General features: G+C 46.5%; 3 protein-coding genes across 8 annotated transcripts; all 3 read left to right on the forward strand.

Moving 5' to 3' along the window:
* Nucleotides 1–1,501: 1,501 nt before the first annotated feature.
* Nucleotides 1,502–22,452, forward strand: LOC132393522 (HEPACAM family member 2-like). Of its 3 annotated transcripts, none has more exons than XM_059968908.1 (6): nt 1,502–1,652; nt 4,897–5,037; nt 10,920–11,264; nt 12,802–13,071; nt 14,148–14,270; nt 18,820–22,452. In XM_059968908.1, the coding sequence occupies exons 2-6, from the start codon at nt 4,983–4,985 to the stop codon at nt 18,858–18,860; spliced, it is 834 nt and encodes a 277-aa protein (XP_059824891.1). In that variant the 5' UTR covers nt 1,502–1,652; nt 4,897–4,982; the 3' UTR covers nt 18,861–22,452. The 3 variants fall into 3 exon arrangements, with proteins under 3 accessions (XP_059824891.1, XP_059824886.1, XP_059824897.1); XM_059968903.1 differs by lacking the exon at nt 1,502–1,652 and adding an exon at nt 1,681–2,323; XM_059968914.1 differs by lacking the exon at nt 1,502–1,652 and adding an exon at nt 1,693–1,742.
* A 6,725-nt stretch (nt 22,453–29,177) lies between these two features.
* Nucleotides 29,178–94,948, forward strand: LOC132394382 (hepatic and glial cell adhesion molecule-like). 4 transcript variants are annotated; one of them, XM_059970488.1, is made up of 6 exons: nt 29,178–29,259; nt 29,455–30,201; nt 66,044–66,385; nt 88,299–88,556; nt 90,074–90,189; nt 94,199–94,948. In XM_059970488.1, exons 2-6 carry the CDS (start codon nt 30,150–30,152, stop codon nt 94,229–94,231), a joined length of 801 nt encoding a protein of 266 aa, XP_059826471.1. In that variant the 5' UTR covers nt 29,178–29,259; nt 29,455–30,149; the 3' UTR covers nt 94,232–94,948. The 4 variants fall into 4 exon arrangements, with proteins under 4 accessions (XP_059826471.1, XP_059826644.1, XP_059826726.1 ...); XM_059970661.1 differs by having other exon boundaries at nt 88,302–88,556; XM_059970743.1 differs by lacking the exon at nt 88,299–88,556.
* A 15,327-nt stretch (nt 94,949–110,275) lies between these two features.
* LOC132394533 (vascular endothelial growth factor receptor 2-like) lies at nt 110,276–139,538 on the forward strand. The gene is made up of 5 exons (XM_059970846.1): nt 110,276–110,454; nt 119,179–119,529; nt 131,439–131,708; nt 138,071–138,186; nt 139,048–139,538. The coding sequence occupies exons 1-5, from the start codon at nt 110,364–110,366 to the stop codon at nt 139,078–139,080; spliced, it is 861 nt and encodes a 286-aa protein (XP_059826829.1). The 5' UTR covers nt 110,276–110,363; the 3' UTR covers nt 139,081–139,538.
* Nucleotides 139,539–144,179: the final 4,641 nt, after the last annotated feature.

Genomic DNA, 144,179 nt, shown 5'->3' on the forward strand with positions numbered 1-144,179 from the left:
TTCCCTATAGTGGGGGAATCTAGGACAAGAGGACACAGCCTCAGAATAAAGAGATGTCCCTTTAGAATAGAGGTAAAGAGGAATTTTTTTCAGCCAGATGGTGGTGAATCTGTAGGAGTTGTCACATATAGCTGTCGACACCAGGTCACAGGGTGTATTTAAGGCAGAGATTGATAGATTCTTGATTGGTAAGGGAGAGAAGTCGGGAGAATGGGGTTGAGAAAAATCTGCTATGATTGAAATTGTAGTAGACCTGACAGGCTGAATGGCCTCACCTTTCTCCTGTATCTTATGGTTGTAGACACCTCTACTACAGGGGAATGTTCCCTTCTGCCCACCCCATCTCTCTGCCTCAATCAGTCTTGAACACCCCTATCAGATGCCCCCCCCCCCTCCACTCCAGGAAGAACAGACCAGGCCTCAAAACGGAGATCCCCGTCCCAGGGGAATCTCCTTAGCACACTCTACAGTGGAGTCACCACCTCGCCATAGTGTGGTGACCAGAACTGTATGAGCACTGCTCTGATCTGACTAACATTGCACAAATCTGTGGTGTAACCTCCATAGACCTGTACTGACCACCCCTCCCCCCGCAGCTTATGAAGTGATATCCCACTCACCTTCCTCAACTTACCCATCTGCACTGCCACCTCCAGGGAGCCAGGTCTGAGTTACCCCTGCTTCTCAGCAACGCAACCCCACCCCCCCCACCACCATTTTCCCAGGTCCCCGTTGTTGACTGTGTACGTTGTGATCTGAACTGATGTCCTTAGGTTCATTATCTCACCATCATCGGGGTTACATTGCTCCTTCCTGGGTGACTAGTCCAGCATGACCACATGGCTCATTGTCAACACCACCACCAGCTCACAGTGGGATCGGCCAACGTGTATTAGATAATACGTACACGACGCTGGAAGAACCCAGCAGGTCAGGGCAGCATCCGTGAGAAAAGAGTAGCCAATGTTTCGGGCGAGATGTGTTTTGAGTTGTATTGTTGTGTATTATATAAGTTGCTCAGTGGGTCAGGAGATATCGGTAGAGTCTTTGGGATGGCCGAGAACCTCCATATTCCTCCAGCAGCTACATGTTCTTTGTGTCTCCTCCAATCTCTCGGATCGTTTAACTTGCGGTGCTCAAGGGTTTGCCTTGGATGGGAGGGGTATGGAGAGAGAGGCAAAGAGAGACAGACCAGGTGAAATGGAGGAAGATGACGAGGGGAAAGATCAGTGAAGAGGTAGACAGGAAAGGAAAGATGGTTAGCCTTTCTGGGCAGAATGGTACACCACCCTATGGGCGGTGTACTTCAACCATGCCCAGTTCCAGAGCGGGGAAACGGGGCGTAGTGAACTGCTTTGGGGTCGGCCGTAGGGTGAGAGGAGTTGGGGGGTGGTGGGGTTGGTGTGACGGGAGAACGAATGTGAAAGGGACAGACAACCAGCCTCAGTTCTGTCCCGTCGTCCAATAAAAAAGTTGCAACATCCTGTTCCTGAAGCATGAGTCTAATTCCCGGTAATGTGGATTCCCCACTTTCGGTTTTATCTAGATTACGCACTCGAAACGCAGAAAAGCAGCGCCCCGGCTGCACACTGTAAACAGCTTCAGCTGGAGCGCAGTCCGGGGTCCCGGCAGGAAGCTGCCCCGAGCGTGAGGTGAGCGTGGGGGCAGGAGTGTCCGGGAGTTGGGAGGACTCTTTGTAACACATTATGCGGCGCGGAGGATGGTTTCCAGTGCTTGCGAAGGCGAGTAGATAGAGATAACGTCTCTCTCTCTATCTCTTTAAATATATGTGTGTGTATACATCTATATATATATATAGATGGATCGAGAGAGAAAGAGAGGGAGATATAGAGAGAGCGATAAACAGAGATGGAGAGAGACGGACAGATAGAGAGTCACAGAGAGAGGGAGACAGAAATAGATGCGGAGATAGGAGAGGGAGATAGGGTGGCGCGATGTGGTGGGGATCTGAGAAACCGAGCTGTTGATGTGTGTTGGGATCTTTGGTTAAGGGACTGTGCGATTGTGGCCCCAGTCCCGGGACGGGGAACAGGGCTGTGTACCGGTTGTCTCCGATCTGGACTGTTGACATTATCCCGTGAGGTGGTCCAGAACTGACAACGACATGCCCGAGGTCGGTTGGTGATGTAGGGGGAGTCTCCTCGGCTAGGAACGGCCGAGGACAGGGAAGGTGCGGGTTCACCACCTGAGACCTGGGTCCTGCGGAAGCTGCGCCGGGTCGGGAACCTGTGGTCTGGGTCCGATTCTCCCAGGTGGTCCCGAGAAGAACGTGTCAAGGTCCGAGGAAGCATGGACCTGCGACGTGAGTAGTAGGGTGAGGGAGGGAGGGAGGGGCGTATGTGGTGGTATCACTCTCCGCTGGTGTCTGTCCACCCCAGCCTATAACTGGGACACTTCAGCACCACTCTCCATTCCCCAGACCCTTTCCTCCGCCTCAGTCCCTCCCAATACAACCTCATCACTCATCCTCAATTCCATTCCGTCCCCTTCCCCTTAACACTACTCAAACCTACCCATCCTTGCATTTTAACTACCCCTCCCTTCCCCTCCTCTTTTCTCCCCTCATCCACCCCCTCCACTCCACCTCATCCCCTTCCCTCCCCTTCCCCCTTCCTACCCTTCACCATCTTCTCTTCCCTCCCCTCTTTCTACTCTTCCATGCCCTCCCTCCCATTCCCTCCCCTTTCTTCCCCTTCCCCTCTCCCCTCCTTCTCCCACACCCTCCTCCATCCTCCCTCCTTCCTCTCCTACACCCCTCCTGCACCAACCACTCCCCCTCCATATCCTCGCTCCCCTTAATTCCTCCTCTCCCCCACCCTCCCTTCCCCAACTCCCCTCTTCCTCCCCATTCCCCTTCCCCTACCACTCCCTCCCTCTCCCTCCACTCCTACCCCTCCACCTCCATCACCCCTCTCCCACTCCCTCCTCCCTTCCCTCCTCCAACCTCACTCCCAAACTCCCCTCATCCCAACCCATCCCATACCCTTGCTCACCTCTACACACACCGACTCCTCCCTCCTTTACTGCATCCTCCTTCCCCCTCCTCCACCCACCTGCTGCCCCTCCTCCACCCTCCCTCCACTTCCTCCCCACCTCCCCTCCCATCCCTCCTCCCCTTCCCTCCCCTCGTCCCCTACGTCGCCCTCCCCTCCTCCCTCCTCCTCCACGCCCTCCTCCCCTCGACCACTCCTCTCCCTCCCCTTCCCCCCTCCTCCCACCCTCCACACCCATCGCCCCCTCCCTCCACTCCCTCCTCCCGCCCCTCCCCCTTCCTACCCTTCTGCTCCTCCTACTCCTCTCCATCCCCACCCTCCCCTCTTCCCCTTTCTTTCCCTCCCTCCTGCTCCCTCCCATCCTCTCCCTCCCCTCCCCGCCACCTTCCTCCCACACTCTTCTCCTCCTACCCCTCCATCCTCCCCCCTCTGCTCTCCCCTCCACTCTTCCCACACATCTCCTTTCCCCTCTGCCCTTCTTCCCATCCTTTCCTCCTTCCTCATCTCCTGACCTCCCTCCCATTCCTACACTCTCTCCTCTTCCCCTCCTCTCACCCCTGCCCTCCGTCCCAGCCTTCCTTACCAACCCCTCCACCTCTACCTCTCCCTACCACCCCTCCCCTCGTCCCCTACCTCCCCCCTCCTCTCCACCCCACCTTCCCCATCCTCCCCTATCCCTCCCTCTCCCACTCTGCCATTTTTCCTCCCCTCCTCCTCCCCTTTTCCCTCTGTCCTCCCCCTTTTCCCTCCCCCTCCCTCTTCATTCTCTCACTCCCCCTCCGTCCACTCCTCCCCTACCCTTCACTCTCCCCTCCGCCATTTTTCCTCCCCTCCTCCTCCCCTTTTCCCTCCCCCTCCCTCTTCATTCTCTCACTCCCCCTCCGTCCACTCCTCCCCTACCCTTCACTCTCCCCTCCACTCCGCTATTTTTCCTCCCCTCCTCCTCCCCTTTTCCTTCCCCCTCCCTCTTCATTCTCTCACTCCCCCTCCGTCCACTCCTCCCCTTCCCCTTCCCTCCACTCCCTCCTCCCTCCCCTCCTACACCTCCCTTCCTCCCCTCCTACAACTCCCTCCATTCCCACCCTCCCCTTCCTCTCCACTTTCCCCTCCCCTCCTTCCCTTCCTCTCCACTTTCCCCTCCCCTACCTCCTCACACTTCCTCTCCTCCTACCCCTGCCTCCTCCCCTCCACCCTCCCACATTTTTCTATTCCCCTCTGCCCCTCCCCCATCCTTTCCTCCTTCCTCATCTCCTTACCACCCTAACATCCTCCCTCCCTTTCCTACACCCTCTCCTTCCTCTTCTCCATCCCTTCCTCCTCTTCCCTTCCCTCCCCTCACCCCTCCTCCCCTCTTCCTCACTCCATCTCCCCTCTTCTTCCCTTCACACCCTTCTTGTTCCCATCACTTCTCTCTCCTCCTTTCCCCCTTTCCTACCCTCCACCATCTTCTTCCCTTCCCTCCCCTCCCCTCCTCTTTCTTCTCTTCCATGCCCTCCCTCCCATTCCCTCCCCACTCTTCTTCCCTCCCCTCCTCTTCCCGCTGCTCTCTCTTCCCCTCTCTCTCCTCCCCTTCCCTTTCCTTGTTTTGGGCTGTTCCACCCCTTCTTCCTGAACCCTTTCCTCTTTCATCTCCCTCCCTTCCATCTCCCTCCCTTCCTTCCGATTCCCCACCCTCTTCTTTTCCCTTGCCTCCTCTTGCACTACCACCTTCCTCTTTCAACACTCTTCCTCGCTTTTCTGCTCCCCCTCTCCTTCTACCCCCTCCAGCCTCCACCTTCCTCCCTCCCCTCCATTCTCCCCTCCATTCCTCTGCTCTCCCACTCCCTGCTTCGCTCCCACCATGGTGGACCCATTCACACAGGCTGACCTTGACATTTCACAGAAAGCGGAGAGACCAGCATGAGTGACCAGGCAGATGGGGATTCAAGACAACTTGCGAGCCGGACAGTTGGATCCGCACATTGACTTATGGATTTGAGAACAACAGCCATCTTCATTGTTTGCTTCACCCTGTTGTATCTGGGTAAGAACAGAGGAACATCAGCACAACAATCCTTGGAGCCCTCCCTGTTTTTTAACCCCTTCAGAACTCTACACACCTCCAGAGTTCTGGAAGCTCTTCTAGGCTCATATATCTTTGAACCCCAGTGACCTCTAAACCCTTCCCTCAGATACCTACACAAACTGTCTCTTTGAGGCCTCCATCATCTACATCTCTCCCAGCGTTTATAAAACCCTCTGACCCCTCCACCCCTCTGTGTCTCTGTAATCTGCTCCAGCTGATTCAGCCCTCCCTCTCTCTAAGAGATCCACTAGATTCTTCATCCCCTGTTGTCTCTGTCATCCTCTCCAGCCCCTACACGTCCCTGTCTCTAGAAAACCCTCCAGCCCTCACACTTCTCCCTTTCTCTGTAATCCAGTTGATATAAACCCCCTCTCTCTATGACATCCTCTAGACCCTAAATCCCCCCCCCATCTCTGTCACCCCCTGAGCCAAATACACCCTTGCCCATCCCTGTGACTGCATGTGTGGGAAATGTTGGAAGATCACAGGCAGCTGTGGGAAGACTACTGACACCACTCAATTATGCCAGTGCTGGAGAAATCAGGCTTGTAAACGTTCTGGGAGTGAGGTATTGGATCATTACTCCCACTGATTCAATAGAGCAAACAATTAGTTCACATCAGTGGTGAGGTTTTGGGTTATCTGGAGGCATGTGATAAAACAGGCCAAAGTCAGCATGGTTTTCTTCAGGGGAAAGCTTGCTTGACAACACTGTTTGAATTCTTTGAGGAAATAATGTCTAGTGAGGCTTTATGGGTGGAATTGAGGAAAGGTACAGCCATGTTAACCGCAGTATATTATTGACCACCCAACAGTCCGTGGGATTTAAAGGAGCAAATTTGCCAGCGATTGTAGAGTATTACAAGATGCATAAGATTGTTATAGCAGGTGATTTTAACTTTTCAGATATTGACTGCAACTTCCATACTGTAAAAGGTCTGGATGGGATTGTCAGTGCCTCCAGTTGAAATTTGTGTGTTTTCCCCTCCGCCAGTCTGTGGTGTTGTATTGCCGTGTGCTGCTGTCCCTGTTCCTGCTCTACTCCTGCCCCTGTATCACTGAGTACTCTTCTTCTTCTTCTTCTTCTTCTTCTTCTTCTTCTTCTTCTTCTTCTTCTTCTTCTTCTTCTTCTTCTTCTTCTTCTTCTTCTTCTTCTTCTTCTTCTTCATCTTCATCTTCTTCATCTTCTTCTTCTTCTTCTTCTTCATCTTCTTCTTCTTCTTCTTCATCTTCTTCTTCTTCTTCTTCATCTTCTTCATCTTCTTCTTCTTCTTCTTCTTCTTCTTCTTCTTCATCTTCTTCATCTTCATCTTCTTCTTCTTCTTCATCTTCTTCATCTTCTTCTTCTTCTTCTTCTTCTTCTTCTTCATCTTCTTCTTCTTCTTCTTCTTCTTCTTCTGACGCATCTGGGCGTATTGCTGCCCTCTGCAGAATGTATAATTAGTCTCATTAGCTAGCAGTGCCACACACTGCTTTTCTTCCCAAATTTTGTCACATCGTTTCCAAGTAATTGCATTCTCAATTACATTGATTAAATCTGCATCATTTGTAAGACTGAAATTTTGTTTAAGAATACTAATTACTGCATGCTTTACTTTTAGTAATTGCAGTTTTTCTAGTGTGCCATTTCCAAGTTTTCCTTCACTTGAATCATAGCCTGTAGTTGTTTACTGAGTTCTCGGTTCAATTGTTTCCACGTTTTCATTTTATAATCTGAGTGTAGATAATTCACTTTGCAACAATTCCTTTTCCTTTTGTAACTTTGTAATAAGTTCCTCCATTTTCCAATCTCTTTCCCAATTCACAGCTGTTCTTATTGAGTACTTCCATTTATTGTTGGAGTTGTGCACAGTTGCCCTGGGTTTCAACCACGTTTCTTGTATACATAAAATCTGAGGTTTTCTGTAAGTTCTGATACATATTTCTTAAATTCTTGACCATTTGCGATAATACCTTGCATTCCATTGTATAATACATACTGCCATTGATATCCCGCCTCCCCTGCCTGTGAACTGTGTTCCTCCATTCAGCATTTCTTCAACTACTTCCCACCTAAGCCCTGTAATGCCAAGATACTTTTCTGCAGACTTGACTATAATTTTAATTTTTTTCAGTTCTTTTGTCTGTTTGTGCTGAACAGTTAATTGCACCAAACATAAACAGTACAAAATCCTTTCTACTCATTATAAGTGTATCCCTATTTATCATCTTGTAGCCCTCACGGTTCACCGTCTTTTTATTCCCTGTATTTGTTTGCTTGATCGCCTGCTCCTTTTCCGCAAATCCTCTCACTGCCTCCATGTAACTGATCCCTTGAGTTACTTTTCCATATTGTATCTCAGCTGCCTTCTTGCTATTAACGCCCCCTCAATGTGCTCCTCTCCACAGTTGCAGTGCTTCAGCCTAGCACCCGCCTCACATTTCCCGTATTAATCTACTACATCTTTGTTTCCCTCTGCAGACCACCACAATATGCTTGAATTTCTGACATTTGAAGCATCTTAAAGGCAGTGGAATACATATTCTGACCTCATAACACATATACCCTAAATAAACTTTAATAGGCAATTTCTCTTCAGCAAAGTTAATCATAACCGATAAAATATCCCATTTCTTGTAACTTTCAAACGTTTGACCTCAATAATTTTGGCTCCTTATATGTTCTGTTTAATCTCATCCATAGTACCTTTCGTTGGTATCCCAGAAATAATTCCTTTAGTCCACTTTCTATTGTTGGGAATTGAACATTGTACTTTTTTGCCATCTATTTTATTCAATCTTATCACTTTGCCTTGCTGAGCACTATCCCGACAAATCACTAATTTCGATCCATTTTGTAATACCTTTGCTCTTTTGACCTCACCAGTAAGTTTGTTCATCATCTTCATCAAATGAATCAGGTTCCAATCACCAAAAGGCTCAGTTTTATAATTGCTTTAATCTCATCTTCTTTCCATTGTTTTGCTGTCCTATTCTGATCATCCCCTTATTCCTCAGAGTTCGACACCTGATACCTCTGTTTTCTTTTCTTACTTCTTCCACTCCATTCCTCTTTCCTGCTGGCCTCCATCTCTAACTCACTTCCGCCATCCAGTTCATCTCCGACCCACGACCGACTCAGCAGTTCTTCCAACCAGCACTCCATTGAAGCGACATCTTGCTCAACCCACTCAGCAGTTTCGTCCCGTTCCACAACAGCCCAGCCCTCATGACCAACTGAGTACAGTACTCTGTCTCTCATCTGCTTCTCATTATTACCTGTGTCTCATTGTGCTCCACCTATCATCTGCCTCTCTGTTTATGGCTCAGTGCATTTCAGTCCTGTGTTTTCACCTGTTTGTTGCCAGATTGTGCCAGTGAATTTTCCTGAGCTTTTCCAGCATTCATATCTGTACTCTGTCTGTCTGAATATTGACTCTGCCTGTTTCCTGATTCTGTTTTTTGAATTTCTCTAGATGTTTTGATCTCTGCCTGAACTTTGATGCTGACTTTGTTTGCACCTCAGGATTTGTTTCTCAATTAATATCACTGTGTGCACAGTGCTGGGTCTGTGATTGGATCCCTGCTCCAGTGTCCTGACAGGGATAGACTTTGTCAAATGTGATCAGGAAAGTTTCCTACAGCAGTACACACTCTACTTGAGAGAGTGTGATACTAGAGTTCCTATTAGGGCAGGTGATAAAAGTCTGTGTAGGGGAACACTTTGCATCTGCTGATCACAATGTCATTAGTTTCATGGTAATTATGGACAAATGTAGGTATCATCTTCTGGTTGAGATTCTAAGTTAGAGAAAGGGCAATTTTGTTGGTATCAGAAAGGATCTGGCAAGTGCGGTTTGGGACAGATTGTTCTCTGACAAAGCTGTTCTTGGTATGTGTGAGGTCTTCAAAAGTGAAACTCTGAGACTTTTGTTCCTGTCAGAATAAAAGACAAGGATAACATGTTTATGGAAACTTGGTTTTCGAGAGAGATTGAGACCCTGGATAAGAAAAAGAAGGAGGTGCATAGTAGGTACAGGCAACTCTATGCGTGGAACGGTACAGATGAAGGAGATATTGAATACAGTCATAGAAAAGTGCAGCACAGAAACAGGCCCATAAGCCCATCTAGTCCCTGCTGAACTATTTAAACTGCATATTCAGTCAATCTGCACCTTTCCAAAAGGGATTCACCTGGCACCTTAGTGCAAAGCTATCTGCTTTCCACCCCCCCTTCAATGACCCTCCAGAACATGACTCTAGGCCAGTACAGGGGTGGGGGGGGGGTGGTGACACTGCAGTGCCCTTGGCATTGGCCATTGGTGCAGGGTATTTAAGGAAGTGCAACCATATGCTGGACCAGACATCCCTGCCAAAATCCCCAAACAGAATTGGACCATAAGACCATAAGAAATCAGATCAGAATTAGACCATTCAGTTCATTGAGTCCACGCTGACATTCGATCATGGTTGATTTATTATTTCTCTCAATATTCTCTGGCCTTCTCTCTGTAACTTTTGACCCACCGATTAATCAAGAACCTGTCAACCTCAGCTTTAAGTATACCCAATGACTTGGCCTCCACAGTTAACTGTGGCAATGAATCCTAGATTCACCTCTTTTGGGTGAAGAAAAATCTTCCTCATCTCTGTCCAGGGGAATATCCTTGTATTCTGATGCTGTGCCCTCTGGACCTAGGCTCCCCTATTATAGAAGACATCCACACTATCTAGGCCTTTCAGTATTTGATAGTTTTCAATGGAAACCCCTTTCATTCTTCTAAATACCACACGTACAGTCATCCCATGGCAGGGAACCCTGTGTTCTACATGAGCCCTTCAAATCTGGGCTCCTCCTGATGGGGCACAAGGGTGTTTTGGATGGTTCAGTTGTAGATAGCTGGCATTTGTTGCTTAATGAAAGGATCAGAGGGTTTCTCTCAGTGGGGACCAACCCAAAATTAGTCTTCAGATTCCCATTACATTTTCCCCTTTCACCTTCTATCTAGTTGTAGACTCCTCACCCTCTAGGGGGAAAGCTGACACCAATCCTACACCTAATCTGTTCCAGCACATCCACGTCCGTACCAACACCCCACCCACTCCACTTTCTACCTCTCACCTATACACCATAGGGGGCAATTTACAGTGGCTGTTTAACCCACTGACACAGCACATCATTTAGATGTGGGACGGAACCGAAGGCCCTGAGGGAGGCCCACAGGGTCTCAGTAAGAAGGCACCAACTCCACGCACAGATGTGTGCATACACTCATAGACACACACTCATAGACACACACACACACACACTCATTCACGTAGAGACTCACATACAGACACAAACACAGAGATGCATATTCATGTGCGCGCACACACACACAGATGCATAAAGTCACATATTAATGCATACACGCAAACATGCAAAAATACACATGATTCACACATATGTACACATTGAACCTTGCAGACACAGACTTACAGAGAGAGAGAGACACACACACACTCACATCACGTACATATGTGTGCTGAAGTGGGTCGAACCGAGGTCTCTGGGGCTGGGAGACAGCAGTTCTACCCGCTGCCCCTGCCCCAGTGGGATTGACCTGAATCCTGGTCATGCCTGTGTACAGTGATGTTCTGTTGCAGGGAGTCAAGTGAAGGTTCCTTAGTGGGACCCACAGAACCACTCCATTTGGTCCACCTATGCCTCACCACTCCCACTTCCCAACTCTCGGCTCCCACACTTCTCTCCACTTGGTCCATTCCTGTGGGGGTCCAGGAAGTCCAGCTGTGTTGTGGGAAGGGTCTGGGGTGGAAAGTGCTGGGACCAGCTGACTGTTCCTGCTATCTTTCTGTTGCAGCCCCGACCTACTGCCTGGAGGTGAGGCTGAGTGAGCAACTGGTGTGGGGACAGCTGGGGGAGCCGGTGGAGCTGAAGGCCGAGTACCAGCTCGGGGTCTCCGAGCGCTTGCACAGCATCACGTGGCGGGTGGATAAGGACTTCCCCACCCGCATCCTGCAGTACATCGCCAGCAGGAACGCCACCCTCCCCTCTGCACCATACCAGCACCGCGTCCAGTTCAACAGCACGACCGGCTCCCTCTGCATAACCCGGTTCACCGAGAGTGACCATGGCCTCTACCACATCACGGTCACCGCCGTGGATGGCACTGAGGTCAAGGCAGAGGCACGTGTGGCTGTCTACGGTGGGTCAACTCAAGGGGAGGGGAAGGGGAAGAGGATGGGAGAGCAGGCTAGGGGAGAGAGAGGAAAAGGGAGGATCAGTGGAAAGAGGGGGGTTAGAGGAACAAGGAGAAGGGGGAGTGCAGAGGGAGAAGGAGAGAGAGGCTGGGTGAGAGAGGGGGGACGGTGGGATTGGGAGACGGAGAAGAAGGGGAGGGAAAGTTAGGAGGAGAAAGAGAAGGGCAAGGGGATGAGTGGAGGGGAAGCAAGAGAGTAGAAGATGGGTAGTGGGAACAGGGAGAAGGGAAGGGGAAAGAGGACTAAGAATGAGGAGAAGGGAGGGGGAGGAAGTGGGGAGGGGTAGAAGGAGTTAGGGGGCAGGGAGTCAGGGGGTAGGGAAAGGATAAAAGAGGGGGGTAGGACTGGGAAAGGGATAGTGCCAGTGAGACAGTGAGCAGGAGAAGAGGGAGGGAGAGTCGAGAGTGAGGGGAGAAGAAGGGTGAGAGGCAAGTGAGAATGAAGAGGAAAGGTGGATGGGAAAGGAAGGAGGAGGGAAGGGGTCCTCTTCAACCATGAGGAAGAGAGCTTTCGAGAGGGAGAGAGAGTGATGGGCCATTTGATGGTGAAGGGGAGATTGCATTAGGGTTAATGTTAGGGTCCCATTGAATGGGAGAGAGGGGATGGGTAGAGGAAGTGAAGGGAGGGAGATGAGTGGCCCCATGATGAAGAGGAGGGAAAGGGTCAGGAAGAGGTCTGACCACTAATAATGGATGGAGTACTGGGAGATAGTCTCACTCTGTGTCTGAGCCAGGGAGTGTGTGATAGGACAGTGCAGAGGGAGCCTCCCTCTGTGTCCCAGGGAGTGTGTGATGGGACAGTGCAGAGGGAGCCTCCCTCTGTGTCCCAGGGAGTGTGTGATGGGACGGTGCGGAGGGAGCCTCCCTCTGTCCCAGGGATTGTGTGATGGGACAGTGCGGAGGGAGCCTCCCTCTATGCCTGTCCCAGGGAGTGTGTGATGGGACAGTGCGGAGGGAGCCTCCCTCTGTGTCCCAGGGAGTGTGTGATGGGACAGTGCGGAGGGAGCCTCCCTCTATGCCTGACCCAGGGAGTATGTGATGGGACAGTGCGGAGGGAGCCTCCCTCTATGCCTGACCCAGGGAGTGTGAGATGGGACAGTGCAGAGGGAGCCTCCCTCTATGCCTGACCCAGGGAGTGTGTGATGGGACAGTGCGGAGGGAGCCTCCCTCTATGCCTGACCCAGGGAGTGTGTGATGGGACAGTGCGGAGGGAGCCTCCCTCTGTGTCCCAGGGAGTGTGTGATGGGACAGTGCAGAGGGAGCCTCCCTCTATGTCTGACCCAGGGAGTGTGTGATGGGCTACATGAAGAGAGCTTCTGTCTGTGGAGTCATAGAGTGCGGTTTTTAAGTCATAACTCCGGACTCCGAATGACACTCGGTTCCCACATGGAATGCCCGTGACGATCTGGGATTTCTCATGGATGGGACAATGGTGGGAGCTGTCAGGGTTGAGGAGGTCTGACCCTTGTCTCTTTTTTTTCAGAGCCAGCTTCAGGGATCATCGTTTCCCTATCCCCAAACAGGACATCCCCTCAGCAGAACATGACACTCAAGTGCTCGGTGATGGGAGGGAGCAAGCTGCAATTCACCTGGTCCAAGGATGGCCAGAATGTCACGGCGAGGGGTTGGGTTGTGCAGCGGGACATGGGTCAGGACCTGGTGCTGCCTGAGCTGGGCTGGGAGGACTGTGGTACCTACACATGTACAGTCTCGAACAGAATAAGCAGGCTAAGCTTCAACCTCAGCCTGACAGGTAGGAAAGTCACCTGTCTCTCTCTCACTGTCCATCTCCCCTCTGTCTCCCTGTTTCACACATCTACCCTGTCTTGCTGTAACTCCCTTTCATCTCTACACCCTCATGTCTCTGTAGCCCCTTCTGGCCACTACACCCCTCCCTATCTCTGTGATTCCTCCCGTCTCTATAACTCAACCCACCCCTCCTGATCTGTGAGAACCCTCCTTGTATCTACATCCTTCCCTATCTCTGCGACCCCCTCCAGTCCGTACAACCTTCCTCATCTCCGTGATCCCCTTTGGCCCCTACACCCCATGTTCCCTCTAACAATTTCTTAGAACTGTGCGGATCAGCCATTTCTCTGAGCAAGAAATTCTTTTAAATGGCCTGAAAACTGCATTACATTTTCAATGTTTGTAATATGCATACTACGATTACTTAGAATGAAAATTGAAAAATCACATACTTCTTACAAAAGCATACAGAGTACAGGAGGATATATATCATATATCAATTACAATATATTTGAATCACACTTATAGTCTCATTACCCCATATTCATGTAAATTGAATTGACTCCTAATATTGAAAAGTAATAATTTTGTTATACAAGAAAGAATCTAATCTCACTACCGAGGAAAGCTGATTGTAAAGAAAGAAAAAAGGAAAAAAAATCTTTTTTTAAAAAACATATAATTAGCCAATATCTGTACTTGATAGCAAATCAAGGATTTTGAAAATATTTCAGAAAAGATCCCCACGATGTTAGAGAGTCTCGTCTTGATTTGAAAATTGAACAACAAACCTTCTCTAAATTGAAGCATCGCTTGACCATTGAGCATGAGTAGGGGGCGTAACACCCTTCCACCTTAGCAACAATGCCCTTGTAGCTATAAGAAAAATAAAAGCCAAAATGTGCAAATCAGGTGTCTCCAAGATATCTTTTCCTCCAACAATACTGAATAAGGCAGTCAAAGGGTTTTTTAAAATGATTTAAGTGTGTAAGTGTGTCTCTGCCTTTAAGTGTATGTGAGACTGTGGTAATTTGCTGTCCCCAATGATCCCACTGACTGCTGCACATCTGCTTCCTGCAGCCTCCTCCGACGTGCCGGTGTGCCAGACCCAGGACATGCCAGAACGGCTCCGATTCCTGCTCCTCACTCCGGTCTTCCTGTGCTTTCTGCTGCTGGTTGTCCTGCTGTTGCTTTCCGTTGGAGGTGAGCTCCCACTAACCTGGTGTTCCGGGAAATGTTCGCAGGTGTGGGCAGGAGGCGGACTCCATTCTCGTGCGCAGCACCCCTGATGTGGGACTGTCCTGGGAATGTGACGTCCCGGTCCGGTGTCTCTGTTTCAGGAAGGATGGACCTGTCACAGACGGAGGGAGGGAGAAGGTTCACTGGATCGATTCCCGGGACATTTTCTCATCCCATGAGAAGAGGGCAGGATTTCCTGCAGTTAGAATCACAGTATTGAAACAGGCCCCTTGGCCAAACAGCACTTGCCGACCATGACTTTCATCTAAACCAGTCCCATCTAACTACGTTTGCCCATATCCCTATAAACCTTTCCTATCCATGTACCTCTTCACGTACCTTGTAAATGACCCAAAGTCCCTGCCTCAGCCACTTCCTCTGGAAGCTCATTCCACATTCACCCTCTGCTCCTCATTACATCTCCACCCAGTCTGTTCCACTTGTGCCTTCCAGCTCTTTGTTTCTCAGCCCTGGGAAGGAAGACAGCAATCATTCACCCAGTCTATTACCCTGATGGTTTTATACACCTGTATAAGGTCAGCCCCTCTCAGTCTCCTATGTTCTAGGGAATAAAGTCCCAACCCACTTCACCATTCTCCATATCTCAGTCCCATGAGTCCTGGCACCTCTGCACAGAGAAACACAGCATTAAACTCTCTTCCCAGCTCTATAACCTCTTTCCTGTGAAATGATGATTAAATATTAACACAATAATCCAAGTATCCGCTCACCAATTTGTACAATTCCAATATAATGTCCCAACTCCTGTCCTCAAAGCCCTGACTGAAAAAGGCCAGTATGCCAATCGCCTTCTTCACCTCCCTGTCTACTATGATGCCACATTCAGGGAACCCTTGTACCCATAATCCTGGGTACTTCTGTTCTACAACACCCTTCATAGCATATAGACCGTAGAGCATATTGACCATAGACCATACAGAGCATAGAGCATATTGAACCTAGAGGCGAACCTAGAGCATAGAACATAGACCATATAGAGCATAGACAGCATATAGAAACTAGAGAATACACCATGGAGACCAAAAGCATAGAATATAGAGGCTAGAGCATAGAGGCTAGGGCACAGAACGCAGAGCCTAGAAAATAGAGCTTAGACCTTATATAGTATTGGTTCTAGACCATAGAGCATAGACCATAAGCCCTAGGGCATGGAACCTAGAGCATGAAACAGATATAGCATAGATACCATATTGTGCATAGAGCCTAGAGACTAAAGCATAAACCATAGAGCATAGAGGCTAGAGCCTAGACCATAGAACACAGGGGCATAGGCCACATAGGGCATGTGGACCATTGAGCATAGAACATACAGCCGACAGCCTAGGGCAAAGCATAGAACATAGAGCCTCGAGCTTAGATCATTGGATATAGGACACAGAGCATGGAAAAGATACTGAAACATACAACATGGAACAGTACGACACAGGATCAGCTCCATTGGCCAATACAGTTGTGCCTAAATAATTAAAGCACTGAAGTTCTGCACGTACAACTTCCATATCCCTCTGATCTCTTGCACAGAGCCTCCTAATCACCTCTGTTTTATCTGCCTCAACCAGCACCCCTGGTAACACATTACAGGTACCCACCACTCTGTGGAACAAATGTTGTCCCACACATCTTGTTTCAACATCCCCCCTCTCACCTTAAAGGCATGCCCTCTGGTGTTTGACATTTCGACCCTGTGGCGAAGGTACCAACTACACAAAAGGGAGTGATGAATAGTCCCTAATGGGAATTTTTCCAGAAGCCATGGATTCAACCAGCAGGTGTCACTGGTAATCTCACACACAGAGCCCCACCCCAGGGTGCTGCTTGCTACACAGAGCTCCAGAGGTCACAGTGAACTGCCGCTGTGTGCAGGGTGCCTCAACTAGCACTCTTCTCTGCCTTGAAGCAGCTGGACAACAGCAGGCTGCTGTTTATCGATTACAGTTCAGCATTCAATACCATCACCACCACAGTACTAGTCAACAAGCTTCAAAATCAGGGCCTTTGTACCTCCCTCTGCAACTAGATCCTCATTGGGAGACTTCAGTCAGTACAGATCGTAAATAACATCTCCTCCTTGGATGCACCTGAAGGATGCGTGCTTAGTTCACCATTCTACTCTCTCTACGCTCACTATTGTGTGGCCAGGCATCGCTCAAACTGTACCTCTAAACGTGGCAACGGCCCAACAGTCATTGGTGGAATTTCAAAGAGGCAATGAAGAGGCGTATAGAAGTGAGATAAATCAGCTGGTTGAGTGGTGTCAGAACAAGAAAATTACACTCAACGTCAATGAGACCAAGCAATTGATTGTGGACTTCAGGAAGGGAACGTCAAGAGACCACACTCTGGTCCACATCGAGGGGTCAGCGGTACAAAGTGTGAGCAGCTTCAAATCTCTGGGCATCAACATCTCAGACGATCTATCCTGGGCCCAGCAGATTGATGCAATTATGGAGAATGCACATCAGTGGCTCTGCTTCATGAAGATATCACAGGAGATTTGATATATCACTGTGGATTCCAGCAAAGTTCTGCGGATGTATCTTGAGGAACATTCTGACTGGTTGAATCACCGCCTAGTATGCAAGGCGATCAGAAGGAACTACAGAGGAATGTAGACTCAGTCAGCTCCATTACAGGCTCAACCCAGCCCACCACCAAGGGCATCTCCAAGAGGAGGCACCGATCAGTAAGGGCACTCACTGTCCAGGACATGCCCTTGTCTCGTTACTCCAGGGAGGAGCTATAGGAGCCTGATTCTTGCCCTCTGCCAACAGAATTCAGAATAGTCCATGAACACTACCTCTTTTACAATTTTTATTTATTTTTGTAACATAGTAATATTTATGCATTTGCACAGTACTGCTGCTAAGCACCAGATTTCATGTCAATGCCTGTGATAATAAACACGATTCTGACGAAGAAGCAGACAGAATGGTGAGCGATGTTCTGGAACGGGTAGGATGATGGGGATGGAGCAAGATGTGCGGGGGTGGTGGGAGGAGAGAGCAGAATAGCAGAATTGCATATTGATCACAGAACGATACTGTATAGGAACAGGCTCTTTAGCCAACAATGTCTGTGCCGAACACAATTCCAGATCAAACTAAATCTTCTCACCCTGTACATGGTTCATATCCGTCCATTCCCTGTACCTCAATGTGCTTGTCCAACAACCTCTTAAATGTCTCACTTGTCCCACTACCACCACATATAGCACATTCTGGGCATCCACCACTCTCTGTGTAAAACAAAAACGTGCCCCACACACCTCCATGGAACTTTCTCATCTCATCTTAAATCCATGCCCTTTGGTGTTGGATATTTTGGGGGTGGGGGAGGGGAGATACTGGCTGGCACCATATCTGTGTCTCTTATGATTTTATAACCGCCCCCCCCCCCCCACCAAATCAGGTCTCCCCTCAGCTTCCTCCATTCCAGAGAGAGGGAAAAAAAAAACAGGTTTCCCCAACCTCTCCTAGCTCTTAGCTCATGCCCTCTAAAAGGCAGCATCCTGCACCTTCTCCGCAGTTTCCACATCCATCCTGTAATGGGGTAACAGAACTGAATACAATAGTCCAAGCCTAAGCAGAGTTTCATAAAGCTGCAACATAACTACCCGACTCTTGAACTTGGTAACTCACTGACTCAGCCGGTGGGGTAGTCTTGGCCATAAGGCATAGACTCAGAAAAGGACATCCCTTTGGGACAGATATAATGAGGAATTTCTTCAGCCAGAGGGTGATGAATCTGTGGAAACGATGGCCACAGATGGCTGTGGAGGAAAAGACATTAGGGATATTTTAAGCAGACGTTCATAGGTACTTAATTATTAAAGACATCAAAGGTTACAAGGAGAATGGAGATTGAGAGGGAAAATAAATTAGCCACGTTCAGATTGAGGAACAGACTTGATGGGCCGAATTAATCTTATGGTACTCCTCTGTCTTAAAGTCTTAGGACTAATAAAGGCAAGCATTATCAATTCTATCCACCTCTGAAGCAACTTTCAGGGAGTTATGGACTAGTATTCCTCCGTACATTAACATATTAATGTTCCTGCCTTTAATTGTGTACTGTCCCTTGATATTTGATCTCCCAAAGTGTAACACTACACTCTTAGCCAGGTTAAAACCTCTACCATTTTTCTGCCCGTATTTGTAACTGTTCTATATCCCACTGTATCCTTCTACACTAACCACATCACCACCTGTTCTTATATTGTCTGCAAACTGATAACCCACTCATCTACATGAACGTCAGGGTGACTGATATATCTCGCACCCACAGCACAGGTTCTAGTACACAGACCTAATAGGTCCTAATGGCCTCTGCCCTCTGTCCACCAAGAAAGGCCAGAGGAAGTCAGACCTGGGTGAGTGGGACAGTGGGCTGAATGGGCTGAAGATTGTGCTATGAGGTAGTCGGGCTGGGTGATGGGGTGGTGGTCATGATGGTATGGAGTTTGAAACTTTCCCCTTGTCCCTCTCTCCGGCAGTTGGGAAGAAGATGTTTCAGAAGGCAAGGATGAAGATATAGAGCTTTGAGACAGAAGCTGTGATCCCTTTCCTCCTAAACCTGTCACGGCTGCCCTTCCCCTTGTTCCCACCATGTTCCAGGACCAGCAGTGTTCCATGGGGCTTGGAGAGATGCCAGGGAGAATGGAGTTGTATTGAGTCACGGTGCCTTATGGACATAACTTGACTATTTATTTGAAGGCATGAACGCTTCGACGACCTCAGGGTAACAGGGCATGTGCCATGCATGTTTGGGTTTGGACCTACACAGCATTGCGTGACCCATCTCCAGGAGCAGGAAGCATGGCTCTGTCAGGTCCTACCATCTTGTCACCCAACATCACCGTACTGGGGATCACCACTGACCAGATACTCCACTGGAGCAACCACATAGACATGGAGGTCACAGGCTGTGAATTTTGTGGATTTTGACTCTCTTCCCTCCACCTGAAGTCTTACTCCCAACTCCCTACCAGCCCAGTCAGGAATGAGATGGAACCCGTTTAATTCCCTGGGTGGTTATAGTCAATTCTCCATCTACAAGAATGTGAGGGGGCACTTCCCTAGTCCATACACTCAGCTTCCGCAGCATTTCCCAGATCTACAGAGCAGAAGACAGGAGGATGATGGGACAGAGTTAATCCACACACTTAACACTTGCTTCATTACCTCCATCTAAAGGTCATGAGTGTGAGAGGATACTGGGTGGAAATAATCCATTCCTCCGTCGACGGGGCAGGAGTTCGGGAGTGTGATGGGACATTTCCCACTTCCCTGGAAGAAGATAGTCCATTTCCCCATCCACAGGGCAGGAGTTTGGGAGTGCGGTGGGACACTCCCCACTTCCCTGGAAGAAGATAGTCCATTTCCCCATCCACAGGGCAGGAGTTTGGGAGTGCGGTGGGACACTCCCCACTTCCCTGGAAGAAGAAAGTCCATTTCCCCATCCACAGGGCAGGAGTTTGGGAGTGCGGTGGGACACTGCCCACTTCCCTGGAAGAAGATAGTCCATTTCCCCATCCACAGGGCAGGAGTTTGGGAGTGCGGTGGGACACTGCCCACTTCCCTGGCTCAGACACTTCTATCTGGTTGCCAGAGGCAGCCATGCACGGTGAGGCTTGAAGAGAAAGGATGGAACTGCCCTGTCCCTGCTCGGCCCTTTCTCATCTGCCAGGCTGCTGCCTGGGGCCAGTTTGTGATAATTGCCTGCATGTATTAGTGTTTGTGGTTCAGGCTGATGGTATGCTAGTGAAATACCAATGAGACTGACATGGGGACACCAGAGACAACAGAAAATAGGACTCAGGTGGGGTGGGGCAGAGCCGCATGTGACCTGCCTGAGAGGTTCAGGTGGGTCGGACAGTGTGTGGGAGGGAAGCAAGAGACTACCAGCATCTCACATCAGGACCCTGCATCAGGGCTGAGATCAGAACTGGGTTCCATACCCACCACCCCCAGCTCAGAGCAGTCACGTAGCCATGCAGCATGGGTACAGCCCACTGAGTTCCCTGCTACCTCACTTGAACTCACCCCATTCCGTTCCCTCCAATGTTCACCCCATGCTGTAACATAATGTTGGTGAAACTCAGTGGGTCAGGCAGTATCTGAGGAGGGAGGAGTGGACAGCAGCCTTCCCTGGGATGAAAGTCGGAGCTTCACCTGCCCACCCCCAGCTCCCTGGATGCTGCCCAACCTTATGAGATCCCCCAGCACCGTGAGGGTTGTTCCAGGTTTTCAGATTCAGAATCAGAACTGTCACATCTAGATCAAAACATCCAGAGATCTGTGTTGTTTGTGTATCCACCAACACAACTGAAGGGCGTGCTGGGGAACAGTCCGCAAAAGTCACTGCTCGTCCCGGTGCCAACATAACATGCCCACAGTGTTCGGCAGAACAACACAAGCAGCAACAACTCCACAAAACTAAAAGACAGCAATGTCCCACACGCGCACACAGAGTTTGGGCTAGGGTTAGGGTTAGGGTTAGATTTAGGGCTAGGGTTAGGGTTAGGGTTGCAATCCGAGGACAGGCCGCCTCAAGAAATCCAACCTTCAGTCCTCGATTGGGAATGAAAAACATCGGCCTTCCGACTTCCAGATTCACTGACTTCGACCTTCACCCTTCAGTTATCGCGTACAATGATTGTTGATCACAGGATTTCGATCTGGGGGCCTCAAACTCTGGACTCTCATGGGCCTCCATGTTCTTGCCTTGCTGGTGTGTGGTCCATACGTATCCCAGACTCACAGATTCACAGACGTTGGTTCACTGACTTCTTGACTTGCTGACACAGCGCCTCGATGTCTAGAAGCCCAACTTCTATCCTTGACCTTTGGACTCGCCGCACTCTGGACTTTGACCTTTAGCTTTTGGGCTCACAGACTTGCAGGCATTCATTCTCTAACTTCTGGACACGCCAACATTTGGGCTTTAACCTTTGGTAGTGGTCCCAGCACTCGCAGATTATGGGATTGTGACAGCATGGCCCCACTGGCAAGGAGAGGCCATTCAGCCCACTGGATCAATTCCCATCCCTGCATTTGCTCTTCTCTCTCACTTCTGCTGCCCCTCAGCCACAGACTTTTTTTGGGTGAGGTGATGCGGAATAGGGATGGGATTATCCACCCAGCCCCCATGTGGCAGAGGGGGCAGAAGGGGTTGGGGGAGGTGAGTCAATGTGTGAGGAATAATGAGATAGTCTCAGGCCTGGTAGATGGACGTGGAGGAGCTGACTGCCTGGTCAGTGCTTTCTACTGGCTGAGACTGGTCACTGCCCTATCCAGTCCGAGTAAGGCCAACTCACACACAGTAAGATCCCATTGGCCAGAAGAGGGAGCAGGAGGTTCTCCGTGCCAGGACGTCCCAGATGGAGCTGGCAACAGGAGGAGTGAGTGTAGGGGAGGAGCATAACTCCTTTAGATCTCAGGGCATGGAATATCTGCATGAGTGCTTCCTCCTCATCACTCCTGCCCTTTCACTGTCCCTTCCCCCTCAATGCCCCTCCTTCCTCACTGCCACTCACCCCTCATTGCTTCTCCCTACTCACTAGATCTCCCTCTTCAGACTGCCCCCCTCCTCAAAATCCCTCCCCCCTCATCATGCTGCCTTCCCTAATCACCCCCTCCCCCTTCTAATGGCCCCTCAACCCTCCCCATCCCTCCTAGAGTGCACCCTTCTCAGCCCCCATCTCCTCAGCGAACTCCTCCACCCCACTGCTCCTCAACAGCCCTCCATCCTCAATGGCCCTTCCTTCACAGCCCCTTCTTTCCTCAGTGCCTCTCCATCCTCAACAACTGTCCCTCCTCACTGCCCCCCCCCCCAAACATCTCTGTGGTCAGTCTGGGTGGGGGCTGCGCTTGCGGAGACTGCGGGCCGAGCGGAGGGAGGCCTGGAAAAGGAGTATTCGGATAGCTTGTTTTGTACATGTCATCAGGCATTAACTTTGCATTGTTAAACTGTTGATCCTGCACTTTAACCCCACCTTGTGTATGCCATTGTAAATTATAAGAGCTATATATATTTCAGATTTCTTTATTGTATATTTGATCTGTATAGGTATATTAAATCTGTAATAAATGTGCATTGAGCCAAATGTTTATTCATATTCCCTCTGTGTAGATGTGTGAAAAAGCACGAACAGCAAAAATAAAGAATAAAGTGGACGGTCACAGTTTTCTCCCCAGGGTAGGGGAGTCTAAAACAGGAGGGTATAGTCCTACTCACCCAGATCTAGGAAGGATGTCAATGTCTTTTTTAGACAGAGTGCGTGGAATGCATTTCCAGCGACAGTGGTAGAGGCAGATACAATAGGGTGTTTTAAGAGACTCTTAGATAAGTACACGGAGCTTAGAAAGTTAGAGGGAAATTCTCTGCAGTTTCTAGAGAAGTTCACATGGTCAGCACAACACTGTGGGCTGAAGGGCCTGTACTGTGCTGCAGATTTCTATGTTCTATGTTGAATGTTAATAATCTGGAGGGGGTTTCACCAAGGTCCGGGACTGGAGGGTCTGATTTTTAAGGAGAGACTGGTCAGGCTGGGACAGTTTTCCCTGGAGTGACAGAGGCTGAGGTTTATAAAACCATGAGGGCTGTCAATATGATGGATGGCCACAGTTTTTTCCCCAGGGTAGGGGAAGTCTAAAAATAGAGGGCTTATTTTAAGGTGGGAGAGGAAATATTTAAAGGAGACCTGAGGGGCAGGTGTTTCTCCCAGAGGGTGGTACATAAATGGAATGAGCTGCCAGAGGAAGTGGTTGAGATGGGTACGTTAACAATACTTAGAGGATGTTTGGATAGGGAAGGGTTAGAGGGATATGGGCTCATGCAGGTAGCTGGGACTAGTTCAGGCAAGCACAATGGTTGACATGCATGAGTGGGGTTGACTCTTGTTTTCCAGAATGTTTACAGGACCCAGCAAAGAGTGGGAATAAACAGACTGATGAGCAAGGGGGTATGATCTGGTGAGGCTGCTGCAGCTCTGAGTCTTGTTCTGCTGGTCTCTTATATTTAAACAATCTCTCTCAGAAGATAATTAACATGTCAGCTTTTTGAACTATGCTCCTAACTTGTGCAATTCAATGCCTACAACTAAGGGATGTAGACTCAGTGGACACTTAAACGCCAGCTCGAAACCAATTTATTTAACCTTGATTTTAACTAACGTCTTTTTGTCTTTTACTTTAATGTTTATCTTTATTTTGTTTTTTTCCCCAAATTTTATTTTCATGTTTGCACTTTATTCTGTTGTTGCGTGAATTAAGTTACCAGGGAGAAGTACTGGTAGCTATAAGGAAGTTTCCTTATTCAACAAAATATCTCAACCTTTGGAGTCATAAGCGAGAGATAGGAGAGAAAGACAGAGATCCTTTCCGAGCAAGAAGTCTGCTTGACCCTACACTACACAAATTTATGTGCTGAAGATCAAAGATAAATTCAATCCAATTCAAACTACTCCATATTTATAACCACAGACTAGAGAAAATCTGCAGGTGCTGGAAATCCAAGCAACACAACAAAATGCTGGAGGAACTCAGCAGGCCAGGCAGCATCTATGGAAAAGAGTACAGTTGGCACTTTGGGTCGAGACCCTCCATTAGGGTCCTGCTGAAGGGTGTCGGCCTGAAATGTCACTGTACTCTTCTCCAAAGATGCTGCCTGGCCTGCTGAGTTTCTCCAGCATTTTGTGTGTGTTGCCCATGTTTACAATGCTCCTTTGAACTACATTGAAAAAATTCAAAACACAAGTACACTGCAGATGCTGGGGTCAAATCAACACTTACAAACAAGCTGGAGGAACTCAGCAGGTCGGGCAGCATTCGTGGAAACGAGTTGTCAATGATTCAGGCTGAGACGTTCGGGCGTCCTGATGAAGGGTCTCGGCCCGAAATGTTGACTGCTCTTTTCCACAGACGCTGCCCAACCTGCTGAGTTCGTCCAGCCTGTTTGAACGTCTTGATGTAACAAATTCAAAAGCCTGGATCTTCCCATCATCGCACCTCTCTCTTTGCACCTATAATACAGACACCCAAATACATGCAAGTAACAAGTTTAAATCAGCATTGTCAGCTCTTCCAATTTAATTTGGTCCACGGTTCTTCGGAACCAATTGATCAGAGCTGTGCTTTAGATTTAATCCATAATCCATATTAATCTGGAGGCTAGTGACAGAAGTCAGTTAAAGTTATTTGCTTCATGTGCTAACCCCTAAAATCACTCTAACAATTCTATAGTAAAGCACTTTGAGCTAGATTGTCTGTATAAAAGTACCCTACAGAAAAACTATTACTATTATTAAATCTTGGTTAGTTGGATCCATACCATTTACATACATAAATAACAAATAACAAAGATCCCACACTGACCTCTGTGCTATACTACTATTCACTAAACTCTTTCAACGCCCTCCTTTGGCTTCCTAAATCTGATCTTATTAGTGGTCGACCTAACTAGTGCTCTCTGGATTCCGTGGCACATCACCTTTCCGAGCAGCCTCATGGGACCTTGTCGATGTGGAGACGATATCCTCCAGTATGAGAGTCACATTCAAGCGGACAGAATTACAGCGTTGGGGTGATGTAGTGAGATGGGTTGGCACTTCTGGCAAGGATAGGGAATCTTGGAATTCTCTGACCTAGAGGTGGGGTGGAAGAGGGATCACGGGGGGATGGAGTTAGATAAATGTTCAAAAGGTTGGATCGATAGAGGGTGATGGGGAACTGGGATAGAAAGTCTAGATAGATAGATTGATGGATGTGTACAGGAGAGCATAATGCCTGGCTGTATCATGGCCTGGAATGGAAAATCTTACAAAAAGTAATGTACACAGCCCAGTTCATCGTGGGTAAAGCCGTCCCAACCATTGAGCCCATCTACATGGAGTGTTGCCGCTGGAAAGCAGGATCCATCATCGGGGACTCCACACCACCCAGACCATGCTTTCTTCTCACTGCTGCCATCAGGAAGAAGGTACAAGACCCTCAGGGACACACCACCATGTTCAGGAACAGTTATTACCCCTCAGCCATCAGGTTCTTGAACCAGAGGGGATAAATCCATTTGCCACATCACCGAACTGTTCACACTGAACTGGACTCGCTTTCAAGGACTTTTCATTGCATACTGTTGATATTTATTGCTTATTTATTATTACTATTATTATATATTTTTTCTCATCTCAAGCTGGTAAAACCTGAGGTACTGGCATAGCCAAGTTGCCTTTTTATCCTCAATTGCTATGTCCAGACAGTTATTCTGGATTGTCCTATCTGTAAAAAATGATCGGACATTATATTATTTGTGGTATTCCAACTCTAAACTGGGCCAGGCTTGTATTTATAGAAAACCATGATTTCTTTTATGAGCTTGCAGTTTAAAGCAACATTTTGATGAATGATGTCTGTCACTTGATTGTGCCTGTGTACGTAATCAGATTGTGTTAAACTACTGCAGGATCCTGTAATATGTTGGTTGGTTTATGGTTTTCCTCAGCGTTTTCTACATTCACCATCTTGAACCTGTTGGCCTTTTGTTATGTATTTTTAATAAGTTTTTGTGTTAATCATCTGGTCCTCTATTGCCACAATGAACCCTTCTGCTTCTGGGAAGAGGACTTCAATTCTGAGCCAGGTGTCCGTTGCTTGCTTCAATAGTGGGGATGTCTTCCATGGATGGTCATGCTCTTCCACTGGTTAACTTTTTCTTCAATAGTGATGCCTTCATTTTTCTGGGCTGTGCTTTGATTTAAGTTTAGTAGTGCATACTTATCGGAATTACATAAGCGTGTGTAGAGTGCAGATTCCTGATTTGGTTGATGAAAATATATCTTTAAAAGTTTTACCAGCTTGTTGTGTAGATTTCTAATGTTTGTTATTCCTCTTCCCCCTTCTGTCCCAGGCAGAATTAATCTAAGTGCATTTGAGTACATAGAACCTAAGTAGACAGAGTTTCAGTTCTTATTTTTCTTTGTAAATTTTGCAGATTGATTTCAGAAAAAGATATTATACCACAAAAATATGTTAACTTGGGTATCACAGAAGTGTTTATTGCTTTTGCTATCTTTTTACAAATATAAAACTCTGTTTGGCATATTTTTTCAAGCCTTGAAGTAAATTCTATCAAAAGTCTTTCCTTCATTACCCTACGATCTATTTTCTTTGTTTGTTGGTATCCCAGATACTTATATGTTCCATAGTTATCCATCGGTTGTATTGTATCCTGCAGCTCTGTTTTGTGTTCTATTAGCTCTACTGCACCTTTCTTTATGTTTAATGTTCTGCTTTTATCCAGTCCAAAGTTAATGTTTATCATTTATTTCTCTTTGTATTTGTACAGTTTGTTGTCTTTTGCAAGCTGGTTGAATGTGAGGTTGTTCACTGATTTTATTATGGATTCATTGAGTGTGTCCACAAGAAAATAAATTTTGGGGTATGTACTTTGATAATAAATTTACCTTGAAATTGAAGGTGGATCCTGTTGAATGGTGGGACAGGATAGACAGGCTGAAAGGCGGCTTTTCGCTATTGTTTTCCGGTGAGACATTTCCTCTGGTTGTCTCCCGCTCTAAACTCACTCCCTGCACTCCTCCCCCAAATACAAGTCATGAGCTCCTAGGTTGCCCATCCATTCTGTTTGACCATCAACCTTTCACCTTCTGTTTTGGAACCAACATTCAAAGGGCTGGGTATCACTGTTGAGTCATCAACCGATAATGTGAGACCTGACTGTAACTGTGTACCGTGGCCATAAAGTACAACTAGAGATCAGGACACACCCTCTTGGACACGGTTACTCACTCAGCTTTGGACCGAAGCCTTTCACCCTTATCCAGGAATTGTGGTTCAAATTCCACTGCCTGAAACTATCAGTATGTCATGCTGCATCTAGGGGAGGCAAACAGGGAGGGGAGGAGGCTTTCAGCAGGTTGGGCAGTATCTGTGTGGATAGATAGATCCCAAACGAAATTACAGTGTCACAGTAGCATTACAAGAGCACAGATATACAAATATGCTATTAGAAGAGAAGTAAGAAAGAATTTTTAAAAATGTTACCTCAAACAGTCTAGCAGGAGGGGGTTATCACTTCCCTGGCTACAGGTTGACTCATTACTGAGCCTAATGGCCAAGGGTAAGAATGACCTCATGTAGCATTCCATGGAGTAGTGCAGTGGTCTTAGTCTATTACTGAAAGTGCTCCTCTGTTCAGCCAAGGTGGCACGCTGAGGGTGAGAAGCATTGTCCAGAATTGCTGTGATTTCCATTGGGTCCTTTGTTCTACCTCAGCCTCCAGTGTGTCCAGTTTGACTCCTATGTCAGAGCCGGCCTTTCTAATCAGCTTATTGGGTCACCTTTGTTGATGCCATTGCCCCAGCACGCCACCACATAGAAGATTGTACTGGCGATAACAGACTAGTAGAACCTATGAAGGAGAGGCCTGCAAACTCCAAAGGACCTCAGTGTCCTCAGAAAGCTGAGGTGTCTCTGGGCCTTCTTGTACACCGCCTCTGTGTTGGTGGCACACCAAAGCGGCCTTTGACTCGTTCAAAGAGCCCTTGTAAAACTGGTTTATGGGTATTAAAGGGTTAAATACTCCAGGGGTCAGTCCACACTTTGTGTATTGTGTGCAGCTCTGGTTGTGGAGGCTCTGGAGAGGGTGCAGAAGAGGTTCACCACGATGCTGTCCAGATTAAAGGATAGACCATCTTGGATTGCTTTGACAGGGTGGCTAAGAAGGTACATGGTGTGGTGGCTTTCATTTTTTGGGGCCTGAGTTCAAGAGCCATTACATAATGTTGCAGCTATATAAAGCCCTGTTTAGACCACACCTGTAATATTATGTACAGTTCTGGTCACCTCATTATAGGAAGGGTGTGGGAGCTTTAGAGAGGATGCAGAGGAGATTTGCCAGGATACTGCCTGGATTAGAGAGTGTGCTCTGTGAGGATAGTGAGCGAGTTTGGGTTTTTCCCTTTGAAGTGAAGGAGGATGAGAAATGACTTGATAGAGATGCACAAGATGAGAAGAGGCATAGATAGAATGGGTAGCCAGAGGCATTTTCCCAGGGTAGAAATAGGTAACGTAGAAGGGCATAATTTTGTGTTTGGAGAAAAGTACAGGCGGGGGGGGGGGGGGGGGGGGGGTAGATATCAGAGGTAGATTTTTTTTAACAGAGAGTGGTGGGTGCATGAAATGTGCTGCCAGGGGTGGTGTTGGAGGCAGACACATTCAGGACAGTTAGGAAACTCTTAGATAGTCACATGGATGTTAGAAAAATGTAGGGCTATGTGGAGGGAAGGGTTAGATTTTTCTTGCAGTCATTTAAAGGGTTGTCACTGTGAGCCTGTACTGTTCCAGTTTTACTCTGGAGCGACGAAGGCTGAGGGAAGGCCCAAGAGAGGTTTCTAAGGTTATGAGAAACACAGATAGGGTGATTCAGTAAGGTGCATCATTCTAAAACACTACCAATTTCTTTCCTCCCAGAAATGCTGCTTGACTCGCTGATTTTGTCCAGCAGGTGGAGTGTTGCTGAAGAACAGAGGTTCTTAACCCGGGGTCCACGAATGGATTCCAGGCTGTGCACGAACTTGGATGGGGGAAAAATAATAACACCCTTATTTTCACTGACCTCTAACTGAAATTTTGCATTTCCTTCAATGACGAATGTTGGCAGCAAACCACAGTAGTATTAGCAGTACCTGCGACTTAGTCACCTATAGAAATCACAGATATTTTCATATCACATTACAGTTGTTACAAATATCTCAGAATATCTTTTACGGCACGCTCGTCACTACTGCAACATTCTGGTGGTTACTAGACACCAGATCAACAGTGATCGACGTCCTTCCTGTCTGGGGATGGTTGTGCAACGTAGCTGGCCAAGTATCCGGCAGTCATGAGCCGAGCAGTTGTCCAGCCACGGAACGGTGAAGTCGCCTGTTTGTGACCTAGACATCTACCTTAATCTTAACTTGTCTATAATTTAAATGTATCATCTTATTGCGTTAGTCAAGAAGCAGATAAATTGCTAAATCGCAAATTGGGTTTGTTTAATATTTTGTTAACTGCTTTGAACTGGTTTCTTTTGTAATCCTATGTATTTACGTTTTATATTCGAACAGATTATTCTGTGAAGGGGTCCAGAGGCTTCACCAGACTGTAAAAGGGGTCCATGGCATAAAAAAAGTTAAGAACCACTGCTCCAGAAGGAAGGGATTTTCTATAGAGGGTGGAAGTAAGTGGGAGTGAATCGTCAGGGTGGGGTAGACAAGAAATCAGAAAGCCCAAAGCTCTCACGGAATGTGGTGAAATGCATCAGAGGTTATGTATGCCCACACCCAGATTTAATTTAGTTTATTCTCATTGCTCCGGATGACGAAGAGATATTTACTTTTTAAAGTCCTATTATTGCCAAGGCAGAGTCTGAATTACTCAGCCTTTAGCAATTTAAGATAGGAGCGAGAGCTGAGAGAAAGAGTGGAGAGGCAAGAGAGGTAGAGTGGAAAAGGGGGAGAGTGAAGAAGAGTAAAGAGGGAGAAAAGCAGAGAGGCGAGAGAGGGAGGGGCAGAGAGAGGGTGAGGGGAGGGAGTGAGAAGGAAGAGTGGGTGAGAATGTGAGTGGGAGAAAGGGGAAGGAGAGAGGCGGTGAGGAGGTGAAGAAAAGGCAGAGAAGGACAGGAGGAAGAGGGGAGGAGAGAGGAGGCAAGGGAGTGACAGAGGGGGAGGAGAGAGGAAGAAAAAGAGGGAAGTGAGAGAGAGAAATAGAAGGAGAGGGCAATGGTGAGCCTGTGGATTATCATCAATTAGAGGACCCCGTGATGCTGTGCCGGTTGTATCCTGTAATTTTGGCTGCACTACTGATTTCAACAGGTAAGGTTTGTTTTTGGACTTGCCTTTTGCCAGGTTCAGTCTTATAGGCCCTTCAGCCCACTATCAATACTGACCCACCTAAACCGGTCCCATATCTCAGCACTGAACCCATACTCATCTGTGACGTAGCCGTTCTAACACTGGTTTGGAAAATTCTCTGTCTTGTGTGACTTTGTCATCCCACCCCCTTAGTCAGCACGGTCCAGTCTCTAATCTCCCCTCGCCCACCCTCCACATTAGAGAATCCCCTCTGACATCCTTTCTAGCCCTTCATGCCAAAGTCACCTGTCTGGTTGTGGACAAGCCTACTCTATGGAAACTGTATCCTACAAACTTGCTGGTGGTAGTGGAGACCATTGAATCTGTGCTGGATTACAGAGAGATCCCACTGCAGCAGCAGATTTCCATGTCTCACACCCCAGCATGTGAATCTGTACTTTATGTAGTAAATGGCAGGATCATGAGGTGAATTACCATACTGAGAGATCTTGGGGTGCAGGTCCACAGCTCCCTGAGAGTGGCTGTTAAGGAACGTGTCCTGTATCTTGCCTTTGTCAGTTGGGGATGAGTACAAACACAGGGAAGTCACATTGCAGTTGTATTGAATTTGGTGTGTTGTGTGCAGTTCTGGTCACTCCACTACAGTGGGGTTTGGGGGCTTTGGAGATGCAGAAGAGGTCCACCAGGATGTTGCCCGGATTAGAGGACATGAGCTATAAGGAGAGGTTGAACAAAGTTGGGTTGTTTTCTCCAGAGAGTCAGAGGATGAGACAAGGCCTAGGAGCAGAACTGGGCCATTTGGCCCATTGAATAGCCCCTCCATTTGATCAACGCTGATTTATTTCCCCTCTCATCCCCATTCTCTTGCCTTCTCTCTGTCACCTTTGACTCTCTGGTGATCTACGAACCCATCAAACTCCGTTTTAAGCAGACCCAATGACTTAGCCACCACCATCTGTGAAGATGAATAACTCTGATTCATCACTCTCCGGTTCAAGAAATTCCCCCTAATCTCTGTTCTAAAGGAACGTACTTGAATTCTTAGGCTCTGCTCTCTGGTGCTTGGCTTCCTCATTATAGGAAAAACCTCCCCTTATCTGCTCTATATAGGCCTTTCAGTATTGGATAACTTTCACAGAGGGAGACCTGATAGAGGTTTATAAGATTATGAGAGATAGAGTAAATGGTCACTAACTTTTTCCCCTAGGGGAAGAAGTATCTGATATCAGAGAGCATGTACTTAAGATGAGAGGTGATAGTTTAAAAGAGATATGTGGGGCAAATTTTATTTTTAAGCAGAGTGATTGGTCCCTGGAATGACCTGCCAGAGGTGGTGCAGGAGGCAGAGATGACAGTGATGTTTTTATCTTCTACAGGCATGTAAACAGTGAGGAATGGAGAGAGATTCTATGTGTGGACAGATGGGATTAGATTAAACTGGAGTCATGCTCAGCGGTTTGGCGCCGGTCACGCTTGAGGAGGCTCACACTGCCCTGGTGTTATTGGATGGCCGAACTTGGAGTATTGGGTACAGTTCTGGTCACCGAATTATAGGAAAGATGTCAACAAAATAGAGAGAGTACAGAGAAGATTTACTAGAATGTTACCTGGGTTTCAGCACTTAAGTTACAGGGAAAGATTGAACAAGTTAGGTCTTTATTCTTTGGAGCGTAGAAGGCTGAGGGGGGACTTGATAGAGGTATTTAAAATGATGAGGGGGATAGATAGAGTTGACGTGGATAGGCTTTTTCCATTGAGAGAACAGGAGATTCAAACAATAGGACATGAGTGCCAAACATTTAAGGGTAACACGAGGGTCAATTTCTTTACTCAGAATAGTAGCTGTGTGGAATGAGCTTCCAGTAGAAGTTGTAGAGGCAGGATCGGTATTGTCATTTAATTGGATAGGTATATGGACAGGAAAGGAATGGAGGGTTATGGGCTGAGTGTGGGTTAGTGGGATTAGGAGAGAGTAAGCGTTCAGCACAGACTAGAAGGCCTGTTTCCATGCTGTAATTGTTATATGGTTATATGATGGGAGATGGACAAGGCTCCTAGCTCCATCCCAACCTGACCTCAGTTTGGCCAAAACAGGACGCAGCACCACACATTACTTCCAAAATTAACCCCACATCTACATCTGTAACCCCTCTGGCCACCATATCCCTCCCCATTTCTGCAACCCTACTGGTTCCTACATCAGTCCTTGTCCCTATAATCCCCTCCAGCCCTACACTCCCCCCTGCTTCTGTATAAAACTCCATCCCCTAAACTCTTCCCTGTTATCACCTTTAGCCCCTATACCCCTCCCTGTGTCTGTAATCCCCTCTAGTTCCAACACCCCTTCCTGACTCAGACATTCTGCCAGTCCCTCCACACCTCCCCTTCTCTGTGACTCCTCCAGCATCTATGCCCCACCCTGTTTCTGTTATCCCTACGAGCCCCTACAACCCTTCTTATCTTTGGAACACCATCCATCCTATATTCCTTCCCAGTCTATGTGACCTCACCAGCCACTACACTCTTTACTGTCTCTGTAAATCCCTCCGGCTGCTATACCCTCCCCATATCAGTAAAAGCCTCCGTCCCTTACATCCTTCCCTGTCTCTGTGATTCCCTTTCCCCATCTCTGCAAACCCCTCAGGTCCCTGTGCCCCTCCTTGACAGTGCAACCCCCCCACTCCAAGCACTACACTCCTCTCCATCTCTGTGATCCTCCCCAGCCCTTACACCCCTCCTCTTCTCTGTATGCCCTCCAGTCATATACTATTCCCTGTCTCTATAACTGTCTCAGGCCCTACACACCACCCCTTCTCTATGACTCCCTCTGGCCCCTCCACCCCTCCCCGTCTCTGTGACCCCTCTGGTCCCTACAACGCTCCCCAACCATATAACCCTCTAGCCCCAACTCCCCTCCCCATCTTTGTGAACCTTCTGCCCCCTACACCCCTCCCCATCTCTGTGACGCCTCTGGCCCCTACACCTCTCCCCATCTCTGTGAACCCTTGGGCCCCTAATCCCCTCCCCGTCTCTGTGAACCCTCTGGCCCCTACACCCCTCCCCATCTCTGTGACCCCTCTGGCCCCTACACCCCTCTCCATCCCTGTGACCCCTCTGGCCCCTACACCCCTCCCCGTCTCTGTGAACCCTCTGGCCCCTACACCCCTCCCCATCTCTGTGAACCCTCTGGCCCCTACACCCCTCCCCATCTCTGTGAACCCTCTGGCCCCTACACCCCTCCCCGTCTCTGTGAACCCTTTGGCCCCTACACCTCTCCCCATCTCTGTGAACCCTCTGGCCCCTACACCCCTCCCTGTCTCTGTGAACCCTCTGGCTCCTACACCCCTCCCCGTCTCTGTGAACCCTCTGGCCCCTACACCCCTCCCCATCTCTGTGACCCCTCTGGCCCCAACACCCCTCTCCATCCCTGTGACCCCTCTGGCCCCTAAACCCCTCCACGTCTCTGTGAACCCTCTGGCCCCTACACCCTCCCCATCTCTGTGACCCTATGGCTCCTACACCCCTCCCCGTCTCTGTGACCCTCTGGCCCCTACACCCCTCCCTGTCTCTGTGAACCCTCTGGCCCCTACACCCCTCCCCATCTCTGTGACCCTCTGGCTCCTACACCCCTCCCCATCTCTGTGAACCCTCTGGCCCCTACACCCCTCCCCGTCTCTGTGACCCTCTGGTCCCTACAACCCTCCCCAACCATGTAACCCTCTAGCCCCAACTCCCCTCCCCATCTTTGTGAACCTTCTGCCCCCTACACCCCTCCCCATCTCTGTGACGCCTCTGGCCCCTACACCTCTCCCCATCTCTGTGAACCCTTGGGCCCCTAATCCCCTCCCCGTCTCTGTGAACCCTCTGGCCCCTACACCCCTCCCCATCTCTGTGACCCCTCTGGCCCCTACACCCCTCTCCATCCCTGTGACCCCTCTGGCCCCTACACCCCTCCCCGTCTCTGTGAACCCTCTGGCCCCTACACCCCTCCCCGTCTCTGTGAACCCTTTGGCCCCTACACCTCTCCCCATCTCTGTGAACCCTCTGGCCCCTACATCCCTCCCTGTCTCTGTGAACCCTCTGGCTCCTACACCCCTCCCCGTCTCTGTGAACCCTCTTGCCCCTACACCCCTCCCCATCTCTGTGACCCTCTGGCCCCTACACCCCTCCCCGTCTCTGTGACCCTCTGGCTCCTACGCCCCTCCCCGTCTCTGTGACCCTTTGGCCCCTACACCCCTCCCCGTCTCTGTGACCCTCTGGCCCCTACACCCCTCCCTGTCTCTGTGACCCTCTGGCTCCTACACCCCTCCCAGTCTCTGTGAACCCTCTGGCCCCTACACCCCTCCCCATCTCTGTGACCCTCTGGCTCCTACACCCCTCCCCGTCTCTGTGAACCCTCTGGCCCCTACACCCCTCCCCATCTCTGTGACCCTCTGGCCCCTACACCCCTCCCCATCTCTGTGAACCCTCTGGCTCCTACACCCCTCCCCATCTCTGTGAACCCTCTGGCCCCTACACCCCTCCCCATCTCTGTGACCCTCTGGCCCCTACACCCCTCCCCGTCTCTGTGACCCTCTGGCTCCTACGCCCCTCCCTGTCTCTGTGACCCTCTGGCCCCTACACCCCTCCCCGTCTCTGTGACCCTCTGGCCCCTACACCCCTCCCCGTCTCTGTGAACCCTCTGGCCCCTACACCCCTCCCCGTCTCTGTGACCCTCTGGCCCCTACACCCCTCCCCGTCTCTGTGACCCTCTGGCTCCTACACCCCTCCCAGTCTCTGTGAACCCTCTGGCCCCTACACCCCTCCCCATCTCTGTGAACCTCTGGCTCCTACACCCCTCCCCGTCTCTGTGAACCCTCTGGCCCCTACACCCCTCCCCATCTCTGTGACCCTCTGGCTCCTACACCCCTCCCGGTCTCTGTGACCCTCTGGCCCCTACACCCCTCCCTGTCTCTGTGAACCCTCTGGCCCCTACACCCCTCCCCATCTCTGTGACCCTCTGGCTCCTACACCCCTCCCCATCTCTGTGAACCCTCTGGCCCCTACACCCCTCCCCGTCTCTGTGACCCTCTGGTCCCTACAACCCTCCCCAACCATGTAACCCTCTAGCCCCAACTCCCCTCCCCATCTTTGTGAACCTTCTGCCCCCTACACCCCTCCCCATCTCTGTGACGCCTCTGGCCCCTACACCTCTCCCCATCTCTGTGAACCCTTGGGCCCCTAATCCCCTCCCCATCTCTGTGAACCCTCTGGCCCCTACACCCCTCCCCATCTCTGTGACCCCTCTGGCCCCTACACCCCTCTCCATCCCTGTGACCCCTCTGGCCCCTACACCCCTCCCCGTCTCTGTGATCCCTTTGGCCCCTACACCTCTCCCCATCTCTGTGAACCCTCTGGCCCCTACATCCCTCCCTGTCTCTGTGAACCCTCTGGCTCCTACACCCCTCCCCGTCTCTGTGAACCCTCTGGCCCCTACACCCCTCCCCATCTCTGTGAACCCTCTGGCCCCTACACCTCTCCCCATCTCTGTGAACCCTCTGGCCCCTACACCCCTCCCCGTCTCTGTGAAACCTCTGGCTCCTACACCCCTCCCCGTCTCTGTGAACCCTCTGGCCCCTACACCCCTCCCCATCTCTGTGACCCCACTGGCCCCTACACCCCTCTCCATCCCTGTGACCCCTCTGGCCCCTACACCCCTCCCCGTCTCTGTGAACCCTCTGGCCCCTACACCCCTCCCCATCTCTGTGACCCTCTGGCTCCTACACCCCTCCCCGTCTCTGTGACACTCTGGCCCCTACACCCCTCCCTGTCTCTGTGAACCCTCTGGCCCCTACACCCCTCCCCATCTCTGTGACCCTCTGGCTCCTACACCCCTCCCCATCTCTGTGAGCCCTCTGGCCCCTACACCCCTCCCCGTCTCTGTGACCCTCTGGTCCCTACAACACTCCCCAACCATGTAACCCTCTAGCCCCAACTCCCCTCCCCATCTTTGTGAACCTTCTGCCCCCTACACCCCTCCCCATCTCTGTGACGCCTCTGGCCCCTACACCTCTCCCCATCTCTGTGAACCCTTGGGCCCCTAATCCCCTCCCCGTCTCTGTGAACCCTCTGGCCCCTACACCCATCCCCATCTCTGTGACCCCTCTGGCCCCTACACCCCTCTCCATCCCTGTGACCCCTCTGGCCCCTACACCCCTCCCCGTCTCTGTGACCCCTCTGGCCCCTACACCCCTCCCCATCTCTGTGAACCCTCTGGCCCCTACACCCCTCCCCATCTCTGTGAACCCTCTGGCCCCTACACCCCTCCCCGTCTCTGTGAACCCTTTGGCCCCTACACCTCTCCCCATCTCTGTGAACCCTCTGGCCCCTACACCCCTCCCTGTCTCTGTGAACCCTCTGGCTCCTACACCCCTCCCCGTCTCTGTGAACCCTCTGGCCCCTACACCCCTCCCCATCTCTGTGACCCCTCTGGCCCCTACACCCCTCTCCATCCCTGTGACCCCTCTGGCCCCTACACCCCTCCCCGTCTCTGTGAACCCTCTGGCCCCTACACCCCTCCCCATCTCTGTGACCCTCTGGCTCCTACACCCCTCCCCGTCTCTGTGACCCTCTGGCCCCTACACCCCTCCCTGTCTCTGTGAACCCTCTGGCCCCTACACCCCTCCCCGTCTCTGTGACCCTCTGGCTCCTACACCCCTCCCAGTCTCTGTGAACCCTCTGGCCCCTACACCCCTCCCCATCTCTGTGAACCCTCTGGCCCCTACACCCCTCCCCGTCTCTGTGACCCTCTGGCCCCTACTCCCCTCCCCGTCTCTGTGACCCTCTGGCCCCTACACCCCTCCCCGTCTCTGTGACCCTCTGGCTCCTACACCCCTCCCCGTCTCTGTGAACCCTCTGGCCCCTACACCCCTCCCCGTCTCTGTGACCCTCTGGCCCCTACTCCCCTCCCCGTCTCTGTGACCCTCTGGCCCCTACACCCCTCCCTGTCTCTGTGAACCCTCTGGCCCCTACACCCCTCCCCGTCTCTGTGACCCTCTGGCTCCTACACCCCTCCCAGTCTCTGTGAACCCTCTGGCCCCTACACCCCTCCCCATCTCTGTGACCCCTCTGGCCCCTACACCCCTCTCCATCCCTGTGACCCCTCTGGCCCCTACACCCCTCCCCGTCTCTGTGAACCCTCTGGCCCCTACACCCCTCCCCATCTCTGTGACCCTCTGGCTCCTACACCCCTCCCCGTCTCTGTGACCCTCTGGCCCCTACACCCCTCCCTGTCTCTGTGAACCCTCTGGCCCCTACACCCCTCCCCGTCTCTGTGACCCTCTGGCTCCTACACCCCTCCCAGTCTCTGTGAACCCTCTGGCCCCTACACCCCTCCCCATCTCTGTGAACCCTCTGGCCCCTACACCCCTCCCCGTCTCTGTGACCCTCTGGCCCCTACTCCCCTCCCCATCTCTGTGACCCCTCTGGCCCCTACACCCCTCTCCATCCCTGTGACCCCTCTGGCCCCTACACCCCTCCCCGTCTCTGTGAACCCTCTGGCCCCTACACCCCTCCCCATCTCTGTGACCCTCTGGCTCCTACACCCCTCCCCGTCTCTGTGACCCTCTGGCCCCTACACCCCTCCCTGTCTCTGTGAACCCTCTGGCCCCTACACCCCTCCCCGTCTCTGTGACCCTCTGGCTCCTACACCCCTCCCAGTCTCTGTGAACCCTCTGGCCCCTACACCCCTCCCCATCTCTGTGAACCCTCTGGCCCCTACACCCCTCCCCGTCTCTGTGACCCTCTGGCCCCTACTCCCCTCCCCGTCTCTGTGACCCTCTGGCCCCTACACCCCTCCCCGTCTCTGTGACCCTCTGGCTCCTACACCCCTCCCCGTCTCTGTGAACCCTCTGGCCCCTACACCCCTCCCCGTCTCTGTGACCCTCTGGCCCCTACTCCCCTCCCCGTCTCTGTGACCCTCTGGCCCCTACACCCCTCCCCATCTCTGTGAACCCTCTGGCCCCTACACCCCTCCCCGTCTCTGTGACCCTCTGGCTCCTACACCCCTCCCCGTCTCTGTGACCCTCTGGCCCCTACACCCCTCCCCATCTCTGTGACCCTCTGGCTCCTACACCCCTCCCAGTCTCTGTGAACCCTCTGGCTCCTACACCCCTCCCCGCCTCTGTGACCCTCTGGCTCCTACACCCCTCCCCGTCTCTGTGAACCCTCTGGCCCCTCCACCCCTCCCCATCTCTGTGAACCCTCTGGCCCCTACACCCCTCCCCGTCTCTGTGAACCCTCTGGCCCCTACACCCCTCCCTGTCTTTGTGAACCCTCTGGCCCCTACACCCCTCCCCGTCTCTGTGACCCTCTGGCTCCTACGCCCCTCCCCGTCTCTGTGAACCCTCTGGCCCCTACACGTCTCCCCGTCTCTGTGACCCTCTGGCTCCTACACCCCTCCCCATCTCTGTGACCCTCTGGCCCCTACACCCCTCCCCGTCTCTGTGACCCTCTGGCTCCTACACCCCTCCCCGTCTCTGTGAACCCTCTGGCCCCTACACCCCTCCCCATCTCTGTGAACCTCTGGCTCCTACACCCCTCCCCATCTCTGTGACCCTCTGGCACCTACACCCCTCCCCATCTCTGTGACCCTCTGGCCCCTACACCCCTCCCCATCTCTGTGACCCTCTGGCCCCTACACCCCTCTCCATCCCTGTGACCCCTCTGGCCCCTACACCCCTCCCCGTCTCTGTGAACCCTCTGGCCCCTACACCCCCCCCGTCTCTGTGACCCTCTGGCTCCTACACCCCTCCCCGTCTCTGTGAACCCTCTGGCCCCTACACCCCTCCCCATCTCTGTGACCACTCTGGCTCCTACACCCCTCCCCGTCTCTGTGAACCCTCTGGCCCCTACACCCCTCCCCGTCTCTGTGAACCCTCTGGCTCCTACACCCCTCCCCATCTCTGTGACCCTCTGGCTCCTACACCCCTCCCCGTCTCTGTGAACCCTCTGGCCCCTACGCCCCTCCCCGTCTCTGTGAACCCTCTGGCCCCTACACCCCTCCCCGTCTCTGTGACCCTCTGGCCCCTACTCCCCTCCCCGTCTCTGTGACCCTCTGGCCCCTACACCCCTCCCCGTCTCTGTGACCCTCTGGCTCCTACACCCCTCCCCGTCTCTGTGAACCCTCTGGCCCCTACACCCCTCCCCGTCTCTGTGACCCTCTGGCCCCTACTCCCCTCCCCGTCTCTGTGACCCTCTGGCCCCTACACCCCTCCCCATCTCTGTGAACCCTCTGGCCCCTACACCCCTCCCCGTCTCTGTGACCCTCTGGCTCCTACACCCCTCCCCGTCTCTGTGACCCTCTGGCCCCTACACCCCTCCCCATCTCTGTGACCCTCTGGCTCCTACACCCCTCCCAGTCTCTGTGAACCCTCTGGCTCCTACACCCCTCCCCGCCTCTGTGACCCTCTGGCTCCTACACCCCTCCCCGTCTCTGTGAACCCTCTGGCCCCTCCACCCCTCCCCATCTCTGTGAACCCTCTGGCCCCTACACCCCTCCCCGTCTCTGTGAACCCTCTGGCCCCTACACCCCTCCCTGTCTTTGTGAACCCTCTGGCCCCTACACCCCTCCCCGTCTCTGTGACCCTCTGGCTCCTACGCCCCTCCCCGTCTCTGTGAACCCTCTGGCCCCTACACGTCTCCCCGTCTCTGTGACCCTCTGGCTCCTACACCCCTCCCCATCTCTGTGACCCTCTGGCCCCTACACCCCTCCCCGTCTCTGTGACCCTCTGGCTCCTACACCCCTCCCCGTCTCTGTGAACCCTCTGGCCCCTACACCCCTCCCCATCTCTGTGAACCTCTGGCTCCTACACCCCTCCCCATCTCTGTGACCCTCTGGCACCTACACCCCTCCCCATCTCTGTGACCCTCTGGCCCCTACACCCCTCCCCATCTCTGTGACCCTCTGGCCCCTACATCCCTCTCCATCCCTGTGACCCCTCTGGCCCCTACACCCCTCCCCGTCTCTGTGAACCCTCTGGCCCCTACACCCCTCCCCATCTCTGTGACCCTCTGGCCCCTACACCCCTCCCCATCTCTGTGAACCCTCTGGCTCCTACACCCCTCCCCATCTCTGTGAACCCTCTGGCCCCTACACCCCTCCCCATCTCTGTGACCCTCTGGCCCCTACACCCCTCCCCGTCTCTGTGACCCTCTGGCTCCTACGCCCCTCCCCGTCTCTGTGACCCTCTGGCCCCTACACCCCTCCCCGTCTCTGTGACCCTCTGGCCCCTACACCCCCCCCGTCTCTGTGACCCTCTGGCTCCTACACCCCTCCCCGTCTCTGTGAACCCTCTGGCCCCTACACCCCTCCCCATCTCTGTGACCACTCTGGCTCCTACACCCCTCCCCGTCTCTGTGAACCCTCTGGCCCCTACACCCCTCCCCGTCTCTGTGAACCCTCTGGCTCCTACACCCCTCCCCATCTCTGTGACCCTCTGGCTCCTACACCCCTCCCCGTCTCTGTGAACCCTCTGGCCCCTACGCCCCTCCCCGTCTCTGTGACCCTCTGGCTCCTACACCCCTCCCTGTCTCTGTGAACCCTCTGGCCCCTACACCCCTTCCCATTTCTGTTATGCTGTGATTAACCAATGTTACTTAGTTTTGGTTGAGTTTAAAAATATCAAAGTGTTGAACCATTTTGTAATTCTGTGCAGGACAGGGTCAAAGGTATGCATGGCGTGGAACGTATACAGTATACTCAGTGTGAGTGTTATTTATTGAACACAATGTGGAAGAATGAATCAGGCTCTGACAGGTGGGAACAGAGATTATGGAATGTGGGCACGATGGGTTCAGGCTCAGCAGGCGGGCAGAGTTTGGCAGCTTGCTTCATGAAGTGAACGACTGCCGCCTGACAACCTGGTAGCTCGGGAGATTGTGAAGACAGAGAGCATGAGGAAGACTGACAGAGAATTGCAATCAGGTTCATTATCGCGAGCTTATCAGATGAAATATGCCGTTTACTGCAGCAATACAGTATAAAGATGTAAGTACAGCAATTAAAAACAAAATACTTAATTAGCACAAATGAAGTCATATTCATTAGTCATGGACCATTTAGAAATCTGATGGTGGAAGAAAGGAGCAGTTCCTGGATCACTGATTCACGGTCTTCACTCTCCTGGACCTCCTCATTGATGGCAGTAAATTGAGATGTATTTATCACACGCAGATCAACACATGCATCATTTGTTTCAGCAACAAACACCAAATGTTGTGCTAGGGGCAGAACAAAAGTGTTAACACACATTCTACCTCCAATATCGCATGGCCACAACAAAACAACAAGATTGAGCATGTACATATTCAGAAAGAGGATGTGCAGGGGCTTTTGGAAAGTTGGATAAGTCTCCAGGACGTGACGAGATGTACCCCGAGCTACTGTGGGAGGCGATGGAGGAGATTGCTGAGCCTCTACCGATGATCTTTGCATCGTCAATGGGGACGGGAGAGGTTCTGGAGGATTGGAGGGTGGTGGAAGTTGTTCCATTATTCAAGAAAGGAAGTAGAGATAGCCTGGGAAATTATAGACCAGTGAGTCTTACTTCAGTGGTTGGTAAATTGATGGAGAAGATCCTGAGAGGCAGGATTTATGAACAATTGGAGAGGCATAATATGACAAGGAATAGTCAGCATGGCTTTGTGAAAGGCAGATCATGTCTTACGAGCAAGGTATTTGACAAGGTACCCCATGCAAGGCTTATTGAGAAAGTCAGGAGGCATGGGATCCAAGGGGACATTGCTTTGTGGGCACAGAACTGACTTGCCCACAGAAGGCAAAGTGTGGTTGTAGACAGGTCATATTCTGTGTGGAGGTCGATCTCCAGTGGTGTATCTCAGGGATCTGTTCTGGGACCCCTACTCTGTGATTTTTATAAATGACCTGGTTGAAGAATTGGAGGGATGGGTTAGTAAATTTGCTGATGATACAAAGGTTGGAAGTGTTGTGGATAGTGTGGAGGGCTGTCAGAGTGGGACATTGATAAGATGCAAAACTGGGCTGAGAAGTGGCAGATGGAGTTCATCCTGGATAAGTGTGAGGTGGTTCATTTTGGTAAGTCAAATATGATGACGGAATATAATATTAATGGTAAGACTCTTGGCAGTGTGGAGGATCAGAGGGATCTTGGGATCAGAGTCCATAGGACGCTCAAAGCTGCTGCACAGGTTGACTCTATGGTTAAGAAAGCATATGGTTCATGGGACTTCATCAATCCTGGGATTGAGTTTAGGAGCCAAGAGGTAATGTTGCAGCTATATAGGACCCTGCTCAGACCCCACTTAGAGTACTGTTCTCATTTCTGGTCGCCTCACTATAAGAGGAATATGGAAACCATAGAAAGGGTGCAGAGGAGATTTTCAAGGATGTTGCTTGGATTGGGGAGCATGCCTTATGAGAATAAGTTGAGTGAACTCAGCCTTTTTCCCTTGGAGTGACGGAGGATGACAGGTAACCCGTTAGAGGTGTATAAGATGATGATAAGAATTGATCATGTGGGTAGTCAGAGGGCTTTTTCCAGGGCTGAAATGGCTAACACAAGATGGCACAGTTTTAAGGTGCCAGGCAGAAGGTACAGAGGAGATATCAGGGGTAAGTTTTTTATCCAGAGAGTGCTGAGTGCATGGAATGGCCTGCCGGCTACGGTGGTGGAGGCAGGTACAACAGGGTCTTTTAAGAGACTCCTGGACGAGCATATGGAGCTTAGTAAAGTAGAGTGCTATGGGTAACCCTAGGTAATTTCTCAGGTAAGGACATGATCGGCACAGCCACAGGGCCTTTGTTGTGCTGTAGGTTTTCTGTGGTTCTAACAGCAAAACACACCCATTTCCTCCCTCCCACCCAGCCAGCCCGGCTATCGTCTCTGTTCAGTCTTCAGTGCACTTGACCTCACTAACATTGGGCTTCCTACTTCCCCAATGAACTTAGGCCATTAAACCATAAGTCATAAGAGCAGATCTAGGCCATTTGGCCCATTGAGTCTCCTCTGTTATTTGATAATGCCTGTTCCATTTCCCTCTCAACTCCATTCTCCCACCTTCTATGCCATAACCTTTCACGCCCTGACTAATCATGAATGTATCAACCTTAGCCTTGAAGGCACCCATTTACCTGGCCTCCACAGCCACTTGTGAAAATGAATTCCACATATTCACCACCCTCTGGCCAAAGAAATTACTTCTCAGCTCCGTTCTGAATGGATGACCCTCTGTTCTGAGGCTGTGTCCTCTGGTCTTAGACACTTCCACCATAGGAAACATCTCCCCACATCCACTCTATCTCGGTTTTTCAACATTCGATAGGTTTCAGTGAGGTCACCCATCTCTCGTTCTGCTGAATTCCAGTGAGTACAGGTCCAGAGCCTTCAATCGCTGCTCATTATGATAACCCTTTCATTCCTGGAATCATTCTCGTGAACCACCTCTGAACCCTCTCCAATCTGAGCACATCCTTTCTTAGATAAGGGGCCCAAAACTGCTTACGATACTCCAAGTAAGGCCTCACCAGTGCCTTATACAGCCTCAACATTATATCCTTGTTTTTATATTCTGGTCCTCTGAAAATGAATGCTAACAAAGCATTTGCCTTCCTAAGCACAGATTCAATTTGCAAATTAATCTTTAGGGAATCCTGCACAAGAACTCCAAAAGTCCTATACACCTTGGATTTTTGAATTTTCTCCCTATTTGCTTTTATTCCTTCTACCAAAGTGCATGACCATACAATTGTCTATACTGTATTCCATTTGCCACTTCTTTGCCACCTCTCTAATCTGTCTCATTCCTTCTGTGGCCTCTTTGTTTCCTCAACATTACCTGCTCCTCCACCTGTTATGTATCATCCACCAACAGGGCTACAAAGCCGTCAATTTCATCTTCCAAATTGTTGACATCCAACATAAAAGAAGCGGTCCTAACACCAACCCCTATAGAACACTTAAAGTCACTGGCAGCCAATCTGAATAGGATCCATTTATCCATTTACTCCCACTCTGCCTCCTGACAATCAGCCAATACTATGCTAGTGTTTTTCCTGTAACACCATGGGCTCTTATCTTGTTTAGCAGCTTCATGTGTGGCATCTTGTGAAATGCCTTCAGAAAATTCAAGTATGCAACATCCACCTATTCTCCTTTGTTTATCCTGCTTGTTATCTCTTCAAAGAATTCCACCAGATGTGTTGGGAAAGATTTTGGCCTGTTTTGGCATGTGCCTCCAAGTTCCCAGAAACCACATCCTTAACAATCGACTCCAATATCTTCCCAGCCACTGAAGTCAGGCTAACTGGACTATAATTTGTTCTGCCTCCCTTCTTGAAGAGTGGAGTAACTTTTGCAATTTTCCTGTCCTCCAGAACCATGCCAGAACCTAATGGTTCCACTGGACAACAAAGGATTTGCTTCTTGGATATTTTTGAGTGTACCCTATGGATTTTGGCTACTGAACATGAAGTTAACCATGAACTATCCCAGTCACACACCATTTTTAATTAATTGTCTATATTTTTATTTCAGTTCCTTATTCAAGTCAATTAAATTTTTGCCCCACTATGTTAGCTGAAAAGTTTTCTGTCTTGTCCAGGCATGCCTAGGCATGCTTATGCAGAGCAGATGCTGCATGGCAGAACAGGTTTTAGAAAGGCTACAAAAGCATCACGCACACACCATTCTATGCATTGTGTTCACATATATATCGGTTTTCAATCACAATGATGTGCATGCTCTATTTGCTTTCAAGGGTATTGGTGATAGCAAAATGTCATGCCAATGTTGCAACAGTCGCAATGTTATATTCTTGGCGAGTATACAATTAAATCTCAAAAACGAAGCATGACTCCTCCTATTAAGAAAGTGTATGCACTCTACTTTGGATGTAAAATTGGTGACCAAGCTGAAGCCTGGGTTCCTTACATTTGTTGCGCAACATGCACTGTCGATCTTAGAGCTTGGCTCAGAGCACAGAAGTATCATATGCCAGGATGCTACTTCTGTCTGACCAGTGTGGCTGAGTTCTCTGCTAAAAACAAGACATCCATTGAATACCCCAAACTCCCTCGAGCCTGATGCTCTGTCAATAACTCTAGGAGACTGGAAGTAGAGTAAATAATGATAGGCTTTTATTAACAGCGAAAACGGAGCACAGCCATGTTGGATGACTGTGGGAGGAGCAGTGCCCTGATCACCTTTATACCGGGGTCTGTGGGAGGAGCCACAGGAGCAGTCAGCAGAGGGGCTGTCCAGACAGGTATACATGGTTTACCACAGAGCCATGAGACCTAAGCTGCATGATGATAGTCTTCCAGTAACAAAGCCACTAGAGACATGGAATCTCGAGGAGGCAGACGAAGATGCCATGATGCACAAGCCAGCAAGAGAAAATGATTTTGAACTCTTCATGACATGTGAGTCTCATCTGAGTTAATGACCCGGTCAGAGTCTTGGGTCTGTTGAATTCAAGACTGCAGGGATGGAATCTTTTGTCACCAGCCACAAAAATCTCTGAAAGATTTTGAAATTTGACACAGATGTTTCCCAGAATAACCAATGCTAAGATTAAGGAAGGCACCTTTGTGCTGGGTCACCTGGAGAAGGGTGGATGATGTTGAAAGACCTGAAACAAACGGGCTGGCAACCCAATCTGTGTCCTCTGAGAGGAGGACCCCGCAAGAGTTATTATGATTCTAAGGGAAAGATACCCCCGGGGGGGTGGGGGGGTGGGATGAGCACCCCAGTCGGACGGACACGACGGTAACAGACCCAGGCGATGGACTAAGGGCAAGCTGTGTGCATGTGGCAAAATCTGCAAGAACGATCGCGGCTTGAAGATCCACCAGGCGAGGATGAAGTGTCTGGCGGGAGCAGGAGCAGCACAACGCGCAGGTGTCCAACCTGGTGAGACGAAGGAGATGCCAGGCCCGGAGTCACCCCATTGTGCCCGGAACCTCCAAGTGTTGCAAACTGATCCCTCTAACATTAATTCTAACAGGAGATGGATCAAATGGCCTGCAGCTAACATGACGTCAGTGTGGAAACAGTTTGACGAAGATGTCAACCAAATTCTGGAGGCGCCAGTGAAGGGAGGGGTCACTAGGAAGCTGCAAGCCATGACAACAATCATGGTCAGCAGCAACTGCCCGCAGGCTGGACGGAGAGCGAGGTGTCTCCCAGTGGAAGTTGGTTGTAGGGGATTCGCAGCCCATTCCTTAGCCAGAGCCTACAGCAATCTGGACATCGAGGGAGAAAGGGAGAGGAGAGCCATCCGCAGTACCACCGATGCGGCAGAGGGGGCCTCAAGGTGGCTGTGGCTCAAGAGAGGGGAGCCATGGAGTCATGTGCAGCCAGCCGTCTGGACACAGGCTAGGGTCTGATCAGCCCCGGCTGGGTCACCTGGAGGAGGGTGTATGATGTTGAAAGACCTGAAACACCCGATGATTCCAGGAACATCACTGATGATGTGTCCAGAAGCATCAGTAGATGTATGCACACAGCTGCTTCACAAATCAAACAGGCGATTTGAAGAACTTTTAGTGCAACGGGAGAAAATCACAATAATTTTGTTGAAAATTTTCTAGGCAACTGCAGAGTACCAAACTACGTGAAACTGGTTGACAAGCAGACAAAACCATGAAGTGCAACATGTCACTAAGGACTCATTTTCTGCATTCCCATTTAGACTTTTCCCTTTCAAATCTTTGTGCTGCCAATGACAAGCATGGTGAAAGGTTTCACCAGGACATTGCATCATGGAGAAACAGTATCGAGGCAAATGGAATCCATCATTGGTGGCTGATTATCATTGGATACTTAAATGAGAAGCTTCATACACCGAGTAATAACAAAAAATCATCCACAAAACAATTTCAGCTTAGTTGAACTATTGCAAAGCATCAACACTGCAATTAAATGCTTTATATTCAAAGAACGTTGATTTCTTGTTTCTCCAAACTCATATGTGATGCCAGTAGCCTGAAATTCAATTTGTGTTCAGCTTCAAGCAGGCAATCATAACCTCCAAATAGTTCTGAGGAAGCAACGCTTTCGAAAAGATTTGCTGTCCAGTGTTCTTAGTAGATTGTTACTAACGCCTTTGCAGTCTCTTCAGCTACATCTTTTAGAATCCTGGTGTGTAGTCCATCTGCTTCAGACAGCTTATCTAATTTCACACTTTTCAGTTTCCCAAGCACTCTCTCCCACTGCACTCATGTTGATACTCTTGAACATCTGGCACACTGCTAGTGTCTTCCACAGTGAAGACCAATGCAAAATACTTATTCAGTTTGTTCACCTTGTCCCCTATTATTAAATCTCCAGCATTATATTCCAGCAGTCAAATATTTACCCTCACATCTCTTTTTCTTCCTATATATCTGAAGAATGTTTGGTATCATTTTTGATATTATTGGCTAGCTTACTTTCATATTTCATTATTTTCGCTTTTTGTTATAGTTGCCTTCTGTTGACTTTTAGAAAGTTCCCAATCCTCCAACTTCTCACTAGTTTTTGCTCTATTATATGCCCTCTCTTTTGCTTTTATATTGACTTTGACTTCCCTTATCAGCCGCGGTTGTCATGCCTTGAGAATACTTCCTCTTCTTTGGGTTACATCTACCCCAGAAACTCCAGTAATTTTGGCTTTGCCATGATCTCTGCTAATGTTCTCTTCCACTCAGCTTTGGACAGCTAGCTCCTACCTCATGCCTCTGTAATTCCCTTTACTCCAATGTAATATTGATACATCTGCCTTTAGCTTCCCCTCTCATTTTACTGGGTGAATTCTATCATATTCCAATTACTGTTTCCTACGTGTTCTTTTATCCATAGTTCCCTAATCAAATCTGTTTTATTACACACCTAATCCAACACCCAATGCAACAGGATGTTTTTACCCTTGTGGTTTCTTAACTCTACCCACAAGGGTTCTATATCTTCCAGTCCTATGTCACCTCTTTCTAAAGATTTGATTTGATTTTTTACTGACAGAACCACTCCTCCTCCTCTGCCTACCTGCCTATCCTTTCAATAGATTGTGTGTCCTTAGTTGTTAAGCTTCCAATTGCAATTGTCCTTCCCTCCGTGACTCCATGATACCCACAGCAGCATACCTGCCAGTCCTCTTGGTTACACGGAAAATAGAACACACATCATCATGATCATTATTGGGGTGTAATATTAAAATTGTACAAGGCATTGGTGAGGCCAAACTTGGAGTATTGTGTACAGTTCTGGTCACTGAATTATAGGAAAGATGTCAACAAAATAGAGAGTGTACAGAGAAGATTTACTAGAATGTTACCTGGGTTTCAGCACCTAAGTTACAGAGAAAGGCTGAACAAGTTAGGTCTTTATTCTTTGGAGCATAGAAGGTTGAGGGGGGACTTGATAGAGGTATTTAAAATTATGAGGGGAATAGACAGAGTTGACGTCGATAGGCTTTTTCCATTGAGAGTATGGGAGATTCAAACAAGAGGACATGAGTTGAGAGTTAAGAGGCAGAAGTTCAGGGGTAGCATGAGGGGGAACTTCTTTACTCAGAGAGTGGTAGCTGTGAGGAACGAGCTTCCAGTAGAAGTGGTAGAGGCAGGTTCGATATTGTCATTTAAAAAAAAATTGGATAGGTATATGGACAGGAAAGGAATGGAGGATTATGGGCTGAGTCCAGGTCGGTGGGACTAGGTGAGAGTAAGCATTCGGCATGGACTATAAGGGCCGAGATAGCCTGTTTCCGTGATGTAATTGTTATATGGTTATATTATGTGTCATGTCATATGATGTGTGTGATAATGGTCTGGCCATGACCAAAACTGTTCTTCAGAAATTATTCTACAGAAGTGGTTTGCCACTTCTTCTGAGCATTGTTTTTGCAAGTCAGCTGACCCCAGCCATTGCCAATACTCTTCAGAGATTGCCTGCTTGGTCGCATACCAGGCCATGTGATATGAACCAGCTGCTCATAAACCATCCACCACCTGTTCCCATGGGTTTATGTGACGCTGATCAGGGGTACTTGCAGTGATACACAAAATCAGGGGTCCGACTTCTGGACTTCGGGTTTCAACATCATAAGAACTCATGCCTCAGATTGTGAAGATCCTTTATGATGGCTGCTGCCTACTTGAGGCATTGCCTTTTAAAGATGTCCTCAGAGAAAGGGAGGGTTGTGCCCACGATGGAACTGGCTGAGTCTACAACCTTCTGCAGCTTCCTTCAATCCTGCACACCAGAACTTCCAAACCAGATGGTAGTGCAACCAGTCACTGCAGAATTTTGTCAAGAGTTTTTGTGACATATGAAATCAGTGTGCTCGAAGGTCAGTGCCTTGAGGTGGGACTCTGGCTTGTAGTGTGAACAGGGGAAGTTCATTCTGGTGAGGGGAGGCAAGTGTGGCCGATGGGCTGTGTTCATCAAGATCAAGAGCTGTGTTAATGGAGGGGTGGATTGCCAGTAATAAACAAGTTATAAAGATATATTTACAGCACAAAATACTCAACAGAAAAGTGATTCAAGATTGTTTAATATCATTTCCAGTATACAAGTGTAAAGGAGAACAAAATAATTTTTCCTCCAGATCCGAAACTGTAGAACAAACACATGAAGGTAAAGGACACAAGAATAAAACACAATAAAAATAAATATATAAAATAGTTCATATATGATAGTTGATTTTATATATCCATAAAGTGACACTAGGCACAGGAGTGTCTGTACGTAAGGTGACTCTGACAGGAGATGATAAAGTCGTGGTTGTTGGGGGTGTGGAGGGGTGGGTTAGTGAGTGGAAGTGTTGATCAGCTGTACTGTTTGGGGAAAGTAAGTGTTTTTGCATCTGGTGGTCCTGGGGTGGATGCTACGTAGCCTGCTCCTGATGGGAGTGGGACGACAGTCCATACTCACGGTGGATGGGATGACGCTACTGGCCCTTTTCAGGGACCTCTCTGTATATACATCCTCGATGCTGGTGCCGGTGATGAGATCCAAATAAAACCTAGCTATCTATCTGCACAGTATACAATATATTACAGGCTGTAAACTTTGGTCAAAATGTACTTAGAGTACAGTATACAGTTCTAGTCACCCCATTACAGGAAGGATGAGGGCAACATGCACAGAAAGCGTGAGGGACTTAACAAGTCAGGCAGTATTTATGGAAAGCAATGGACAGACAATTCTTCCAGCCAAGACACTTGATCAGGTCTGGAAAGGAAAGGGATAGAAGCCATAATAAAAGCTTGGGGAAAAAGGAAGGAATACACTCTGGCAAGACCCTTTCCAACTGGATGAAGGATCTTGGCCCAAAATATTGACCGTGTAACCCTTACCCAACAGGCTGGTATATGTCTAGGGGAAAAAGGGGATCCAGCCACTCTCCAACCCACCTCCCGTACACGCAGGTGCTGTGAGAATCGAGTTTACGCCTCGAGCCCGCCAAACTGGGTAATCAGCTGGTGTGGATGCTGTGTGATGTCCCCGCCTCGCCCAAAAACAGACAGTACACCATATGCGATTAAATGAGTACAATTTATAAAGGTTACTATAACTAAGTGATTAATAACGATACAGTATATATGAAGAGAAAATTAAAGAAAAGGCGCCAAACTTATCAAAGTCCAAACCACTTCCTGCACAACCGTTGGAGCTCAATTACTGAAGTCTTCTGGCCACCATTCGATCCCCTCCGAACTCCTCGACTCGCAGCTCAGGACCCTCCGAACTCCTCGACTCTCCAAACAGCTCAGGACCCTCCGAGTGGTCAACCAAGCACATCTAGCTTCATCCCCCCCCCCTCCTCAGAGAATCTCCCGGCCTCGGACCCCCTTTTGGGGTCCGATCCTCGCCCAGCTTAGAGCATTGCGTCCTCTCTCTCGACCCCCTCGCGCCGATCTGCGCGCGACAAAAGCTTACAGACTCAGAAGAAAGAACATTAATCCCCATTTGGTTTACAAAGGAATACCATTCTCGTTATCAGTAAATTAGCATTCCTGCTAGTTAACAAAAAGAAGAAACCCTCTTTACACTCTCCCTCCACCAAATAAAAGTCATGTCCTCATGACTACTAAATAACTCGCCACCTTTCCTGCCAACACACCGTAACCCAAGCACAAACAGTGACATCTTCTGCCCACACAGTAACCCTCACGCCCTGTTTTTCAGGCGCTACTTAGGCCAACTATCTGGGAGTTCCCTAACCCTTCTGAGACCTCCGTACCCCCTCACCTAAACCCTTCAGGCTCGGACACAACTGGGGATACCTTGGGCCCACTACCAACTCCTCTCTCAACTTCTCTCTCATGCCCCACACTGCACACAGCTAACCCTCCCCGCTACACCTGACTCAATGGGAGAAGGGCCAAAGGTCTCTTCCTCAATCGAGGGAAAGTCAGCAAAAGGCAGCATGTACCACACATCCAGCACATCATCCATCGAATCTGTATTCTTCCTCATTCCTGTGATCGGTAGCTGCTGTTTGATCTTCTCCAAACGGAAACACGTGGCCTGCACTGCTCCCGCAGTCTCTTCAGCCTCCTGTTCAGTATTCACTGCACTTCTCTCCAGCTTTTTCTTCCTCATGACTTCTTCCAGATCAACTTTCAGGTTTTGCACTTCATTTGAACTGTCGATGGTCATCTTCAGGTTCCCTTCAAGCTTCCGCTTCTCTCTTCTGAGATTCATCTGTAATTTCTTCACCTCCACAAACTCCCCTCTCCGGGTTCTCAGTTTGCTATTACCCTCAGTCAGACAACTTTCTTCATTCTCTCCAACTTGTAAGTCTTCTGAATGGTTCCAGATCACTTTCTCCAGTCTCTCCATCTTCATTTCAAACTTGATTCCGTAGAGACAGTCTCTCACAAGCTGCGACCTTCGCCAGCCCTGGCACGTGTCCCGAAAACACTTTAACTCGGTAGTTCTCAGCTGCTCCTGCAACGACCTCACTTCATATTCTCCTGAGGCAAATCCAAATACCCATAGATCATCCACATACACCAAAACTCCAAACGCCTCCACATCCCCTATGGTCTTCCACCTGCCCCGCAGGAAGGTTGCAAGGGCTCCAGATATGCCCTGTGGCATCTTTTCGGACCCGAAGACTCCTAGGGAATTTATAACGGCCGTCTTGTCCTTGTTGGCCCCACTCATCGGGATCTGGCAACATCCACTCCTCAGATCCAGCACCTTAAACCACTTCACACCACTCAGACAGGCCATCGCCTCTCTGGCCCTCAGGGCCATATTCTGGTCACTGACAGTGCGCCTCTTCAACGCAATATAATCCATACACACGCTGCCTACATCTTCCACGGCTGTAGGGGCCAGTCGCCGCAACCTCTCTCTCTCTCCGAGGTGTCTTCAGCAGTCAACTCCCCTCCCTTGTGGTATTTCGCAGCGTCCACGAAGAGGGTCTCACCATCAGATACTTCCCCCAGGCCGTACCACCACTGGCTCTTGTTTGAATTCGTTATCAGCCCAATGCTGCTACACACGTCCGCACAAGCAGCTCGAAACCCTGGGTGCATCGACAATGCCTCCAAACAGCGCTCACCCGCCTCCTCCGGGCAGGCTCCCAAGTGCACCAGCAGGATTTTGGTTCTCTCTAGAACAGAAACGCTGCCCGTCTCAACAGGGTCCGGACACATCAGCATTAACGATTCCTGAACCTCAGTCTCCTCCACATTTGCCTCCAAGAACTCCATTTTCACTGACCAACAACCGTTGTCTGGATAATCACCGACACTGGTACCCCGAATCTCCAGTGTCCTCAATGTCGTCAAGGGTAAATGCTTCCAATAACGGTTATGAAACAAACTGTACAGCAACTTCACCGGCGCCCCGGTGCCGAGGATGGCTTTAACTTGACTTCCATCCATCCGTAACAACACCTGTGCGCATGGCCCCTCTAAGCCTTCAGGAATAGGGTCTGCTCCTTTCGGGAGTTCCTTGGTACATTGCTGGGAACGTGCTCCCCCAGAGACCCCAAGCCGTTCCCCCACTGGGCCTCCTCTAAGTTTCCCGACACCTCTCGAATCAACGGAACAACTGATCCCCTTGACAGATCCCCTTGGCACCACAAGCAATCTATCTGCCCCCCTAGGCAAAAAGGGATACCCTAAAAACTTTCCACCAATCTCCTGCCACGGATATGATAAGCCCCCCAGCTGCGGCATTTGACTTCCAGTCGAACCACACGCATTTTCCCACACTTTCCCAGAACTGGCAGCGGTCACTTCGAGGTAATTGCGACAGTTCTAACAAAGTCACCAGCCCGCCTACTCAAACTTTCAACCCGTCCCTGTCGCTTTTCCTCAGCCAAGCACTGCCACTCACCCAACAACTGAGAGGTCCGCTCCGCCCACGCCTCCGCCCCTTTAGGGCTGGACATTATTCCAATAACTGGGCGGAGCTCACCACTGCTGAAACATCCCAACCTGTCACCCCTCAATCTCCAAACAGTACGGACAACCCATGGTCCCACCACCATTTCGTCAGCACACACACCGCGATAACCAGCAATCGCACACCCACAAAGGCACACCAGCTCTTCGCCGCAGACACAATTTAAAGAGGGTGATCACACAGCTTCCACAGAAATCAACCCCGGACGAGCACCCCACAATGTAACCCTTACCCAACAGGCTGGTATATGTCTAGGGGAAAAAGGGGATCCAGCCACTCTCCAACCCACCTCCCGTACACGCAGGTGCTGTGAGAATCGAGTTTACGCCTCGAGCCCGCCAAACTGGGTAATCAGCTGGTGTGGATGCTGTGTGATGTCCCCGCCTCGCCCAAAAACAGACAGTACACCATATGCGATTAAATGAGTACAATTTATAAAGGTTACTATAACTAAGTGATTAATAACGATACAGTATATATGAAGAGAAAATTAAAGAAAAGGCGCCAAACTTATCAAAGTCCAAACCACTTCCTGCACAACCGTTGGAGCTCAATTACTGAAGTCTTCTGGCCACCATTCGATCCCCTCCGAACTCCTCGACTCGCAGCTCAGGACCCTCCGAACTCCTCGACTCTCCAAACAGCTCAGGACCCTCCGAGTGGTCAACCAAGCACATCTAGCTTCATCCCCCCCCCCCTCCTCAGAGAATCTCCCGGCCTCGGACCCCCTTTTGGGGTCCGATCCTCGCCCAGCTTAGAGCATTGCGTCCTCTCTCTCGACCCCCTCGCGCCGATCTGCGCGCGACAAAAGCTTACAGACTCAGAAGAAAGAACATTAATCCCCATTTGGTTTACAAAGGAATACCATTCTCGTTATCAGTAAATTAGCATTCCTGCTAGTTTTAGCCATAATAAAAGCTTGGGGAAAAAGGAAGGAATACACTCTGGCAAGACCCTTTCCAACTGGATGAAGGATCTTGGCCCAAAATATTGACCGTATTCAGCTCTATAGAAGCTGCCTAACCTGCTGAGCTCCTCCAGCACTTTTTGTGTGCTGCGTAAGTTTTCCAGCATCTACAGAAGCTCTTGAGTCACAGAGAGGGTCTGGGGGGTTTTGGAGAGGGTGCAGAAGAGGTACACTTCTTCTGGATTAAAGGGCAGGAGATGTAAGGTGAGGTTGAACCAACGTTGCTGTTTTCTCTGGAGTAGCAAAGGTTGAGGGAAGAGGTTATGAGAGGCACAGATAGAGTGGACAGAAATATCTAATACTAGAGGACATGTGTTTAAGGTGAGACAGGGTAAGTTAAAAGGGGATTGCAGGGTAAGTTTTCTTTTACAAGGACAGTGGTAAGTAATTGGAATGCACTGCCAGGGGTGGTGGTGAAGGCAGAGAAGACAGGGGCTTTAAAGTGGCATTTAGGCAGACGTGAACTGGCAGGGAATGGAGGGATATGTTAAATAATTTGGCAGAGGCAAGGGAAATATGGCTGAGGATGGTATACAAATTGATGTAGTGTCTAGTGAGAATGTGAGAAAGGACTGGCAGTTCTTAGGGCAAAATTGCAGTCAGTGGAATAGGAGAGATTTATAATAGCTTACTGCTGAGCCCACTAGGGGAAATAAATTAAAAAAACCCAAAAAGTTGAGACTAATGTACAATGTCCTGTGTATGTTACTCAAAATGGCCTCTTTGGTTTGTTACAAGTAGGAACGCTTCTTTGTCGGATAAGTGTTTCTCTCGCAGTTGTTTCACTTTAGAATAGCTGATATGGTAACTGTATTCATTTGTTAATCAATGGGGAATGTTATTGTGTCTTGTGATGCTGGGAACTTGGGGGAGGGGTTTTCGCAGGTTTTTGGTGTGAGGGGTAGGCCGAGGAAGACGCCGAGGAAGGTGGATGTGCGCTAGACTCCTCGTAAGACCACCGGGGTGGTCCCAGGTGTGGCAGTTGTATGTCGGATGGGTCGATTGGTTCGTTGATTGAGCTCCAACGAATGCACTAAACAGACTGAACTTTGATAAGTTGGCGCTTTTTGTTTTTTATATATATATATATATATATATATATATATTGTATTGCCTACTACTCTTTTAATTTTAGTAAACTCTTTAAAGTGTATTTCATAACGGTATTTGTTGTGGATTTGATACCGTTGGCGGGCGCGAGGCATAAACTCGATTCTCACAGCACCTGCATGTACGGGAGGTGGGTTGGTGAGTGGCTGGAACTCCGTTTCCCCTAGACATATACTGTTCGGTAAGTGTTACACTGAGTTAAGAATTTAACTTCCAGCAGCATTGTCGCCGAATTGAAAAGGCTGATGAATGCACTGGGTAGACGGATCTTGTAGCGCAGTTAGAGCCTGGCAAGTACGTGGCATCACTGAATCGTGGCTGAAAGAAGATCATAGATGGGAGCTGCACCTACTGGATGAGGATACACATTGTGTTAAAAGGGCAGGCAGGTGGGCAGAGGGAGTGGTGTGCCTATATCGGTGAAAGTGAAATCAAATCCTCAGAAAGAAGTAACATGGCATCTCAAGATCACAAGACAAAGGAGCAGAAGTAGGCCATTTGGCCCATCGAGTCTGTTCCGCCACTCTACCATAAGCGAAACTGTTCTCCCATCTGGTTCCAATTTCCAGCTGTTCCCCCATATCCCTTGATACCCTGACTAGGGGGATGTAGACATAGAATCAGAAGTAGAATATTTGTAGGTAAAGTTATGAAAAGACACTGATGGGAGCTATATAAAGATCTGCTGCCTCACCTGCTGAGGTCCTCCAAACTTCTGTGTGTGTGGCATAATCCCTGTGTAAACAAAGGGTGGGGTTGCTGATTTGTCAAAGAATCGTGTCCTGTGTCTTGTGACGCGACAATGTGTAGTTATCGAATAGCTGTTAAAGGGTGTAACAAAAACATTGCTGGCTACACTCCAGTTTAAGGCGCAGGTCCGCAGGTCCAGTTGCACCTTTAGAGTGTGGGAAAAGGTTCTCTGGATGTGGGGAGTGGGATTGGATGGACGGTTCCCTGGGTTTGAGCTGGAAACGACGGGGGGGGGGGGGCCCAAAGGTGTCTGTTTCTGCCCACTGTCTGGATGGGATATGTACGAGGGATCTTGTCACATTCCACAGTGGGGGAATGCTGCTGAATGGACTGGAAGGGGCAAGTGAGGGGTTGGGTCAGGGTATGGAGGAGTGAGGAAGTGCTCAGGGGAGGCAGAGTAAGAGGGTTTAAGGAGATGCAGAAGTAGGGTCAGAAGAAGGTATTGGACTGAAGCAATGAACTGGAAAATCTTACCGTCAATTTCACTGCCACACTTGTAAATACAAACAGACACACCAAGACCCCTGTAAATACTGACACACTCCCCGGGACCCTGTGCAAGTACTGATGCAGTCCAGGGGACCCCCTATAAATAATCGCACACTAACTGGGATCCTCTGTAAATACTAACACACTAATTGAGCCCCTGTAAATACCAACACACTGCACGAGACTCCCTATAAATACTGACACACTCACTGGGCCCCCTGTAAATGTTGTCACGCTATGCGAAGCATCCTGTAAATATGTCACACTCCGCAGGGTCAGACCCCTGTAAATACTCACTCACTCACTCCCTGGGACCACGTATACATATCGACATGCTCCCTGGGAACCCTGTAAATACCAACTCACTCCCCAGTACTATGTTTATATCGACATGCTCCCCTGAAACGCTTGTAAATTTTGACAGATTCCTCGGAACCCCCTGTAAATCCTAACACACTCCATGAGGATCCAACAGATTCCATGGGACACCTTGTAATTACCGACACATTCACTGGGACCTCCTGTAAATGGCGACACACTGCATGTGACCCCCACTGTAAAAACTGACACACAACCCAGGACCCTCTGAAAATTCTGACACACTCCCCAAGACCCCTGTAAAGACTAACACACTCCCCAAGACCCCTGTAAATATTGACTTACTCCCCAAGATCCCTGTAAATAATGACACACTCACCGGGAACCCCTTTAAGTACCAACACACTACACAGGACACCCTGAAAATACAAGAAGTGCTCCATAGGGTCCCCCTGTAAATACAACATACTCCACAGGATGCTCCTGTACATACCAACTCACTCCCCAGTACTAGATATATATCATCGTGCTCCCTGGAAACCCCTGTAAATATGACAGATTCCTCGGAGCAGTCCGTGAGGATACACTATAATCGCCAACAGATTGCATGGGGCACCTTGCAATTACCTACACATTCACTGGAACCCCCTGTAAATGAAGCCATACTACTCCATGTGACCCCCACTGTAAAAACCGGCACACTCCCTGGGACCTACTGTAAAGACCAATATGTTCCCCGCAGTTTTCCTGTAAATTCTGACACACTCTCTGATATCCTCTGTAAATGTGACACACCACCCCACAACCATCTGTAAATACTGATGCACCCACATGATCCCCTGTAAAATCCAGGTACACTATCTGAGACCCCCTGTTGATACTTTATACACCCCGGCACCCTCTGTAAATACAGACACGCTCACCAAGACCACCTGTAAATACAGACACACACACCGTGACACCCTGAATATACTGATACACTCCTCATGGCCACTTGTAAATACAGACACACCACGTGGCACCCCTGCAAATAGAGACACACGCCACGAGACCCCCTGTTAGACCATAAGATATAGGAGCAGAATTAGGCCATCTGGCCCATCGAGTCTGCTCTGCTGATCCTTTTTTCTGTCTCCTCCTCAATCCCAGTTTCCAGCCTTCTCCCCATAACCTTTGATGCCATGTCCAATCAAGGACCTATCAATCTCTGCCTCAAAGACACCCAATGACCTGACCTTCACAGCTGCACGTGGCACCAAATTCCACAAATTCACCACCCTTTGACTAAAGAAATTTCTCCACATCTGTTTTGAAAGGGTGTTCATCTCTTCTGAGGCTGTGTCCTCTTGTCCTAGACTCCTCCACCATGGGAAACATCCTTTCCACATCTACTCTGTCTAGGCCTTTCAACATTCAAAAGGTTTCAACGAGATCCCCCTCATCCTTCTGAATTCCAGCAAGTACAGAACCACAGCCATCAAACGTTCCTCGTATGATAACCCTTTCATTCCTGGAATCATCATTGTGAACCTCCTCTGGACCTTCTCCAATGCCAGTGCATCCCTGCCCTTGTATTCTTGAAATGAATGCTAACTTGGCATTTGCCTTCCTCACCACTGACTCAACTTGCAACTTAACCTTCATGGCGTTCTGCACAAGGACTCCCAAGTCCCTCTGCATCTCAGAAGCCTGGATTTTCTCCCTGTTTAGAAAATAGTCTGTACATTTATTTTTACTACCGAAGTGCATGACCATACATTTTCCAACATTGTATTTCATCTGCCACTTTCTTGCCCATTCTCCTATTCTAAATCCTTCTGCATCCTACCTGTTTCCTCAACACTACCTTCCCATCCATGAATCTTCATATCATCTGCAAAATTGACAACAGAGCCAGCTATTCCATCATCTAAATCATTTATATACAGCATAAAACCGAACACCGACCCCTGCAGAACACCACTAGTCACTGGCAGACAACCAGAAAAGGATCCTTTTATTCCCACTTGCTGCCTCCTACCAATCAGCCAATGCTCTAACCATGTTAGTAACATTCCTGTAATACCATGGGCTCTTAACTTGGTAAGCAGCCTTATGTGTGGTACCTTTTCAAAGGTCTTTTGAAAATCCAAATATACAACATCCACTGCATCCCTTTATCTATCCTACTTATAATCTCCTTAAAGAATTCCAACAGGTTGGTCAGGCAGGATTTTCCCTGAAGGAAACCATGCTGACTTTGTACTATCTTGTCCTGTGTCACCAAGTACTCCATCACCTCATCCTTAACAATTGACTCCAACATCTTCCCAACCACTGAGGTCAGGCTAACTGGTCTATAATTTCCTTTCTGCTGCCTTCCTCCTTTCTTAAAGAGTGGAGTAACATTTGCAATTTTCCAGTCCTCTGGCACCATGCCAGAGCCAAAGATTTTTGAAATACTATTTCTAATGCTACCACAATCTCTAACACTACCTCTTTTAGAACCCAAGGGTGCAGTTCCTCCAGTCTGGGAGACTTATGTACCTTTAGGTCTTTCAGCTTTTTGAGCACCTTCTCTCTTGTAACAGTAACTGTATCCATTTCTCTTCCTTCACACACCACATCAGGCATATTCCACAGTGAGGACTAATGCAAAATACTCATTTAGTTCAGCAGCCATCTCTTGTCCCCCATTATTATTTCTCTTGCCTCATTTTCTGGCAGTCCTATATCCACTCATTTCTTTCTTATTTTTAACATACTTGAAAAAACTTTTAATATCCACTTTGGTATTATTTGCGAGCTTGCTTTCATATTTCATCTTTCCCTTCTAATGATTTCTTTAGCTGTTCTCTGTAGGTTTTTAAAAACTTTCCAATCCTCTATCTTCCCACTAAGTTTTGCTTTGTTGTATGCCCATTCTTTTGCTTTTACAGTAGCTTTGACTTCCCTTGTCAGCCACGGCTGTACTATTTTACCATTTGAGTATTTATTCATTTTTGGAATACTCGTGTCCTGCACCTTCCTCATTTTGCCCAGAAACGCACGCAATTGCTGCTCTGCTGACGTTCCTGTCAGCAGCTCCTGCCAATCTGCTTTGTCCAACTCTTCTCTCATACCACTGTAATTTTCCATACTCCACTGAAATACTGCTAGATCAGGCTTTACTTTCTCTCTATCAAATTTCAAGTTGAACACTGATGATCACTGATGATGATGGTGATCACTGTTTTTTTTACCTTAAGCTCCCTAATTGCCTCAGGTTCATTACATAACAACCAATGCAGTATAGCTGATCCCTAGTAGGCTCATACTGTTAATACTGACACACTGCCCATGACCATCTGTAAATACTGACATACTCGACGGCTCCTCGGTAGAGATCGTAAACAGCACCAAATTTCTTGGTGTTCACCTGATGGAGAATCTCACCTGGTCCCTCAACACCAGCTCCATAGCAAAGAAAGCCCAGCAGCGTCTCTACTTTTTGCGAAGGCTGAGGAAAGTCCATCTCCCACCCCCCCATCCTCATCACATTCTACAGGGGTTGTATTGAGAGCATCCTGAGCAGCTGCATCACTGCCTCGTTCGGAAATTGCACCATCTCGGATCGCAAGACCCTTCAGCGGACAGTGAGTCAGCTGAGAAGATCATCGGGGTCTCTCTTCCTGCCACCATGGACATTTACACTACACGCTGCATTCACAAAGGAAACAGCATTATGAAGGACCCCGCGCACCCCTCATACAATCTCTTCTCCCTCCTGTCGTCTGGGAAAAGGCTCCGAAGCATTCGGGCTCTCACGACCAGACTATGTAACAGTTTCTTCCCCGAAGCTATCAGACTCCTCTATACCTGAAGCCTGGACTGACACCTTGCCCTATTGTCCTGTTTATTATTTATTGTAATGCCTGCACTGTTTTTGTGCACTTTATGCAGTCCTGTGTAGGTCTGTAGTCTAGTGTAGCTTTCTCTGTGTTGTTTTTATTATTAGGTAGTTCAGTCTAGTTTTTTGTACTGTGTCATGTAACACCATGGTCCTGAAAAACATCACCTCATTTTTACTATGTACTGTACCAGCAGTTATGGACAAAATGACAATAAAAGTTGACTTGACTTGAAATACAGATCATCTTACATGATGCCCTGTAAATACTATCACACTCCCCACGATCCCCTGTGAATACCTGATACACTTGTATCTTCTGTACGTTCAGAGAACCTCACCTAGAGCACCCGAAAAAAAAGACACACTCCACGGGACCCCCCCCCCATAAATACTAACACCCTCCCCACGATCTGTAGTAAATACTAATACACTCCCCGAAACCTCCTGTTTATACTGCACACTCTCTGGGACCCTGTGGTGGTAGAAACACACCCCCCCCGTGGCCATATGTAAATACAGGCGCACTCCCTGAGATCCTCTGTAAATACAATCACACATCTGTAACTACCTACCCACTCCTGAGACCCACTGTAAATGCTGACACACCCCCAGGACCCTGTGTAAATACCGACACTCTCCCCAACCCCTTGTTAGTATCAACACAATCCCCAAGCCCCCCTATAAGTACTGACATACACTACCCGAGGCCCCCTCTCAATAAAGACACACACCCGGAATCCTCTGTAAATGCTGACACATTCCCTGAGTCCCCCTGCAAATGCTGACACATTCCTTGAGACCCCCTGTTAATACTGCATACTCCCCAGGACCCTCTGTAAATAATGACACACTCCATGGGACCCCCTGTAAATACCGATACATTCCCCGAGATCCCCTGAAAATATAGGCACATTCCATGGGACCCCCTGAATATATTGACACACTCTCCAAGACCACCTGTAAATACCAACACACTCCATGAGACTCCCTGTAAATACAGACACACTCCCCAAGACCCCTGTAAATACAGACACACTCCCCAGGACCCTCTGTAAATACTGAGACACTCCCTGGGAAGCCCTGTAAATACCGGCACACTCCCCAGGGACCCCCTGTAAATACAGACATACTCCCCAGGGACCCCCTGTAAATACCGGCACACTCCTCCAGACCCCTTCTAAATAGGAAATGCACTCCCAGGGACCCCTGTAAATACAGACATACTCCCCGAGACCTCCCATAAAGACCGCCACCTTCCCCAGGAACCCCAGTAAATACTGACACACTCCCCGGGATCCCCTGCTAAACACTGACACACTCCCCGGGAACACAGGCAAACACTGACACACTTCTTGAGACCCCTTGTAAATACCAACACGCTCCTCTGTAAACACTGGCATGTCCCTGTAAATAATAACACCCCCCCTGAGGACCCACAGTAGTTACAAACAAGCTCCATAGAACCACCCAGTAAATACTGACACACTCCCTGGGACCCCTGTGTAGATACAGATATGCTACTTGTAAATATTGACACACTACCGGATGCACTGTAAATACAGACACAATTCACAGGATATCTATAAATACTCCCCTGTAAAATACCAAATACCCCCTGGGACTCCTGTAATACACACAATCTCTAGGACCGCTGCAAGTACTAACACATTCCACAGGACTGAGTGGAAATTCTTCAGGGACACCCCCCCGTCAATAACCTCTGTGGTTTGTTATGTTTGTTTCTACGGTCAGAGAATTAACCAGGTGGACGTCACTGTGATACATTGATTACTGTTTGGGGTTTAGGACTTTCATGGAGAGGAAAATTTCATCGGGTTGGTTGAAGGATATTTGTGTTTTTTTTCTCTCTCTCCTCAGACACTGCCTGAAGTGGTGACTGTTTCCAGAAATCTTCTGTATTTCTCTGATACTTCCGGTTTCTGAGGGGTTTGTTTGAACTGGGGGAATGTTGTTTCCGACATTGGCAGGGGACTCTCCCCCTTTCACTTCATGTTTCTTATGGGAAGGGAGGAACCCAAGAACGATGCCTGGTTTTCTCCCAGCCCAGAACTTCCCCCAGCGCAGCCAACATAATCATTTTCACATTGTCCGGGCGATGTTGGAATCCGCAGTGGTTCCTGCACTGTCAACTATCTGTAGAGGCTCAGTTGTCATGAGGCAGTACTAGAAAAGTACTTTGATGCCACAGATTCTCTACGGACCATCAGCCACCCTTTCACACCCACTCCATCTTCTTCCCCACTTCCCTGTCCAGCCGCATGGAATCAGAATCAGAACGAGCTTTATTATCACCAGTATATGTCATGAAATCTATTGATTAGCAGTAACAACGTGTGACTTAAAATTGCTATAGGTTGCAAAAAGTCAATAAAAAATTGCCCAAAAGGGACATTGAGGTGGTGTTCGTTGATTCATGGACCACTCGGATGGCAGAGAGGAAGAAGCTGTTCTTGAAACATAGTGTGGGGCCTTTGGGTTCCTGTACCTCCTCCCTGCTGTAGTAATGAGTACGGAGCATGTCCCTGGATGGTGAGGGTCCTTAGAGATGGATGCCCACCTTCTTGAAGCATCGCTTTTTGAAGACTATACCTCCCAATCACAAGGCACAAGTTATGGGAGTTTGTAGATAAGAAAGCTGGCTGCATAAGCCTTAAAAAGGTGCAAAAGGTCTGGAGCACTGGCAAACAGAATTTCATCCAGACAGGTCTCAGGTAATCACACTTGGGCATTATTTGCAGTTCTGGTTGCCCCATTACAGGAAGGCCGAGGGGTTTTGGAGAGTGTGGAGGAGTATTGCCTGGACTCGAGGGCTTGAGCTTTCAGGAAGGGTTGCTCAACCTTGGGTTGCTTTCTCTGCAGAGGCAGATGCTGAGGGGAGACGTGAAAGAGGTTTTATAAAATCATAAGACAGGGCGGATCAGAGCATCATCACTGACAATCAGACCCTTTCCCCCCGTGCAGTAAAACAAAACTCAAACACCAAGCTTTGAAGGTTAGACAGGGAGTGTGCACAGGCGACAGAAGGGGCAAGAGTCTTTTATAACAGAGGGCGGAGGGTGCCTGGACTGGGTTACCAGGGGTAGTAGTGGCATCAGGCAGTTCTGTGAAGTGTAAGAGATTTCCTTATGTTGATCAGGAATATGATGGGCAATGGAGGTTAGTGGATGATGTGCAGGAGGAGAGATATCACAGTCAGTGCATCATCGTGGGCTGGACTGTTCTATAATCCAGGTACCTCAGTTTTGGAAGCCATGATACCCACAGTGAATAGGCAGGACCTTAGGGGCATTGATGTGCAGAGTGACACAGGCTTGCAAGTCCCCCACAGCCCCCCGAACGTGGAGACACGGAAGGAAGGGCGGTGAGGAACACGCCTGGTAAACGCTTTCACAGGTCCAGGTAGGATACCACGTGGCAGTTGCTCAAAACTCTGGTCAGGATGCACTTGGAGTACCATGCATTGCCCCGGTCACCACCCTGCAGGAGGGGTATGGTATCCACAGAGAGGCTGCAGAAGGAGCTCCCCAGGACGCTGTCTGGAATGGAGGGTTGTGGTTAAAAGGAGACGTTGGGCAGGCTGGGGTTGTTGTCACCCCTAAGGAGCAACTTTCACCCGGATGATGGGTGATGAGCTGCCAGCGGAAGTGTGGCAGGTACTTTAACAACGTTTAAAAGACACTTAGACTGCTACATGGATAGGAAAGATTTGGCGAGTTTTGGACCAAACGCAGGCAGGTGGGATGAACACATACGAAATGGTGGAGGAGCTCAGCAGGTCAGGTAGCTTCTCCGCAGAGGAGTGAAGAGCTGATTTGAGGACTGGAAAAGAAAGGGGAAGGAGCCAGAGTAAGAAGCTGCAGGGAAGGGAAGGAGTACAAACCGAAAGGTGGTAGGTGAAGCCAGGCGATGAAGCAAGCAGCTGGGAGGTGATGGGTGCAATGTGACTGATGTGGATTGACACGAGGGTCAGAATGGATGACATGGGCCAAAGGGCCTGCTTCCATGCTGCACGGCTCAAACACTGATGGGTGACGCACAGCGGCCAATTACTCCACTCACCCCGCACGCGGGAGGGAACCAGAGGATGCGGAGAAAGTCACGTGATGACGGGCTGAGCACACAAACTCCAGACCGGCATCTCCAGAGGTCAGGGTCACACCTGGGTCCCTGGGGGCCGCAAGGCAGCCGCATGACCCACTGCACTCATGGGCCGCTCAGGGTTAATAGGGTTGACAGTGAATGTGGGTGCAGCGCAGTCCCCCAATACCCTCAGCACTGTGGGATTGGATAGTGGAGGAGGCTGGTCTCTGAGGGAATGGGAGGGCAGGGAAGAGAGACAGAGGAACAGACATTGAGGAGTGAGAACAGAGAATGTTGAAGAATGAGGGAAGGCAAAAAGGGCTGTGAGGATGGAGCGCTGTATTCTGGTCATTGGCACTCTCCACTCCCCTCTGTGTACACCCCCTGTTGGTAAGACAGTATGGTAAGGGGTGAGGGAGTGTTAAGACATGGAGAGGTCAGGGTGATGAAATGGAGGGAATGATTGCTGTCCTGATCTCCTGCCCTACCTCCCACTCTCCCCACCCCACACGTCTCCAGTTCCTGCAGGTGAGGAAGGAGTACAGTGAGGTGAGATATCTGAGGTAGGTGCCCCAGTGTCTGAGAATGCCCCCTATTCTCGGTCTCTGCCCTTGTAGGTGAGGAGGGAGTACAGTGAGGTGATGGGAGGGGAGGGTGAGGGCGAGTGCCATATCTCAGGTAGGCGCTCCAGTCTCTGAGAATACCCACTATTCCCGGTCTGCGTCCCCTGAATGTGGGAAGGGAGGCTGAGGTGTTAATGGCTCTGGAGTCGCAGATCTGACAATCCCACCCCTCTGTTTCCGTACTCTGCAGGCGGGCGGGCGGCTACAGAACCGGCGTCGGGGACCCAGGAACTTTTGGGGATAGCCGGCAGCTCGTTGGACTTTGGCTCCGTCTACGACCAGGTCGTCCGGCAGGAACTCTACAGCGTCACCCTGAAGAAGAGCCAACCGACCCTCCGCGTCTTCCTGTCCATCATCTCCAGCGGCAAGATGATCCCCAGCAACTCCTACAAGGACCGGGTGAAGTTCGACCCAGACTCCGGCTCGTTGCAGCTGCTGAACTTCACAGCCGGGGACACCGGGACATACCAACTCATTCTCACCGCCAGCAATGGCACTGATTTCACCAAGAGCATCCGCGTCCGCCTGTACGGTGAGTTTGGATCGGGTTATGTGATTCGCTCCGCCGTCCCTCTATCACGGACACAGCCCTGACCTTTCCAGAGGCCGAGGTTCACCAGATGCCACCGGGATGTGAGGGCATGACCCATCGGGAGAGGATGGCAAAACTTGGGTTGTTTCCTCTGGAGCGACGGAGGGTGAAGGGAAATACCACGGTTGGTTTAGAAAATCACGAGCGCCCAAGATGAGATCAGATTTTTTCCCCAGGGCAGAAATGTGTAATGACTAGTCTAACAGGGGTGGTATAACCGCACTTGGAAGCTGAAATGCTCCTTCCTCCAGAGATAACGCGGGGGTTAGGATTGTTCATCGGTCTCTGCCGCCATCTACTGGCTCAGGCTGGAGCTGTCGGTCCGCTGATCGGGGCACGACTGCGCATGCGGGTGGACGTCAGCCGGGGAGAACAGCGGGAAGAGTTTAAAAGAAGACAACTTTATGGAGCGGGCGCCGGAGTAGAGGGAGACAGAGTAGGAAGGCTTTGGATCAACGGGGCTTCGGCGATAATGGGTCGAGGCCAGGTAGGTTAATTGTGTAGAATACAGACAGGAAGGTAGGTATGTGTGTGAGGCCAGCGTTCTGCGCTCGGTGTCAGATTTGGAAAGTCCGGGAGACTCCCAGCCTCCTGGATGGCCACATCTGCGCCAGGTACAAAGAGCGGCAGCTCCTTCAGGACCGCGTTAGAGAATTGGAAATGCAGCTCGATTACCTTCGTCCGGTAAGGGAGATTGAGGAGGTGATAGATAGGAGCTATAGGCAGGTAGTCACACCAGGGCCTCGGGAGACAGATAAGTGGGTAACAGTCAAGAGATGGAAGGGCAGGAGTCAGGTGCCAGAGAGTACCCCTGTGGCTGTATCCTATAACAATAAGTACTGTTTGAGTACTGTTGGGGGTGATGGCCTACGTGGAGGAAGCCTCTGGCACAGAGTCTGGCCCAGTGGGTCAGAAGGGTAGGGAAAGGAAGAGGATGGCAACAGTGACAGGGGACTCTATAGTCAGGGGGTCAGACAGGGGATTATGTGGACGCAGGAAAGAAGCACGGATGGTAGTTTGCCTCCCAGGTGCCAGGGTCAGGATGTTTCTGATCGCATCTACGATATCCTGCAGTGGGAAGATGAACAGCCAGAGGTTTTGGTACATATTGGCGCCAACGACATAGGTAGGAAAAGGGAAGAGGTCCTGAAAGCAGACAACAGTGAGTTAGGAAGTAAATTGAGAAGCAGGATCTCAGGATTACTGCCTATGCCACGTGACAGTGAGTGTAGGAGCAGAGTGAGGTGGAGGATAAATGCGTGGCTGAGGGATTACAGCAGGGGGCAGGATTCAGATTTCTGGATCACTGGGACCTCTTTTGTGGCAGGTGTGAGCTGTACAAAAAGGACGGGTTGCATTTGAATCCCAGGGGGACCAACATCCTGGTGGGGAGGTTTACTAAGGCTGTTGGGGAGAATTTAAACTGGAATTGCTGGGGGTGGGAACTGAACTGAAGAGGCGGCTGGCTCACAAATAGAGAAAGCTTGGAGACAGTATGAGAGGGAGGATAGGCAAGTGATAGAGAAGGGATAGACAATAGACAATAGGTGCAGAAGTAGACTATTCGGCCCCTCGAGTCTGCACCACCATTCTGAGATCATGGCTGATCATTCACTATCAATACCCAGTCTTGATCATTCACTATCAATACCCTGCCTTGTCCCCATATCCCTTGATTCCCCTATCCATCAGATATCTATCTAGCTCCTTCTTGAAAGCATCCAGAGAATTGGCCTCCACCGTCTTCCGAGGCAGTGCATTCCACACCTCCACAACTCTCTGGGAGAAGAAGTTTTTCCTTAACTCTGTTTTAAATAACTGACCTCTTATTCTCAATCCATGCCCTCTGGTACTGGACTCTCCCAACATCTGGAACATATTTCCTGCCTCAATCCTATCAAATCCTTTAATTATCTTAAACGTTTCAATCAGATCCCCTCTCAATCTCCTCAATTCCAGTGTGTACAATGCCAGAATGTCCTTCCTTAAACCTGGAGACCAAAACTGTACACAATATTCCAGGTGTGGTCTCACCAGGGCCCTGTACAAATGCAAAAGGACATCCTTGCTCTTGTACTCAATTCCCCTTGTAATAAAGGCCAACATTCCATTTGCCCTCTTCACTGCCTGTTGCACTTGCTCATTCACCTTCATTGACTGATGAACTAGGACTCCTAGGTCTCTTTGCATTTCTCCCTTACCTAACTCTACACCGTTCAGACAATACTCTGCCCTCTTGTTCCTGCTTCCTAAGTGGATAACTTCACATTTATTCACATTGAATGACATCTGCCAAATATCTGCCCACTCACCCAACCTATCCAAGTCTCCCTGTATTCTCCTAACGTCCTCTTCGCATGTCACACTGCCACCCAATTTAGTATCGTCAGCAAACTTGCTGATATAGTTTTCAATGCCCTCATCTAAATCGTTGACATAAATCGTAAAGAGCTGTGGTCCCAATACAGAGCCCTGTGGTACCCCACTAGTCACCTCCAGCCAGTCCGAGATACACCCATTCACTGCTACCCTTTGCTTTCTATCTGCCAACCAGTTTTCTATCTATGTTGAAACCCTGCCCCCAATGCCATGAGCTCTGATTTTACTCACCAATCTCCTATGTGGCACCTTATCGAATGCCTTCTGAAAATCTAGGTACACTACATCCACTGGCTTACCCTCGTCTAACATCCTTGTTACACCCTCAAAAAACTCCAACAGATTAGTCAAGCATGATTTGCCCTTGGTAAATCCATGCTGGCTCGGCCTAATCCTATTACTGCCATCAAGATATGCCACTATTTCGTCCTTAATAATGGACTCAAGCATCTTCCCCACGACTGATGTTAGGCTAACAGGGCGATAGTTCTCCGTTTTCTCCTTCCCTCCCTTCTTGAAAAATGGGATAACATTAGCCACTCTCCAATCTTCAGGAACTGATCCTGAATCTAAGGAACATTGGAAAATGATTACCAATGCATCTGCAATTTCCTGAGCCACCTTTTTTAGAACCCTCGGATGCAGACCATCTGGACCCGGGGATTTATTAGCCTTCAGTTCTATCAGTCTACTCATCACAGTTTCTTTCCTAATGTTAATCTGTTTCAATTCCTCTGATATCTTATGACCCTGGCCCATCCATACATCTGGGAGATTGCTTGTGTCCTCCCTGGTGAAGACAGATGTAAAGTACGCATTAAATTCTGTTGCCATTTCCCTGTTTCCCATAACAATTTCTCCCAATTCATTCTTCAAGGGGCCAACATTGTTCTTAACTATCTTCTTTCTCTTCACATAGCTAAAAAAGCTTTTGCTATCCCCTTTTATATTCCTGGCTAGACTGAGCTCATACCTGATTTTTTCTCTCCGTATTGCTTTTTTAGTTAAGATCTGCTGTTCCTTAAAACTTTCCCAATCATCTGTATTCCCACTCATCTTAGCCCTGTCATACTTCTTTTTCTTTAATGCTATACAATCTCTGACTTCCTTTGTCAACCACTGTTGCCCCTTCCCCCTCTTTGAATCCTTCCTTCTCATTGGAATGAACTGCTTTTGCATCTTTTGTATTATCCCCAAGAACATCTGCCACTGCTGATCCACTGTCTTTCCTGCCAGGGCATCCACCCATTTAACTTTGGCCAGCTCTTCCCTCATGGCTCCGTAGTCTCCTTTATTTAATTGCAACACTGACACCTCTGATCTGCCCTTATCCCTCTCAAATTGTAGATGAAAACTTATCATGTTATGATCACTACTTCCTAATAGCTCCTTTACTTCAAGATCACTTACTTCAAGATCCTGTTCATTACACATCACCAAGTCCAAAATAGCCTCGTTCCTGGTTGGCTCAAGCACAAGCTGTTCCAAAAATACATCCCTTAGACACTCCACAAACTCTCTATCCTGGGGTCCAGCACCTACCTGATTATCCCAGTTCACCTGCATGTTGAAATCTCCCATAATGACTGCATTACCTTTAGCAGATGCCAATGTTAACTCCCTAATCAACTTGTACCCAATATCCATGTTACTGTTTGGGGGCCTGTACACAACACCCATTAGGGTCTTTTTACCCTTACTGTTCCTCAGCTCAATCCACACAGACTCTACTTCCCCTGTTCCCAAGTCACCTCTTGCTAAGGACTGAATCTCATTCCTCACCAACAGGGCCACCCCACCCCCTCTTCCCGTATTTCTGTCTCTACGATAGCACGTATACCCTGGTACACTCAATTCCCAGGCCTGATCCCCTTGCAGCAATGTCTCCGTTATCCCAACAATATCGTAGTTCCCCATTTTCATCTGAGCTTCAAGCTCATCTGTCTTATTTCTGACACTACGCGCATTCAAGTATAGAATTCTTAGCCCATTCCTCCTCTCTTTGCTTAAAACACTGTCTATTGTACCTAACCCAGCTCCTTGAACTTCCATCGGGCTAATTGCACCTTGAATTTTGATGACCTTCTCAAGATCACCCAAACCTTCTACACATTTAACCCCATGCTCCTTCTGACCAACCCTCTGTACATGTAACTTTTCCAACACATGTTCTGTCTCACCTTTCTCCTTTACACAATTAATATTTGGGAAACGTGTATTCCCACCTGTCCGTTATCCTTCATCATATTATCTTCTCTCGTATTCTGGATCCCTGCCCCCTGCACATCTAGTTTAAACCCCCCCCGAGCAGCACTGGCAAACATTCCTGCAAGAATGTTAGTACCCCTCCAGTTCAGATGTAGACCGTCCCTTCGAAACAGATCCCAACGTCCCTGGAACAAAGACCAATTATCCAAAAACCTGAACCCTTCCTTCCTGCACCATGCTCACAGCCTCGTATTGATGTGCATAATCATTCTATTCTTCGCCTCACTCGCACGTGGCACAGGTAGCAATCCCGAGATTGTCACCCTGGAGGTCCTGCCTTTCAGCTTCACTCCTAACTCCTTGAACTCTCTAAGTAGGACCCCCTCACTCACCTTACCTACATCGTTGGTCCCTACATGGACCACTACATCTGGGTTCATGCCCTCGTTCTCAAGAATAGCCTGCACCCGATCTGAGATGTCCCGGACCCTGGCACCAGGGAGGCAACATACCATCCGAGACTCCCGATCTTCCCCACAAAATCTCCTATCTGACTATAGAATTCCCTAAAACTATTGCTTTCTTCTCTTCCCTCCTCCTCTTCCTAGTTGAGGGTTCAACCTCTGTGCCAGAGGCAGGACCACTAGAACTCATTCCTGGTAGGTCATCCCCACCAACAGTATCCAGTACGGTATACTTATTGTTAATGGGAATGGCCGCAGGGGTGCTCTGCTCTCTCTGCCTGCTCCCCCTGCCTCTCTGGACCGTCACCCATCTGCCTACCTCTTGGATTTTTGGTGTGACTCCCTCCTGATAACTCCTATCTATCTCTGCCTCTGCCTCCCGAATGATCCGTAGTTCATCCAGCTCCAGCTCCAACTCCCTAACTCGGGCTGATAGGAGCTGCAGCTGGACGCACCTTTTGCAGGTGTGGTCATCAGGGACAACTGTGTTGACCCTGACTTCCCACATACTGCATACGGAGCACACCACTGCTCTGACTGACTCCCCCATACCTGAACTGGATTGATAGAATAAGTCTAAAAAGCACCTAGTGACCTTACCTTCTTCCCCTCAGCGAGTAATCACACAGGCTTACCGAAGTCCCCTTGCGCCGAAGCCCACTTAGCCAAAGCCCAGGACTCTGCTTCCACGGACTCCGCTGCCCGCTCTGAAAAGAAGTCCTGCGCTCGATGCTGACGTCACTTGCGCCTGCACAGTTCCCCCTCCTCCACAGGTATTGACCAGGTAGGCTTAAATCCTACCTACACGGTCGAATTCTCTGAGATCCCAGCTGAATCACAAGCTGTAACTTCCTCCCGATTCAAAATGTGCTCAGACTGTTAGTTTCCGATGTGCAAAGACCAGCTAGCAGATGTTCTCACTGACATCTTCAACATCTCCCTGAGCAGCGCCACCGTTCCAACGTGCTTCAAGGCTGCCACCATCGTCCCCATGCCAAAGAAGTCTTCAGTGTCCTGCCTAAATGACTACCGTCCCGTTGTACTCACATCCATCATCATGAAGTGTTTCAAGAGGCTTGTCATGAGGCACATCAAGACTCTGCTGCCCCCCTCACTGGACCCCCTGCAGTTTGCGTACCGTCCCAACCGCTCAACAGATGATGCCATTGCCACCACCCTCCACCTGGCCCTAACCCGCCTGGACAAAAAAGACACATTCGTTCGGATGCGGTTCATAGACTTTAGTTCAGCATTCAACACAATCATCCCTCAGAAACTGATTGGAAAGCTGAGCCTATTGGGCCTGAACACCTCCCTCTGCAACTGGATCCTAGACTTCCTGACTGGGAAATCTCAGTCAGTCCGGATTGGGAGCAGCATCTCCAACACCATCACACTGAGCACGGGGGCTCCCCAGTGTTGTGAGCTCAGTCCACTGCTGTTCACTCTGCTGACCCATGACTGTGCTGCAACACGCAGCTTGAACCAAGTTCGCTGATGACATGACCGTGGTGGGTCTCATCAGCAAGAACGAAGTGTCAGCTTATAGAGAGGAGGTGCAGCGGCTAACGGACTGGTGCAGAGCCAACAACCTGTCTCTTAATGTGAACAAAACAAAAGAGATGGTTGTTGACTTCAGGAGGGCACTCCCCACTGAACATCGACGGCTCCTCGGTAGAGATCGTAAACAGCACCAAATTTCTTGGTGTTCACCTGACGGAGAATCTCACCTGGTCCCTCAACACTGGCTCCATAACAAGGAAAGCCCAGCAGCGTCTCTACTTTTTGCAAAGGCTGAGGAAAGTCCATCTCCCACCCCCCATCCTCATCACATTCTACAGGGGTTGTATTGAGAGTGTCCTGAGCAACTGTATAACTGCCTGGTTCGGAAATTGCACCATCTCGGATCGCAAGACCCTGCAGCGGATAGTGAGGTCAGCTGAGTAGATCATCGGGGTCTCTCTTCCCGCCATCACGGACATTTACACTACACGCTGCATCCGAAAAGGAAACAGCATTATGAAGGACCCCACGTACCTCTCGTACAATCTCTTCTCCCTCCTGCCATCTGGGAAAAGGCTCCAAAGCATTTGGGCTCTTACGACCAGACTATGTAACAGTTTCTTCCCCCAAGCTATCAGACTCCTCAATACCCGGAGCCTGGACTGACACCTTGCCCAACTGTCCTGTTTATTATTTATTGTAATGCTGGTACTGTTTTGTGCACTTTATGCAGTCCAGTGTAGATCTGTAGTCTAGTGTAGCTTTCTCTATGTGTGTTTTCTTTTATTACATAGTTCAATCTAGTCTTTGTACTGCGTCATGTAAACCATGGTCCTGAAAAACATTGTCTCATTTTTACTATGCATTGTACCAGCAGTTATGGTCGAAATGACAATAAAAGTTGACTTGACTTGACTTGATGTGCTTAGAGTGTGGATCAGTACTTGGAACTGTGATGTTGTGGCCATTACAGAGACTTGGATGGCTCAGGGGCAGGAATGGTTACTTCGAGTGCCAGACTTCAGATGTTTTTGAAAGTACAGGGAGGGAGACAAAAGAGGTGGGGGTGTGGCACTACTGATCAGAGATAGTGTCAGGGCTGCAGAAAAGGAGGAAGTCATAGAGGGATTGTCCACGGAGTCTCTGTTAGGAACAGGAAGGCATCAATAACTCTACTGGATGTTTTTTTATAGACCACCCAATCGTAACAGGGACATCAAGGAGCAGATAGGGAGACAAATTCTGGAAAGGTGTAATAATAACACCGAGATGGAAGATTTTAACTTCCCAAATATCAATTGGCATCACCGTAGAGTGAGGGGTTTAGATGGCGTGGAGCTTGTTAGGTGTGTTCAGGAAGGTTTCTTGACACAATATGTAGATAAGCCTACAAGAGGCTGTACTTGATCTGGTATTGGGCAATGAACCTGGTCAGGTGTCAGATCTCTCAGTTTGAGAGCATTTTGGAGATAGTGATCACAATTCTATCTCCTTTACCATAGCATTGGAGAGGACTAGGAACAGACAAATTAGGAAAGTGTTGAATTGGAGTAAGGGGAAACATGAGGCTATCAGGCAGGAATTTGGAAGCATAAATTGGGAACAGATGTTCTTAGGGAAATGTATGGAAGAGAAGTAGCAAATGTTCAGAGGAGATTTGCTTGGAGTTCTGCATAGGTATGTTCCAATGAGACAGGGAAAGGATGGTAGGGTACAGGAAACATGGTGTGCAAAGCCTGTTGAAAATCTAGTCAAGAAGAAAAGAAAAGCTATGACAGGTTCAAAAATCTAGGTAATGATGGAGATCTACAAGATTATAAGGCTAGCAGGAAGGAACTTAAGAATGAAATTAGGAGAGCCAGAAGGGGCAGGATTCAGGAAAACCCCAAGGCATTCAACAAATATGTGAAAAGCAAGAGGATAGGATGTGAGAGAATAAGACCAATCAAGTGTGACAGTGGAAAATGTGTATGGAACCAGAGGAGACAGCAAGAGTAACTTAATGAATACTGTACCTTGCTTCAGTTTTCACTACAGAAAAGGATCTTGGCGATTGTAGGGTTGACTTACAGTGGATTGAAGAGCTTGAGCATGTAGATATTAAGAAAGAGGATGTGCTGGTGCTTCTGGTAAACACTAAGTTGGATAAGTCACTAAGACCAGACCAGATGTACCCCAGGCTACTGTGGAAAGTGAGGGAGGAGGCTGCTGAGCCTCTGGCATGATCTTTGCATCATTAATGGGGACGGCAGAGGTTCTGGAGAATTAGAGGGTTGCGGATGTTGTTACGTTATTCAAGAGAGGGAGAAGGGATAGCCAGGAAATTATAGACCAGTGAGTCTTACTTCGGTGGTTGGCAAGTTGATGGAGAAGATCCTGAGAGGGAGGATTTTTGAACATTTGGAGAGGCATAATATGATAAGGAATAGTCAGCATGGCTTTGTGAAAAGCAGGTCATGCCTTACAAGCAAGGCATTTGATAAGGTACCCCATGCAAGGCTTATTGATAAAGTCAGGAGGCATGAGATCCAAGATGCATGGGATCCAGAACTGGCTTGCCCATGGAAGGCAAAGAGTGGTTGTAGATGCGTCATATTCTGCATGGAGGCCGGTGACCAGTGGTGTGCCTCAGGGATCTGTTCTGGGACCTCTACTCTTACTGATTTTTATAAATGACCTGGACGAGAAAGTGGAAGGTTAGGTTAGTAAATTTACTGATGACACTAAGGATGGGGGGTGTTGTGGATAGTGTGGAGGGCTGTCAGGGGTTACAGCAAGACATTGATATGAAAAACTGGACTGAGAAGTGGCAGATGGCATTCAACCCAGATAAGTGTGAGGTGGTTCATTTTGCTGTGTCAAATATGATGGCAGAATTAATGGTATTAATGATAAGACTCTTGGCAGTGTGGAAGATCAGAGAGATCTTGGGGTCCAAGTCCATTGGACACTCAAAACTGCTGCGTAGGTTGACTCTGGAGTTAAGAAAGCATACAATGCATTGGCCTTCAGCAATCGTGGGATTGAGTTTAGGAGCCGAGAGCTAATGTTGCAGCTATATAGGACCCTGGTCAGTCCCCACTTGGAGTACTGTGCTCAGTTCTAGTTGCCTCATTGCAAGAAGGATGCGGAAACCATGGAAAGGGTGCAGAGTAGATTTACAAGGATGTTGCCTGGATTGGGGAGCATGTCTTATGAGAACAGGTTGAGTGAACTCAGCCTTTTTTCCTTGGACTGATGGAGAATGAGAGGTGATCTGATAGAATTGCATAAGATGATGAGAGGCATTGATCATGTGGATATAGTCAGAGGCTTTTTCCCCCAGGGTTGAAATGGCTAGCAGTAGGTACAGAGGAGATGTCAGGGTAAGATTTTTATGCAGAGAGTGGTGGGTGTATGGAATGGGCCAGCAGCGGCGGCGGTGGAGGCGGATACCATACAACCATAGAACACTACAGCAGAGTACAGGCCCTTCAGCCCTCCATGTTGTGCCGACCCATATAATCCTTAAAAAAATACTAAACCCACACTACCCCATAACCCTCCATTTTTCTTTCATCCATGTGCCTATCCAAGAGGCTGTTAAATACCCCTAATGTTTTAGCCTCCACCACCATCCCTGGCAAGTCATTCCAGGCACTCACAACCCTCTGTGTAAAAAACTTACCCCTGATGTCTCCCCTAAACTCCCCTCCCTTAATTTTGTACATATGCACTCTAGTGTTTGCTATTGGTGCTCTGGGAAACAGGTACTGAATATCCACCCCATCTATGCCTCTCATAATCTTGTAGACCTCTATCAAGTCCCCTCTCATTCTTCTACGCTCCAAAGAGAAATGTCCCAGCACTGCTAACCTTGCTTCATCTGACTTGTTCTCCAAACCAGGCAACATCCTGGTAAATCTCCTCTGCACCCTCCCAATAGCAATAAAGAGGTGACCAGAATTGAACACAATACTCTAAGTGCAGTCTCACCAGAGATTTGTAGAGTTGCAACATGACGTCTCTACTCTTGAACTCAATCTCCCTGTTAATGAAGCCAAGCATCCCATAGGCCTTCTTAACTATCCTATCAACCTGTGCAGCAACCTTGAGGGATGTATGGATTTGAACCCCAAGGTCCACTTGTTCATCCACACTCTTATGTAACTGACCGTTAATCCTGTACTCAGTCTTCTGGTTTGTCCTTCCAAAATGCATCACCTCACTCTTGTCTGGATTGAACTCCATCTGCCACTTTTCTGCCCAACTCTGCAGTCTGTCTACATCCTCTTGTAACCTTCGAAAACTGCAGCTCCATCCACAACTCCTCCAATCTTCGTGTCATCCGCAAACTTACCCATCCTTCCACCTCTACATCCACGTCATTTATAAAAATCACAAATAGCAGGGGTCCTAGGACAGATCCCTGCGACACTCCACTAGTCACCGACTACCAGGCAGAATATTTTCCTTCCACAACTACCCTCTGCTTTCTTCCTTTAAGCCAATTTTTTATCCAAACAGCCAAGGTTCCACTTATCCCATGCCTCATGACTTTCTGGATGAGTCTCTCATGAGGGACCTTGTCAAATGCTTTGCTAATGTCCATGTAGACCACATCCACTGCCCTACCCTCATCAATTTCTTTTGTCACCTCATCAAAGAACTCAATCAGGCTTGTGAAGCACGATCTTCCCTTCACAAAGCCATGTTGACTATCAATGAGTGGACTGTACTTCTCCAAATGCTCGTAGATCCTATCCTTAAGAATCCTTTGCAGTAGTTTGCATTCCACTGACATAAGACTCACCGGTCTATAGTCCCCTATTACCTTTTTTAAACAAAGGAACTACATTTGCCCTTCTCCAGTCCTCCGGCACTTACCCTGCAGCCAAAGAGGATTCAAAGTTCATAGCTAATGCTCCTGCGAGCTCTTCTCTCAATTCTCACAACAACCTGGGGTGTATCATATCCAGCCCTGGGGATTTATCAATCTTAATGTTTTTAAGAAGATCCAGCACTTCTTCTTCCTTAATCTCCACATTGTCCAGCACACAGGCCTGCTCAATTTTGACCTCATCCTGATCAAGATCCTTTTCACTTGTGAATACTGAAGCAAAGTATTCATCTAAGAACTCCCCAACCTCCTCCACTTCCAGGCAAATGTTGCCCTCTTTATCCTTCAGCGGTTCCACATTCATTCTCATCATCCTCCTATTCTTCACATACGCATAGAACACCTTGGGGTTCTCCTTAATCCTACATGCCAAGGCCTTCTCATGTCCCCTTCGAGCTCTCCTAAGTCCTTTATTTAGCTCCTTCCTGGCTACCCTATATTTCTCATAAGCCCGTCCTACTTCCTGCTTCTTATATTTAACATATGCTTCCTTTTTCCTCGACGAGTTTGTCTCACATGTTTTGTCAGCCAAGGTTCCCTTTTCCTATCATTTTTTCCTTGCCTCGTGGGACAAACCTATCCTGAACCCAGCTCAAGCGGTCCCTAAACTTCTCCCACATGACTTCTATGCTTTCCCCTTTGAATATATGATTCCAATTTATTCTTGCTAGTTCCTGCCTCATTCCTTCAAAGTTAGCCCTTCCACAGTTAAGCACTTTACCATTTTGTCTGATTTTATCCTTTTCTATAGCTATGCTGAAGCTAAGGGAGTTGTGGTCACTCTCACCAAAATACTCCCCCACCAAGAGGTCTGTCACCTGACCAGGTCCATTACCCAGAACTAGATCCAGTATAGCCTCTCCTCTCATTGGCCGGTCCACATACTATGTCAGGAATCCTTTTTGAACACACCTGACAAATTCAGCCCCATCTATCCCCCATGCACTCAGGAGGTGCCAGTCAATATGAAGGAAGTTGAAATCACCCATAACTATTACCCTGTATTTCCTACGCCATTCTAAAATCTACCTGCTTATCTGCTCCTCCGTGTCCCGAGGGCTATTTGGGGGCCAATACCTACTCCCAGCACAGTGATTGATCCCTTCCTATTTCTGACTTCCACCCAGACTGACTCCGTGGACACTCCTTCTGCAGCATCCTCCTTTTCTATAGCCGTAATACTATCCCTGACCAGCAATGCCACTCTCCCCCCCCCCCCTTTTCTACCTCCCATCCTATTCCTTTTAAAACACCTGTACCCCGGGACCTGCATCATCCAATCCTGTCCTTCCTCCAACCAAGTTTCAGTAACAGCCACAACATCGTAGTTCCACGTACTAATCCATGCTCTAAGTTCATCCTCCTTGTTCCTAATACTCCAAGCATCGAAATAGACACATTTCAACTCCTTTAACTGGCTACAATTATGTTCTGTCCCCTGCCTGTCCTTCCTCATCAACTCTGAACTCTTAGCATCATGCCCTTGTCCTTCTACCTTAATCCCTGGACTGACATTCTGATTCCCACCCCACTGCCAAACTAGTTTAAACCCTCCCCAACAGCTCTATCAAATCTGCCCACCAGGATATTGGTCCCCCTGGGATTCAAGTGCAACCCGTCCTTTTTGTACAGGTCACACCTGCTCCAAAAGAAGTCCCAATGATCCAGAAATCTGAATCCCTGCCCCCTGCTCCATTCCCTCAGCCATGCATTTATCCTCCACCTCATTCTATTTCTATTCTCACTTTGCGTGACTCAGGCAGATATCCCGAGGTTGCTACCTTTGAGGTCCTGCTCTTTGACATCCTTCCTAACTCCCTATAGTCTTCTTTCAGGACCTCTTCCCTTTTCCTACCTATGTCATTGGTACCAATATGAACCACGACCTCTGGCTGTTCTCCCTCTCACCGCAGGATATCTTGGACGCGATCAGAAACATCCCGGACTCTGGCACCTGGGAGGCAAACTACCATCCGAGTTTCTTTCCTGCGTCCACAGAATCGCCTGTCTGACCCCCTAACTATAGAGTTCCCTATCACTACTGCCATCCTCTTCCTTTCCCTACCCTTCTGAGCTACAGGGCCGGACTCTGTGCCAGAGGCATGGCCACTATTGCTTCTCCCAGGTCGGCTGTCCCCCCAACAGCACTCAAGCAGGAGTATTTATTGTCCAGGGTACAGCCACAGGGGTACTCTCTAGTACCTGACTCTTCCCCTTACCTCTCCTGACTGTGACCCATTTCTCTGTCCCCCGTGGCCCCGGAGTGACCACCTGCCTGTAACTCCTCTCTATCACCTCCTCACTCTCCCTGACCAGACAAAGGTCATCAAACTGCAGCTCCAGTTCCCTAACACGGTCCCATAGGAGTTGCATCTTGATGCACCAGGTGCAGATGTGGCAATCCGGGATGCCGGGAGACTCCAGGACCTCCCACATCTGACACCGACCACAGAAAACTGGCCTCACACACGTACTACCTCCTTTTGCAATCAACAACTGCCTCACCTTGTCCTGTGGAGCCAAAGCCCTGTCATTCTGCTGCCTCTCACTCCGCTGCCTGCTCCCAATGCTGCCCGCTGGATATGGCTGCCTTCTTTTTAAACTGTCCGCGCTCAACTGGCTGACGTCACGCACCTGCGCAGTCTGGCCTCTCTCTTACCCCGAGAACTCAAAATGTCTTCCAGCTGGAAATCCTTAGGTGCTCTCCCGCTGCCTTCTTTTTCCGAATCAAAAAGGGACTTTTTGGAGCAATAGGACTTTTAAGAGACTCCTGGATAGGTGCATGCAGCTTACAAAAACAGAGGGCTATGGGTAACCCTAGGTAACTTCTTAGGTAAGGACATGTTTGGCACACCTTTGTGGGCCAAAGAGCCTGTATTGTGCTGTAGGTTTTCTGTGTTTCTATGTCTCCTTCAGCACTTTACCTCTTCATCCAATCCCCACCCTGCTCTTATTCCATCGCCATCCCCCACCTACCCATCTTCTACTTCGCCTATCACGCTGCGCTTGTATTCCCCTCATGCCACCTTCTATTCTGACTTTTTCCCCTTTTCCATTTGTGATCAGTGGTCTCAGCTCCAAACATTGACTACTACTCCCCTCCATAGATGCTGCCTGTCCTGCTGAGTTCCCCCAACATTATTAGAATCAGGTTTAATATCACTGGCATATGTTGTGAATTTGTTGTTATGTGGTAGCAGTATTTTGCAATATATAATAATAAAAACTGTAAATTTATAGAAGTATTTATTTAATTACAATTAAACAAGCAGCACAAAAGTAAGTATTGAGGTAGTGTTCACGGGTTCAATGTCCAGTCAGAAATTTGATGGCAGAGGGGAAGAAGCTATCCCTGAATCACTGAGTGTGTGCCTACAGGCTCCTGTACCTCCTCCCATTGTAGTAATGAGAAGAGAGCAAGCCTTGCATGATGTGGGACCTTAATGATCAATGTCACCTTTCTGATGCATCTCTCTTGAAGATCTCCTGAATGCTGGGGAGACTAATGCCCATGATAGAGCTGGCTGAGTTCACATCTTTCTGCAGCTTATTTTATTCCTGTGCAGTGGCATGGGGGTGGAAGGGTGAGGTCAACAAGGACTTTCCTAGGTATTGGCATTGGAAGTGACCATGATAGTGAACTTTAGAATCAGACTGAACAAAGTCAAGAAGCCCAAGAGCATCAGAATGAAATTCAACTTGGACAGACTGAAGGACGCCTCTATTGCCAGATCCTTCAAAGCTATAGTTGCCGGAAAATTTGCACCACTGCTGATGTTTGACAAAGGTGATGAAATGTTGGCAGATAAGGTCAACCAAGTGACCACAGAAACAGTCAACATAATACTTGAAAAAACACCAAACCTGGGTAACAGAGGATATCCTGGAAATGTGTGATACTGGAAGAGGCCTGAAGAAAATTAACAACACAACAATGGGAGCTGTGGCATACAGACAGATCAGCAACAAGGTCAGGAACAACTTGATCAAGGCTAAGGAAGAATGGATTGAGAGACAGTATACAGAGATAGAAGATAGCCTGAACGTGAAGAACAGTAGGAGAGCCTTTCAAATTGTGAAGGACCTCATGAAACAGGCAGTTGCGAGTCAGCACCATCGAAGACAAGTAATGTAACTGTCTCACCGAAGATGAAGACACTCTCAACAGTGAGACTGAGTATTGTTCAGACCTTTACAACTATCACACCCAAGGGGACCTCAGCATACTCCCAAGCCAGGACACGTCAAACAATGATGACTGTCCAATTCTGCAGGAAGAAGTAGAAGTAGCCATAAGATGGCTAAAGAATGGGAAAGCTGCAGGTAAAGGCAACATCCTAGTCGAGCTGATAAAACATGGAGGAGAGACAGTGATAGACATCCTCACAAATATCTGGCAGACCAACACTCTAGACAAAATCATTCATCGTCACTCTCTCCAAGAAAGGCAACTTACAGCAGTGCCAGAATTATAGAACTATAAGACTTAGCCATGCAAGCAAAGTGATGTTGACAGTACTCTTGAACAGAATGAAACCACATGCAGAAGTTATTATCACCAAAGAGCAGGCAGGATTCAGAAGTGGAAGATGTACAACAGAACAGATATTCAACCTTTGAGTACTCTGTGAAAAATACAACCACCATCAATAGGGCATCTTGCATGTGTTCCTAGACTTGAAGAAGGCATTCAGTAGGGTATGGCATGATGCACTCTGGGCCACAACATGGGCCAGAAGCTGATCCAAACCATCAAGCAGCTCTCCATTAAAGCTAGCAGTGCGGTACTTGTTCAAGGCACAGTTGTAGAGTGGAGATGGAGACTGACAAGGCTGCCTCCTTTCACCCATGCTGTTCAACATTTTCCTGGAGCAAATACTGTAATGACAGATGACTTGGAAGACCATATCGGCACAGTCAGCATCAGAGGACAGATCATAACCAACCTCAGGTTCGCTGATGACATTGATGGGCTAGCAGGAAGTGAGGATGAATTGGCCAGCCTTGTGGACTGTCTGGATGATACAATGTGGCATGGAGATCAGCACAGAGAGAACCAAGCTGATGAGAAATAGTGAGGATCCAATCATGACCAAAATCACTGTCAGTGGACAGGAACTAGAGACTGTCAAAAGGTGCCATCATCAACCAAGAAAGATCAAATCCTGAGGTCCTCGCAAGGACGGCCCAAGCAACAGCCACATTGGCTAAACTAAAACTAACCAGGAGAGGCAACAGCATCGCTCTCAAATCCAAATTGAAACTCCTGCATTTACTTGTGCTCTCCATCTTCTTGTGTGCATGCAAATCATACAAGTAGATGGAGAGCACAAGTGCATGAAGGAACCATGGATGTTGACAGTAGAACTGTAAAAAAAATATCCAAGCAGTAGAAATGAGATGCTTCAGAATGTTCCTCACTATCTCTTATATAGACAATGTCTCAAAAGGTTAAGTACAAAGAACCATCGCCCCAGCACATGCGACACTACTGTCCACAGATCTACAGATCTACTGTCCACAGTAAAGAAGAGGAACTATGATAGTATGGCCACATAACAAGATCAAGTGGGCACTCAAAGAAATTCTTCAGGGAACTGTGAGGGAGAAAAAGAAAAAGGGGCAGACGGAAGAAATGGGCAGACAACATTGCAGAGTGGACTGGAGAGAGCTTTGGTGCAAAACAGACACTTGCCCACAACCATGAGAGATGGAGGTAACCATTACAGTGCTCATCTGTACAATGTTCCTACAACCCAGGAGACTGCAGGATTTTTATCCGTGGCAGTGGCACCCCCTCTTCACCCACCCATACCAGACGATGATGGAGCCAGTTAGAATGCTGTCCGTGGTACATCTGTAGAAATTTTCAAGTGCCTTTGGCGGCATTCTAAATCTCCTGAATTTCCTAATGAAATATAATCACTGTTGTGCCTTCTTTGTAACTCCATCGATACGCTGGGCCCAGGATAACTCCTCAGAGATGTTGACACCCAGAAACTTGAAGCTGCCCATCCTTTCCACTACTGATCCCTTGAAGATGACGGGTGTATGCACCCTTGTCTTACCCTTTCTGAAGTCCACAATCAATTCCTTATTCTTACTAATATTGAACCTAAGGTTGTTGTTACAACACCACTTAATCAACTGATCCATCTCACTCCTGTATACCCTCTCATCACCATCTGAAATTCTGCCAATGATAGTTGTATTGTCGGCAAATTTCGAGGCGGCATTTGAGCTGTGCCTAGCCACTCAGTCATGGGTGTAGAGCAACAGGCTAGGCACACATCCTTGAGCTGTGCTCATGTTGATTATCAGCAAGGTGGATATGATATTTTTGATCCACACAGACCGTGGTCTTCTGGTTAAGAAGCTGAGCATCCCATTATCAAGGGAGGTATAGAGGGCCAGGTTTTGGAGCTTTTTGATCAGACCTGTGGGAGCTTTAGTCAATAAATAGCAGCTGATGTAAGTATTGGTATTGTCCAGATGATCCAAGGTCATGTGAAGAGACAATGAGATTGCATCTGCTGTAAACCTATTGTGGTGATGGCAAATTGCAAAGAGTCCATTTCCTTACTTAGGAGCTGATTCTAGCCATAACCAACCTCTCAAAGCACTTCATCATTGTAGATGTGAGTGCTATTGGCTGATAGTCATAAAGGCAACTCACCCTTTTTTTCCTGGTATGATTGTTGCCTTTTTGAAAGAGGTGGGAACTTCCAACTGAAGCAATGGGAGATTGAAGATGTCTTTGAATACACATGCCAGTTGGTTGGCACGTTTTCAGAGCCCTACCAGGTATACCAGCAGGGTCTGTTGCTTTGCAATTGTTCGTTCTGATGTTGGCCTCCAAGACAGAGAGCACATCATCCCTGGATGCTACGGAGTTGGGAAGAGGTGTTGGGGCTGGTGGGGTTACTGAGACATTGAGGGATTTTGGGGCTGGAGAGGGGGTTTATAGATTTGGGAAGGAATGTTGGGGCTGGTGGGGTTACAAGGATATGGAGGGATGTCAGGGCTGGAGTGGTTAATGAGACTGGGATGCATGTGGGGTGAGTGGAGGATGTTATAGAGGGAGAGAATTGGGGAGGTGCTGGTGTGGTTACAGAGATAGGGTGTGGCCTTGTGGGTGGGCTACAGAGATGGGCAGGGGTATAGATACTGGAGGGGTTACAGTGATAGTGAGAGGTGTCAGTGCCAGTGGGTTACAGAGATGGGAAGGAGTGTTGGGGCTGGAGGTTACAGAGAGGGGGAGGGGTTTTGAAGTGGGTTATGGAGATTGTGAGGGTGTATAGGCTGGAGGGATTACAGATATAGTGGGGGGGTTCTGTGCTGTAGGGGGTTACAGGATTTGGAAGGGGTGTTGGGGCTCAATGGAGTTACAGAGGTGTGGGGCTGGAGAAGGTTGCAGAGAGGGGGAGGGGTTTTGGAGTTGGAAAGGGGTTACTAAGATAGTGAAGGATGTCAGGGCAGGAGGAGCTACAGAGATTGGAAGAACCTTAGGGGCTCGAAGGGTAACAGAGATAATAAAGGGTGCTGGGGTTCAAGATGGGGAGGAGGTGGGAGCTGGAGGAGCTTGAGTCTTAGAGTTATACAGCATAATAACCGACCCCTCATTCGAACTGGCCTGTGCTGAATGTGTTGTCCACCTGCTATACCCAGTTGCCTGCATTCGACCCCGGTCCCTCTCCATCTTTTCATGTACCTCTCCGAATGACTTTTAAATGTTGTTAATGTTTATTTGCAGCCCATTCATAAACCTACTTCCCCCTGGATGAGAAAACCTCTGTCCTGGAGATTTAGACTCCACACCCCTGGGAAAACAGTGGAGTATAAAAATTCAAATTATCTATGTCCCTCATGACCTAATAAACTCGATAATGTCACTCTTCAGCCTCCTTCAAACAGTCCAGGAAAAGCAGTCGCAGCCTGGCCAGCATCTGCTGAAAGCTCAAGCCCCCCCAGTCCCAGTAGTATCCAGGTGAATGTTTTCTGCACCCTCTCTAGATTAATAACATCTTTCAATATGTGGGAGACCAGAAATGCAAACAATATTCCCAGTGTGAACAAAACACCATTACACCATAAGACATAGGAGCTGAATCAGGCCATTCGATCATTTCATTATGTTTCATTCATTATTCTTTCATTCCCATTATCCATAACCTTTGATGCCCTGACTAATCAAGAACTTATCAATTCCACTTTAAATATACCCAATGTCTTAGCCTCCACAGCTGTACATGGCATAGAATTCTGCAGATTTACCACCTCTGCCTAATAATTGTCTCCGTATCTCTGTTCTAAAGGGATACTTTTTATTCTGAAACTGTGCACTCTGGTCCATGTCTCTCTCACCCTCCGCATTATTTTAAACTCCAGTGAATACAGGCCCAGAGTGATCAAACACTCCTCATACATTAACTCTTTCATTCCTAGCATCATTATAGTAAACCTCTCCTGGACCGTCTTCAATGCCAGCATATTGACTTATAGATCTGGAGCCCAACACTGGTTTTATAAAGCATTACATCCGTGCTTTAGTATTCTATCCCTTTTGAAATTAATGCTAACGCTGCATTTGGTTTCCTTACCACTGAATAAACCTGCAAGCTAACCATTAAGGGAGTGCTGCACCCTGCATTCCAACTCCCAATTCTGTCCCCATTCTCCTAATCTGTCTAAGATCTTTTGCAGACTCCCTTCTTCCACAAAACTACCTGCCCCTCCATCTATCTCTGCATCATCTGTAAACTTGGTGACAAAGCCATCAATTCCTTCATTCAGAACATGAAGAATAACATGAAGCAAAACACAATTCCAACACCGACCCCTGTGGAACACAACTAGTGACTGGCAGTCAATCAATAAAGGCTCCCCACTCTTTGTCACCTTTCAGTCAACCAATCTCTGTCCATGCTGGTGTCTTTCCTGTAGTGCAATGGGCTCTTATGTTGTTAGTGTTCTCAAGCCTGACACTTGTCAAAGGCCTTTTGAAAGTCTAAGTAAGCAAAATCCCCTGATCCTTCCTTGACTATCCTGCCTGGTCTTTCCTCAGAGAATGCCAGCAGCTTTGCCATTGTCATTGGTCTCACCAATGACATGAAGTTATTAGTATTGCCTTTGCATGCCTTTATAAACAAGGCACTACAACAGATATACTTCCAACTTCTAGTACCTTACTTGGCTAGAATGAATTACATATGTTTGCCAGAGGCCATAGAACTTGCTCTTAATTTTTCCAGAGTGGAGTTGGTCAGACCCTGTGGGTTTAAGAGCCCTTGAAATCTCCAGCACTTACTGCCTGGAATGTGAATACAATCCACACCATCCCCATTTACTCCCTTAATGTCCTTGGCTTCCATGACCTTCTCCACAATAAATGCAAACAACATCTATTCCTTCAATACCTCGCCCATCTCCTGCAACTCCACAGATGTTTTGTTCTAGAGATACAGCTTGGTAACAGGCCCTTCCAGATCACAGCCAGTTACACCCTGTGTCTAATTAACACATTAACCCTTTTGTCTTAGGAATGTGGGAGGAAACCAGAGCTCCTGGAGGAAACCCACGTGGTCACGGGGAGAATGGACACACTCTACACAGCGGTGGAATTAAACCGTGGTTGCTAGTGATATGATAGCATTATGCTAACCGCTGCACTACCTTACTGTCAGTGCTGATCCTTAAGGGGACCTATTCTCTCCCAAGTTAAATTTTTGCTCCTACCATATGTACCTGTGGAATCCTTTAGCTGTCTCTGTTACTTCATCTGCCTGGAATATCACATACTCTCTTTTTCCATCCTAAATTCCTTGTTAAGTTCACCTCAACATCCACTACACTCTTCAAGGAACTCAGTTGTTCCCTGGTGCCTAAACCTGACATACGGCCTTTACCTTTTCCTGACTCGAGCCGCAATATTGTTCGAGTAGGGGCCATGGGACATTACAGAGATGGGAAGAGGTGTAGGGGCTGGAATGGGTTATTGAGACAAGGAAAGGTGGAGGGCTCATGGGGTGTTATAGAGACAGGGATGGGTATGAGGGGTCAAAGGGGGTTACAGAGATATGGAGGGTTGTGGGATGGAGGGGTTACAGGGATAGGATGGGGTGTTACGGGCTATAGGGGTTACATGATGGGAGGGGAGTAGGGGATAGAGGGGTCACAGAGATGGTGAAGGATGTAGACTGTGATACACTAGTCAGTTTGACACTGTGGAGAGTTCACTCCCTGCCCCGGTGTGGGGATGGGCCAGATAGAGTCGAGGGGTATTGGTCTGTGCTGGGCTGGTGTGTGTCAGGGAGGTTTGTCAACACGTTCTGTGACTGGGGGAGAAATCTCACTATCTTGTGCATTGTATAACTGTGCTTGTAAACAGTTGTCCTTTTCTCCCTTCTCCCCTGCCGGGCAGAAGAGCTCTCCAGGCCAGAGATCCGGGCATATCAGTCAGAGAATAATATCTCACTCAGCTGTGTGGTAGAGAACGGGACTAACCCTCAGCAAAACTGGAGCAAGGATGGCGTGAGTGTGGAAGGAGGTGTCTGGACTCTGCTCTCCCATGACAGGCAGAACCTCACCCTGCTGGCCCACCTGCCGGCAGTTTGTGGCACCTACACCTGCCTCGTGTGGAACCGGCTTGGCATGGCATCTGCCAACTATTCCCTCCGAGGTGCGTCAATACCCAACAAGGGAAAATTGGTAATGGGTCTGTGGGTGTAGCATTTCAGGCCTGGGCTCACTTGGAGAGGAACAGAGTTGTACTTGTACAGAGAGGTTGGATAGAGAATTAGTACAAAAATGAAATCAAAGTTTTATTTTCGGGCAAAGTGATCAAAGTGCCGTATACTGAGGCAGTGATTACAGTTGTGTCGGTTGGTTCGAGAACCAGTTAGTTGAAGGGAAGTAACTGTTCCTGAACCTGATGGTGTCCATACCCAATGGGAGCAGCAAGAAGGTGGCATGGCCTGGATAGTCAGAATCGTTGATGACTGATTTTGCCTTTTTGAGGCAGTGCCACCAATGGTGGCATTAAATCATCAGCGGTTTCCTCAAATCATTACATAATCAGTGTACCTCACATCACCATTACATCATCAGTGTACCTCACATCAACATTACATCATCAGTGCATCATCACGTCACCGCATCATCAGTGGATCCTCAGATAATTACATAATCAGAGAATTCAAATCACCATTAACATAATCAATGTACTCCGTATCACCATTACATCATCAATGGATGCTCACATCACCATTACATCATCAGCAGATCCTCACTTCTACATCACATCAGTTTTGTCTATATCACCATTACATTATCAATGATTTTTCACTTCACTATTAGCCTTGATCCCCTCATTCACAATGAAATCATGAACTAAATTTAAATTTGTTTACACCTCATGATTGGATAACTTGCTTAATTCAGAAATAGGCATAACAATTTAAATTCTTCTACAACCATGTTAACATTTCACTAAATCTCCGAATGAGTCAACTGTAGGTACATAGAACATAGAATAGTACAGCACAGAATGGGCCCTTCAGCCAGATGTTATAATGACCTATTCATCTACTTCAAGACCAATATAATTCTTCCCTCCAGAAGGTAACATTTGAACCACAGGGTTAGAGGGCCTCTCAGTGGTGTAACAGGTAGAAAACTGCCTCACAGTCCCAGAGAAGTGGGTTCAATCCTGATGTCTAGTGCTGTCTGTGCACCTTTTCCCCGTGATTGATTGGCTTTCCCCACAGGAACCCACGTTCCCTCCCACATATTAATGATGTGTGTGGTGGGTGGGTTCATCGGTCACTGTGAAGGGGGTGAAGAGTGAGGGAACAGGACAAACGCACATTAGCAGAATGAGCAAGGCGCACAAATTACTAGATAAAATCACCAATCAGGCAGCATCTAGAGTGAGGATAAAGTGCTGATGACCCTTCATCAGGACTGGAAAGGAAAGGGGAAGAAGCCAGAATAAGAAGGTGGGGCATGAGGGAGGAGTACATGCTGGCAGGCTGCTGAGGGAAGGGAGGTGAAGTGAGCAGCTGGGAGCTGATATCCGGAAAAGGTAGAGGGCTGACGGAAAGAAGTGATACTTTCAATTTCCAGCATCTGCAGAATCTATTGTGAGGAAGAGGATGTGAATGAGATTTTTTAAAGGTGTTATCTTTACCATTTCAGAATCTGATGGGTTTCCATTTTGCCGAGAAGAGCCTGTTCTGAAGAGAAAGAGATTCCATATCATCCTGATAGTGGTGTCCCTCCTCGTGCTGCTGCACATTGGGATCTTTGTGTGGGTGAGTGAAGTTTCCTGAGAGCCCAGGGAACATGCAGTGTGTTGCAGTGTCCCGTGACCCAAGGACATCCACATTGAACGTAACAGCAGTCCCAGAGGATGCTCAGAGCTCAGTGGTGTTGTAGAGGAGGGAGACAGAGGGAAAGAAAATGAGTCAGAGAGATGGAAAGTGAGGAAGGAAAGAAGAGAGAACTATGGAGAGAAAGGGAGGGAAAGAGAGGGGGAGTGACGGAGAAGGAGAAGAAAGAGAGAGGGGAAAAGAGGACTGGAGAAAGGGAGGACAAGAGGAGTACCATAGAACCATAGAACATTACAGCAAAGTACAGACCCTTAAGCCCTCCATGTTGTGCCGACCCATATAATCCTCAAAAAAAACAGTACTATACCCACACTATCCCATAACCCTTCTTTTTGCTTTCATATGTGCTGGTCCAAGAGGCTCTTAAATACCCCTAATGTTTTAGCCTCCAGCACCATCCCTGGCAAATTATTCCAGACACTCACAACCCTCTGTGTAAAAAAACTTACCCCTGATGTCTCCCCTAAACCTCCCTCACTAAATTTTGTACATATGCCTTTTGGTGTTTGCTGTTGGTGCTCTGGAAAACAGGTACTCACTATCCACCCTATCTATGCCTTTCATAATCTTGTAGACCTCTATCAAGTCCCCTATCATTCTTCTACGCTCCAAAGAGAAAAGTCCCAGCTCTGCTAACCTTGCTTCATATGACTTGTTCTCCAAACCAGGCAACATACTGGTAAATCTCCTCTGCACCCTATCCATAGCTTCCACATCCTTCCTATAATGAGGTGACCAGAATTGAACACAATATTCTAAGTGCGGTCTCACCAGAGATTTGTAGAGTTGCAACATGACGTCTCTACTCTTGAACTCAATCCCCCTGTTAATGAAGCCTAGCATCCCATAGGCCTTCTTATGTCTCAAGGTGGGGACAAGGGTGCTGGGAGAGGACCCACAAACAGGATACAAACACGTCTTTCTTAGGCACAATGAAATAGTGTTTATTACTCGCTACACAGAAGATCGGGAAACCAAGGAGGACAAGGAGGAACATGAACCTCGGACTAGTGGACTAGGGACTTGGGTCGCCACGGACCTGGGACTTGGAAACTGGGAACTGGGAACGCCGCGGCCTTGACTGGGACCCTGGGGACTGGGACCGTTGCTGCCCTTGGACTTTTTCCCTGGGGACTGGAACTGCTGCGGCCCTTGGACTAGGAGACTAGGACCTTGATTCACCGCAGCCAGAAAACGTGGACACCATGGATCACCACAGCCAGAAACGTGAACACCAGAACACAGGACAGGAACCTTGACCCAGGACTCCTCCTTCAGATCAGGCACCGAGCCAGGACTCTTCGAGGGGTAGACATGAACAATGGGCATGAACGTCGTGTCAGGACTCCACCTTCCACTCACCCCTGGTAGATTGACCTCGCCCAGACCCACTCTGGCGAAGGAAGGCGAATTGCTGGTACTCCGATGCGGGCTGGATAACTCTGGCTTGTTGTAGTGACGGCGACTTGCTAAGGCTTCTTAACACTCTCGCCCTGAACGGCTATAGCCAGGGGCTTATAAACTGCCGGTTCGGGTCGAGAGTAGGTCACCTTATTGCCAAGCTCAAGGGACACGTGAAACTGAATTAGAAGGGAACAAAGATTCAATGGTCTGGATTATAACGCAACCTAACTGAATTTAAAGGGAAACTGATTTCGGACCTTGACATCTTAACTACCCTATCAACTTGTGCAGTAACCTTGAGGGATGTATGGATTTGTAACCCAAGGTCCCTTTGTTCATCCACACTCTTAAGTAACTGACCATTAATCCTGTAATTAAAGGAGTGTGTAGTTAAAGGAGTGAGAAGGGTGGGAGAAGTAAGAGGGGGGAAGAGAAGAGATAGAGGCACAGAGAGAATGTGAAGTTAGGAGAGAGAGTGGGAAAGTTGGGGGAAGTGTGAGGAAGAGTGAGAGACAGATTGAAGATGAGAGGGAGGGGGAGAGGTAGCAGAAGTGTGAGAAAGAGAGAGGGAAAGGGAAGAGGTAATAGTGATTGTGTGTGAGAGAGAGAGGAAGTGTGGGCTAGGGCAGGGGTCAGCAACCTTTACCACTGAAAGAGCCACTTGGACCCGTTTCCCACAGAAAAGAAAACACTGGGAGCCGCAAAACCCGCTTGACATTTAAAATGAAAAAACACTGCATACAACGTTTTGTTTTGCCTTTATGCTATGTATAAACAAACTATAATGTGTTGCATTTATGAAATTGATGAACTCCTGCAGAGAAAACGAAATTACATTTCTGCATGCAACAAAAACATTTTGAACTCCGAAAAAAAGACGTTGGGTTGAAGGTTACTTTTAAGTAAAATACTCAACGTCTATTTGAGTCCTTCTTGTATTTATGAAAAACGCCAAACTTAAATTTGCCACCACCAGCAAACCAAAAATAACGTCAGCCAGCTGTCAACCTGAAAAATAAAAGGACTATTTCACTGAACAATGAAAAAATATGAATATACGTAAAATAATAGGCAATTAAAATATTTATCATACTTGTTCAGGTTGACTCACACCTGACAATGCAGTTGTATTCAGTAGGGATGGATCGATGCTTAGGGGACTGACCGGGAAGGATAATGTGTTTTTTTCCTCTCTGAACTCACATAAGCGTTTCACAAACGATGTTTGCATTGCGATGATTGCAGAATGTAAATACTCCGAATTTATCATGTCGTGACCTTGTTTGAACTCTCTCAAATTGGGGAAGTGAGACAATGTGCCTTTCTGTAAATCTCTAGCAAGCAACGTCAACTTGCGCTCGAATGCCAAAACATCCTCCAACATGTGCAGGGTTGTACGTCCTTACCCCGTTGAAGAGCTGTGTTCAGCGTGTTCAGGTGCGCTGTCATGTCTACCATGAAGTGTAGCTTTTCCAGCCACTCTGGCTGTTCCAGCTCAGGAAAGGTGGGCCCTTTGCTGCCCAGGAAAGTTTTCACTTCTTCCAGACACGCGACAAAGCGTTTCAGCACCTCCCCTCTGGACAGCCAGCGATAAAAACACATTGTAGCGGTGTAGCTTTATTCGAACTAAACAGCCTTGCTTTTAAGCCTCCCTCAACCCGCCCCCCATGGGCGCGGATGCTGCAAAAGACACATACTCACAAACCCCCGTAGGCTATCTCCCTTAGCCTGAACGCTGGCTAATTGTGAGCCGGTTCGGATGTGTCAGGAAATGGGTCTCCACAACGTCTTATTTAGATTGTACAAGATCACCATAATCTTCAAATTTAGATTTACATTTCAAAAACTAACAAACTAACATAAAATACATTTTAATTAAATACTGACCATGTAGCGGTGTGCTACACGCAGCGCTAAAATTATGACACGGAATCGGTAACTGCAGTCGAAGGAAAAAACTTTATTCGAAATCTTCAGCCTCACTTTTAAGCCTCCCTCAACCTGCCCCCCATGGCGCAGAGGCTCCAAAGCTCTGTGCTCGCAAACCCCCGTAGGCTATCTAATTGTGAGTCGGTTCGGATGTGCCAGGAAAAGGGTTGCCACAACCAATTATTTTCCAAAGCAACAGGGAGCCGCAGCACAGATGTAAAAGAGCCACATGTGGCTCCGGAGCCACGGGTTGCCGACCCCCGGGCTAGGGAAAGGGAGAGGTAGCTAAGTGAGTGTTAGATCAGGGCTGGATGTAGATGGATGCTCAACACAAGTGGTGGCATTGTACAGTTAGAGGCTCATTGCCCAACATGTCCATGCCAAGTTTCTGGCAAACCTACACTCAGCCCATTTACTCTCGGAGGGAAGTGAGAAGGTGTCATTGATTTCAGAGCAAAGGGATGGCACTCAGAGGATTTTGGGGGGATTTCAAGAGTGGGGAGGAGGGAGGCTGAATAGGACGTGGAGTGGGAATAGTTGCGTGGGGGCTCCCCTCCCAGAATTTGTGGTGATACCTGTCTCATTGTTTCCTCTGTAGGTTAAAAAGAGGAGGAACAGAAGAATGATATAAGCTAGAGGTTGACATTCATCCGCAGTCTGCTGAAGAACAGTTTTCCGTGTGAAGTACCATCCGAGGTGTCCACCATCACACCAGGCAGAGGAGAAACAATGTGCCAGATGTCAGGGAAGAGGCATCTGAGTGAGGGCCAACTAATGGGAGATGTCGCTGGTGGATCTTCTGTCTCCAGACAGTTATTTATTGTGGGGATGAGCTGCTGGTCAGTTATGGAGTCAATTCCATGTGGCATTACCTGACAGAACACTGGGCACATGGAGAAAGCAACTAGCACCCTAACAGTATTCAATGTCTCAACAGAACAGAGAGATACAGTGTCACCGTTTTAGCTCGTGACCAGCCACAGCTCAGGATCAGGCCCTTTGGGGTGCTGAACCGGACGCTCAGCCTCTCTGCAGCCCCTTACTCTGTGGAAGCTGTCCAAGCGTGTCTGACGGCTGTTTCGTTAAAGAGGGAGAGTGCAGAGAGGGATAGCCAGGTGGCAGCATGGAGGCTATTTAACTCAGTGTTTTTGCTTGTACGGTATGTAAACTCTTCCCATGTGGAAGTGGGTAACTGAGTGGCATAGGAATAACCCTTCAACTACCACATCTCTCGTTGAGAAAAGAGAAAAACTAGCCATGTTCTTCTTGTCTACAGAACTGCACTGAAATTATAGTCATATTAGCCATGGAACATAACTTATTCTCCTGACATAAAGATAAAAATGAATAGCCAGCATTATAACCGTCTTTCTCTTTGTTTTTATTGGTCTCACTTCGTTTCCGTCCTTTTATTCACCAATTCCTTTTTCTTAAGAACAGTCTCACCTTGTGAAATGTTTTCAATATTAGAACTCTTTTAAAAAAAATACTAAATCTAATGGAGGTCAAGGTTGACTACCTCAACACTCTGTTAAAGTGAGAGGATTATTCTGCCTTTTTGGTCCCCTGCCCTAAGATATTAGGCTATGGAGTACATCTCTGTAGTGGGACAGATAAACAGCCATTTCTGGTATAGGTTCCTGGAAGTGTTGGAGCAGATGGAGATTCTTGTGCAGGTGCGCCCACCTCTGGTAAGTAGTCCTCATCATCAAGATCAGGCGATTCAAATTCTTTCTCTAACTTTCATGTACTTTCAAGGTGCACAAGGGAACACCTATCCTGTTTGATTTCACCTTGTGATGTTCTGATCACAAACGATTGTGTTGCTTGCTGCCAGACTATTGTTGGGTAGATTAGTGTGAATCCCAAACAGCTTCACTAGTCCTGAAAGGTGACAAAGATTTTGCTCTGTCTGAGATCTGTTTCCGTTTTCTCTTTTGTTGTGTTTTCTTAAAATTTTTCACTTTGTCTAAGTGCAGTAAGTGAAGTTGGAGAATGGAAGAAAGAAGAGGCAGGCTTGTTCTCAGTCTCCAGCCTATTGACGGCTGTTATGGACTTACTTTGCAAGAAGTGTGGAGCAATAAGATAGCAGTGCTTTGTAGGGGTATTTTAATTTCCATAGGAGATTCTTAACATTTTGCTCTGCTTTTAGGAATTCTCAATTTGCCTGTGGGTACTGTGGACTGATTGTCTTGTGTTGAAAATCATAGTGCCTTTGAAATTTGAGCAACTGAATTGTGGACCATTGCCTGATATAAGTGTCTCTGGTATTCCATGCTGAGCAATCAGAACTTTCAGGTGCTGTATAACTGCTTCTGAGGATGTAGAGGACAGCTTAGAGTAGTAGTAATCCACAGTGAGAAGGTACTTGTCTCTTTGCAGCTCGAAAATATCTGTGCTTGTAATTTGCGAAAAAAGTCTGCGAATTCTGTGGATAAAGGTTCAGTATGATATGAGTGTAGTTTTCTGCAAGCTTCACATTGCTTTATATAATCTCCCAGCTGTGTACTCAGACCAGGCCACCACAAGGATTGCCTTGCTCTCAGGTGATGTTTTTTGATGCCTGATGTCCTTGGTGGATTTGACTGTAAAGAAGCAGGAATGATGAGCCTGGAGCCCTTTAGGAGCAAACCATCAGAATGGTGAGTGTGTCTCTTTCAAGCCAGTAATGTAACGTCTGAGGTTGTGAACTGCTTTTGGAACAGCTGGCCATCCACGCTCACAGTATTGCATGACCGTGATGCCGATTTGGTCCTTTTTCAATTGAGTTTGAAATTCATCCTATTTTACTGGGTGATGCAGATATGTGTTCATGTACCTGAGCTAAGTAGATGCTGGTATCTTCCATGAGGGCAGGGACAGCCTCCACCTACTCACTTTTCACAGCATCTTCGACAGAGTGTCTGGAGTTGTCTGGAGTGTCATTACAGCATCACAGCAGCCTCAACCTGGACATTTGCAGACATGAAGGTAAGTCATCTAAGTGTTTTGAGTTGAGGAGGCTGATAATTAGTTTGTTGTCTGTTTCAAGTAGGAACTTAGTACCTATCAAGGAGCAGCTGAACCATTCACAAGCCCACAGGAGAGCTAGCAGCTCCTGTTTGATTTGGGCGTGATGCTGTTCAGCAGGAGTCAGTGCTCGTGATGCATATGCTAGTAGCTTTCAAATACCATTACAGTGTTGCATGAGTACTCCCCCTAGGTCAAAGGAACATGTGTCTGCTGAGATCTTGATTGATTTGTTTGGATCAAAGAATGTCAACGTTGGCAGAGAGGTAAGTTCTGCTTTAAGTGATGAAAATGATTTCCTCTAGTGCATTCCAGGTCCAAACATTCTGCTGAGAGAGGAGGTTACACAGTGGCTTTGTTTTCTTTGCCAAGTTTGGAATGAATTTCCACAACTGGTTTACCATGCTAAGGAAACTGTGGATCTCTGATAAATTTGTAGTTAGTTCTGTGTTCTGAACTCCTATCAGTTTGTCAGAATCCAGTTGAACTCCCTTTGAGGACAGTTGCTGGCCAAATAACTTCACCTCCAACTTTGCAAGATCACATACCTTTTTCTGCAGGGTGATTCCAGCCTGTTTTGGTTTCTCCAAGGTAGCTTCCACTCTTTTGTCATGTTCCTCACTTGAGCCTCCGAAGATGAGTATATTGCCTATGTGGCAGACTGCTCTTTCCTGTCCCTCCAAAATTTGGTTCATCCTCATCTGAAAGAGCTCATGGACTGATGAGATGCCAAAAGGCTGTCTCTTGAAGGCAAAGCATATATATGACATGATAAAGGTTGTAATCACACTGCTTGTATGACACACAAACTCCTCTCATGTATAATATGTGAACACCTTCCATGTCAGAGTGGCTAACTGTCACAGGATTAACCCATTAACTCCTGCAATAGCTGCTTATTGGAGCCACACCCTGGCCATCTAGCACAGCCATCCATCCACTGGTTCTGGGCCATAGGGGGAAACTGGAGCACTGGGAGTGTGTGCACCCAGTTTCTGACTTCACCTAATCCAGGTGTTGCTGCTTGGCACAGATGCTGGGATGACACTGAAGGAATGCATACACACCTTACTAATATGTGTCTATTGAATTTCAGAATGTATATGCAGTATATAGAAGACAGAAATGAATGCAATCATATATACATGTATGCATGTGCACATACACATGAAATATAGAACAGAACATTAGGAACAAGCCTTCCCTCCATAAGGTCTGTGCAACCTGTGCAACCATGAGAGCAATCTTATCCCACTTGACTGTACATGATCTAGATCCCTCTAATCCCTGCCTGTTCACCTGCTTGTCTAAATGCCCCTTTAACACTATTGTGGGAGTGTGTGAACGCATATACACACACACAAGATTTACAGCAGCAATACACACATACAGAAGCACAGGCACACAAACATACATACATACATTATACCTACAGTACATACATGGACACTCATACAAACACTTTTCTCACAAATGATATGCAGTCATACTGATGTACACACACACACACACACACACACACACACACACACACACACACAAAGTTTCAGAAACTTGGGCTGATGTTGTGATTGTTGCCGCACTCATGATTCCTGAATGACGGTCACAGATCTGATTTGGACACTTGCTAATGAAGTACCATTCCACAATCAGTGTATTCAACAAGTTTCCACAATCAGATGAAAATATAGTGGAGGAATAAAAACAAGTTGATGGGACGCTGATGCTGTACAATGCTCTGAATTGTAATGCTCTTGCTTTGGTGATCTGAAGCAGTTATTCCAGTTCTGCTTTCTCCTGCAGTTGAAAGACTGGTTTTTTTGCTCTCCAACAGTTTATAGCATGTTGAATTTAAGGATTGCACACAAAGCTGATCAAAGTGTAGTTGTTTAAGGGGTGAATGACTCGACATTGTCCTGTGTCTACAACTTGAAATGTTCTCCACTTCCACCCCCCCCCCCCACCACGCTCTGCCACCATCGGTCCTTATTGCCCTCTCCCTGGGTGGTCTAATGCAACCATATCTGTCCTCCTAACTCTACAAAGCAGAGACACCCAGCAGGCTTGACAACGTCAGAGTGAGGGAGTCTAAGACCAGAGGGCACAGTTTTCATATCAGAGGGCCAAGATTTAAAGGAGATGCCAGGGGCCAGTTTTGCACCCTATGGGTGGTGTGTGTTTGGAATGAGCTGCCAGAGGAGGTGGTAGAGGTTGGTACAACTGAACAATGTAACCCAGAAAACCTACAGCACAATACGGGCCCTTAGTCCCACAAAGGTGAATGACTCAGCATTGTCCCCCCTCCCTGGGTGGTCTCATGGAATTGTATCTGTCCTCCTAACTCTACAAAGCAGAGACACCCAGCAGGCTTGACAATGTCAGGGTGAGGGAGTCTAAGACCAGAAGGTACTGTTTTCATATCAGAGGGGCAAGACTTAAAGGGGATGCCAGGGGCCAGTTTTGCACCCTGTGGGTGGTGGGTGTATGGAATGAGCTGCCAGAGGAGCTGGTAGAGGTTGAACAAAGAAAAGTGGAAAACCTTCAGCTCAATAAAGGCCCTTCATCCCATGAAGTTATTCCAAACATGTCCCTACCTTGGAAATTACTAGGCTTACCTATAGCCCTCCATTTTTCTAAGCTCCATGTATCTATCAAAAAGTCTCTTTAAAGACCCTATCATATACACCTCCACCACCGTTGCCCGCAACTTTTTCCACGCACTCACTGCTCTCCCGGTAAAAAACTTACCCCTGACATCTCCTCTGTACCTACTCTCCAGCACCTTAAACCCATGTCCTCTTGTGGCAACCATTTCAGCTCTGGGAAGAAGCCTCTGACTATCCACATGATCAATGCCTCTCATCATTTTATACACCTCTATCAGGTCACCTCTCAGCAGCAAGAGAAAAGGCCAAGTTCACTCAACCTATTCTGATAAGGCATGTTCCCCAATCCAGGCAACATCCTCGTAGATATCCTCTGCACCCTTTCTATGGCTTCCACATCCTTCCTGTAGAGAGGCGACCAGAACTGAGCAGAGTACTCCAAGTGGGGTCTGACTAGGGTCATATAAAGCTGCAACGTTACCTCTTGGGTTCTAAATGCAATTCCACGATTGATAAAGGTCAATACTCTGTACGCCTTCTTAACCACTCACTCAACCTGCACAGCTGCTTTAAGTGTCCTCTGGATTCCCTCTAACCTCCCCAGGATCCCTCTGGTTCTCCACACTGCCAAGAGTCTTACCATTAATACTACATTCTTCCATCATATTTGACCTACCACTTCACACTTATCTGGATTGAACTCCATCTTCCACTTCTCAGCCCAGTTTTGCATCCTATTGATGTCCCAATGTAATCTCTGACAGCCCTCCACACTATCCACAGCACCTCCAACCTTTGTATCATCAGCAAACTTACTAACCCTCCCTCCAATTCCTCATCCAGGTCATTTATAAAAATCACGAAGAGTAAGGGTCCCAGAGCAGATCCCTGAGGCACTGCACTGGTGGCCAACCTCCATGCAGAATATCACCCGTCTACAACCACTCTTTGCCTCCTGTGGGCAAGCCAGTTCTGGATCCACAAAGCAATGTCCCCTTGGATCCCATGCCTCCTGACTTTCTCAATAAGCCTTGTATGGGGTACCTGATCATATGCCTTGCTGAAATCCATATACACTACATCTATTGCTCTTCCTTCATCATTGTGTTTAGCAATATCCTCAAAAAATTCAAACAGGTTCATAAGGCACAACCTGCCCTTTACAAAGCCATGCTGACAATTCCTAATCATATTATACCTCTCCAAATGTTCAGAAATCCTGCCTCTCAGGATCTTCTCCATCAACTTACCAACCACTGAGGTAAGACTCACTGGTCTATAATTTCCTGGGCTATCTCTACCGCCTTTCCTGAGTAAAGGAACGACATCTGCAACCCTCCAATCCTCCAGAACCTCTCCTGTCCCTATTGGTGATGCAAAGATCATCACCAGAAGCTCAGCAATCTCTTCCTTCACCTCTCACAGTAGTCTGGTCAACAGCTCATCTGGTACCGGCGACAACTTGATGCTTTCTAAAAGCTCCAGCTCATCCTCTTTCTTAACATCTACATGCTCAACCTTTTTAGTCTGCTGCAAGTCGTCACTACAATCATCACGATCCTTTTCCATAGTGAATACTGAAGTAAAGTATTCATTAAGTATCTCTTCTATTTCCTCCAGTTACATACACACTTTCCCACTGTCACACTTAATAAGTCCTATACTTTCATGTCATATCCTCTTGCTCTTCACATACTGTTAGTATATCTTGGGGTTTTCCTTCATCCTGTCCACCAAGGCCTTCTCATGGTCCCTTCTGGCTCTCCTAATTTCCTTCTTAAGCTCCTTCTTATTAGCCTTATAATCTTCTAGATCTCTAACATTGCCTAGCTCTCTGAACTTTTTGTAAGCTTTACTTTTCTTCTTGACTAGATTTATTACAGCGTTTGTACACCATGGTTCCCATACCCTACCAAAACTTCTGTGTCTCATTGAAACATACCTGTGCAGAACTCCATGTGTTTGCCATCTTTCTTCCGTGCTTTCCCCCAAGATATTAGTTTCCAATTTAAACTTCCAATTTCCACCTGATAGCGACAGAATTCAGTCCAATTAAACACTTTTCTCTGTTCCTATCTCTCTCCAATGTTATTGTAAAGGAGATAGAATTATAATCACTATCTCCAAAATGCTCTCCTACTGAGAGATCTGTCACCTGACCAGGTTCATTTCCCAATACCACATCAAGTACAGCCCCTCCTCTTGTTGGCTTATCTACATATTATGTCAACGAACCTTCCTGAACACACCTAACAAACTCCACCCCATCTAAACCCTTTGCTCTAGGGAGATGCCAATTGATATTTGGGAAATTAAAATCTTCCAACATGGCAATTCTGTTATTATGACACCTTTCCAGGATCTGTTTCCCTATCTGCTCCTCGATATCCCTGTCACTATTGGGTGGCCTATCAAAAACACCCAGTGAAGATATTGACCCCTTCCTGTTCCTAACCTCCACCCCACAGAGACTCCGTAGACAATCCCTCCATGGCGTTCACCTTTTCTGCAGCTGTGACACTATCTCAGATCAACAGTGCCACGCCCCCCACCCCCCACCTATTTTGCCTCCCTCCCTGTCCTTTCTGAAACATCTAAAACCCGGCACTTGAAGTAACCATTCCTGACCCTGAGCCATCCAAGTCTCTAAAATAGCCACCACATCATAGCTCCAAGCTCCATGCTTTAAGCTCAACTGCTTTGTTCACAACACTCCTTACGTTAGAATAGACAGATCTCAATCCTTTGGTCTGAGTACGTCCCTTCTCCATCACTGTCGTATGGCACAGGCAGTAAGCCCGAGATTACTACCTTTGAGGTCCTACTTTTGAACGTCCTTCCTAACTCCCTGGAGTCTTCTTTCAGGACCTCTTCCCTTTTCCTACCTATGTCATTGGTACAAATTGGTACCAACGATCTCTGGCTGTCCTCCTTCCCACTGCAGGATATCTTGGACACAAGCTGAAACATCCCAGAAACACCTGGGAGGCAAACTACCATCCGAGTTTCTTTCCTGCATCCACAGAATTGCTTTTCTGATGCCATAACTATAGAGTCCCCTATTACTACTGCCTTTCTCTTCCTTTTCCTACTCTTCTGAGCCATAGCACCAGAATCTGTGCCAGAGGAATGGCCACTGCTGCTTACCCAGGTAGGCTGTCCCCGCCAACAGTACTCAAACAGGAGTACTTACCATCGGAGTACAAACCTAGACAGGTTTGTGGATCAGAAAGGTTCAGCAGGATATGGGCCAAGCACAGGTGAGTGGGACAAATAGGTTGATGCTGAAGGAATCACTGGAAAATCATATGTAACGTGGCCCACAAAAGTGTAATTGAAATCCCAAAGTAATGATGGGAAAATGGATTAATATTGAGTGAGTGGAGAGGTTGAGTGGGATAAAGGCACACTGGAAGAGTGGAGCAGTCAGTCAGTAAGGAAGGAGAATAAGCTGGAGCTGTAATCATCAAATGAGGCCAGGATGTATGGGCTTTCCAGGAGAGCCGATAAGATCAGATGAGTCAGAACAGAAAGACAAAGGAGATAAATCACAGCAGCGAATAACAATTGTATGAATAACAGGGGAATGGTGAAGGAGGGGCAAAGTTCTGTTAGCAGCAGAAGGCAGTTCCTATAGAGCTAAAACAAGCACCAGAGTCTGCAGTTGAAAGGTTTGGCACTGCTGAAGTTGTTAAATCAACATGTAACCTAGATTACAGAACATGGCAGTACAGCACAGTGCAGGTGTCATTCTGTTAATGGTCACAATCTAACACTTTCCTCCCACATAGCCCATAACCTTCCACTTTTCATTTGTCAATGTGCGTCTTAAATAGGAGCGTCTTAAAGGTCCATCCTGTACCTATTCCTACCACACACCCACCATGCTCTGCATAAAACAATGATTCCCAAGTGTTTTTTAATGGTATGGAATATTACCATTAATTGAGGAAACCAGTTTTTGAACCCCTAGTGCAAAACAAAACTACCTCCGAAATTCCCCATCTATACCTTCCTCCATTCACTGGGAAAAAATTACCTCTGGCATTAGCCATTGCCTCCCTGGGGGAAAAAAGACACTAACTGTCCACACTGACTATGCCTCCTAGCATCTTGTCAGAGGAAGTACATCATTAATTGAGAAAGAATGTATCGAGGATTCTTGACAATGTTGCCCGGACTCAAGGACCTGAGTAATAGGGAGAGATGAATAGCTAGGTCTTCATTCTTTGGAGTGCTGGAGATGGAAATTTGTACTTGTACAGCTGTAAAAGTCATGAGAGGGCACATATAGGGTGAATGTGCAAAGTTATTTTCACCAGGGGAAAGCAGCCCAAAATGAGTGGGTGATTCTTCTAAAGGGGACCTGAGTGGCAAGGATTTCCATGATCCATATATGGAATGAGCTGCTAGAGGAAGTAGTTCAAGCAGGTATATTAACAATATTTAAAATATACTTGGGAGAGTACATGGATGGGAAAGGTTTAGAGCATCATTTCCTAACCCTTGTTTCATCCAACGGCCCCCACCAAAAAACCTTCATACTTGCAGCACCCATCTTAGGCAAAACCTGTCTGCCATAGGTTGACATAAGACAAATGATTATGTTTTAAGTTACTATTTGTCTTTAAACCTAGCTTATACTGTAACAGTGTACTGTACAGCACCTTCGATATCAATATGCTCCTTGAGTTTAATGGTTTTTAGCATGAGTTGAAATATATGGTTCAAGTTGTGACAGGAAAAGCCTTAAGTCCCCACATGTAACAAAGTCCAAGTGCTTTTTGTTTTTTTTTTGTGTATGTGGTTCACTGTACTGAAACCTCTTTCAACGTGATAGGAGGAATGAAATGCAGTGAAAAGCAGTTTGCTTCTTCAGAGATTGGGAAACTTCATATGACATTGCAGCCAGAAAAAAACCCCCAGCATTTTTTAAAGGCTTTTACATCACTCTGAAGTTCGATTATTTTGTCATGCAATCTTCCTTCCTTTTCTTCCAGCTTATAAAGAAATGGGTCAATAATCAATTCTGGAATTTCCAGATCGTTCAAATCAATGGTTCAGTTCTGAAACTCCTTCTTTCATAACTACAGGTGTAAGCAGCACCCTTGCAAATCACTGTTCCTGATTTTTCATGCAGGGAAACTATGAGAACACTCTTCTCCCAATATTTTACTTGTATATTTCTAATTTTCCTGGAAAAATGGTAACTGCACTTTTTGCCTGGATTAAATTGAAATGGTCGCCCTGTAATTTCAATATTTAGAATTTTCATTTTGTCATCAGTTCGGCTTGGTTTGCCACATCTCCATGTAGAAGTTCAATCTTGTTTCCCAACCTCTTGTCCAAATTGAGCAAAACGTCAATCACAGCATCAAAAAGTTCAAAAAATCATTTTAAGCTGCAGCCTTTTAACAGCCAACGCACCTCAGTGTGAGAAAAAAAACAAGTATTCAAACTTTTCATCATTATCTTGGCATAGCTGGTGAAATATTCTGCTATTTAATCAATGAACTTTAATTTTGTTGAGAGCAAATATTACAAGAGTCAAGTTTAATGAAAGTCGATGGCTGAGGTTTTTCAATACGAGATGTTGGCGATGCATTGGACAATGGATTGAAAACAGCCTTGGAATTACTTTTTACATAAATGCCTCTAAAACAGCAAGATGACCTGTCATTTTATGGTGCCCCATCTGATGCAGAAGAAATGATGTTCCTACTGAGAATACTTCCATCCTCAATATACGTTATTAAATGACTTTATTAATTCTATCCTTCATATACAAGAAGAGTAAAAATCATTACATCACATCTCCGTCTAAATGTGCAATGCACAATTTAGACCATAAGACCTTAAGCCCATAAGATATTGGAGCAGAAGCGGGCCATTTGTGCCATGTAGTCTGCTCCACCATTCAATCATGGGCTGATCCAATTCTTCCAGTCATCCCCACACCCCTGCTTTCACCTCATGCCCTTTGATGCCCTGGCTAATCATGACCTCTCTATCTCTGCCTTCAATGCACCCAATGACTTGGCCTCCACAGCTGCTCATGGGAATAAATTCCACAGATTTATCACCCTATTACTACAGTAATTTCTCTACATCTCTGTTCTAAATGGTTGTCTTTAATCCTGATATCGTGCTCTCTTGTCCTAGACACCTCCTAGAGTGGCAAATAACTTTGCCATATCTAATCTGTTTAGCCATTTTAACGTTCATAATGTTTCAATGAGATACAGCAACTCTTCCCCCCGCCCCCACCATTCTCGTGAACTCCAGGGAATACAGCCCAAGAGCAGCCAAACTTTCCTCATATGGTAACCCTTTCATTTCTGGAATCATTCTTGTGAATCTTCTCTGTATCCTCTCCAACGTCAATATATCCTTTCTAAAATAAGGAGCCCAAAACTGTACACAATACTCCAATGGTGTATTCAATGGTGTTGTGAGTGTGTTATAGAGCCTCAACATCACATCCCTGCTCTTACATTATACACCTCTAGAAATGAATACCAACATTACATTCGCCTTCTTCACCACTGACTCAACCTGGAGGTTAATCTTTAGGGTATCCTGCACAAGGACTCCCAAGTCCATTTGCATCTCTGCAGTTTGAATTCTCTCCCCATCTAAGTAAGAGTCTATCCAGTTATTTCTTCCACCAACATGCATGACCATACACTTTCCAACATCGTATTTTATTTGTCACTTCTTTGCTCATTCCACTAAACTTTTTAAATGTCTCTCTGGGCTCTTTGTTTCCTCAACAACCCACTCCTCCACCTATCTTTGTATCACTGGCAAGTTTAGCCACAAATTCATTAATACCATAGTCCAAATCATTGACATACATTTTAAAAGTAGTGGTCCCAATACTGAGCCCTGTGGAACTCCTCTGCTAACCGGTAACGAGCCAGAAGAAGGATCCCTTTATTCTCACTCTCTGTTTTTTGCTGATCAGCCAATGCTCCACCCATGCTAATAACTTCCGTGTAATTCCATGGTCCCTTGTCTTGCTAAGCAGCCTCATGTGTGCACATAGTCAAAGGCCTTTTGAAAATCCAGTACACGACACCTACTGATCTTCATTGTCCACCCTGCTGGTAATTTCCTCAAAAGTCTGCAGTAGGTTAGTCAGGTGGGACTTTCCTTTCTGGAAACCATGCTGACTTTGGTCTGTCATGTCATTTTCCTCCAGGTGCTCCATAATCCCATCCACAACAACTGATTCCAACAACTTTACAACCACAGACATCAGGTGAACAGGTCTATAGCTTCCTTTCTGCTGCCTCCTACCCTAATGAAATAGTGGAGTAACATTTACAATTTTCCAATCATCTGGTACAATGTCAGAATCTATCAATTCTTGAAAGATCATTGTTAATGCCTCTGCAATCACTCCAGCTACTTCTTTCGTAAATCAAGGGTGCATTCCATCATGCCCAGGAGATTTATCCACTCTCAGACCATTATCTGGCCTGAGCACCTTCTCATTCATAATTTTCACTGCACATACTTCACTTCCCTGACACTCTTGAATGTCCAGTATACTGCAGATCTCTTCCACTGTGAATATTGATGCAAAATACACATTTGGTTCCTCTGTTATCTCTGCGTCTCTCATTACAATATCTCCTGTGTCATTTTTTATTGGTCCTATAACTACCCTCAAATATCTTTTAGCCTTTTATACTTAAAAATAGTTTTAATATCTTTGATATTAGTTGCCAGCTTCTTTTCATAATTCATGTTTTCCTCCCAAATGACCTTCTTAGTTTCCTTTACAAGTTTTTAAAAGCTCCCAAATCCTCTATCTTCCCGCCAGCTTTGGATTTCTTGTATGCCCACTCTTCTGCTTTTACTTTGGCTCTGACTTTACTTGTCAGCCAGAGTAGTGTCCTTCTTCCTTTTGAAAATTTCTGCTTAGTTGGAATATATCTGTCTTGCACTTCCCTCATTTTTTTTCACAGAAACTCCAGCCATTTTTGCTGTGCCGTCCTTCCTGCTAGTGTCCCTTTTCACTCAACTTTGGCCAGTTTCCCTCTCATGCCATTGTAGTTTAATTTTTTCCACTGAAATGCTGACACATTGGAATTTAGTTTCTCCTTCTCAAATTTCAAAGTGAACTCAGTCACATTGTAATCACTGTTCCCTAAATATTCCTTAACCTTAAGTTTTCTTATCACCTCCAGATCATTGCACAACTCCAAATCTAGCACAGCCGATCCCCTAGAAGGCTGAACAACAAGTTGTTCTAAAAAACCATCACTTAGCCAATCTGCAAATTCTCTCTCTTGGGGTTCAGTATTGGTCTGGTTTTCCCAATCCACTTTCATGTTAAAATCCCCAACAATTATTATGACATTCCCTTTCTGGCACGTCTTTTCTATCTCCTGATGTAATTTGTAATCCACACCTTGCATGCTCTTAGCAGGCTTGTATACAATTGCTTTTAAGGTCCTTTTACCCTTGCCATTTCTTAGCTTAACCCATAGAGACTCTAGACCTACCGAACCAATGTAATCCCTTTCTAATGATTTAATATCATTTCTTACATAGGGCCTACTATGCCTACTAACCTATCTTTCTCATTCACCATAAAGCCTTGGACATTCAGCTCCCAATGGAAGCCATCCTTGAGCCAAGTTCGGAGATGGCCACAAAGTCATACTTGCCAATCTATGGCTGAATTTCAAGAGTGTCCATTTTGCTTCTTATGCTGAATACATTCAATATAACATTTTCAGTCCGGTATTTGTTGCTTTCTGTTTTAACTGCATCATGCCTCTAATGCCCTGTAAATCATCACACTGCATGTGATTATGCCTCATCTCTTGCCTGCTTTTCTATCATTTCTGTTGCACATTATCCTTGAATAATTTTGGTTTCCCCCTACTCAGCCCTATCACTCCGTTTCCTTTCCCCTTGCCAAATTAGTTTAAACCCTCCCTAACAGTTTTATTAGACCTGCCTGCTAGGATATTGGACCCCTTTGAGTTCAGGTGTAACCCATCCTTTGTGTATAAGTCATACACAAAGAAGAGGCCCCAATGATCCAGGAACCCGAAGCCCTGCCCCCTTCATCAGTCTCTCAGCGATGCGTTAATATGCCGGATCATGCTATTCTTGTGCCTGTTAGCACATGGAACAGGCAGCAATCCTGAGATTACTGCCCTGGAGGTCCTGATTTTCAGCTTCCTACCCAACTTCAGGATCTCATACTCTCTTCAGGACATCCTCCCTTTTCTACCAAAGTCATTGGTACCAATGACTACCAAGACTTCTGGCTCTTCACCCTCTCCCTTCAGAATAATCTGCACTTGATCCGAGATTTCCTATCCCCTGGCACCTGGGAGACAGCACAACATGTGGGTACCTCTATCAGGCTGACAGAATCACATGTCTCTACCTCTCACTGTGGAATCCCTTATGAGTACCGTATTCCTCATCTTTTCTCCTTTCTGCATCACGGAACCATGTTCAGTGCCAGAGACCCGATCGTCGTAGTCATCCTCTGTCAGGTCACCCCGCCCCCCCACCACCCCCCAACAGCATCGGAAACTTGATAACGATTACTGAGGGGGATGGCCACGGGGGTTCTCGCTGTTATCCGAGCACTTCCCGTCCCTTCCCTGACAGTCACCCACTTGTCTAACTCCTGAAACCTTGGTATCACCGTGCTGCCTTTTCTGCGTGCGTTTTACGGAAGTGTTCATGCAATCTTGATGGTGTCATGGCTTCATTGGACAGTACAGCATTACAAATAAGACTCTCGGGACATCACTGTCTCGACTGCAACGGAGTAAAACCGTACTCCAGATGTGTAACGTTCTATTAGCGGACTTTTTGTAGTGTCTTAGCAGGATTAGAATTCAAGGCTTCACCGCCTTCAGTCTTATATAGATCGTATTTATCCAGCATAAACGATTAACAGAGCTAAATTAAATTAAGAACTTTGCACAAATTGGGAATGACTATCGGATGTTGACCACGGCAGTGAGTTGTCACAGATGGAATGATGGTAGCAGCACGCAAAGGAACGCCGAGGCGAAGATGAAGACTCTCGCAACCGCGAAAATTACGTTGACAAAGATTCAGATTGGAATCTGAGTATTAGTCGTGATAGAGCGGTTGTTTCAGCAAGCTACATTTGTACTAATCTCGTTAGCGCCATTGACCAATTACGTAAGGCCTCATAATTTCCAACGATGGTTCCTGACCGCACTTAAGAAGCTGAGGTCACTTTGAGTAGTTCAAGCGGAATCCTCGGGGTCGGCCGGTTCACTGATTGGCTCTATTTCACCATTTGGTTCTCGCCCGTGCTGTATCGCTGTATCGCTGCTGGTAATGAGGCAGTGATCAGAATTTGATTCAGTTCAGCATGAAATTTGATAGGGAAAAAGTAAAGTCTGATGCAGCAATATTTCAGTGGAGTAAAAGAAGTTACAGTGATATGAAAGAGGAGTTGGCCAAAGTAAATCGGAAGGTGATGCTGGCAGAGGTAACAGAAAAGCAGCAATGGCGAGTTTCAGGGGAAAAATGTAGGCAGGTTCAGGATAGATGTATTATTGGTCCCCAATAATATCTGTTTGGTTGGTAAAGTCGGCTGAGTTTGCCGAGTGTAAGGCAAGTTGTGAGGACGAGTGCTCACCGGCTGCAGAGCTATAGTTCTTCTGTGTGCCTTATCCATTTTTTTGGGAGGTGCATGTTCTGCTAACTGTCTGTCAGGACTAGTGCCTCGTTAGTGTGCCGCTTACCACCCCGCGGTGATTTCTATTTTGCCCAACGCCCCTTTAGGACATACAACTGCACTTCCCCTGCCCCCCTTTTGGAATAACTGGTTTAGAGGGACATGCACCACAAGCGGGCAGACAGGTTTCGTTTAGATGGAAATTCTGGTTGCGTGGATGATTTGGGCCGATTGTGTAACTCCGTGACTCGAAGAAAAATTATAGGAACGCTATGATTCAAAACAGAAATTTGACAGGAATTTCAGACAGCGCTTCCTCATACTTGTGTTCTTTGAGATTGAACTCTTCAAGCCTGGAGTGATCGCTCACACGCCAGTGCGTTTACAGTAGCGAAGGAACTAAATCAGAGTGATACAGCGAAAATTGCTTGGCCTCACACGCAAGCAGCACCATGACAGTGTCCTTGTGGCCGAGAAGACCTGGGTCAAGTCTAGGAACCGAAGGAGGACTCTGCGCGCTGGTCTTTCTTCTCCTCTTGCACAGTGAGTGAAGATTTCGTGCAGCCTCGGAAGGTTCGGCTTCGGCTGTGTGGACGTGTGTTTGAAATGGATGGAAGTGATCTGTCATTTCTCACCAGAGTGAGAATGTTTGTTGCAGTTTGTCAGGAGAACGGGCGAGAGGGATTGTATAGCGAAAGAGTGGAATGGCGGTTCTCCCAAAACCAAGTCTCTTCCCACCTGACTACTCTCTCGCATGCGGAATCGAAATATTATTTTCTTTCTTGGAATCCTCTTCCACCTGTTCTCCTCCCACCGCCATTCCTCTGCCCTTTACTGTCACCCTTCCTCGACCCCAGCACTTTGCATTGTCCTGAGACACACGGGACGGCAGATGCTGGTTTAGGGAGCGAAAGGGAGAGAAGAAAAAAATACGGAGGGAGAAGACTGTCGCCGCCTCATTAAGCAGCAACATTGTGGTATGACGAGTGAATCTGCAGATGCTGGAAATAAATAAAAAAAAAACACGAAATGCTGGCAGAACGCAGCAGGCCAGACAACATCTATGGGAGGAGGTAATAACGACGTTTCGGCCGAAACCCTTCCTGATGAAACGTCGTTATTACTTCCCCCCGTAGATGCTGTGTGGCCTGCTGAGTTCTGCCAGTATTTCCTTTTTTTTAACATTGTGGTATGTTCTAGCAAGAGGTAGGCGAGGAGGAGTTTATGAATGGGCGGAGGTGGCAAAAGCGGCGGAAGTTGGGAAGGGGATTTGGAGAGAGCAAAGATCTGTAATTGGTGGGATCAGAACCAGGTGAGGGAAGAAGGTGGGTAGACGGGTATAGTTGACGGGGGCGAGGGTATGTAAAGGATAAAGTGTGGTCGATGGGAAAATGCGACCTGATGGGCTTGGAAAGAATCTATGTATCGATAATCTGGAGGACTTTGGCAAGGTAAGTGATCGTGACTGAGAGGATGCAAGTAGAGTAGATTTGAGGAGAGGTTAGTGGAGCATCAAGGAAAAAAAAGGGCAGGGAAGGACTGGAGCAGGGAAGTGAAAAGGAGAGGAATGCTACGGAGAAGTAGATATGGGAGGAGAGAGTGGACAAGAGGAGAAATGTGGAGAGCAGTCAAATGCGAGAAGCTGTATGTGTCTCAGGTGGAAGTGGGATGAAAGAAAAAGAGGGCTTCTTTCATCAGTGAATACTTTACATTCAACTTTAGGCAATCTACGAACCCTCTCTTTCTTTACTCACAGTGCTGCGTCCTAGAACCCCCACCCCAGGGGAAACCAGAGGGGCTGCTCCTCTAGTGTATACTATGGGTCATCCTAGCAGTGGACAAGGATGGAGGAGTTGTTGTACAAGTAGTGAGGGGAGTTTAGAATGTCCATGCTAGATGGAGCCAGGATGTTATGTTTTCTGGTCTGTTCATGGATTCTTCGCCATGGAGTAGACCATAGAATGAGCACAACAAACCAGGTCAGATGTAGGGAAAGATGGAGGCGAATCTCTGTCTTCCATCTAGCAGCTCTTTTCATACATCACTTTCAAGTTTACTGTCCCTGCCACTCCGGTCACTCCCATTCCCCAGGTACTTTGGTCTGAAACTGATGAGCTGCAATGCCTGTCCGTGAACCTTCCCCTTTCATTTTGGTCTGGGAATCTAATTACCTCTTTCAGGTCAGGCACAGATTCACCTGTACCTCCCCATACTTATATTCTCAATTAACCCCTTGCACATTCAGCCCTCCCACCTACACCGCTCCTCAGCACTTCCCCTTTCAATTCCCCGATTCCCATCCTCTGACCTTCTGTAACGACCCGGATACCCTACCTGAATCAACTCAAAATATCTCTTCTCCTCTGGCTTACATTCCCGACTCTCCTCTACGAAAGCCCAACCATCCCCTGGCATCCTCCTCCATGCCGTGACCATCCAGCTTTCCACCTGACCTGCCTTTCTGCTCACTCACCATTTTCCATGTACCCCCCCCCAACTTTATTGTCGTCGTTAACCGATGTACAATAGGAATAAAATAAAGCAACATTGCAAACATCAGCAGGGCTGCTTGTGGAGTAAAGTAAAATATTCAGAGAATCTCCACTGCTCTGTAACAGAACACCAGAACAAGCTCTGCTACATTCTCTGTCAAGCTGTTGTGCCCTGTGAACTGCAGTGTTAGATGAGGCTCAGCGTTTCGATGATGCTATTTTAGGAATGAGGAAGAAATGCAGCAAAAAAAAACAAAAGCAGCGAAGTGCGATTACAGATGTATGTCATTTGTTGACAACACTGGAAATGGGATCAGAATCAGGTTTGTGAAGCTTCTCATCATCTGTTGTTTTGCGACAACAGTACAGGGCAAAGAAATAGGATGATTGTAAATAATACAGTACATAACCCTTTAATTCCCTGAAATATCTTTGTGAATCTATTCTGTCCTGTCTCCAATGCCAGCATAACTCTTCTTAGATGTGGAGCCCAAAATGTACACACTACTCAAGGGGAGGCCCCATCAGAGCTTATGAAGCCTTAGCATCAAATCCTTGCTCTTGTATTCTAGACCTTTTGAAATGAATGCCAGCATTGCGTTCGTATTCCTCACCAACGGCTCAACTTGCAAGTTAGCCTTCAGGATCTTCTGCACAAGGACCCTGAATCCTTTGCATCTCAGATATCTGGATATTCTTCCCGTTTAAAAAGGTAGTCTGCACATTTAATTTTTTTCTACCAAAGTGCATGACCATTTGCCAATTTCTTGCCCATTCTCCTAATCTGTCATTCTGCAGCCTACCTGTTTCCTCAACTCTACCTGCCCATTCACCAATCTGTATCATCTGCCAACTTTGGAACAAATCTATCCATTCCATCATCTAATCATTGATATTCAGCATAAAAAGAAGTGGTCCCAACACTGACCCCTGTGAAACACCACTAGTACTAGCAGCCTACCAGAAAAGAATCCTTGTATTTTCACTCCCTGCCTCCTACCAATCAACCAATGCTCTAATCATGCCAGTAACTTTCCTGTAATACCACGGGCTTCTAACTTGGTAAAGCAGTTTCAGTGTGGCACCTTGGTAAAGGCCTTCTGAAAGTCCAAACATACAACATGCTCTGCATCTCCTTTATCTATCTTACTTGTAATCTCCTAAAATAATTCCAACAGGTTCATTAGGCAAAAATTTTCTCTGAAGGAAAGCATGCTGATTTTGCCCTGTCTTGACCTGTGTCACCAAGTTACTCCATTACCTCACTCAATAATTGGCTCCAACATATTCCCAACCCCGAGTTCAGACTAAATGGTCTATAATTTCCTTTTTGCTGCTTTCCTCTTTTCGTAAAGAATGCAGTGACAGTTACAAATTTCCAGTCCTCTGGCACCATGTCACAGTCCAATGATTTTTGAAAGATCATTACTAATGGCTCCACAATCTCTCCCGCTGCCTCTTCCACAACTTTATAATGTGGTTCATCTGGTCCTGATGACTTACGTACCCTTAGGTCTGTCAGCCTTTCTGAGCACATTCACCCTTGTAATAGTAACTGCATTCACTTCCCTTCCCCCACACTCTTCAAAACCTGGCACACAGTTAGTGTCTTCCACAGTGAAGACTGATGCAAAATACTAATTTAGATTAGCTGCCATCTCCCTTTTCCCCTGTTATTATTTCTCCAGCCTCATTTTCTAGTGGTTCTATATCTATTCTCGTCTCTGTTTTATTTTTTAGAAACTTGAAAATGTTTTTACTATCCACTTTGATATTGTTTGCTAGCTTGCTTTCATATTTAATTTCGCCCTCTTAATGATTCTCTTGATTGCTTTCTGTAGGTTTTCATAGCTTCCTAATCCTCTATATTCCCGCTAGATTTTGCTTTGTTGTATGTCCTCTCGTTTGCTTTTACATTAGCTTTGACTTCCCTTCTCATCCATTTACTACTCTGCCATTTAAATATCTCTTTGATTTTGGAATACATCTATCCTGAACCTGCCTACTTTTTCCCCCTGAAACTCATGCCATTGTTGCTCTGCTGTCATCTCTGCCAGCATCACCTTCCAATTTACTTTGGCCAACTCCTCTTTCATATCACTGTAACTTCTTTTACTCCACTGATATATTGCTGCATCAGACTTTACTTTTTCCTTATCAAATTTCATGTTGAAATGAATCAAATTCTGATCACTGCCTCCTAAGCGTTCTTTTATCATACACTCCCTAATCACCTCCATTGCATTAGTTTACTCCACATGTAGCACGGCTGATCCCCTACTATGCTCAACAACAAACTGCTCTAAAAATCTGTCTCGTAGGCATTCAACAAACTCACTGTCTTAAGATCCATTATCAATCTAATTTTCCTAATTGATCTGCAAATTGAAATCCAATTATATCAAAATATTGCGTTTTGACATGCCTTTATTATTTCCCGTTGTAATCTGTGGTCCACGTTTCAGCTACTGTTGGGAGGCCTGTATGTCACTTACATCAGTGTCTTTTTATCCTTCCTGCTTCTTAACTCAATCCACAAAGATCAAACAACTGCTGATCCTATCTCACAACTTTCCACTGATTTTATGCTATTCTTTAACAGCAGAGCCATGCCACCCAGTCTATGTACCTTCCAATCCATGCGATGCCACGCGTAAGCTTGGTTATTCAACTTCCAACTACAACCACACTTCAGTCACGTTTCAGTGATATCCATAACATCACACCTAACACTCCATGCATTGAGATATAATGCTTTGGGTGCTGTATTCGCTACCGGTTTTGATTTTGCATCCCCGACGCACCTATACTCATTCTGCCGAAGGGCTCGTGGAGCCGAGGTTGAAGGTGCGATGGGAGAGATTTACAGGAGATCTAAAAGGCAAGGGTTTTCTTGATCCGTATATTGAACGAGGTACCAGATGTAGTGGTTGAAGCAGGAACTTGAACAACAGTTGAAACAGGTACATGGGTAGGAAAGTTTAGAGCAAAACACGCCATAAGCAGGCATTTGCATTTGGCTTAAATGGGAATCTTGGTTGCATGGACGAAGGGACAGTTTATATTCTGCATAACTCCGTGACTCTAAGTTATAATTGATTCAAATAGAAATTTGGCAGGAATGTCAGAATGCGCTTTCTCATAGATGTGTTCTGTGAGCTCGGACAGAGTGATTGGTCATACGCCAGCATGTTGACAGTGGCGAAAGAACTGAACCTGAGTGAAGCAGTAAAAATTACATAGCATCGGAAATTAGCCGGCTTCACCCACTGGCAACACCATGACAATGTCCTTCTGGCCGAGAGGACCTGGATCCAGTCCAACGACCGAAGAAGGACTCTGTGCGTTGGTCTTTCTTCTCCACTTGCACAGTGAGTGAAGATTCCATGGATCCTCACCAGCTCTGTGCTAGTGTTGGTAGGTTCAGGCTTAAACTGGGTGGATATGTGTGTGGATCTGTCGCTTCTCACCACAGCGAGAATGTAGCTTGTCAGGAGAGTGAGCGAGAGGGATTTTACATCGAGATGGTGGAAGTGGCGGTTCTCCCAGAAAGGATGAACAATTCCCATAGCCTTCTATTGCAAACTTCATTTCCAAAGCTACACCATCAATTATCACTGACGCAAAACCCAACCTCTTCCCACTTGTTTCACTTTCTTGAATACCAAATCAAAATATTATTTCCTTCTTGCAACCTCCATCATGCTTATTTCACCCTCAGATCTTCCTCTTCCTTCACTGAATTCTGCTTTTCTCCACGCTGACTTTCTCTGCAATCCACTGTCATCTCCGCTCGACCGAACACTGTCCAATCTCCAGATTCACATGCGGACCGTGGATGCTGGATTCAGAAGGACAAAAAACCAGAAGGAAATAAACAGTGGAAGAGGACAGTTGTCGCCTCAAGGAGGAGCAGCATTGTGGCATGATCTGGCAAGAGATAGGCGAGGAGTAGTTTATGAATGGATGGTGCTGGGTGTGGACGAGAGGGGGGCGAAGGCGACAGGAACTGGGAGGGGTTCGTGCAAAGAGCAAAGATCTGCAGATGGGATCAGAAACAGATGAAGGAAGAAGCTGGGCAGATGGGAACAATTGACAGGTTGGGGGTGAGTGGGTATGTAAACGATGAGTGGTTTTGATGATGGACAATTGCGACCAGGTGGGACAGGGAAAAGATCTCGGAGATTTTGGCAAGGCGTGTCTGTGATAGGGAGGGTGGGCGCAGAATAGTTTTGAGGAGAGTTTGGTGGAGTGTCAGAGAATAACTGGGCTGCAAAGTATGATCTGGCGATTGGAGGGGAGATGGAGAGGGGGTTACTGAGGAGAAGTGGATGTGGGTTAGGAGACTGAACAAGAGGGGAAATGAGGAGAGGAGTGTGGGGAGTTAAAGGTGAGAAGAGCAATTTGTGAATCTGTGTGGTCTGAAAGGAAAAAAGTCTTCATGGGTTCCCTGAACTTGGAACTCATTTAAGGTGCTGGATTGTTGACACCCCCACCCCAGGGGAAATGTGAGTGGTTATTCCTCCAGTGTGTGTTGTATGCTATCCATGTTGTGGATGGTGCCGAAGATGGACGGGTCGATGTGAGGATGGTGAGGGGACTTTAAGATGTCCATGAGGCATGGAGCTACGGTGTTCTGTTGTCTGTGTTTTTGCTTGCTTTCGCCGACGTGGGGGAGACCACAGCAAGAACAGAGGCTAAATGTGGGGAAAGGTACAGTCCAATCTTTGTTTTCACAGTATGGGCTCTCTTCATATGTCACTTCAGGTTTACTGTCCCCACACTCCCATTCCCCAGGGAAGTTGGTGTGAAACCTGAAGAGCTGCAATTCCTTTCCCAGAACCTTCCCCTTTCTCCTCTGTCCAGGGACTTAATCAGTTCTTCCAAGTCATGCACATATTCACTTGTACCTCCTCCCGAAACTTCTATCCACATACCCCCTACCCCAATCGCTCAGCCCTTCCACGTCCACTGCTCCTCTGCACTTCCCCTTTCATCTCCCCGCCTCCTATCTTCTGAACATTCATCACCATCCTGGACACTCCACCCACCTCAACTCAAAATGCCTCATCTCATCCGAATTTACTTCCTGACCCTCCTCTACCAAAACTCATTCCTCCCCTGGTTTCCTTCTCCATTCCTTGGCCTTCGAGCTTTCAATCTGTCCTTCCTAACTGTGTCATCAATCTCTGACATATTCTCCTCCGCTCTGGAATTCCTTTTCTTTCCCCTCACTCTCTTTTTTTTCAAGTTCTTCCCTTGAATCTCCGCTGCTCTGTAGCAGAACACCAGAACACGTTCTACTGCCTTGTTTGTCAAGCTGTTTTGCCTCGTGAACTGCCGTGTTGGAAGAACTGAACATTTCGGTGATGCTATTGTACGAATGAAGAGGAAATGTAGCAAAATAAAAACAACAATGGCAGTGAAGTACAATTAAAATATATGTCATTATTTGAAAACTTTAGAATCGGAATCAGAGTCAGGTTTGCCAAGCCTATCATCACAGTCTTACAGCATAGGAAACTTGTTTTGCGGCAGCAGTACAGTGCAGAGTCTGAGAATTATTGTCAGTAACTCAACAGATAAATAGTACAAGATAATAATGAGCTCGTGTTTATGCGTTGATAGACCATTCAGAAATCTGATGACGCAGGGGACGAAGCTGTTCCTGCGTCATTGGGTACGGGTTTTCAGGCTCCTACACCTCCTGCCTAAGAAGGAGAGGAATGTCAGGGAGCGTGAGTGTCCTTAGTGATGGATGCTGCCCTCTGGAGGATCAGCTTCGTAAAGATGTCGTTCATAATATGAACGGTTATACCTATGATTGAAACGGCTAAGTTCTACAATCCTCTGCGGCCTCTTGCGCGCCCGTGCGTTAATCAGGCAAATTACACAAATGCCAGCAACCTGCTCGGCTAGGCGCAGCCTGCTATCTGGTTACATAGTCAACGGCGTCGACTACCAAATGCTATTTTAAATAACTTCTTCTTCTTCTTCTTCTTCTGAATTGCGATCCATTTTAGCCTATATCTTCCATTTTAAGGATGTATCTTTGAGTCGAATGAATGATCCGTCACCTCTGCTGTCTCCTGAGTACCGCTGGCGGATGGGAGTGGAGAGTGGGTCGATTACTAATGGCAGAGCTCTAATCTATGGTTGGCTCCATGACACCACGCAGTTTGAAGCATCGAGTAAGATTAATATCCTCCAGTACGAGAGAGGGAAACTGGATTTCAGTCCCGACTGCCTACGATTGATCCGTTTCTTCTCGCTGATGTTAGCGGTCGGAAGCTTCCTGAGTCTTGGGACCCATGCAGCCGCTTTCGGGAGCACCTGCTGTCCTGCAGACATCGGGCTACTGGACAGGTTCACTCGCCTCAATGCTGAACGCGCTCCGAAGATGTGCACTCACCACGGAGAGTAATCAGTTAATGTTTCCTGCATTTTTGCTCCCTTCATTTATTTTACTATTTTCCCAAATTCCTTTCAGGGCTCAATTGATTCTGCCGCTATGTGCTTGAGGCCTCACGTTCCGGGTCACTGTGGTTAATGTTATTTGTTTACTTTTTATTGTTTGCATGATATATTCTTCCCCCCCCCCCACCCCCGACATCAGGTGTTTGATGGCCTTGTTGCGTGCGTTTCTTGTCTTTAAACGGGTTCTGTTATTTTTCTTAGTTTTTGTGGCTGTCTGAAAGAAGACAAATCTTCTCTGTACGATCAATAGATACTTTGAGCAGAAATGCACTTTGAACTTTGACCGTTTTTTCCCCAGATGTGGACGCCGGGATCCAGATCAAGACGCAGCAGCGGGATTTCTTCGTTATCGAAGGCCGCAACTTCACCATCGCAGCTGAAATTAAGTTGGCCCAGGGAGACACCATTGCCTCGGCTTTCTGGGTTAAACAGAATGGAGAGCGTCAGAGAATTGTCGATTGCTTGCCGGACCGGGTTGAAACAGCAAGCTACTCGACATACACGGGTCGAGCACGGTGCGCAATGCAAGCAGACAAAATAGCGTTGACACTCTCAAAACTCACGCCAAAAGACAGCGGCGATTATTTGCTCAAGATAACTTTAAATTCCGGTGAAATCGGCACAGTGCAATTCACCGGGAAACTCTACGGTAAGTGATTAACACACGAGTCATGTTGAAGGTTTTTTTGTTCAAATCATATCCATTGCCATGGGCCTGCACATATAGTAAATTAAGGTCATGACCTCCTTTTCTGCATAAGCACAGTATTTTATAAATATAGCAAGCACCAGTTAACATACAAAACAAACACACACACACACACACACACACACACACACACACACACACACACACACACACACACACACACACACACACACACACACACACACACACACACACACACACACACACACACACACACACACACACACACACACACACACACACACACACACACACACACATCTCCGTCCCCCGGAGGAACTCAGCAGATCAGGTAGTGTCCATGGAAGGGAATAATCAGCTCCGAGATCATTCAGGACTGGAAAGGATAATAGGGATCTAACACAGACTTAAATTAACATAAATGCTACATAATTCACACTTCATAATAAACGAGAGACAGGATGTTAGTGCAAGCTGAGCGAAAGAAAGCAGACTGAGGGGACGACTGAACGGTTCACGAAACGGGTGGCCATGGGGAGCCGTGGCAGTCGCAGAACAGAGAAGTACAGCACAGGACAGGCCCTTTGACTATTAATATCTCTGCTGACATCTATTCCAAATTAAACTAATCTCATCTGCTGGCAGAAGTTCGATATTTCGGTGTCCTATTCCCCTTCATGTGTGTGTCTTAGCAACTTTGTCGTATTTCCCTTCACCACTACCGCTGGCAGCGGATTCCACTCACCCACCACTCTCTGCGTGTAGAAAAAAACTTGCCTCAGAGATATCCTTTAATTTCCCGACCTTGACCTTAAATGTATGGCCTCTATATTAAACAATATGGAAAATGCCTCTCATAATTTCATAAACTCCGGCAGAATTTCCCCAATTTCGATTCTCACTGCTTCAAGAAGAAAGATAGAAAAGGCAAACACTGCGCAAGTCAGGTAGCACCCGTGAAGAGAGAAACTAAATGAACCAAAATCTGCAGACAGAGACGGGCCTTGGGGACTGGGTGGGGTTGTGGGGAGGGAGGGAGATAGAGGGTGGGAGAGAGAGGGGGAGAGTGGGAAAACGAGAGAGAGGGAGGGAGAGAGGATGAGAGGGGAGAATGAAGAGAGAGAGAGGGAGAGGGAGAAGGAGAGAAGGGAAGCGAGAGGGAGAGAGGAGAGGGGGGAAAGAGGGACAGGGAGAGAGAGGGATAGTGGGATATATATAGCAACATAGAAAACCTACAACACAACACAGACCGTTCGGCCCACGAAGCTGTGCCGAACATGTCCTTATTATAGAACTTCCTAGGCTTAGCCGTAACACTCTATTTTTCTAAGCTCCATGTACCCATCCAGGAGTCTCTTAAAAGACCCTATCATTTCCGGCTCTACCATTGCTGCTGGCAGCCCATTCCACACACTCACGAGAGCGAGAGAGAATGAGAGAGCGAGAGAGGGAGAGATTATATTCTTCAGTTTCCTGTCATCCGCCCATGTTTTTATTTTATTTCATTTTAAAATCTTTTTATTAATTATTATTGAAGATTAACAAAAAAGATACATTGAGTCAAAATGTCATTATATACAACAAAGAATTAAATTAGCAAATAACCGATTAACAAAGCTAAGCAATATATCAATAATAATAAGATAAAATAAAGTGTTAAGAATATTTTTTGAAAGAAAAAGGGAAAAAAGAACCCCAACTAACTAAAAAAAACGAACTGAAAAATAAACCAAAAAAAAAACATTGGGAGCACAACCCCAGAGCTATATGTCAAATGAGCTTCCACAGGGAAAATATACCAATCCGCCAACTCAAATCCATTTAAGAAAATTGGAAGGAAACCATATTAATTAACTCAAATCAAATGATAGTAGCGGGTGAATGAACCCCACCTTTTCTCAAAATCAAATCAAGGTTCCAAAGTTCGACTTCTGATTTTCTCCAAACTAAGGCATAGCATCACCTGAGAAAACCATTGTATCAAAGTAGGAGCAGAAACATCTTTCTACTTCAACAAAATAGCCCTTCTGGCCAATAATGTAACAAATGCAGTTACATGTTGGTCTGATGGAGAAATACCATGAATATATTGAGGGACCAATATTATGAATATATTGAATATATATTGGAATACCAAATAATATTGTCAATTTATTAGGTTGTCGATTAATTTTTAAAATTTTAGAAATTGCAGGGAAAATAGTCTTCCAAAAATGTTTCAATACAGAACACTACCAAAACAGATGTGTCAATGTAGCTGAATTGGTTTTACATCTGTCACACTGACTATCAACATTAGAAAACATTTTAGACAGTCTCTCCTTTGTTAAATAGTAATGCTGTACAATTTTAAATTAGAGAGTGATTGGCACAGATCAAAGAAGAGTTAACCAACTTCAAAATCTGCAACCAATCTTCTGTCATCAGGGTCATATTAATCTCTCTCTCCCAATCTTGCTTAATCTTAAGTGAAGGGTAATTGTGTTGTTGTAACAATAAATTATAAATTTTCCCAATAAAACCCTTCACTAAAGGATTCATTTTTAAAATAATATCTAACAGGTCAGAATCTTGTATAGATGGAAAATTACTTATGTTTTTTTTTGTAGGAAGTGTCTGACCTGAAGATATTGCAGGAAATGGGAATATGAGAGAGAGAGAGTATTTATTTACTAATTTTTCAAAGGACATCAATCTGCCATCCAGGAACAGATCCATGAAGGAATAAACCCCTTTATTCCTCCAAAAAAGAAAAGTAGGATCTCTTAATGGTTTAAATAAATAATTTCGATAAATTAAACTAAAAAGTTTAAATATTTTAGGATTAAAGAAGTTACAAAACTGGAACCAAATTCGTAATGACTGCTTAGTCACAGGATATGAATTTAAATTAGTAACCTTGGCCAGTTGTACAGGTAAAGAAGCTCCTAATAATGAGGTTAAGTGAAACGGTTTCATAGCATTCAATTCCAAAACAACCCAAGGTGGTCGTTCATCTCTATCTGCCCAACATAACCAAAAACACATATAATGTATATCAGCAGCCCAATAATACATCCTTAAATTAGGCAAAGCAAGACCTCCATCATTTTTAATTTTTGTAAATGATATTTACCAATTCTTGGTCTTTTATCATTCCAAACAAAAGATGAAATAATAGTCAACCTGATCGAAAAACTTCTTAGTTTAAAAAAAGGGATATTTTGAAATACATATAAAAATTTTGGTAAGACCATCATCTTAACTGCATGAATTTGGCCGACTAATGAAAATGTAAGTGAATTCCATCTACAAAATAATTGCTTCATAAAATCCATTAAAGGAACCAAATTAGCTTCATAAAGGTCCTTATAATTTTTAGTAATAATACTACCTAAATATTTAAATGAGTCCATAACTCTAAAAGGAATATCATCATATATAGAAGCAGAATAATTTAAGGGAAATAATTCATTTTTACAAAGGTTTAGTTTTATCCCAAAAACATTTCAAAATCATTTAATAGATTCAATAAACTAGGAATTGATTATTCAGGATTCGAAATACAAACTATGAGATCGTCAGCATAAAGAGAGGTCTTATGTACCATCCAATTTATGAAAATTCCATGAATATCTTTAGCTTCACAAAGTGCAATAGCCACGGGTTCCAGCACCAAATTGAATAACAAAGGACTGAACAGTCATTCTTGTCTTCTATCCCGTGAAAGACACAAAAAGGAGATCTGCAATTGTTATTAATAACAGTAGCAATAGGGCTTTTATATATCATTCTAATCCACTTATTAAAATTAATACCAAAGCCGAATTTCTCTGAAAGACTAAATAAGTATTTCCATTCAACTCGTTCAAATGTCTTTTCAGCAACAAGAGAGATAACACATTGCGGAGTCTTAGAAAAGGATGAATATATAGCATTTAACAGTCTCCGAACATTAGAGAAAGAATAACGGCCCTTTACAAAACCTGTTTGAACTTGAGAGCTAATTTTAGATATAGTATTCTCTAGCTGATTAGCCATTATTTTTGAGAGAATTTTAGCATCCACATTTAATAAAGAAGTACGTCTATATGAAGCACAGTCAGTAGACTCTTTATCTTCCTAAAGAATTAAAGAAATAGAAGCTTCATAAAATGTGGAGGTAACTCTCCTATCAAAAAAGAATCTTTAAGCGTTTCCAACATATATGGAGAGAGCAATTTTTCAATTTTTTTATACAATCCTACAGAATAACCATCCAGTCCAGGAGCTTTACCAGATTACATTGAAAAATAGCTTTCTGAATTTTGCTTTCAATAATAGGAGCATCAAGAGTTTGTTGATCTTCAACAGAAATTCGAGGAAAGTCGATCTTTTGTAAAAAGGCATTCATTTGAGAGGAATCAACTGGAAACTGAGATTTATAAATTTCAATATAAAAATCTTGACAAAATTTATTAATATCTTCATAATAACATGCTAAACTACCATCTCCCTTATGAATTTTTAAATTTGTCTTTTAACTCTAGCTGCTTTTAATTGAGATGCTAATAGTTTATTATTTTTATCTCCAAACACATAAAATTGACTTTTCAATTGAAGCAAATATCTTTCAATAGGATAAGTTAATAATAAATTATATTGTGATTGGAGTTCAACTCTTCGTTTGAATAAATCAATGTTAGGAGAGATTGCATAAATATTATCCAAGTCTTTAATTTGTTTGGAAATCTTATCTAACTCTGTTTTTGTCTGTTTATTAAGCTTAGCTGAATAGGAGATTACCTGACCACACAAATATGCTTTTAATGTATCCCACATAATCAATTTCGACACATCTCCTGTACTATTAAAAAGAGAAAAATTTTTTATCTGAGTCTCAATAAATTTGACAAAGTCCGAACTTTGTAACAAATTTTCTGGAAAACACCAAGGCAAATTTGCAATAGCGACATCATTCAATTCAAATGGTAAACTTAAAGGCACATGATCAGAGAGAGCTATAGCATCATATTCACATTTCTGGACTTTGGACAAAAATCGGGAATCAACTATAAAGTAATTGATTCTCGAGTATTTTTGGTGAACATGTGAAAAAAACAATAATTTCTATCATAAGGATGTAAATGTCTTCAAACTTCAACCAGGCCAAAATCAATTAAAACAAAGTTAACAAGTGATGCAGATGGCTTGGAAGCTGCTTGTAACGTTCTCCTTCGCGTGTACTAATAACGCCGAATTCAACGTCGAGATAAACCAGTCAATGAGACCAGATCGCAGTAAGAATAACCACTTACTGTTCACTCTTCACATTAACATATGGTGAAAACTGTTGATAAAACAATACAAGATTGATACAGTATTTGTTCCTTCCTTAATATCACATTTCAATTGTAAATACTTGCAAAGGTGACTATAACTACATTACACTAAGGTGCAGTATACAGGCAGAGTTTACCTGCTCCATTGACTACTTTAAATACACTTCCACGCAAACTATCCGCAACTCTTTAACTAACGAAAGCATAAACATTATCGACCGTCGTTACTTCTAACAGGATCGGCATTAACATCTTAGTTCAATATATCGATTATCTATTAACTTACAGCGTTGCTCTCACTGTGATTTCTCATGCCTGCAAAACAACTTCTGCTCAGGTGTGCCTCGTGGTGTGCCCCCACCCTCGCGTTAATTTCAAACCGGTACTTTCCCACAAGACGCGGCGAAACCGGATGTGACGTCATCGCATACCGATATATTTTACATGCAATGAATATACTTTAAACACTTCTAATTCTAACTAGAAAATACTATCGAATGAATTACTAAGCAAAAATATTATAAACTAAATAACTGTCGTAAAGACAGCACACTCCCCGCTAGACCTTCGTAAGGTCACAATGAGCAGAGTACAAAACTTAGTCTCTTAATCAGTCATTGGGTAGAAGTAGAATAACTTCTGTAACTGGCCCTTGGTAAATTTTCACATCGCCTTGGTCGGTAGTCTTCAATTCGATCTTCCTGACATGTCCATCCCCGCTAGGGAATGTAGCAATGATTCTGGCCATGTTGCGGGCGATTTGCTTGTCCCTGAGCAGGACTAAGTCTCCAACGTGAAGATTCCTGCGGGGTTCTGTCCACTTTTGTCTCTGTTGCAACAAAGGTAGATATTTTTGTCTCCAGCGAGACCAGAACTGATTTGCCAGAGCCTGGACTTGTCTTCATTGCTTTGTGTACAAATCCTTGTCTGAGAAGTCTCCTGGTGGAGGAGGTGCTCCTGCCTTCTGCGTAAGGAGCGTTGATGGCGAAAGTATAAAGGGGTTTTCTGGGTCAGAAGACACAGGTAGGAATGATTGTGCGTTTATAATGGCTGTGACCTCTGCCATTAGGGTGCACAGTACCTCGTGGGCCAATCGGGTGCGTTGCTGCATCTCAGGTTTCCTTTTCCGGGTTTTCCGTAAGGACGTGAACCGTTTGACTGCCTGCTCTTTGTTATCTGGTGAGCGCTGGCGTGGTTCTCTGAAAGGCAATGGGGCAACCCCATTATTTGCTTCATCTCTGAAGACCTTGGTGTCTTTGGTTTTTAAAGAAATGGTATCTTGAGCTGATTGTGCAAGTTTGTTTCCGTGCTCGGTTCGAACGAAAACTGACTGACCTAGCGTCTCGTCGGTTACTTTACGCTTGGTAATGTCTTGTTGTGCTTCTTTAGGGTACACCTTAGTGAGGCAGATCTTGGAACAAGAATGGCTTGACTGAGTTTGACCGCAAACTTCTGTACAGTTCGAGCTGACAATTGTTGTCCTGGAGTGAGCCTCTCCCTCCCCGCCGTCCTGTTGTGGGGGTGAAGGAGCGTTGTCGGTTTGCGGTGGACAATCCTTGCTAGGGTCGTTGTTAGTTGTAAGGGCTTCAGTCTTGAGCACTGAGGCGGGTTTATCAATGTTGAAAACATTCGAAGAGGATCTACTTGGCTTGGTGTAAATCGTACTGCTTCTTGGACCCGCGAGGCTAGGGTCGTTTCGCTTCTTCACCTCCCTGCACACAAACCTAGTGAGGAGCTCAAAGGGAGGTGGTTGATCATCGTGCTCTTCCTTGTAATCTAAAGCAACGGTCAGCCACCTGTCCTGCAGCCCAAAAGGAAGTTTGTCCACGACTTGTCTAATCCCGGATGGAGTATCTAGGTATACTAGACCAGCTGAGTAGCCATCTTCTTTGGCACCTTGGATCTCCATGAGTAAATCTCCGAATTCTCTTAACTTAATGTGATCTTTGGCTGACACCTCAGGAAAGTTTCCCAGACGTCGATATAGCGCCGCTTCAATAGCTTCGGGGGACCCATAGTCCTCCCGAATTCTCTCCCACGCTTTGCTTAAGGCTAGTTCGGGTTTGTTGATGTACACTGAACGTATGCGTCTCACCTGGTCGCGTGATTCTTTCCCCAGCCATTTTGCCATAAGGTCCAACCTTTGGGTTGCACTGAGCTGGACCCCGTCGATCGCGTTGGTGAATGTGGAGTACCATGCACGGTAATTTTCAGGTTTATCGTCAAACTGGTACAGTCCCGAAGTGACGAGATCCCGTCGTGCTAAATACTGCATCGTGGGATCGGCTGTAAGCGGCATGCGGCCTGGAGAAGTACGTTGGCGCCTATATGACTGAGATCGCACGTTTCTCATGGAATTTGCCATCCTGGATCCGACCTCCGCGTCTCTTCGCATCGAACTTTGTAAGTTTGGTGTCAAGAAGTATCGGTTGTCAGCTCTTTCATTCTTGACTTCATCACGGAGCCGCGAGGGTAAATTTTCTTCCTCGTATGGATGTGATGCAATCGTGACTCTCTGAGGTTCCTCGTAGCTGGGGAAGTTATCGAATACGTATGGAGAGGGGAGACGAGCCTGCCTGTCTGTTTGATATTGTACATAGTCGCTTGTGCGTTCCAGTCTGGTCCTTTCTAAAGTAGATCTTACTTCGGTCAGATCACGCGACCCTTCAGGTTCTTCTATGTACTCTGCTTCCGCCATGGCAGCTTCTTCTTCTCTTTCTAGCTGCAGCACTTGCAACTCTGTCGATATTTTTGCCATTTCCAACTGGGTTTCGGCTTCTCGGGCGGCCGCTTCACTTTGTCTGGCGGCCTTTTCCTTCTGGATTTCGGCTTCTCTGGCAGCCTTTTCTTTCTGGATTTCGGCTTCTCGGGTGGCCCTTTCGGCTTCTCTGGCAGCCTTTTCTTTCTGGATTTCGGCTTCTCTGGTGGCCTGTTTCATTTTCAAAACTGCTTCTTGTCTGGCGTAACGCAGTCGCACCTTGGCGGCTTCTGCCTTGGCTCTTGCATGGGTGGACTTACTTGATGTCGCTCTACTGCCCTTGTCGCTGGGCGCCATCGACTTGATCCCGGATCGAGCTGACATTGCAGCACTTGGAACACCTGATAACGCCTGGGTGGGTTTACTTGATGTCGGTTTACCGCCCTTGTCGCTGGGCGGCGTCGACTTGATGCTGGATCGAGCTGACATTGCAGCACTTGAAACACCTGATAATGCCGCTTTTTCACTGTAACGTTCTCCTTCGCGTGTACTAATAACGCCGAATTCAACGTCGAGATAAACAAGTCAATGAGACCAGATCGCAGTAAGAATAACCATTTACTGTTCACTCTTCACATTAACATATGGTGAAAAAGCGTTGCTCTCACTGTGATTTCTCATGCCTGCAAAACAACTTCTGCTCAGGTGTGCCTCGTGGTGAGCCCCCACCCTCGCGCTAATTTCAAACCGGTACTTTCTCACAAGACGCGGCGAAACCGGATGTGACGTCATCGCATGCCGATATATTTTACATGCAATGAATATACTTTAAACACTTCTAATTCTAACTAGAAAATACTATCGAATGAATTACTAAGCAAAAATATTATAAACTAAATAACTGTCGTAAAGACAGCACACTGCTGATTGGTCGAACTTTTGTCAATCAAAAGATTTAAACAACAGTTGAAATCACCATGCATTAACAACTTATATTCATTTAAATCTGGCAATAAAGCAAAAACATTTTATAAAAAAAGGATCATCTACATTAGGTCCATATAGGTTAACCAGAACAATTTTTCTATTACAAATTGTAACAATTAAAAATCTACCATTAATATCTAACACAATGTCTTCTTGGATAAATAAAATATTAGATTTAATGAAAATAGATACTCCTTTTGTTTTGTTTTGACAGGTAGCATGAAATTGAAGGCCCTTCCACATTTAAAAAATCTAGTTTGATTGCCCATTTTGATATGCATTTCTTGAACAAAAATTATATTGGGTTGGAATCGATTAATAATTTTAAAAGTCTTCTTTCGCTTAATAGGATGAGTCCAACTACATACATTCCAATTTATAACATTTCTCCTTTTAATTGCTCTAAATTTTTTTTCATCTAACACATAGGTACATGCATACTAGTGCAAGCTAATCAAAACTGGTGGTGATAATTATAACAATATACAAAATATGCATGCTCCGGAACTCCATAATGGGAAAAAAAATACAAAAAAGAAAACTAAAATTAATCTTACAATTAATCTCATAAATCAAAACTAACCCCAATCCTCCCACCACCCCTAAAAAGCCCAAAATTTGGCATAAAATGGCCGAAATGCCTCCCCATAGAGTAGAAAAATAGAGAGGCTCTGCAAGCTGCCCATTTTATAATAGTGGTTTTAAAAAGCTTTCATTAATTCCTCCCCCGAGTTACAAAAAAAAAGACAACATATGGCCCTAAAATAGAAAAACCCTGCAAAGGAAAAAAATATTTGGCTGAATTTAAAAAGCCAAACACTACAAAGCAACACACCACCATATCAAATCATGTTAACTGGTTCTTCTGCCCACTTACAGGCCTTGCTTCTAACGATATATATGCAACTTAAATATCAATTTGCTTTGATGCCTTCCACTACTTTACAGAGTATTATTGTGCTAGAATAATGGACACTGGTAAGGCTGGGTAATCATTAAAACCTGGAACAGATTCCCACCTGAAACGGTTAATACAAAAGGGCATAATTTTACGGTGATCAGAAGAAAGTATAAGGATCTCAGAGTTATTTTTTTTATAGACCAGATGGTAAGATCTGTCATGGGTAGCCCTAGAGACAGACACAACAAAGAAATTCACAAAACTCCTAAATAGGCTCATAGTAAAAAAACAGATAGAATTCTCTACAGGACAAAAACATTTGATTAATCATAAAGTAGATTGAGTGGTAAACAACATGGGCCGAACACTCAGCACTGTTCAGTTTTTCTCCACAAAATCTAGCTCTCCATATCCAAAACAAAAATTCAGAGAAAGAACTATTTATACTTAATCCTTGAAAGCAGCTGGGGAATGCAAAAACAATGTTCAAGGATGCCAAAACAAAAAAAAGAAAAATACCTATATAATCTCTAATGAAGAAAAATCAGCACCATTTTACATTTAACCGACACGCCCAATGAAAAACTTCAAAAAAAAACTAATTATCTGTCAACTAACTTCCAACTATATATATATAAAAAAAGACCTTATGAACTATGGAAACTATCACTTAATTAATGAAAAAAAGGATTAAAACAAATAATCAAACAATCTGTCCATTGTCTTAATTCACTCAGTAGATCAAACAGATTTCAGAAAAGTCATTCATCATTCACATCAGAAAGTTCACATCATCTTTAAATGGTCAATTGATCAAAGGACATCTTAAGCAAATCAGAAATATTCAAAGCATATCTTCTTTCTGAAAGAACAATTATTTAGCAGACCTAAAACCATTCAAACCGTGGCTACAACCGAAATAGAGCTAACATAGTCCAGTGCCTTTTTGGGGTCCAGAAAGACAAGTGGAGTCGAATCTTTGGAAAATAATTTTAATCAGGCTGGATAATGAAGTGATGGGAATAATCCCTTATCATAGGCAATCTTCATGGTTGGAACGAATTTAGACGGCAGGTCCATAACTTACTGTGGATAATCCTCATAACAACGAACCACGGAACCTTCAAATTTAAAAACTCTTTGTTTTGTGACATATTTTATGATTTGGTCTTTAAACTTTAAAATGAAGAAAGGAAACCAAAACTGACCATGGTTTATCCGAGTTCTGAGATTTCGAAGTGAAAATTCTATGTGCTCTTTTGATGTTGGGGGGGTTGGGGTAAATTATCCAGAAACAGAGATTGAAACAAGTTTGCAAAATAGTCTAATAAATCTTCAGTCTCAGATTCTTCCTTCAATCCAACAATTCGAATATTATTCTGACGAGATCTTGCTTCCAAATCGATAATCTCACATTGGGACATTTCCAAACGAGCTGAAATTTCCATGATTTGCAGCTTCACCTCTTTAAGTTCAGAATTCAGGGAAATAATTGAAAACAAATTGAAAACTCTCTTGTAATGACTTCATCTCAGAAGAGGTAGCATCAAGTTTTACCGTGCTGATGTCTATCTTCTTATTGAGAGCCATTAGTGAACTTTCTAGATGCACTGCCCAAGCTGGTGTTTCCTCAGACATTTTTCCCCTTTCCATTGCTGGATTCAGGAAGCTGCTTTCCACTTCTTAAAGACTGTGACATAATAACAACTATTCTGCTCTAAGATCTGACAAATAATAGTTAAAAATTCAAAGTTTAAACTGAGGTAAAGGAAGAATTAATTGCAGCCACAAAGATCTGTGTGTCACTCCATTAGACAGCAGGTGGAGTCTCCTCATGTTTTTATTTTAAATTAGCATTGATAAAAATGTCTTGGTCCAAAACCTTGACACTTTATTCCTTTCCAGATCTGATGACTTCGTTTGGCATTTTGTGGCCCTTGCTTAGGACTTCCAGTATTTGCATGATCTCTTATGATTTCAATTTTATATCTGCTATTTCTAGCACCTGTGCTTAACATCAATATCGTACCCCACTTGGAAAAGACCGATCGACAGACCAAACTTACCCTGACATGTAAGGTCTCAGCAGGAACGGACCCGATATTTAACTGGACTGCAAGCAATGAGCCTGTAGCCCGCAGCAGCAAGTATGTGTTGTCAACTGACCGCAGTGTCCTAACCATTCTTGAGTTCGAGTCTTCTGACTGCCGTGTATACACATGTATTGTTAACAATGATGCCAACGTGGAGAAGAAACTTTTCAATGTTTCCGGTAAGTAATACATGGGGGCTGATTCAGTGGAGACAAAACTGACCACAGATTTAGCGATCTGTGACAAGGGCATCTGCTGGAGGAACTCAGCAGTCAGTCAGCTGCAGAATAACATATCGGGCCCAGTCACAGGACTGAGGGTAGCGAGCAGAGACGGACTGTTCAAAGAGGCAGCCTCCTCTGGAGGTGTATAGGTGGACTGGGACGAGAAGAGGATTGATTGGCAGGAGAGCGTGAAGCACGGGTATGTAAGGAGACCTATGGGTGGTGATTGTTTGAGGAAACACAGGGCCGCAGGAGAAGAAACAAAAGGTATCGATTGGATAAATCATTTGAATGATACGCAGATTGGACCAGGAGGGGGAGAGCAGTGTAAATAGTGTCTGTGGCTGCGCAGGGAAGTGCGTTAAAATAAAATGCAAAGAACCTGAAACAACAGAATGAAAATAAAAGCATAAAACGCAGAACAGTCTGACACAGAATGAGTTTGATATTCCACAATAATTTACCATCTTTTTAAACCACTCTATGATTAGTCTAACCTCCCCACCTACACAACGCATAACCCTCCACTTATCGATCACTCATATGCCTATCTAAATGACCCTAATGTACCAGCATCGACCACCATCGCCAACACCACTTTGCAGGCACCCACTCTTCTCTATAAATATAACTCCGACATCTCCTCTAATCTTTCCTCCATTCTATTTAAAATGACGTCTTCTTGTATCAACTGTTTCTGCCCCAGCAAACAACTATCAATAGTCCGCTGCCTGTATGCCTTTTATAATCTTAAGAGATCTATCAGGTTGCCTTTCGTCCTCCTTCATGCTCTAAAGCAAATGTTCACTCAATCTTTCTTCATAAGATGAGTTCTTTAGGCCAGGCAGCATCCTGGAAAATCTCCTCTGCATGCTGTCTAAAATCTTCACATCCTTTCTATACCAGAATTGAACAGGATAATCCAAATGTGATCTATCCAGAGTTTTATAAAAATGCAATCGTATGGCTCATTAACTGTATCCCCCAAATAATGTTGACTATAACACCGTTCTTTACCAACCCATCAACTTGCAAGATCCCTGTGTTAAGAATCCACAATGTTAAGAATCCTCCCATTGGCCCTGTATTCACGATGGGCTTTGCAAAATGTGTGACTTCACACTTCTCCGGATTGAACTCCACCTGCACTTCACAGCTCAATTTGCGCCCTATGTTCTGCTGTAAGCTCTGGCAACCTTCTACATTATCCACAAAACCAAGAGCCTTTGTGTCAAATGTAAATTCACTAACTCATCCTTCAACTTCCACATCGAAATCGTTCACTCTTTTTGCCAAGAGCAGGCATCCTAGAAACTGAGACCTTCTGTGAGCAGGCCAATTCTGAAACTAAGCTGGCACCGTAGTATCGAATATGCAATCCATATAGACCTAATGTGAACATGGATTTGTGTGTGGAAGGTCATGTCATGTTTTACAAATCTTACTGGATTTTTTGAAGTGGTTACGAGGAAAGTTGATGAGGGTAAAGCAGTGGATATTGTTTATATGGACTTCAGTAAGGCCTTTGACAAGGTTCCGCATGGAAAGTTAGTTAGGAAGGTTCAATCATTAGGTACTAATATTGAAGTAGCAAAATGGATTCAACAGTGGCTGGATGGGAGATGCCAGAGAGTTGTGGTTGATAACTGTTTGTCAGGTTGGAGGCCGGTGACTAATGGTGTGCCTCAGGGATCTGTACTGAGTCTAATGTTGTTTGTGATATACATTAATGATCTGGATGATGGGGTGGTAAATTGGATTAGTAAGTATGAAGATGATACTTAGGTAGGTGGCATTGTGGATAATGAAGAAGGTTTTCAAAGTTTGCAGAGAGATTTAGGCCAGTTAGAAGAGTGGGCTGAATGATGGCAGATGGAGTTTAATGCTGATAAATATGAGGTGCTACATTTTGGTGGGAATAATCCAAATAGGACTTACATGGTAAATGGTAGGACATTGAAAAATGCAGTAGAACAGAATGATCTAGGAATAATGGTGCATAGTTCCCTGAAGGTGGAATCTCATGTGGATAGGGTGGCGAAGAAATCTTTTGGTATGTTGACCTTTATAAATCAGAGCATTGAGTATAGGAGTTGGGATGTAATGTTGAAATTGTACAAGGCATTGGTAAGGCTGAATTTGGAGTACTGTCTCCAGTTCTGGTTACCAAATTATAGGAAAGATTTCATCAAAATAAAGAGAGTACAGTGAAGATTTACTACAATGTTACCTGGGTTTCAGCACCTAAGTTACAGGGAAAGATTGAACAAGTTAGGTCTTTATTCTTTGGAACGTAGAAGGTTGAGGGGGGACTTCATAGAGGTATTTAAAATTATGAGGGGGATGGATAGAGTTGACATGGATAGGGTTTTTCCATTGAGAGTAGGGGAGATTCAAACAAGAGGACATGAGTTATAATTTAGGGGGCAAAAGTTTAAGGGTAACACGAGGGGGGATTTCTTTACTCAGAGAGTGGTAGCTGTGTGGAACGAGCTTCTAGTAGATGTGGTTGAGGCAGGCTTGGTATTGTCATTTAAAGTAAAATTGGATAGGTATATGGACAGGAATGGAATGGAGGATTATGGGTTGAGTGCAGGTGAGTGGAACTAGGTGAGAGTAAGCATTTTGCATGAACTAGAAGGGCCGATAATGGTTTGTTTCTGTGCTGTAATTGTTATATGTTCATATGGTTATAAAGCACCAGCCCACCTTCTTCAATTTGTTGAATATTTCCTTGGATATTTCACAGGCTCGTTATGCATGACCTGCCATTCACAAAGCATGGATGACTATCCATAATTAGATTACGCTTTCCCAAGTGCTCGGGAATCCTGGCCCAAAGCCTGCCTTTCTTTTGGTTTCCCAGTACTGACGTAGACTCACTGGTGAATAATTGACATCCTTTAATCTTCTGGGAATAATCCCGTGGCTAGTGAGGGTGGAGATATCAGTGTTAATGCCCCAACAATCGCATCCCATACTTACTGTAGTTAGGAGGGTTACTATTTGCAGCAGGATGGCCTGCAACTGTTCAGAGCGGCTTTTACAGGGTCAACAAAAGGTACTACCATCTTATTTAAACGTACGTCTAATGATTGCAATCTACGCAACGTGCTGCGGCCTGAGACGATTGAGATTTACAGTGTACAGTCAATGAGAAAGAGAGAGTGAGATCTCTGTGAGTGGGCTTTTCAGTCGACCTCTCTCTTTCATTGTCCATCAGTTCAGCTCAGTGTGTAGTGCCATGGCAGAGTGCTATTACCTGATTGCCATCTCGTATGTGCTTACTGTATGTGACTGTTAGTGATATCTTTTCACCTTGAATCCAAGGTAATGCTGCCTCATTTGGTGATATGCATGAGTATTCAGTAATGGTTAAATGACAATTAATCTTTAACTAATTTGGATTATATCCTGTTTGGGGAATGATCAGTCCCAAAGTATATTAAAAGTTCCAACTGCCTGTTTCTTTACATTGCCATATTCCATCACTATAGCCTGTTCTGCTTTGAGCTGTCATTCACCAGGATCTCTTGCACTTGTGAGTAATGAACCAATTGATCTAAGAACAGAAGCAGAATCTGTGGAAAAAGAAGCCAGACAACCCCACCCACCCTTCGCTGAGGGACTTAGAAAGAGGAAAAGAACAGTGTAGAGAGCTGGGGATGTGGGGAAGGCACAGGTGGAATCACTGGACCAGCTGTTGGCGGGTAGTGCTCGATAGTTACTGATATGGTCTTTGTGAAATGTATATATATATATATATATATGTGTATATACACACACACACACACACACACACACACACACACACACACACACACACACACACACTCACACACATGTGACGATGTCGAGATCGGTTAATGACATATAGACCGAGTGATGTATAGACCGGGTGAAGTATAGCCGGGGATGTTTTACAGACTGTGTGATACTGTACAGATCGGGTAATGTTACTGCTAAGCTTCCATTTTTTCTCTCTTTTACTGTTCCTCGTGTAGCAAATGGCTGTTGAGTGTTCTTCATGCTGGATGTTGGAGTCCTGGGAGATGCAGTCTCCCACGAAACAACATCTGCATGAAGTATCTGGCTGCAGCTCATTGAAGACCGTATTAGCGATCTGGAGCAGCAGCTGGATGACCTTCGGCTTATACGGGAGAGTGAAGAGATCATTGATCAGAGTTACAGGGAAGGAGTCACCCTGAAGTTGCAGGAGGGAATTAGCTGTGTTACTGTCAGGGGAAATGGGGAAATAGGCAAGTTAGCACAGTGCAACCCTGTGACCATTCCCCTTTAAAATGTACTGTTTTGGACACTTTTGTGGGGGATGACTTCCCAGGTGAATGACAGGGAGACCAAGTTACTGGCACTGAGCATGGGTCTGAGGTGCAGAAGGGAAAGAGGGAGAAGAGGGGAGCATAGTGATAGGCAACTCAATAGTCAGGGGAACAGAGTGGATATTCTGTGTACATCACAGTGGTACGTTGCCACCCAGGCGCTATGGTCATGGAGGTCCGCATCGTGTTCACAACATTTTCGAGAGGGAGGGAGAGCAGCCAGATGTCTTGGTACATGTCCGTATTAATGACATAGGATGGAAAACAAAGAGGTCATGAAGAGAGACTTCAGAGAGCGAGACAGAAAGTTGTAAAACAGAACTCCAAGGTAGTAATTTCTGGATTGCTGCCTGTGCCATGGGTCAGTGAGTGTAGAAACAGGATGACTTGGCTACTAATGCATGGCTGGAAATCTGGTGCAAGGAGCAGGACTTCAGATTCATAGATCATTGGGATCTCTTCTAGGGGAGCTATGACCTATTCAGAGGTGATCCAAGGGAGTGAGTTTGTTGAATGCCTGCGAGTTGGCTTTTTAGAGCAGTTTGTTGTTGAGCCTACTAGGGGATCATCTATACTCGACTGGGCGTTATGTAATGAACCAAAGGCAATTGGTGAGGTTAAGGCAAAAGAACCCTTAGGAGGTAGTTCAACTTGAAATTTGAGAGGGAGACAGTAGAGTCTGATGTACAGTATTTCATTAGACAAAAGGACATTACAGTGGTGTGAGAGAGCAGTTGGCCAAAGTAAATTGAAAGTGGATGCTGACAGGAATGACAGCAGAACAGCAATGGCATGATATTCTGGGAAATATGATAAAGGTGCAGAATAGATGTATTCTAAAAACAAAGACATACTCGAATAACAAAACAGTGCAACTGTGGCTAACAAAGCACTGTAAAAGCAAAAGAGGGAGAATACAACAAAGTAAAAAGTAGTGGAAGACAGGGGATTGCGAAGCTTTTAAGATCCTACAGAGAGTAAGTAAATGAATCAGTAGGAGGGAAGAGGATGAAATATAAAAGATCCTTACTTTACATTGCCAAGGCATCATCAGCATATCCTCACTTCTCCATCGCATCATCATCAGTGTTCCTCATGTCACCATTACATTATCATTGATTTTTCACTTCATCATTAGCATTGATCCCCTCATTCACAATGAAATCATAAACTAAATTTGAATTTGTTTACACCTGCTGATTGGATAACTTGCTTAATTCAGTAATCACCCTTAATTTAAATTCTTCTACAACCATGTTAACATTTCACTAAATCTCCGAATGAGTCAATTGTAGGTACATAGAAGATAGAATAGTACAGCACAGAATGGGCCCTTCGACCAGATGTTATAATGACCTATTCATCTACTTCAAGACCAATATAATTCTTCCCTCCAGAAGGTAACATTTGAACCACAGGGTTAGAGGGCCTCTCAGTGGTGTAACAGGTAGAAAACTGCCTCACAGTCCCAGAGAAGTGGGTTCAATCCTGATGTCTAGTGCTGTCTGTGCACCTTTTCCCCGTGATTGATTGGCTTTCCCCACAGGAACCCACGTTCCCTCCCAGATATTAATGATGTGTGTGGTGGGTGGGTTCATCAGTCACTGTGAAGGGGGTGAAGAGTGAGGGAACAGGACAAAGGCACATTAGCAGAATGAGCAAGGTGCACAAATTACTAGATAAAATCACCAATCAGGCAGCATCTAGAGCGAGGATAAAGTGCTGATGACCCTTCATCAGGACTGGAAAGGAAAGGTGAAGAAGCCAGAATAAGAAGGTGGGGCATGAGGGAGGAGTACATGCTGGCAGGCTGCTGAGGGAAGGGAGGCGAAGAGAGCAGCTGGGAGCTGATATCTGGAAAAGGTAGAGGGCTGAAGGAAAGAAGTGATACTTTCAATTTCCAGCATCTGCAGAACCTGTTGTGAAGATGAGAATGTGAATGAGAGTTTTTTAAAGGTGTTATCATTACCATTTCAGAATCTGATGGGTTTCCATTTTGCCGAGAAGAGTCTGTTTCAAAGATAACAACGTTCCATATCATCCTGATGGTGGTGTCCCTCCTCATGCCGCTGCTCATTGGGATCTTTGTGTGGGTGAGTGAAGTTTCCTGAGAGCCCAGGGAACATGCAGTGTGTTGCAGTGTCCCGTGACCCAAGGACATCCACATTGAACGTAACAGCAGTCCCAGAGGATGCTCAGAGCTCAGTGGTGTTGTAGAGGAGGGAGACAGAGGGAAAGAAAATGAGTCAGAGAGATGGAAAGTGAGGAAGGAAAGAAGAGAGAACTATGGAGAGAAAGGGAGGGAAAGAGAGAGGGAGTGACGGAGAAGGAGAAGAAAGAGAGAGGGGAAAAGAGGACTGGAGAAAGGGAGGACAGTATGTAGAGAGATAGAGGAGTGGTTAAAGGAGTGAGAGGGGTGGGAGAAGTAAGGGGGGAGAGATAGAGGCACAGAGAGAATGTGAAGTTGGGAGAGAGAGTGGGAAAGTTGTGGTAAGTGTGAGGAAGAGTGACAGACAGATTGAAGGTGGGAGGGAGGGGAGAGGTAGCAGAAATGTGTGAAAGAGAGAGGGAAAGAGAAGAGGTAAGAGTGATTGTGTGTGAGAGAGACAGGGAGGAAGTGTGGGCTAGGGAAAGGGAGAGGTGGCAAAGTGAGTGATGGTGCAGGGCTAGATGCTGATGGATGTTTAACACAAGTGGTGGCATTGTACAGTTAGAGGCCTATTGCCCAACATGCCCATGCCAAGTTTCTTGCAAACCTACACTCAGCCCTTTTGCTCTCGGAGGGAAGTGAGAAGGTGTCATTGATTCCAGAGCAAAGGGATGGCACTCAGAGGATTTTGGGGGCTTCCGAGAGTGGGGAGGAGGGAGGCTGAATAGGACGTGGAGTGGGAATAGTTGTGTGGGGATCCCCTCCCAGAGTTATGGTGATACCTGTCTCATTGATTCCTCTGTAGTTGGTGATGAGGAGCAGCAGTGGAGTGATATAAGCTAGAGGTTGACATTCATCCGCAGTTTGCTGAAGAACAGTTTTCCGTGTGAAGTACCATCCGAGGTGTCCACCATCACACCAGGCAGAGGAGAAACAATGTGCCAGATGTCAGGGAAGAGGCATCTGAGTGAGGGCCAACTAATGGGAGATGTCGCTGGTGGATCTTCTGTCTCCAGACAGTTATTTATTGTGGGGATGAGCTGCTGGTGAGTTATGGAGTCAACTCCAGGTGGCATTACCTGACAGAACACTGGGCACATGGAGAAAGCAACTAGCACCCTAACAGTATACAATGTCCCAGGCACTGACAGCACAGAGAGAAGCAGCATCACTGTTTCTGCTTGTGACCAGCCACAGCTCAGGATCTGGCCCTTTGTGGTGCTGAGCTGGATGCTGTGCCTCTCTGCAGCACCTGACACTGGGGAAGCTGTCCATGTGTGTCTGACTGCTGTTTCGTTAAAGAGGGAGAGTGCAGAGAGGAATAGCCAGATGGCAGCATGGAGGCTATTTAACTCAGTGTTTTTGCTTGTACAGTATGTGAACTCCTCCCATGTGGAAGTGGGTAACTGAGTGGCATAGGAATAACCCTTCAACTACCACATCTCTCGTTGAGAAAAGAGAAAAAACTAGCTATGTTCTTGTCTACAGAACTGCACTGAAATTACAGTCACTGAAATTATAGTCATATTAACCATGGAACATAATTTATGCTCCTGATATGAAGATAAAAAAGAATTGCCAGCATTATAACCGTCTTTCTCTTTGTTTTTATTGGTCTCACTTTGTTTCCCTCCTTTTATTCACCAATTCCTTTTTCTTAAGAACAATCGCACCTTGTGACAAGTTTTCAATATTAGAACTCTTTTTAAAAAATGCTAAATCTAATGGAGGTCAGGGTTGACTACCTCAACACTCTGTTAAAGTTAGAGGATTGGTCCCCTGCCGTAAGATATTAGGCTACAGAGTACATCTCTGTAGTGGGACAGATAAACTGCCATTTCTGGTATAGGTTCCTGGAAGTGTTGGAGCAAATGGAGATTCTTGTGCAGGTGCGCCCACCTCTGGTAAGTAGTCCTCATCATCAAGATCAGGCGATTCAAATTCTTTCTCTAACTTTCATGGACTTTCAAGGTGCACAAGGGAACACCTATCCTGTTTGATTTCACCTTGTGATGTTCTGACCACAAACAATTGTGTTGCTTGCTGCCAGACTAATGTTGGGTGCATTAGTGTGAATCCCAAACAGCTTCACTAGTTCTGAAAGGTGACAGAGAATTTGCTATGCCTGAGATCCATTTTCGGTTTCTCATGTTGTGTTGTCTTAAAGTTTTTCACTTTGTCCAAGTGCAGTAAGTGAGTTTGGAGAATGGAACGAAGAACAGGCAGGCTTGTTCTCAGTCTCCAGCCTATTAACGGCTGTTATGGACTTCTTTCGCAAGAAGTGTGGAGCAATAAGCTAGCAGTGCTTTGTAGGGGTATTTTAATTTCTGTAGGTGATTCTTAACACTTTTCTCTGCTTTTGCGACTTCTCAATTTGCCTGTATAACTGCTTCTGAGGATGTAGAGGACAGCTTGGAGTAGTAGTAATCCACAGTGAGAAGGTACTTGTCTCTTTTCAGATTGAAAATGTCTGCGCCTGTAACTTGCGAATTCTGTCGACAAAGGTTCAGCATGATATGAGTGTAGTTTTCTGCATGCTTCACATTGCTTTATATAATCTCCCAGCTGTGTACTCAGACCAGGCCACCACAAGGATTGCCTTGCTCTCAGGTGATGTTCTTTGATGCCTGATGTCCTTGGTGGATTTGACTGTAATTTTGACGTGCAAAGAAGCAGGAATGATGAGCCTGGAGCCCTTTAGGAGCAAATCATCAGAATGGTGAGTGTGTCTCTTTCAAGCCAGTAACGTCTGAGGTTGTGAACTGCTTTTGGAACAGCTGGCCATTCACGCTCACAGTATTGCATGACCTTGCTGCCGATTTGGTCCTTTTTCAATTGAGTTTGAAATTTATCCAGTTTTACTGGGTGATGCAGATATGTGTTCGTACCTGAGCTAAGTAGATGCTGGTACCTTCCATGAGGGCAGGGACAGCCTCCACCTACTCACTTTTCATAGCATCTTCGACAGAGTGTCTGGAGTTGTCTGGAGTGTCATTACAGCATCACAGCAGCCTCAACCTGGACATTTGCAGACATGAAGGTAAGTCATCTAAGCGTTTTGAGTTGAGGAGGCTGATAATTAGTTTGTTGTCTGTTTCAAGTAGGAACTTAGTGCCTATCAAGGAGCAGCTGAACCATTCACAAGCCCACAGGAGAGCTAGCAGCTCCTGTTTGATTTGGGCGTGATGCTGTTCAGCAGGAGTCAGTGCTCGTGATGCATATGCTAGCAGCTTTCAAATACCATTACAGTGTTGCATGAGCACTCCCCCTAGGTCAAAGGAACATGTGTCTGCTGAGACCTTGATTGATTTGTTTGGATCAATGAATGTCAATGTTGGCAGAGAGGTAAGTTCTGCTTTAAGTGATGAGAATGACTTCCTGTGGTGCATCCACTGTCCAAGCATTCTGCTGAGAGAGGGTACATTGTGGCTTTGTTTTCTTTGCCAAGTTTGGAATGAACTTCCACAACTGGTTTACCATGCTAAAGAAACTGCAGATCTCTGATAAATTTGTAGTTAGTTCTGTGTTCTGAACTCTTGCCAGTTTGTCTGAATCCAGTTGAACTCCCTTTGAGGACAGTTGCTGGCCAAAGAACTTTACATCCAACTTTGCAAGTTCACATACCTTTTTCTGCAGGGTGATTCCAGCCTGTTTTGGTTTCTCCAAGGCAGCTTCCACTCTTTTGTCATGTTCCTCACTTGAACCTCCGAAGATGAATATATTGCCTATGTGGCAGACTACTCTTTCCAGTCCCTCCAAAATTTGGTTCATCCTCATCTGAAAGTGTTCAGGGACTGATGGGATGCCAAAAGGCTGTCTCTTGAAGGCAAAGCGTATATATGGCATATTAAAGGTTGTAATCACACTGCTTGTATGACACACAAACTCCTCTCATGTATAATATGTGAACACCTTCCATGTTAGAGTAGCTAACTGTCACAGGTCTAACTCATTAACTCCCAGAACACCTGCTCATTGGAGCCACACCCTGGCTGGCTAGCACAGTCATTCATACATTGGTTCCGGGCCATAGGGGGAAACTGGAGCACTGGGAGTGTGTGCACCCAGTTTCTGACTTCACCTAATCCAGGTGTTGCTGCTTGGCACAGATGCTGGGATGACACTGAAGGAATGCATACACACCTTACTAATATGTGTCTATTGAATTTCAGAATGTATATGCAATTGTTACATACTCGTGACACATGACAGTGGTACCCTTGTCACGTGACTGGGGTTGAAGCTATTACTGGACTTGAGGTAATGGTCTTGTGATGGTGGAGTGACGTCATTTTCCCACCAGTAGAGATCATGTGACTGGTTTTTTTTCAGGTTATAAAAGGAAGACCCCACCCTGTGAGGAGGGGCAGTTCGTGGCTGGATTTGCCAAGTTGACTTCATGCCACTGCGTGATTTAGTGTGATGACGCAGTTTAGTTGAAAGGTGAAGTTTTATCTAATGCCTAAAGTTTAAAAGGTAATTGCCAGCAGGTTCTTTACAATTCTGCTAGTTTGAGAATCAGTGGAGAGTGAAGATCGGAGTTCAGGAGTTAAAGATCGAGGAGAATCGATTTCTACGGTGAAACGGGTTCGACCTTATTTAATCCTTATTCGGAAAGGAATTCGTTGACTGTTCTCGTGTTAATCTCTGCGGGATAGCAGAAGATTGAGGAAAGTGTGATAAAGGAAAGGTCAGTGCCTTTAAGCCGTTTCGTTTCGTTTCGTAAATTCTTCGTGGGAAAAGTTCGATGCTGGGGATCAAAGCAAAGCGACGTGAAAGAGAATTTAAATCGTCTTATGAAGTCTCTCCTTTTAAGTGGACTGTGAGCATATCGAACTTTTGGCAATACCACTTTAAACAACTGTTTTTGCAATATTGCTTTAAGAACTGTTTGAGCTGCCACACAGCAATTGATTTCCGGTTACGTTAGTGTTTGTTTACTTTTGGGGGGGTTTGTTTTCTGTGTTTAATAAACGTGTTGTTTATTATAAAAAACCCTTGCCGAACTCATATATTTATTGTTGCCTGAATACGTAACACAATATATAGAAGACAGAAATGAATGCAATCATATACACATGTATGCATGTGCACATACACATGAAATATAGAACAGAACAATAGGAACAGGCCTTTCCCCCATAAGGCCTGTGCAACCATGAGAGCAATCTTATCCCACTTGACTGTACATGATCTAGATCCCTCTAATCCCTGCCTGTTCATCTGCTTGTCTAAATGCCCCTTTAAGGCTCTCGTGTGAGTGTGTGAATGCGCGCACACACACACACACACACACACACACACACACAAAGTTTCAGAAACTTGGGTTGATGTTGTGATTGTTGCTGCACTCATGCTTCCTGAATGACGGTCACAGATCTGATTTGGACATTAATTAATGAAATACCATTCCACAATCAATGATTGTGACAAACTCCCACAATGAGATGAAAATATACTGGAGGAATAAAAACGCTGATGCTGTACAATGCTCTGAATTGTAATGCTCTTGCTTTGGTGATCTGAAGCAATTATTCCAGTTCTGCTTTCTCCTGTAGTTAAAGGACTTTGGTTTTATTGCTCTCCAACAGTTTATAGCATTTTGAATTTAAGGATTACACACAAAGCTGATCAAAGTGTAATTGTTTAAGGGGTGAATGACTCGACATTGTCCTGTGTTTACAACCTGAAATGTTCTCCATTCCCCATTCCCCCCCCCCCACCACGCTCTGCCACCATCGGTCCTTATTGCCCTCTCCCCCTCTCCCTGGGTGGTCTAATGCAACTATATCTGTCCTCCTAACTCTAAAAAGCAGAGACACCCAGCAGGCTTGACAACGTCAGAGTGAGGGAGTCTGAGATCAGAGGGCACAGTTTTCATATCAGAGGGGCAAGATTTAAAGGAGATGCCAGGGGCCAGTTTTGCACCTTGTGGGT

The sequence above is a fragment of the Hypanus sabinus genome, chromosome 1 (genome assembly GCF_030144855.1).
Source record: "Hypanus sabinus isolate sHypSab1 chromosome 1, sHypSab1.hap1, whole genome shotgun sequence".
NCBI classification, from domain to species: Eukaryota; Metazoa; Chordata; class Chondrichthyes; order Myliobatiformes; family Dasyatidae; genus Hypanus; species Hypanus sabinus.

Bases quoted from the DNA above. Each gene is read 5' to 3' on its own strand.
- LOC132393522 (XM_059968908.1), top strand. From the start codon at position 4,983: ATGGATTTGAGAACAACAGCCATCTTCATTGTTTGCTTCACCCTGTTG. The intron at 11,265-12,801 runs GTGGGTCAACTC...CTTTTTTTTCAG, and splicing joins GGCACGTGTGGCTGTCTACG to AGCCAGCTTCAGGGATCATC. The intron at 13,072-14,147 runs GTAGGAAAGTCA...TGCTTCCTGCAG, and splicing joins CTTCAACCTCAGCCTGACAG to CCTCCTCCGACGTGCCGGTG.
- LOC132394382 (XM_059970488.1), top strand. From the start codon at position 30,150: ATGCTGTGCCGGTTGTATCCTGTAATTTTGGCTGCACTACTGATTTCA. The intron at 30,202-66,043 runs GTAAGGTTTGTT...CGTACTCTGCAG, and splicing joins TGCACTACTGATTTCAACAG to GCGGGCGGGCGGCTACAGAA. The intron at 66,386-88,298 runs GTGAGTTTGGAT...CCTGCCGGGCAG, and splicing joins CATCCGCGTCCGCCTGTACG to AAGAGCTCTCCAGGCCAGAG.
- LOC132394533 (XM_059970846.1), top strand. From the start codon at position 110,364: ATGACAGTGTCCTTGTGGCCGAGAAGACCTGGGTCAAGTCTAGGAACC. The intron at 110,455-119,178 runs GTGAGTGAAGAT...TTTTTTCCCCAG, and splicing joins CTTTCTTCTCCTCTTGCACA to ATGTGGACGCCGGGATCCAG. The intron at 138,187-139,047 runs GTGAGTGAAGTT...ATTCCTCTGTAG, and splicing joins TCATTGGGATCTTTGTGTGG to TTGGTGATGAGGAGCAGCAG.